Here is a 106,765-nt window from a genome sequence, read left to right as displayed (position 1 = left end):
TTTTTAAAAAAAGGATTTGTCACTTCCCCGTCTCCCTAACCCCAAAACAAAGAACCAGAGTCCCAAGGAACCTCTAAAGGGTTCTCATTCCCCTTTTAGGAGCCGAAGGTCTTCACCAACTACTCTTACTTCTGCAGTATCTGATCTTCACCCCTCTCTACGAAAACTCTCTCTAGTCAAACTAATTGTTTCCCCCACACCCTGTGCATTTTGGAAGTAGTTCCTTTGTCACCCTACCCCTAGAATATAAACTCCTAATGTGGAGTTTCTATTCTGTCTTATTCACTGCTGTATCCCCAGCACCTACAACAGACTGACACAGGTAAGGTTCTCAATAAATATTTCTGGGCTGAATTTGGCCCTCCCACCTCTGAGCATCATTCTGCAAGTTGCTTTGAATTGAAAGCACATAGCATCCCCTCCCCCTCCTTAACTGCTCCTTCCCCTTAAGTCCTCAGCCCCTGAGGATTCACCTTTAGAGCTCACCTTCACCTTCCAAATAGAAAAGGTGTACTATAAACCTCTGGCTGAATTAATAACGAATGAATGATCACCTGGTACCAGTTCATGTTGGTTTCTTTACCTGAGTCACCTGGTCCTCAGGATCTTTACAGTGCCTTCACTCACCCAAACCCTGGAAACACTGCCACTGGAATTCTTTCTGGAGAATGCGCAGAAGCCCTAACTAGAAATACAGAAGACATCTGCGTCCTGCTGCTGCCTATGAGCAAGTCCTCAGCATCCTTCACCTGGGTTATTTTATAAGCTTCCTGAGCAGTCCTGAGTGTCCATGCTCACTTTCTCTAGCCTATCCTTCACACCTGTGCCAAAGATCCTTCTGAAATGCAAACCTAATCCTGTCACTCTCCTGCTTAAAGTCTTTCAATTGCTTCTCCCTGTCTGTAGGATAAAGTCCAAACTCCCCAATTTAACCAGGGAATAATCTGGTTTCTGACTATGTTCTGATCCTCTTCCCCCATTCTCATAGATCTTGAGCTTCAGTCATAACACATTACTGGCTCCAATGTGCTATTTCACTACTTCACATCTTTGCATGGGCTGTTCCCTCCTCCTATCTGCCTAGGGACTCCTAATCATCCTTTAAGTCTCTTTCTGAATCCCTACCTAATCCCCTTTGGCAGAGTTAGCAGATCTTTTTCTAAGCTTCTAAAGCATTGTGTCATTACTCTACATTGCATTGTGCTGTAATGTCCTATTTACCTGTCTGCTTCCTCTATTGGGCCTCGCAGCAGGAGAGAAAGAAACTACTCTCTATTTAGGAAAACTAAATCCTCTGCACACGACGCAGTGTCTTATATACTTTAGGTACTCAATAAATATTTGTGGAATGATTAAATACTTCCATGCTTACAGCATTGCTGGACACAGCTGAAGAGTCCAAGAACAATAATCAGGAGCTATGGCAATCTCTTGCCAGGGTTGCTGTTAATATTTCTTGGAAAGCTACTTAATTCTTTCAGTTTTAATCATTAATTTTTGAGATTCTTGTATAAGGTTTAGAAGTTATAGTGTGAGAGAGCCTGGTTATAGTGTGACAAAGCATTTCTCCTGGAGTCTTAGTGATCACCCAAGTTAATATTAGATTTTACAGTCTTAGACACCACACACACACACACACACACACACACACACACACACACACACACACACACACACACACACACACACACACACACGTACATGGTAGCATGCAAAGTCCCTCTCAGGATAAAGGTTGAAATTAATTTCTTTTAGATTCACATATGAGCTTCCATAGAGTCCAAGGGGTAACCTAATAAGCTAGTGCCCTTTTCTGCATTTAGAGCCTCCCAGGACACAGCATCCATCATCTATTGGGACAAGAGTTTATTAATATAAGTTGTGACAGGATTCAAAAGATAATTTTTAAAAAACATTTTAATTGTTAAATATATATTCAAAAAGGTATATAAATCTATGTGCATGATTTAAAGAAAAATAATAAAAGGAATACCCATAGTTGCTACCCATTTTAAGGAATGGAAAAACCCTATGTGGCCATCCTCAATAATCATCCCCAGTTAACCACTACTGTACTGAATTATATTATTATGGATTGAATTGTGTCTCCCCAAAGTTTAATATGTTGGAGGCTTGGTCCCCACTGTGACAGTGTTAAGAGGGTGGAAAATCCTATTGCGGTAGTTGAAAGGAGGGGCCTTGGAGAGGTGATTAGATTGTGAGGACTGTACCCTGTGAATGGACCAATCCATTCCTGGATAATGGGAGTGGTTCTGAGGGCTTTAAAAGGAGAGTAAATGAGAAGGTTAGTCTCACTCTCTGCTCCACCATTCTGCCATAAGAGAACCCTGTGTCACTGTCACCACCAACAAGGCTTTCACCAATGTGTTCCCTGGACTTCGGACTTTCCAGTCTCCAAAACTGTAGGCAAGAAATTTCATTTTCTTACAAATTACCTAGTTCCATGTATTGAGTTATAAGCAAAGAAATGCACTAATACAGAAAATTGGTACCAGAAGTGGGTTGTTGTTTATAACAAATACTTGAAAATGTGGAAATGGCTTTGGAACTGGGTGTTGGACAAAATTTGGAGGAGTTTAGAGGACTCAGAAGACAAAGATGAATGAAAGGTTGGAACTTCTTAGAGACTGGTTATGTGGTGGGAGCAGAATGTCCTGATAGAAATATGGACAGCGAAGACCATTCTGAGAAGATCTCATATGTAAATGAGAAGGGACTTATTGAAAACTGTGGCAAAGATTGCCCTTGCTATGAACTTGCAAGGAATCTGGCTGCATTCTGTTTGTGCCGAAAAGTTTTATGGAATGTGGAACTTTAAGGTGCTGACCCAGGGTATTTGGTGGTAGAAATTTCTAAGCAGCAAAGCATTCAGGAAGTTGCATGGCTACTTGCAACAGCTTGTGCAGAGTTATGGCAAAAAAGCCATAATCTGAAGCCAGAATTTATAATTCAAAAGAAAGCAGAGGGCAAACAATTGGAAAACTTTCAGCCTGGTCATGAAAACAAGGGTGTAGCCTAGAGACCCTTTGCTAAGGAGATTAGTACAAAAGAAAGGGATTATCAAGAGAAGGGAAAAAAGACCTTGAAGGCATTTCAGAGATCTTGGATGCTGCATCTTCCATTACAAACCCAGAGGCCTAAGGAAACAGAATGGTCTTGGGGCACAGGCCTGAGGCACCCTCCGCAGGCTTGCTGCCCAGAGTCACCTTGGGATGCTGCTCTCCACATCAGCATCCTAGCTGCTTTGGCTGCTCCAGCTGTGGCTAAATTGACCCTAGCTGTGACTGGACCTACAGCTTTGGAAAATACAAGAAGCCTTGGTGGTGTCCTTGTGATGATAAGTTTGCCAGCTCACAGAATGCCAGAGCTGTGGAGGCTTGGAAGCCTCCCCCCCCAACCCCTCAATTTCAAAGGATATATGGAAAAGCCTGTGTACCCAGGAAAAGACCTGTCACAGGGGTGGAGTCACTGTATAGAGCCTTCATTAGAGCAATGCCAAGTGGAAAAGTGGGGTCAGAGTTGCAGCAGAAAAACCCCATCAGCACCATGCCTAGTGGAGCTGTGGGAGTGACACCCCAGAATTGTGGAGCTACAAATGTACAATGCCAGCTTTCAAGAGTTAAAGCATGGCCAGAAACCAGGAAAGTCATAGGAGTGGAGCTGCTGGAAAGGACTTGGGGACCCAACCCCCACACCAGCATGCAGAGGACATTGAACATGGAGTCAAGGTACATGATTCACCAGCTTTAAGATTTGATGGCTGTCCTGCTGGTTTTTGGACTTGTTTGAGACTTGTTACCTCTTTCTTTTGGCCTATTCTCCCCCCCCCCTTTTTTTTTCTCAAAAAAGACGACCGGTAAGGGGATCTTAACCCTTGACTTGGTGTTGTCAGCACCATGTTCAGCCAGTGAGCGAACCGGCCATCCCTATATGGGATCTGAACCTGTGGCCTTGGTGTTATCAGCACCACACTCTCCCGAGTGAGCCATGGGCCGGCCCCCTATTTTCCCCTTTTGGAATGGGAATATGTACCCTATGTTTGTCCTACCATTGTATCTTGGAAGCAGATAACTTGTTTTGATTTCACAGATGGGACTTTGAATTTTGGACTTTTGAGTTGAAACAAGTTAAGACTTTGGGGATGAAATGAATGTATATACCTGCAACAAAGACATGAACTTTGGGGGTCAGGGGAAGAATATTACGGATTGAATTGTGTCCCCCCAAAGTTTAATGTGTTGGAGGCTTGGTCCCCACAGTGACAGTGTTAAGAGGGTGGGAAATCCTACTGTGGTAGTTGAACAGTGCGGCCTTGGAGAGGTGATTGGATTGTGAGGACTGTACCTTCATGAATGGATTGATCCATTCTTGGAATAATGGGAGTGGTTCTGAGGGCTTTAAAAGGAGAGTGAATGAGGAGGTTAGTCTCTCTCTGCTCTGCCATTCTGCCATGTGAGAATCCTGTGTCACTGTCACCACCAACATGGCCTTCACCAGATGTGTTCCTTGGACTTTGAACTTCCCAACCTCCAAAACTATAAGCAATAAATTTCATTTTCTTACAAATTATCCAGTTCCACATGTTTTGTTATAAGCAACAGAAATGGACTAATACATGTATATTAGCCATCCCCTTGTTTTCATTATAGCTTCAATTTTATAGATGGAGAAACTGATAGGGAGGAACAACAGGGTTAACTTGTGTTAGGTCATGGAAGAGCTAGCAATTCCAAACTAGGTCTAACATTTGGTAGATCATTCCATAGTTCACAGCCGCCGGGGCTATGACCACCAGGGCTTCTGACCCAGTTGTGTCTATGTCTGTCAATGGACAGGGTGGTGTGGCCTGGGCTCATCAGTCTGACCCTCTCTCCCCACCGCCACCATCAGCCAGTGCAGCAGGGAGAGCTGCTTAGGGCTGGGCCAGAGATGGACATAGCAGCCTCTGGCCCACAGCAGAATGGGGACAATGTAGGGGGCCTCTCAACTTGGACAAAGAAAAGAGATGAGGTTGTATATGCAAACACCTTAGTAAAGTGTAAGAATGTTGTATGACTTTCAGATGTGCTACCCTGAACAAATCGTATATTGGCAGCTAAAGTTAACTGGGTCTGGTAAGTATTTGGACCGGAGGCTATTCAGTGATACTGTAGGTGAGACAAAAATGTTTCATATATAAATGTGACTAAGTGGTCATTATTATGAAACACCAGTTGTGAGCTCTTAGATCCCATGTATCCTAAACTATACACATTTTTGCCTGTTTTTTAAATTGAGAAAAAGATGGATTTACTTTCAAATTATATAAGAAAAGAAATTTGTGTTTTTAGAAAGGATTAAGTGGCTCAGTTAATAGAAAACACCAGAGTGGGCAGCTCACCTTGAATAATACACACAGCATTCTTTTCCCCCGAGTATTCGTATGTGTGGTCTGAACCATATGCTCGTAACCTTGCTGATGTATTCATGAATTTTATTGACCAGATGGTAGATGGGGCTGTAGCCTATCCTTTCATCTCTGGGCTCCTTAAAATAGGGATTAAGCCCTATATTCACTCTATATTATCTATGATGCTTAGATTTTATCTGTTTCTCCATTTGGTTGTAATTTAAAATAATGGATAGATAAATATAGAGTGAAAATAGAGACTTCTTTGTTTTGTTTTGGGATGGGTTTTTTGTTGTTGTTGTTGTTGTTGTTTTTACCTATTCTTGAATCTAACAGAAATGGAATCACAGTGCCTGTATCATCCTGTGACTTAACTTGTTTCACTCGATATTATGTTTTCAGGATGTATCCACGTTGACAAGTTGAGCTGTAGTTCATTGATTTTCATTGCTGTGTTACACAACATTCATTCCATTTCCCAAGCTGAAGGAGGAGAAGATAGCAAAATTCGGGGGCTATTTGGGGATAAATGGATTTGGCCAGTGAGTCCTCCCCAGCTCTCTCAGGGATGGGCACTTTTGGCCCAGAAACCAGCCTCCGCAACGACACTGGGACTTCTGCTGGAGGAAGAGTCCACACAGCCTCTCCTTCCTGCAGATCTGAGATGCCATATTTTGATGCTGTGTGATTCCAGTCTCCTCAAGATGCTGAAGGACAGGGGGAAAGACGTTCACATTGGAGCTGCCTTGCTGGGGAATTTGGAAGTAGAGCTCAGGAACTCCCCGCTAGAGGCCAGAACAATGGGAGAAGCTAGGGAATTCAGTCCCCAAATTTTCAAGAGGCTCTGTGGGTTCTTAGGCAAGGACAGAACAGATGGCTTTTCAGAAAGGTCCTCTCTGAGCTGGCTTTTCAGGGCACCTGAGTTGGGGTAGAGGTGGGAAATTGCAGGGGTGCAGCCAACCAGCTCTGGCCTCTATTTGCATATTCATAAGCCCCCCCTTGATGATTGGCTGCGCTCAGCAGTCCCCACTGTCCCCAGAGTCAGTGGCTGCAGCAGGGCTGGGTCTGTCAGATAGTGTCTTGCACTGAGAAGGGGCGGGAGGCTCCCCTCACCCAGCCAGGGGCATCAGGCCTGCACGGGGAGGAAGCAGGGAAACCAAAATCACTTCCTGACCATGGCTCTGTCTGCCCAAGACTGGTGAAGAGTGGGCTGCTCCATCTCCTAGGGTGGTGGGCCCCACCTGGTGCAGAGTCCAGGACTCGGACCCCTCTGAGCACTTCTTTGTGAGTAATACCATCCCTTCCATTTACCTTGCCAGAATGCTTTTTTTTTTAAATCACAGAATGTTTGTTATAAAAATTTTCAAGTATGCAGAAAATTGGAGAGACTAGCATAATAATACCCATCCCTATACCTATCACCTGGATTTAACCATTGTTAATATATTGCCATATTTGCTTCCTCTATTTCTGTTGGCTGAAATACTTCCAAGGAAATTACAGACATGGAGACATTTCAATTCCTAATACCTTGCTCCGTAATAGAGGAATGCATCTCTGTAGCCCTTTCGAAGCTCTTCTTTCATTAGGTTCTCACACCAGTCCTGGGCAGGGGAGAGATTATCAACCCCATTTTAGAAAAGCTGCAAGTGCAGCTCCAGTGCAAAGGCTGGCAATAGTGCCCAGACCTCCTAAATCCCAGCCCAGGCACCTGTACAGCCACAGGATAGGATCTCTGATGTCCAGGAGTGTTTTCCTACATAGCAATGAAGCATCACAGCCACTGTGTGACCTTGAGCATGTCACTTCACCTCTCTGGGCTTCTGTTTCCTCATCCATAAGCGAGGGCATGCCACGAAGACCCAAGGATCACTAACAATGGCCTGTGACGTTTTCAGATAAATAAGAAAAGACAGTGTAAAGCGTTTTCACAAAGCTAATTTTTTTGCATGTTATGCTCTTCCCCCCCCCCTTTTTTTGTAAACTGGCTAGTTAAGATTCTTTTCTTTTAAAAATTATAGTAGATTGTAGTCTTCTGTGCCCTTATTTTTTATGCCCTAACCTGCAAATTAAAATGTCGGCAACTCTTGAGCTGGTCCGACATTTTTTCTTTTCATTTCATTAATGATTGAAATCTAAAAGTCTGGAAACCAATCACTGTACTAGATGCTCCCTAAGCCTCTTGCACTGCTAGAGTTCTAGGGCTGTGGGGGCTCCCGAACCCATCATAAGATGAAAAGACACTGCAATTTAAGGAGTGACTATTATCAGTGCGGGAGAGTGCAGAGCCCTTGGCACGTTTTATCACATGTGATCCTTACCACAATCCTAGGAGATGGACTGTTATCAACCCCACTTTACAGACGGAGAAACTGAGCAGGGATAGAGGCAACGTTAACTTGCATAAGATCACATAAGAGCTAGAGATTCTGACATCGGCCCAACTTTCAGTAGATCATTCCATAGTTCACAGCCACCAGGGCTATGACAACCAGGGCTTCTGACCTGGTTGTGTCTGTGTCTGTCAATGGACAGGGCGGTGTGGCTTGGGCCCATCAGTCTGACCCCCTCTCTCCACTGCCACCATCAGCCAGTGCAGCAGGGAGAGCTGCTCCGGGCTGGACCAAAGATGGATGGGGTGACCTCCGGCCCACAGCAGAATGGGGACAATGCAGGGGGCCTCTCAACTTTGAGAAGGAAACAGAGATGAGGTTGTATATGAAAACACCTTAGTAAAATGTAAAAATGTTGTATGACTGAAATGTGCTACCCTGAACAAGTGTTACACTGGAGCTAAAGTTAACTGGGTCTGGTAAGTATTTGGATGGAAGGCTGTTTAGTGATAGTGTAGGTGAGACAAAAATGTATTCATATATAACTGTGATTATGTGATCATTATTATGAAACACCGGTTGTGAGCCCTTAGATCCCATGACATCTGCATAGGAGAGGCTGTTTCAGAATAAGGCATTTTCCTCCGTATTTCTCCAACTATGTTGTGGGTGGTCATCTACTGGGCAGAAGGCTGATCCAGTTGGAATCCAACTGAATCTAGAAATAAATGAACAAAATACTGCAAAGAAAAACACTAAGTTTCCCAAGAAAAACCTTTTGAAAGAAAAGCAGGAACTTCATCAAGGAACTATCAGTTGATCTTCTTGTATAAATCTGGATCAAGCTTCAATGACAGTGATGAGAATGAGTTAACTTCTCTTAGGCTTCATAAGGTGCCTTTTATCTAAGGACTCCCCATTGCCCACCTTGCTTTATTGATCAGTTCTCTATGCCCCAGCTGGAGTGTGTCAGAGGTGCTTGCTGCTTCCTGAATGTGTACATGCCGTGGAAGCGGAGACACAGCCTGTGAGCTGCTGGTCTCATCTCAGCCGGGCCTGTGGGCAGCTCTTGCCCTTTGCCCAACTTGGGCAGAGCTTTGGGAGCTCTCCAGGGATCTCCCACGGAAGGGCACAGGCTCCCAGGCAGAAGGCTGTCAGGTTAGGAGGTGATCTGTGCAGTCAACGTTCCTGCAGACACTGGCCATCCTTTTTCAGCTCATGCTCATGGGCTCTAACACTACAGCTGAAAGGAGACAACACACGGCTTTTCTCTTATGCCTATTATTTACTTGAAATTCAACCTCACCCTCATTTTACACTTTCTAGCTAGAAAATCCCACATAACTTTGCAGTTATCTTACTAACCCTGAGTTCTGTGCTTATGTTTATAGCTAAGTGTGCTTCTCCAGTGGGGCTTTTTTATGTCTGGTTCCCAGGAGTGTATATCTGGAAGAGTCAGCGAGAGAAATTACAAGATGTTGTTGTTGTGTGTGTGTTAGTTTTTAAATAGACTGTATTTTTTAGAGCAGTTTTAGGTTCACAGAAAAATTGAATGGAAAGGAGAGATTTCCCATATATCCCCAACATGCATAGCCTCCCCCATAAATGCAAATTTTTAATTAACAAAAGCAAGGATTGCCTTTTTTTTAAACTACAAAAGTGAAAACATATCCATTGCAAATATGGAAAATACCGAAAAGTGAAAAGAAGAAATAGAGAAAAAAATACCAATGGTTCCATCACCCATAAACAACTATCGATAACATTTCGATGTATTTCTTTCTCATCTGTTTTCTTTGTATTTTAATATCTAATTTTCTCTTACTCCACAGTTAGTATAAAATAAGCTTGCATAAACTCTGCTTAAACATGAGTTTTTTAAATAGTTGCATAATGTGGCATCATGTAGATGATACCATACTCTATGATTTATTTAAATAGTCCCTATCCTTGTAAATAATACTGGGATGACGATCTTTGACATAAAGTCATAGGTATAACCATCATTTTTTTCGCTTAACTTCATAGACATAGAATCATTGACTCAAATGGTATAAATATTTTAAAGTTTCTTAATATATACCACATAAATATTTTCTGAAATACACATGAAAAAATGAGTGAGATTACTGAGAATCAAAGAAATATAAATAAGAAGGTAACATTTTCACCCACCATGTTGGCAAAGATTTAAAAGACAAGGCCCACTGTTGATAAAGATAAGGGGATGGGCTAGCCAGTTCACTCAGTTGTTTAGAGAGCATCCTTATAATACCAAGGTCACGGGTTCAGATCCCTGTACCAGACAGCTGCCCCCTCACCAGAAAAAATTAAGATAAGGGGATATGTGTTCTTTTTTAGATATATTGGTAGGAGAGCAAATTGGCAATTTAAAAGTATATATATACAAGTAACCCATGAATACACTCTTATGAAAATTCAATTAATACAGAAATATACAGTGTAAAAATTGAAAGTTCTCCTCCAGTCCCTCATGTCTACCCCAATCAGTTGGTACATTTCTGGAGGGCAGTTAGGGAAGAAGTATAAAAGTTTAACATAAACTTAGTCTTTGACCCAATATTTCCACTTCAAAAAATGTAGTCCCAAAAGATATATGTAGGAGCATTAATCCCAATATTACTCATAAACACAATTGCTAACACGTATCAGCAATTATTGTGTGCCAGGAATTGTTCTAAAAACATGACATATGTCAACTCATTAGATACTCATAACAACCTTACAATAATAGTAGGTATTATGGTTATTCCCATTTTAGTGATGAGAAAACTGAGGTACAGAGAGGTCACAAAACTAGTTAAGTGCCTCTAGGGATTCATATAGAGGCAGACTGACTTTGGGGTCCCTGCTCTCAAACTCCATACTATATTGTCTATACTACTGTAATAGGGAAAATATAGAAAGAAATCTATTAAAAGGGAATTTATTAAATAAATTATGGCAGATCTCTACAATGAAATATTATCAGCTCTCACAATGTTGCTGCAGATTGATATTCACTGGCATGAAAGAGAAAAAAGGAAGCTATACAACTATGTATCTATAATACCATTTTCATTTTTTAAAAATGTATGTAATTTTAAGAAATTATGTAAATTTCTCTGAACACAGAGAAAAGAGTTTGGAAAAAATAATGAACACCAAAACGTTAACTGTGGTTTTCTCTGGGAGGCAGCATTGTAGGTGTCTTCCTTTTCCTCTTAATACATTTCTATCTTTGGAAAGTAAAATGGTCCTGCATCACTTTCATAATCTAAGAAGAGCAATAAAGCTATTTTTAAAGGGCTGTGACCATTGCTACTTCTATCAGTGAATATGAGAGTGCTGCTAGTTAATTTTCAAACAGAAAGCATTGCTACATCATGCAGGCTCACCCAGATAAAGGGCTTTTGGCAGTACGCTGGCCTCAGCAAAGAGGTTTCCTGTTTCTCAGCAGCCCAGATGCAGAGTTTCCATGATTGTATGGGCGTAAACATCTCTGGGCATCAGACCACAGTGGAGTCTAGCTGGATTTCCAGTTTCTGACCTCAAGATCTTTCTGCTCATTGTTGCTTCATTAAACATATTGTCCCCATCTCTTACCCTAGTAGTTCTGCCTTCTAGAGCACACAGACTACACGGAACCTCAGAAACAATACCTTCTATAACCCACAAGGGAGATTTGTTAGAGTTGGCAGTTCTATGCTCTTCTAATTCGTATGTATGTACGTATGTATTGATTATGTTCCATGCTCAAAGCTCTGTGCCAGGTGCTAGAGGGATCTGAAATAAAGTACCTCTTTTGAGGAGAGGAAATTTAGTATAAATGAAACGTCCATGGAACAATTTACTCAACTAAATCAGCAAACATCTATTTGGTGACAATTGGCAGTCAGGCACTGCTTGGGGACACAAAGAGGGAGCTCACAGTCTAAAGGGGAAGATGTGATGTTAATTCAGAGAAGCAGTGACATTTCAGTGGGATTTTAAAAGAGGAGTAGGGGTTTGTCAGTGGAAAAGTGGGAGAAGGGCTGTTCAAGCCGAGACTACAGTAGGAGCAAAGACACGGGGCTTGAACGAGCTTGGCCTGCTCAGGGACCACATAGTCCAGGACAGCTTAACACAGGCAAATGTTGAGGTTAGTGCCTCCAGAGAAGTTAGATCAAGACCATGTTTATGAGGAGCGGAGACATTTGATCCTTACAGTCAACAGGAAGCTAGCAAAGGTTTTGATTCCATGGATATGCAGACCCATGTTATAGAGAACAAATGCCAATGCCAATGTCATTGAGAAGAGGAAACAATCAAACGGAAACTTCCACCAGCTCCCAACACTGCATTTACCCACCTGCCTACACCTGTACATACACCGGCTCTCCATCCGCCACCTGAGTGCTCTCCTGTCCAAAGTCAATCCCTGCACGTATGCACTAGATCTCATCTCCTCCTTCCTACCTGAGGACATGCCTCCAAAAATTATCCCCCTCTTGCCTACAGTAACTGATTTTATCTTTCTGTGGCATCACTGTCATTAGCCTATAAATATGTTATTCCTCCTATCTTGAAAAACCTTCTCTCAACCCCACTTCCCCTTTTGAGCCATTGTCCCATTTCTCTCCTCTTTACAAAACTCCTTGAAAGAATTATCATATTCAATGTCTCCGGTTCCCCTTCTTCTCCTCTCCGTTAAATCTGCTCCAATCAGGCTTTTTCTCCCTCCACTGCACCCAAGCTGCTGCTTGAGATCCTTAATAGCTCCACGTCACTAACTCAAATGGTCAGTTCACAATTCCTATGTGACTTGGCCTTTTCCTCCTCCTAGAAACACTTTCTTCACTTGGCTCTCAGGACCTCAAACACCCACCCCTGGGTTTCTTCCTACCTCACTGACCACTCCTTCTCAGTTGCCTTGGTTGACCCCCTTGGCCCCCAGCCTCTCCATGTCACGATGTCCCAGGACTCGGACCTTGGCCCTCTTCTGTCTACATTCACTCCCTTGGTGAGCTCACCCAGCTACATACTGACCACCCTCAATTTTATATTTCTAGCCCAGACCTCCCACACTAACCCACTGGCTTATTTATCCAACTGTTTTCTCGATATCTTCATTTAGATGTCTAACAGTTATCTTACATTTAACATGTCCAAAACTGACCTCCCAATATTTTCCCCCAAATCTGCTCCTTCTGCAGTTTTCCCCATCTCAGTTCACACAACTCCAAGCTTCCAGTCACTCAGGACAAAAACTCTGGAGTCATCAGTGATGGTTCTTTATTTCTTTCACCCCATATCCAATCTGTTAGCAAATCCCATTAGCTCCAACTTCAATATACCCGGGATACAACACGACTTCCCACTTCCATTGCTACATTCCTGGTCCAAGCAATTATCATCTCTCACCTAGATTAAGGCAATAGCCTCCTAAACAGTCTCCTTGTTTCATCCCTTGTCCCCCACTCCTGAGTCTATTCCAGACCCAGGAAAGAATGATCCTTTTATTTTTTATTTATTTATTTATTTATTTATTTTTTAAACAAGATGACCGGTAAGGGGATCTTAACCCTTGACTTGGTGTTGTCAGCACCACGCTCAGCCAGTGAGCGAACCGGCCATCCGTATATGGGATCCGAACCCGGGGCCTTGGCGTTATCAGCACCGCACTCTACCGAGTGAGCCACGGGCCGGCCCCAAGAATGATCCTTTTAAAACTAAGTTGGGTCATATTGCTTACAACCCTCAAATGGGTCCTCGTTTATCTCAGAGTCAAGGCCAACTTTTTGTAACGGCGACAAGACCCTATATAATGGCCCTGCATGTCTTACTTAGTATGTTATTATATCTGTCTCCCTCTACATCAATGCTAGCTCCACATGGGCAGATGATTTTGTCTGCTGTCAGCACTCAATCCATGTTTGTTGAATAAATGAATGAATGTAGAGGAAGATTACAGTGAGGAGAAGCTAGAAGATGGGGGACCAGTTATGAGGTATTGAAGTTGTTCAGGTGAAAAATTATGAGGTGCTGAATTAGGACAGTGGTGATGGGAAAGGCATGGTGGAATGTAGTCCGAGCCATTTTTGCCACGAATTATCAGCCATGGTGAGCAAGTCAGTGCTGAGGGTGAGAAGTCGGGCAGGAGTCAAAGACTCCCCAGCTTCCAGCTCGAGCAACAGTACAGGTAGTACAAGGATACTTCAAAACACTCGTGAAAAAATAGAATTAAAAGGTAATATGAATCTTTCCATGAAGTTTTGGAAGTACCCTCGTGTGAGGGGTGAAGCAGAGTTGAAGGGGCAGCTACAGAGGTGGGGTTTGAAAATGTAGAGTTTAAGCAGGAAATGTGCAGTAAGCAGTCAGAATAACCATAAGCGACCTCCTCTTCTTTTCGGAAGCTACGTAACTGAAAACACATAGATCGTATCATTGTTGTACCATCTCTCTTGCTTAAAATGTCAACTCTACCAGTTTAACGATCATTATTAGTTAGAAAACAGGTAATATATGCTTCATGATATAGTCAAGCTTATCAGATTAGATGTTTTAAAAATTTTTTTTTTCATATTACACAAATAACATATCAAATTATCACAGAAAGGGAAGCAATGTTTCTCTCTCCAACAAGTGGTACATCACCTAAACTGTTGGTATAATTGTGGCAATAACAAATTCTTAAATTTATATTAATTTGGCAAGTCATCTATTTTTATTTCAGTAATTTACAAATGTCTTACTTCCGTCAAGAACCTTCTGAGTATTCTGAGAACCTAGTCTTCTTTCAGTGGCATTTTCTCCATGATGGCATTGCAACTGCCACTGCCCCCCAGCCTCTGCCCTGGCCACGGGCACGACATTGCTCAAGGGTAGAATGCTGGAACGTGCGTTGAGTGCTCTGCTGTGGTCACATCCGCAGACCCCTAGGGCAGGCCTAGAACCCACTGGCTGCATGCAGCTGAGCTGAGAGAATTCCAAGTATGCTTTAGGATGAAAGTGGGAAGAAGAAAGTCAGTTCTCTCCTGACAGCATTTGTGTAAGAAAAACAAAGGAGAATGGAAATTTGTAGAGGAAAAAAAAAAAATCATGTACCTCCTCCAGGAGAGGATGAATTGGCTTAGCAAACTGGGAAGTTGGTCTCCTGTGCAGGTCTTTTCATCTTCAGGAGGGCAGCTGAGGTGTGGCTGGGGTCAGATTTGGTAACCGAGAGCTACTCTTGGCCTCGCAGCGACTCGGTTTACTCGACTGTAAAATGGGAGAATGATACCGACTCTCACGATTGGTGTGAGATGCAGTGAGGTAACAGGTAAAGATGTTTTGTAAACTCCAACTGCCTCACACTGCTACCAGTTACTTCTTACCTGTCAGAAGCCTCCTGGTTAGAGTACCGTGTCCTTGGGTACTGTGTGGGAATAAAGCAGCTTTAGGCTGCCTTTCCTAAAATAGCTCCCTCCTTCTCCCAGTCCCTCTCCCCAATTTCCCTTATTGTGCTTTTTCTTCATAGCAGGTATCGCACCCTGTAAATATACTCGTTTGTTTACTCTCTGCTTCCCCGCTAGACTACCAGCTCCATGAGAGCAGACTGCCTATCTTGTTCACCACTGTGCCCAGAAGAAGGCCTGACATAAAGTAGGTAATCAACAGATAGTTGTTAAAAAAAACAGTTGAATAATGAATGCACAATCTGATTCTTCCAGAAGACAGCATGGTGGTCAAACAGCAATGATTCTCAGACTTTGGTTTGCTTGTTTCAAATGCAGTTTCCTGGTCTGGCTGGGACTACTGAATTTGCTATTTCTACCAAGAGCTTGGGTGATTTTGTTGCTCTTAGTCACTAAGAAAGTCACTCTGAATCAGATAAATTTTGATTGACTCCAGCCTGCCACTTACTAGCTGTATAACTTTAGGGAGGTAATTTCTTAACTTCTCTGTTTCCTCATTTGTAGATAAAAGGAATGATAACATTGTAAAGTTGTTATGAGAATTAAATTAGGTAGTGGATGGAAAGTTCTTGGCATAATGCCACTTGTTCTGTTGGCTGCCATAATAATAATAATTTTTATTTTATTATTGTGCCCAGGCAGGAGATCTTTCTTCCTGGAGGGTCACCCTTAGGAATCTCCTCAAAATGGGGTCCTGACCAGCAGCATCAGCATCACCTGGGAGCTGGTTAGAAATGCAGAATCCCTAGAATGGGGTTGAGGACAGGGGAGATGGTGAGAGATCAGTCAAGGAATACAAAGCCACAGTTAGATAGGAAGAATAAGTTTTGGTGTTCAATCACATAGTAGGAAGAGTAGAATTAGCAATATTGTATTATATATTTTGAAATAGCTAGAAGAGAGGTTTTTGAATGTTCTCATCACAAGGAAATGATAAATGTTTAAGATAAGGAATATGCTAATTGCCCTAATTTAATCATTACATAAAGTAAATATGTATTGAAAATCACATTGTATGACCTAAACATGTACAATTAGAAATGAAATTTAAAGTAACGCAGAATCTCTCCCCCACTCCAGATCTACTAAATTGAAATATGCATTTTAACAAGATCCAAAGGTGATGATGCGTTTGCACATTCAAGTTGAAAAGCACCACTCAAAGGCACACATACTGTTTTCTTTTTTATTCTTCTTTGTTGTTTATTTTACTTTTTAAAATATTTCTCTGTTCTGTTTTCTTCCAGTCTCTAATTTCAGGAGTCTGAACAGGAAGTTTGTAAACCCTGGCATCCCAGAATCTGAATCCTTCCTCTGTGACGGCTGCTTTTCACCCTTCCAAGTGCAGAGGAGGAGCCCCGGCTCATCTGGGTGCACCTCCAGCTGAGAAGGTTAGGAGGAGGGATTCCTGAAGCCCTTGGCTTGTTCACGGAACTCTGAGCAAGTGCCTGTGGAGCGGGGGATGGATCCAAATTCCATCTTGCTTTCTCCTCAGTCTCGGACCTACTCCCACCTGGAAGAACCCTGTATGGAAGGTGAGAGAAGCCCAGGCCCCCGAGAGCCCGGTAGAGACTCCCCCTTTTCCTGGAGACAGGCCCCCAGCTCCAGCCTTGCTGATCCCAACTGGTTTTGGGATGAGCATATCCAGGCAAAGAGGGCCAGAGTGGAGACCATCATCCGAGGCATGTGTCTTTCCCCCAACCCTCTGGTGCCAGGCAATGCCCGAGCCAGGGACAGCCCATGCTGCCCAGAGAAGGTCCGGGAGCGGAAGAGGAAGCAGTGCCTTCCCATGCAGCAGGGCACCCTGAAGCCAGGCCCTGCCCAGGACCGAGGCAACAGGAAGGGGGCGCCTCGGGTGAGGGAACAACTTTACCTGCTGAAGCAACAGCTGAGACATCTGCAAGAGCACATCTTGCAGGCTGCCGAGCCCAGGGACACAGCTCAGGGCCCAGGAGTCTCTGAGAAGGAGAAAGTCCCTCTGAGTGCAAAGCAGAGGAATGGCTGTGGGCCTAGCTCCTGGGCTGTGGACAGTGACCAACACCAGGGTTCCAGCAAGGACCTCTCTGAGGCAGAAAAACACAAAGTGTCTGAGGTCGAATACCACCAGTCTGAGGAGCCCAGGTTTCTTCCTTCTGGAGCACAGGCTTTGCTGGAGATTCTGAGGAAAGAATTGACTAGAGCAGTGTCCCAGGCTGTGGACTCAGTATTACAAAAGGTACTATTGGATCCACCAGGCCACCTGACTCAGCTAGGCAGAAGCTTCCAGGGGTTAGTGCCAGAGGGCAGAAGTGAACCCTCACCTCCTGGGAGAGGTGCCTATAAAGATCCACTTTCTCTGGCTGCCTTGTCCAGGAGGGTCCAGCCACAAGCTGGGGTCCCTTTGGGAAATTTACCACTGGCCAAGCCCCTGGATTCTCCTGGGTATCTTATCTCTCCAAGAATGATCCCCAAACCCTATCAGCGCCCCCCTGCAAACTGTCCCTTGACTGTGCCTTCCCACATCCAGGAAACTCAGATTTTTAGCCAGCTACTGGGTCATGGGCCCCATGGTCATTGGAGCAGCGGTCCTCCCCAGGACTCATCTTCCCAAAGTCACCCCTCCTCCGAGTCTGCCCTGAGACCTTGGGGGGCTGCCAAACTGCGATCATCGGTTTTGAGCCAGCAGCAGTGCCCCCTGCCTTTGACCTCCACCCATCTGGAAAGTCTGCCCCTTCTTCCCTCAGTGAAGATGGAACAGGGCAGCCTGCAGACTGTCACTGAGGCACTGCCTTTCTCTTCGGTGCACATATCCTTTACTAGTAATTGAAGTTCTCATTGTCCCCAGAGAAAGGAGAACTGGAAGTTGAGAAGGAGGTGGGGTCAAATAACTATATTGCATAAGGAATAGCTTTGCTTTCCCATGGTCATCTTCATGTTGCTTCTGGACCTTCCTGCTCCATGGCTCACAGCTTAGTAGTTTCCTGAGAAAGTGGTGACCACTTTCTGGGATGTAAGCATCCTGGGAAGGTTCCTGTGACCTATCAGATTCCACCACTATTGACTTACTCCTTTGGGTCTGAAAGGATTTTATTTGTTTGTTTTTAAACTCAAATGGGCTTCCAAAATAGGATAAATGCCTTATGGAAGGAAGAACCCTAATCTGGTTGTCAACAATCTATACACCTAGGCAGAGAGGGTCAAAGGAGTAACCTCATCTGAGGTATGGCTTCCCCAACCCTCCAAAGCCTGCACTGTAGGTAATTCATGGGGAACATACAAGGGACCAGGAACTTCTGGTGCAGATGGGGAAGAAGTAGTTTTCCTCAGGGACTAGACCTGGAGAGGCAGCTGGAAGGGATCAGATGCCTTCAGTTTAAAGAACAGATGCCGAGCTGAGTAGGCTGGAGCCTGGGGGCTGGGCACGTGGAGGGAGAGGATGCCCCCTACCCTGGGGAAGCCTGAGAGGTCCAGGCTGGTCTGCAGGGGTCTGGATCTTATTCCACCATCTTTGCAACACTTAGACCCCATTTTCTTAAACAGTGTTTCCGAGAGTAACCTGCAGGATATTAATAGTTGTTGAGTTAGAAGGAAACGTAGCTTGAGTAAATACTGGACTAGTTCCTTTACGCGGGACTTCTCAGAGCTGTAACATGCTGTAGTGCCATGCGAAACTCTAAGAGCAGAATGTATGCAGCCCCAAACTCATATGAACAAAGAATCCTCTTTCAACAAGCACCTTGAAGGACTAAAGTTCCTGAGAACATATTTTGGATGTTGCTTTTTTAGCCAGCTGTGCTCACGCTGCTGCTTTTTGTGGGCAGCCTTTGAGCCAAGTCTCCAGAGGTGACTGTGGAGTCACATATCCAGGTGTGAACAGTCCTGGCAACTGCAGTGAGGGTGGCAGGATGGGGTGGGGACAGCTCACTATCACGCCAGAGCCAGCCCCTGTCCTAAGTGCCTTGCGTGCCCCCTGCTGGTCAGAGGTGTTGGAAACACCTCAAACCTCCGGCTTTCCTGGAAGGCGGGGAGCAACCATAAAACCAACACTAAAAACACTTCACCTGCCACGACTGTCTTTTCAGGCAGGAGGGAATCTTCTTGGAGGTAGAGAGATACCAGCATAGAGAGATTTTCTGTATGAGAAAGGCCATCAATCTGGGCCTTTGATAAGAGACCACTGGGTAAGACTCCCCATTAAATTCAGGCACCTAATATTTCAGGCACCTCTATGTGCCTGTCCCTGCTCGTGAAATGAGAATTGGGCTCACAGTGCATCAGGAAGTTTTGGGGCCCATCCTAAGAAAGACCTAAACTAGGCCTGGCTGTATGAGTAAAGTACTTCACTATTTTTGGAATGATTTGGGGCCCCAGACAGCATCCTGCCCCCCGCCCCCAACTACTTCCTCATTCCTGCTGCTTATATTCCAGAACTAGAGGTTTATTCCCATGGACCATGAAAACCACCTAAGAGCAAGCTGCTTTAAAATGTTAAGAGAACTTTCACATTCATACATCTCTGTGAAATAGGTAGTAAAGATATGAAGATCATGAGGGTGGCACTTACTGAACACTTTCTCTGTGGCAGGCACTGTTACTAGAAGTTCACACATACATTTGCACCACCACTTAGCCACAATTCTGAAATCCATAGGGCTCTGAAAAGCCCTATTATTTTTTCCCCCCTAACATTGATGTAAACTTTTTTGGTGGCAAATTTGACCTGCACTGTTTGAAGGCTATTTATAAAATTTATCCGACTTAGCATAAAGTCATATATTTTGCTGTATTAATATTAGTGTATTTGATTACAGACTGCCTTTGCTGTGGGTGTTAACTAGCATATGGTACACATGCCATATTACTTTTATAAAAATAACAGAAATTCTGAAATCTGAACTCCATTTGGCCCAGCATTTTCAGACAAGGGGTTGTTGGCCCGTATTATCTCACAATTCTCAAGCATCCATTCTAGGATTGGGTATTCGAGAGGCAGGGACAGAGAAGCAAACTGACTTGCCCAAAGTCACAAGATAGATAGGTGAGGAGCCAGAATTCAAACCCAGGATCTGATGACCAAGCACAAGCTTTTACCATTACACTCTACATTTTATAAATGAGGCCCAAAGAAGTTAAGTGGTTTGCCTAAGGTCACACAGCTAAGAGGTGGCAAAAACTGGGTGTCTGAAACTGGGTCTTTGCATCTCAAATCCAGGATTCTTTCCACAGCATTTATGAACCTTTAGGAAGGATAAGAAACAGGTCCAATGAGGCAGTGTGCAGGGGGCTTTTGCATAGCGGCCTGGGTGCCTGGGCTATCCATAACCATACTCAATTTGGTTTCTGTGAACTGAATTGATTTATCCTATTGGGAAGTCTTAATTGTCCTAAAGCTACAGCTCTCAGACCTGAGATCCAAGTTTACTCTGAATACTTCTCACCCAGCCTGAGGACTGTCCCTGGGGACTGCTAAGCGTTCTTGAGAGGAACCTTTATTTTCCTCCCACCCTGGTACTAGGCAGTCATACCACAGCTCCCGTGTCCTGCTAAAGGGAAAGGAATCTTCCCAGAGTGAGGTATGGTTTGGAATATGATTTCCATATATATGTATAGATTAAGGTTGACTGTTCATTCACTCCTTCATCCAACAAACATTTATTGAGCACCTACTGTGTTCCTAGCACTGGGCTAGGCACGTGGAACACAAAGATGAAAAAATAAGGTCCTTGCCCTCAAGGAGCTCACAGTCTAAATGGGGAGACAAACATGCAGTAAAAATTCCAATAAGGTCATTGCTACAACAGAGGTTTCTACAAAAAGTCTTAGTAGCCCAGGGTAAGGAAGGTCTAACTCAGCAAGGAAAGGTCTCACAGAGGAGGGAACTTCTGAGCTGAGACTTGAAGGATGAGGGAAAGTTCTGCCAGGCAAATGGAGGCAGGTACAGCCCAACAGTTCAAGCTTCTTGAGCAAGATCAAAATATGAGCTGGTACTCAGTCTGGTTAGATGCTTGCTGGCTTAAACACTGTAAAGGCAGTTATAAAAATGAGAGCCAGAATGGAGCCATCTAGTCAACTCCTCTCATTTCCCACATGATGCAGGGAGGGGCAGTAAATCTCTACTGCAGGTTTTAAAATGGTTTATCAGGGACAGAGCTGCCATCTCTTTTTATCATATTCTGAAAGCAACGCACACACAAAGTACAACAAACTGTATTTGATATCATACATGCTATATGACTTTTACACATCAGGATGTTTTTTAAATTCTTCAACTTAATTGTGCATATATGGTATGCAGCTTATCTGGCCAGAGTTTCCAGGGACAAAAACGGAGCAAATATACCATTCAACCAGAAAAAAAAAAAAGAAAAGAAAACAGAAACCACAAGGAACAGAACAATTCACTATTTGGATAATCTGATAAAATTCTTGGATAAACTTGTATTTTAAAGCATTAATTTTCCTTGACACTGAGATAAATCCAGGAGGGACTAAACCCTGGTCACTTGAAGAAGGCCAAACTGATGTTTTTCTTCACGCGATACCCCAGCTCCAACCTCCTGAAGGCTTATTTCCCTGATGTTCAGGTAAAGCAGCTCAAATGAGTTTCAGCCTCTGCAAAACTCACAAGTGGCAGTGTGTTTTGCCCTGCCTGAGGCAGGTCCTAGGTCATCGTATATGCACTTCAAGCTCCCCTTCGTGTTGTTGATGGAATTGGTGCAATTTCCAGTTCTGGGCTGAAACTTTGCCTGGATAAAATCATGAATAACTTTCAGCTAGGAAGGTTTGGTATCTTCATTTTTAACCTTTTGAGCTGTAGATAATCCTACAAACACATGGGAGGGGAAGGTAGGGGAGAGAGAAGCAGTAGTAAGTGGCATCTTTGCCCTGGTTTTCTGTTTTTTTTTCTGGGAACATTATGAAAAAGAAAAAATACATAAAGAGTCAGACACTGTCAAATTCACATTCAAATTGCTATGTTTTCAAAGCTGAGTGAAAGTACAGATCGAGTGTGACAAGAAAGAAAGTCAAGCTCTGATTGTTGGAACCAGACCTCGCCTGTTCCCATGAAACATTTCTGAGGGTCTCCTTTACCTTGGGTGTTGGGTTAGAGGCTGTTAATACCTTGGGTCTATATCATTTAGGTATTTCAGGTCTTTTCCTCATATTCAGTTGCTTGGTTGATCCCTGCAGCAAAATGACTTCAATTTCAATTCATTCTGCAGCTCCAAGTTGCCAATAAACTGCTCTCTGACCCTTCTCCCTTCACCGAGGCAGAAGGCTCCAGGGCTACCATGCAATCCACCTGGGTACAGCAGAAGCTGGCACCATGCTGGTCTTGGCCCTGGACCCTCCAAAAGTCACACTTGGATATCATGAAAAGCTTCTTCATGGGTGAAAAACCCTCATAAATCTAGTATATCAAAAAACACCAACTTTCTAATGGGCACTGTAGCTAATTCAGATTTTTCTGAATATAACTGAATAGGATTGGAAAACAGCTGTGGCAACTTTTTAAAAAGGAAGTCCTCATTAATGTTGGTTGAGGCCATTTGTGTTAACCCCTATGCTGAACTGGAAGCTGACAGATCTGATTCTGAGTATGTCAAACGTCTGACTTGATGAACCCCTTGTTTTGAACAGTTCAACCGCTGCATTACCTCCCAGATGATCAAGTGGTTCAGCAACTTTCGTGAGTTTTATTACATCCAAATGGAAAAATTTGCCCGGCAAGCAGTTTCAGATGGTATCACAAATCCCAAAATGTTGGTGGTTCTCCGCGATTCAGAACTTTTTCGAGCTCTTAATATGCACTATAACAAGGGAAATGACTTTGAGGTAAGACCATGTACTGAGGTCCTGTGAGGTCTGATGAGTGTCTTCCCTTTAGAAAAAATCCTCTTCTGTGTCTATCCTTAAGTCACTAAGAACCAGGGCAGCCTTGGGCCAAATTCTATATCATCCACAAAGATTACAGCCTCAACATCTTCTCGTAGGCAACAACAGTTGGCAGCAAACAATATAAAGTCAGTCTTCATCCTACAACTTAAGCAGAGGTCTGCCAGGTGTTATGTAATTTCAGACGTGGTACTCTGTAATTATCAAGTCACATAACTTTCTGACCTTTTTGCCGTAGTGCCAGCAGGCTCAGGACTAAATGCTAGGTTCAGTTCTTGCACCTAGTCTTGGCCTAGGTGTTCTAAACAACAATTTCTGTTCTTTTAATCATTGGGTTATCTGTACTCTCACTTGAATGGTTTTATTTGTGAGCCTTCCATGGTAAGTCACCTCACATCCTTTCTGGAAATAACAAACAATACTCAAGCTTCTCAGTCCCTTGCGGATCTCTATGAAGGCACACTGGGTGGCTCCTTAGAGGTAAAGTGTCAGTAAAGGATGAGCCTAAGTATCACTGGTGTGAATTCTTCATCAAGAGACATGTGTTGCTGTGTGTGCAGCTGACAGCTCTGTTAGGCAGGCATCTGATTTGGCAGGTGCCAGGTGTGCCTGGTCACAGACTACACTTCCTTCTTGCCTTTCTCACTTGACTGTGATCACGAAGAGCAGTTTACTGATACTTCCAAGAAACGTAAGAACTGCTGGCATCCACTGGTCAGATGCTCAGTGAGAATATGTTTGGAAACCTGTGGGGGAAAAGGGACCATGCCTCCTATCTGAGGCTCAAGGGGTCAGGGCCAGTGTGGGACGGGTGGCACTGCCATGTCTTTCCTCATGGGATGGTCATTTGACATGCAGTGGTGGCAAGCCTCAGGCCAAGCTAGATCTGGAGGACCTGTAGGACACCCATCATTTATGGTGCCAGTCTGGGTAAGGTCCTGGAACAGACCCTCAACTGGCTTTGGAAGCAGGAATGTGAGCCCTTTGGATCCAGACCTAAAAGGTGGTGGGATGAGGTATGAGAGTCAAAAGTTTGCAGGGCACTCTTTTCCATAACAGGTAGTAAGGAAAAGAATACCAAAAAGCTCTTTGAACCACAGATTTAATTTCAATGAGAATTTCCTACTTACTTACTAAAAAGTCACCCATTAGTGGAATCAGCTCCTCCTACACAAGGGAGTGTCCCTAAAACACTTTCTCCCAGGGCTGTCTCATTGGAACTGTCATATTAAGATTTGTGTTTGCTGAGGGAACAGGGGATTCCTAGGGCTGCAGAAATCAGGGCAAGGATGTAGAGCAGGGATGCTCTTCACCCACTACCCAAGGAACAGCAGCATCAGCCAGTGAAGTCTCTGCAGTGCCAGTGCTTCCCAGCCTCACGTTTTCTCTTTCTTGTGGCTCTCTTTGGGAATGCAGGTCCCAGATTGCTTCTTGGAAATCGCCAGCTTGACATTACAGGAGTTCTTCAGGGCTGTCACCACAGGGAAAGACTCAGATCCTTCCTGGAAGAAACCCATTTATAAAATTATTTCGAAACTGGACAGTGACATCCCAGAGATATTCAAATCCTCCAGCTATCCCCAGGAGCTGTTTCAGAGTTAAGATCCCACAAAGTGAGGTGTGACTGGCCAGGGTTACCTGGGTTTGTCTTACCTATAGGCATATAAAAAGGGCACAAGGAAAAATCCCCCAAATAGGTACTATTACCATTTTGATCATTTATTTCCTTTCCCAGAATGATAGATTTAACCTTAACTATAAAATAGATCAACTAAGTGTATTGGTGTGTTGGTAGTTTATTATAAAAGGAGCACAAGTTTAGAATCAGAAGATTCCACTGTTTCCAGCTGTTGTAACCCTGGGAACTTCCTGGTATCTCTGCATCTGTAAAACGAGGTTGTAAGGATTAAAAGATAATATGTCCTAAAATGCTCCATGAAATGTTATTCATTTCATAAATGTTAGTTTTTTCCCCCTTGGATTTCTTATGGAGTTTTTTGTTTTTGTTTTTGTTTTTTACAAATTGCTGTTTTGATTTTAATCACCTTTTTTAAAAAAAAATCAAGCTCCATCTATTTGCTAGATACTTCCACATACATTATTTTTAAGCTTTTCACCCTGCAAAGTAGATATTATCCTCATTTTTAAAATGACCAAATAGAAGTTTTAGAACTGAGATAACTTGCCAAAGCCTATGAGGCTAGGACATTTGGGTTGGTAGAAACAGCCAGGAGGAGCCCAAGACCTTCTGATGCCAGACTTCATGCTGGACCACATCATGCTGCCACACAGGATCTCAAAACAGGCCACCACCCCCAGTAAGCATCCACTGATGGAGTACTGTCATCTGACAGCCCCTGCCTGGCTCTTAGGAATGCATGATCATGTAAGATTTCAGCTGATCATTTTAGCAAACCCAACACAAACTCTCTGCAGGACTCAAGTGTTGCTGTTCATTCGCATTTGCTCTGCTGGAAGAGTTAGCTGGACAACCCAAGTAGTCTGTAGTTGACCAATGCAACTGATACAACAACCACATATGTTCAGAAGAAACTGAACTTCAGGCTGTGAAAGCTAGAAAGGGACTTAGGAGGGCACTGGCCCACCTTTCTTAAATTAGAAAGGAGGAAACTGAGGCCCAGATGGGAGGCTTGCACAGCCTGTGCACAGCCCCACAGACGATAAATGGCATAACCAGGACAAATGCAGCATCACACACAGGAATGGAAATTCTCCCACTCCACAAGGAAATTACAGTCCATGATGATCTTCCACAGATGAAAGAATTCATAAAATCAACACTCTTTTTTTCCACTACTGGCCCAACACAAATTGTGACTCACTCTGAGCGTATCAGCAAGACATCTGCAAAGCTGAGTAACTACATCTGTCTTCTAAGCTAGTCAGAATCAAGTCTTTGTAAACACCACCAAACGTGTGCGGGGAGGGGTGGGGCTGACACACAGCTCAGCACTGTAGTCCCGATTAAGGGAGTATCTGTAACTTCATTAGCTAGCTTCTTTCTCATCTACATAAAACAAGTTTCATATTCAGCTACTCCACTTCCATGACTTTTCGGATAGAGTGCTAGGTGGAGCAGATGAGATTAAATCCCTAAACTATTGCTAGATCTATCAGCATAAAAAGGTATGAAAGATGACTTTTGTTTGAATTTTTCTCCTCAAATAGCTGAGAGGAGAAACAAAACAAACATACTTAGCCCAAACCAATCTTCACAAGTTATGTAAAGGTTATTTTGAAGTGTCCTTCAATACATCTAATTGCACTCAGATGATCTTTGCCCTATTTTCTCCCACAAAATTTCCTTTACAAAAATGAAGGAAGTTGCCAAACTTAAGTTTTAAATGTAGGCAAGAACTGAGTACCCTGAACAAGGGCAATCAGTACTGCGTTTGGAGACAGGAAAAGAACCCACTACCCAGAATGACATTATATAGCTATTTAAGACATTCATGGGAAACAAGTCCAAGTTCACGATTGTGTGATATGGAGCAGCCCTCTTGTCTGTCCCAAACCTGAAATTCATTAGTGTGTGTTTTAGGACTGAGCCAAGCCACCTCCAGGGCAGTGAACCTTGTCTCAGGGACCAATAAAATGTACAAGCTCAAATTGAAAACATTTGTGTACTGCAGTCTTTCCAGAAGTATTCTCTAACCACTGAGCTAAACACAGAAGAATGTATAAATATATATGTCCTGCCAATAGAAAATTCTATTTTATTATATTTTTCTGTTTTTATCAAGTATATATCTTTTTCTGCTGGAAACACGTTCTGAGCATAAGTTGAGCTGGTTACTGTGTTCTTTTAGCAGTCATATTGCCAAAGGTCTGGTCATTCTTTCCATTAAGGTACAGGTAGGTGCTATTCTCTCCCAAATTAGACTGTTCATACTCTGGTCAAATACTGTATAATTGTCAAATCGTTCAATAGTGGACAATAGGGCCTGAACTGTGGCTTATGATATGGCAGTACTGAGGAGTTCACGCCCAATTATTGATTAAAAGCAAGCAGTTAATTGGCATTCCATGCAGAAAAAGTTTCTTTAGGAACCTTTGTTTCAAACAAGGTTTCATAACAGTATTCACAACTCCAAGGTAGACTCAAATAGTAAAAGGCCAAAAGCATCTCCTGGGGATATAAGGAGTGCCTGAACCATTTCTTTTCCATCAGAAAGGGCAAAGCATAAATGGCAGACAGGGATAACACAACACTCTTTAATAAAGTTCCACATCCTAGCCCAAGTATGGAGGTCCGCTTTAAAAATATTGTCGTTTTCAACGACAAAATATAGAATCCTTAGAAAAAAACCACTTGAAATAGCACTTCCAAAACTTAATATTACATGTATCTTTAGAAAAAATCCTTATAAAATTAGCTAGAATTTTGGTAACCAGTTTCCTGGAGGAAGTCCTATATATTCTAAAATTTCATAATCATAGAGTGTAGCCCTTTTCTTTATAGTTTGACCTTTTGCTCTGTAAAGCAAATCAAACATAGTTTGATGATGTATACATTCAAAACAAAACAGAAATTGCCTGGTTAGTTCAGTTTGTTAGAGTGTGGTGATAACACTAAGGTCAAGGGTTTGGATCCCCACACCAGCTAGTCACCAAAAACAAAAAACAAAACAAAACAAACACCTTTGATGTTTCTACACAAACTCTGTTAAGTATTAGCACAGATTTCGCATAATACAAGATCATTTTCTCAGGACTGAGAAGATCAGAATAGATAATGGAACAGAATGATGGGCAGGAAAGAGACAAAGAACACTTTAGGCTGATCATTAAATTATGCAGATTTGATTTTGAAAAGTGCTCTACAGTTCTTAATTGCTTCAGAGCTTGATGCTTTGGGGGAAAATATAAGCTTGTGACAATATGACAAATAAAATACTTCTCATGAAAGTATAAAAATATTCTTGGTCAGATTTACTATAAGTATATACACACAGATCTGTAAAGAATGAGCTCTGATGACCTACTTGAGAGTTTTAATAATGCATGCACTATCTCTTAGGTAGATCATGGCACCTACACTTAAAAATATTTATTAAGTGCTCACCTGTGAAAAAAGATAATTCATGAAGACTATTTTTCGGGTTAGACAATTCCTATTGACCAAGAAAAAGCTCTTTCAGACTATATAAAACTCAATAGTATAACCAAGTGCTATAGCCTCCAGAGGAAGAGAGTGTCTGATGAAATGTTGAGGGCAGGTATAGACAATGAAAACAGCAGAGGAACAGCCACCCCAGACCTCACCAGTTTCACATGTCCATCTACTTGCTGAGGAATCTGCCTTCTCTTAGTCTTTCAGGGTTATTTCTCACAACACAATCTCACCCCTTCACATTCATAAACTCGTTTTGCCATTTCCAAATTCTCCAGTCACCCATTGAACAAATGTCAGTTGCTATTCTTCCCTTACAAAAATCTTTTTTCTCCCCCTATTTACTGATTTCTGTGGCTCAGACTCCTTTCTCCTTGGTAACTGCTTCTGGCCTGGAAATCCAGCCCTAGGCAAGTATTTTGTCTCTCCCTGTACCTTTCCCCCACTTTATCCTCAGTTATCTAACCTGATGCTGTTCCCCCACACCGTTTTGCTTTCCCTATAACCAATACCTTTCCTAAGTACTGTAATAGGTGCATGGGCTCTGGATTGTGTTTTCATCCTGGCTCAACCTCCTGTCAGCTATGGATTTCTGCAAGTTACTTACTCTCTTGGCCTTGGCTTTCCCATCTGTAAAATAGGGATAATAAAATAGTACCTACCTCATAGTACTGTTCTAAGGTCTAGGTAAAACAATACATATGAAATGCTTAGCATGCTCCTAGTGCATGGTATGTGTTCAGTAAATGTCAGATGAAATTAATACTAAGCAAACTTAGCCAAGTCATGAATTTGTAAGGCTTTACAGTGAAAAAGAATTATTTCTTAGTTTAAAAATGGCACTCATGTGTAAATTACTGATTTAAATTGTTTTTACTATAACTATACAGTAACATGTATTATTGCCTGTAATGAACATAAAACTTACCTTTAAAATTGATGTTAATATATCTTCAAGTAAAGAAAACAGCGAAAAAGCCTTGTTTTACAACCTTTATATGCATTTCCTCAGTTACTGTTTATTACAACCCCATGTTGATGCATTTGCTTGACATATGACCTCATGACTAGTGCTGTTTGCTAGTTGGTTGCTAAGACATTGACATCCTCTTAAGCTTCGTGACTATTGTGGTTACTTCTAAAATTATGCGACTTGCCATCTTTTTTTTTTTTTTTTTTTGACCGGTAAGGGGATCACAATCCTCAGCTCGGTGTGGTCTGCAACACGCTCAGCCAGTGAGCGCACTGGCTATCCCTATATAGGATCCAAACCTGTGGCCTCGGTGCTACCAGCGCCGCGCTCTCCCAAGTGAGCCACGGGACCGGCCCCAACTTGCCATCTTTAACCACTGCATTTTTGGGGCTGTATCTATGTCCACTGAGTAGACTGTTTTGGGATTATTTTATTTTTTCTGGCAGCTGACCGGTACAGGAATCCAAACCCATGACCCTGTTGTTATCAGCACCATGCTCTCCCAAGTGATCTAACCAGCCAGCCTGGCTTAAACATTTTCTTGATTAACTTCTGTACAGTTGTTCAAAGCATCTTTGTAGTTGTTCCACATGTTATAAGGGGTTGGTTTGCTGCTTTCTTGACTGGGTGATGGGTGAGGAGGGGAGCATGCAACTGACACAACCCTGGTTCTCCTCTCCTAACATTTAAAATCTGTGTTCAGGATTACTTTTCCATAAAGATTACTTTTTTATTAAAAACAATCCAGCCTCCTTTCTGGTTCTTTTTACTTATAGTCAATGTTGATTATCTTCTCTGCTCTTTCTTGAGTGTGGGTTGATTACTTTGTTCAGAATATTTAAGACTCTAAATGTTTCTGTGCTAGTCTGTTTCTAAATAAATTGACTTTTGCAAATCAATCTTTATGAGACAATGGGATTATCAATTTGCTGTTGTGCTGAATTCTCACTATATTAAATTCTTAACAAAAAACCACAATTACATCTGGCAGAATGTATTCTTTATAAATACCCCAAAGCTGCTTTTGCTCAAGATTACTATCTTGGTGTTTAGACACTTCTACTTCATCATAGCGGAGCTTACGGACTGGGTCAACCAGAACAAACTCCAGAAACCCTTCTCTCCTGTAGAAATCTTGCCAAAAATGGTGTCCCGACCAAGAGTTTCTAAAGAAGATAGTGGGGGTGCAGGTATTAGAATAGAACACAAATACAAACCATTTTGCTAGATTGTAGATTTACCAGCAATCCTAGGAACAGAAGTTTAATAACACTGGACTTATTTTCTTAAACATCTTAATTTTGACATAGTAGGTGCAAAGATAATTTAAATCCTCATGCCACGAGTGGTTGACATGATGTATCCTTAAGCTGTGGAGATAGTAATAACCTAAAAAACGTGAGTGAGGCAGAGTTTGATATGTTGACTCAATGCTTAGAATATACTATTAAGTGACCATTTCTATTTCTTTATTATAGAGCCATGCCTATTCAATCCAAACACACCAGAGCATTTCTCCAGGAGGTTGACAGTCTTCTTACTGCTATGGCAACCAGAAAGATACATTGACTATTCACTGAGCGGGTCTCAAGTGTTCTGAAACTTGGCAGAAAAATAATTTCCTCGCATGCAATCCATTGCTGTTTTATCAGAACTGATAGATCTGCCCCCAAACTAAGATCAGTAACAGATTCTTATGCTTTGGGGTATATACTTACCATTTCACTCCTTTCGAATAAAGCAAGTGACCATACTTTATCTATTCAAAACATAGTTATTGAGAAAAGCACCAATAATGATGATCTCATGAAAAAAAGAACACTTAAAAGCCACTTCATGTTGCAAAAGCTATCCTACCTACCCCTGAAAAGAAGTAGTCTCCAACACAAAGTCCCAAACTTAAGTTGGTGATGGAACTACAAACAAAGTGACTCATTCTTTATCCCTTAATAGTTCTTCAAAATCCCATGTGGAATTCTGTATCTTGATTGTGGTGGTGGTTACATGAAGCTACATGAGATAAAACTGCATAGAACTACACACACAGACACACACACACAAGTGCTTGTAAAACTGGTGAAATCTGAATAAGCTCTATTGAGTATACCAATTTCAACTTCTTGGCTTTGACAGATTTTGATACATACCTCTTGTTATGTAATTCTCATTGGGGAAAGCTGGGTGAAGAGCACACTGGGACTTCCTTGTACATTTTTTTTAAACATCCTATGAATCCTATGGAAATCATCATGCTGAAGGGATATCTGTACTCCAGTGTTTACTGCAGCACTATTTACAATAGCCAAGAGATGGAAACAGCCCAAATGTCCATCATCAGATGAGTGGATAAGGAAACTGTGGTACATCTACACAATGGAATACTATTCTGCTATAAAAAAAAAATGAAATACTACCATTCACAACAATGTGGATAGACTTAGAGAAAATTATATTTAGTGAAACAAGTCAGGCACAGAAAGAGAAATACCACATGTTCTCACTTATTTGTGGGAGCTAAGAATAAATAAATAAACACACAAACAAAGTGGGGAGGAAAGAAGACACAACAATTCCTTGAACTTGTTATGACAAGTGAAGAGATATGATGTGGGGGGGAGGGGAGAGAGGGAGGGGAGAAGAGGAATGGGTAAAGGGTCATGAAAATCAACTACAATGTATATTGAGAAGTTAAAATTTAAAAAAAAACCTCCTATGAATCCATAATTATTTCAAAATAAAAAGTTAAAAAAAATGTGAAATCAGAACACTTGAGAAAGAGTTTTACTGAAGGAGTGATGATGTCCCCTAAAGAAGCAAAAAAAGTCCACACCACCATAGGTTGGAGCACTTCTACAAGGACACTTATGCCACAAATACTTAATTATCTTCAATACCAAGGCAGATTAATTTAATAAGGTACATTCTAGCTTCCAGATTAAACAGCAATTTTTATTTTGTTGGGTTTTGTTCAGTTTTGTTCTGAGTACACAGACAATTCTAACTATGAGCTAGTTCTGCTCTCCTTAATATCAGAAAGAAGCCATAGAAAGATAATTTGTCCTGCCTGCCCACTGCACTTCTTTTCTGCCATCAACAGCCTCCTCCACAAATCATATTTCTTCTCTAAACTTTCAAGTTTAAATAACATTGTATCACAACTCATTTCTATCTATTGTGAGGAACCTTCACAACTGCCAAGGTCTAGGTTTGTTTTCAGGCCCATGGGCACACATGTTTTAGATTAAAAGGCATTTTAAAATCTTGGCTTTATTTGCTCCCAATAAGCCAGATTCTCCATGTGCCTGAGCTGTTCCTTGGCTATCAAGCACCCTTGGAAACTGCATTAACTCTTTCAGGTTAGGTGAATTTTATTTTGCACATTTAAAGAGTTTTTTTTTTAATTAAAAACTATCCTTCCAACCATTCTATCTCCCACACTTGCAAAGTTAATTAACAGACCAGGGCCTTTGGAAATTGTTTAATGAACCTATCTTTGCTGGAGACAAAATAAAATTTAACATCTCCTTTACCCCACCAGTTCTCAAACCTGTATTTTTTTTTTTTTTTTTGGTGGCTGGCCAGTGCAGGGATCTGAACGCGTGACCTTAGTATTATACCACCACACTCTTATGAAACTGAGCTAACCAGAGAGCCCTCAAACTTAGTTGTATCTTAAAGCTACCTGGTGGCCTTTAAGAATTACCAATTCCTGGGGCCGGCCCTTGGCTCACTTGGGAGAGTGCGGTGCTGAGAACACCAAGGCCCCGGGTTCGGATCCCATATACAGATGGCCGGTTCGCTCACTGGCTGAGCGTGGTGCTCACAACACCAAGTCAAGGGTTAAGATCCCCTTACCGGTCATCTTTAAAAAAATAAAATAAAAATAAAAATAAAAATAAAAAATAAATTAAAAAATAAAAAAAAAAGAATTACCAATTCCTGGGTCCCACTCCTAGATTCTGATTTAATTGCTATGAGGTATATCCTGAGCTTTGGGAGTTTCAAGAGCCCCCAGGTAAAACCACTGCTTTAGTGCACAACTCTTCACATGGAATACTTTTCATATTTCATCATGTTTCCAAACAGGTATGCATAGAAAAGGAATAACTATATTTGACTGCTTATGGAATCTAAGCAATTATTCCATTAGAACCTTACTGATCCATAATATAAGGGCCTCCACTGTCAACAGCCTTCCCTCCTATCCTGACAATAAACACTGAGAGTAAGGCCTTTCAGGTCTTGCAGAGGCCTTACCAACACACTCAGATTCATATTTAGTGGAAGCAGAAGGCTCATGTAAGAAACAGAAAATCCTGAAAGCATGTTCTTTTAATAAAAACTTTAATTCCTAAATAAATGAACTAGATTCAATCAAGAAAAGTGGATGTCCCAGACTAAACTAAATACTTTTTTGAAGAGTACAGAACCAAAAACTGTAGTTTCCAGGATTATTCAAACTAGTAAAGAGGTGTGGCGTAAGAAAATATTTTCATAGCACCTGTGGATACAGTTGTCATAATTCCAAAGGGAGCACGGAATGACTTGGAAAAAAGAACTTCATAATTAAGGTAGATTATCTTCTCAATTGACATTTTAATTTCCCCACAATTGAAACACAGCATCTACTCCAAAAGCTTAGTTTTTAACTATGGCTACTATGTATAACCTATTTTTCTCATCCATAGCAACTCAAATCTAGATTCAAATGAGGGCAGCACATAAAACTAGAATTTTTAAATTCCAAGAAAAGAATTTGATACCCTAAACATTAAGTTGGGACGCTTTCTAAAACACACTTACAGATAATTATTAGGATATAAACGGAGTTGTTTCCTTGTGGCCCAGTAATTCAATTCTTTATTTTCCCTGACAAAATTTGAAAATATGCCCACAAGGGGTATTACAAAGATGTTCAATGCAACATTATTATGACAGCAAAAAACTCACAAAAAAGGAAAAAAAATATTAAACCTCAGCTCTTCTCCCCGCAAAATAAAAATAATCTGTTACATACATATCATGGAATATATGAGGGTACTTCAAAAAGCTCATGGAAAAATAAATACAAATCTTTCCATGAACTTTTAAGTACCCCTGCACACATACACATATGTATGTATACTTACATATTTATGTATACATGCACACGTGTGTATCCAAGACATCTGCAGAATAATATGTAAAGAATGTCACTCGTGTAAAAAAAACTATAAAACGATTTTTATAGGTATGTATATATGTATATAAACACACAGAAAAAGGCTTGAAAAGCCATACTCCAAAATGATAATAATTATCTAATGATAACAGTACCTCTAAGATTTAAGGTATTTATGCTTAAGGATTTTAAAAAATTTTTTGTTTGTAATATTTTAATTTTTATAATGAAAATTAATTCATATCTTATGGCTGGAATACATGAACCTGAAAAAGGATAATGCCCCCAAATATACTTTAAGAAATTAAATACAACAAAAGAATACCCACCTTAACAGTGACAGGTGCCAACAAAGAAGCTTTAATGACATGCATCCTCTTTCCCCAGTGGAAATAGTAGAAAGCAGTGGAGTGTTTAGAGCAGAATATTTTGATCAAATTCACATTCAGGTATGGCCACTCAGCTGCTCCACTTAACCAAGAGGAATTCACCCTGTCTTCCTTTGCTGGGATAGGTGTGTGTCCACTACTTAACTGTGTACACACAAGGTGCTTATCTGCATCTCGAGAAATGGAGGCACTGGAAGGATGTCACTCGAGGAGGTGGGGGTGGGGGGAATATGCATGCTTCCATGTGAAGCAAGCAATGAACAAAAATTAACCCACTGCAAATCCAGCATCAGTATACTCACATTACATGGTATTGCCATCTGGCTCAATGAAAACCAAACTGCTCCTCCAAAATATCAGTAAAAAGGTACTGGTCAAAATATTTCTATAAAATCTACATAACAAAAACCTTTCCTACAACTATCTCCTTTCCAATAACTGTCTTTCAGAATTGTCACCATCCTTTAGGGTATAAGTCAAAAGTCCCAAATGATGGCCTCTGGGCAACATGTGGCTTCCAGATGTGATTTGTTTTGCCTCTGTTGTGTTGTCTCTATAGTACTTTGAGAAGACTATTCACATAAAAACCCAGATTTCCAATTTATCTTCATCTGGTAACACTGGGTCTACCTTTCTTTCTGGCAACCATTAGCTAGAGACTCTGTCTCACTGTCACAGGACAAGCACTGTGTCATCCCACTACCCATTGGGCCCTATTACCTCCCAACACTGAGGCTGGGGGTTGGCTGCCATGTATCACTCTGCTTCTGCTGTTGTTTTTCTCACAGTAGAGTTAAGAAGAAATTAATTAATACTTGTACTTACATCTCTACCAAAAGTGGGAAAACTAAAGATAGAGAATGCCAAATGTTTCAAGAAAAACGGGAAAGAAAATATTTTTCCATGAGTGAAGAATATTCCTACATGTCTAATTTGCAAACAAAGTATGTTTCTTTTGAAATAATTTAACTTAATATGTCATTATAAAACTCTTGGCCAATTCTCTCATTTACAGTATCTTCTGGTCCTTTGTAGACATTTGAATTTGTGACGCCTGGTTTATATAATATGTATGGATATGCCACCAGCTGAAAGATACAGAAGCAGTGAAAAAGCAAACACAGAATTGGTTTTGTAAATGACAGATGTATTGACCTATATGAATTAATTTTACATTTAAAAGTCATCTGGTCATCAATTCTAAATACGCACGTTGAGCACCAACTATATATGATATTGCATATTAGGTGCTGCAAGGATGGAAGATGAGTAAAACACAGTTATTACGCTATAGGAGCTTGCATTTGGGAGTAGGAAGGGATGGGAAAGAAAAGGCAGACAGGTACATAAGTTACTCTACTAGAATAGCAAATTAAGAGACAATGGTAAGACAAGTATAAGTAAAGCCCTGTGAGAGCTGGGGGGAAGGAACAAGATAAGATGAGGAACAGCTTTAGGGAGGAGGTAGCATGTGAGCTGGGCCTTCGGATAATTACAATTTCTAACAGGTGGGAAAAGGGAGACAGAAACAACAAAATTGTACGGCATGTTCAGGCAACAGTAAGTCACACTGTGTGCCCGCAGTGTTGTGTCCACGCAGTAAGAACAATGGAAGAGGAAGCTGGAGAAGTGGTTGGGGTCATGTTACTGTCAGATTTCAGTGCCACGTTATGAGTTTGTCCTTGACAAGTTGAGTAATGGGCAACTTCCAAGTGAAGATGGTAAGCTGCTTGTCGCTGGAGCTAAACCAAATAGGCTACTTACATTACTTAAGAAGTCACAAATTACAGAAAACAACATTACTTCTATAAGCTATCTGCATGGCTATACCCAAATGACTTTTACTCTGCAGAGAAAACTCCACTGTTCTTACACAAGGGTACTTCAAAATGTTCATAGAAAATTAGAACTAAAAGAGAATACAAATCTTTCCATGAGCTTTTTGAAGTATCTTCACATAATAATTGAATTCAATACTCAAAAACATCAGTCTAAAAAGTAATAAGCATTTAAGTGAGATCCTAGGTGTTTAGCTACCTTATACTTGTGAGAGTTCAAGGAAGATGATTTCAGAGGTAATCACATTATTCCTGATAGAGATATTTAGATCAGAATGTTATTTCCAGGTCCACAGAGTTTAGTAAAAAGATATACACATACACACAACACACACAATATTGGAGAATTCGCCATCCTAGAATTTATGAAGGTCCTCATCAAGGAGATGCTGTAGTTAAGGAAAAAGAAATTGCCAGGTTATGAACTGGGAAACCCAAGTTCTAGCCTTGTTTTGCCACCAAATAACTGTGAGATTTTGAGCAAGTCATATACCTTCTTTCAGCCTCAGAAACCTCATCTGTAAAATGAGGGGGGTGAGGGGGTTGACAAGAATGAACTCTAAGGTATCTCTAACCTATTCTCTAAATATCAAGAGTTTCAACCTACCTACCTCAAGTCAGGCTGTGCGGACCAAAGCATTTACAAAAAAACCCCCAAACAAAAACAAAAACTCCCAGTGCTGAAATATTGGAAGCTCTCCCACAAAAGTCCAGATGTCTTACTGTTCTTGAAAACCCAGAAAATCTGGCAACACAAAACCCACATCTCCACATGGCCACAATCTGCTATGGCTGAGCAGGTGCTATCACCCTATAACCAGACCTATCTTGTTCTCCAGTTTGCCAGTCTCCACCCTCTGCCTCACACGTTTGTTACCTGCCAGACTCTGAGTGAGTTTGTGGACCCTGCCATACACACAAAAAACATCCCCTGTATGTACTCACTCTACAGATATATGAGCCATGCACTGAGCTAGATGCTGTAAAAGAACAAGCATTAGATGTACCTAGTCAGGGAACAGGAACTTATTGTCAGAAATAACAGATCTGAGAGTAGTATTTCAAGTTATGGCAGAAGAGATTATGTCAATTCTTCAAATATGGTAAGAGGGATCTGTAATGTGGATCAATATTATCAAAAACAAAAGTATGAATATTTGGTAAAAAGTTCAAGCTTCTTAAGCAGAACACTCAAAGTCAAGCTTTTTTTCCCTACACAGTAAACCATTAAATCCAGAGGCTCTTTGCAGGACCACAAATGCAAAGTACTGCTGGCAGGCAGGGAGCTGTCCAGAACTGCAGAAGCTCAGCCCTGGTCATGAGGATGCTCCTTGACTATGGTCAGTGTGAAAGCAATGGCCCTGAGAACTGAGATGAGTCACTGAGGTGCAGGCATAAATATCCAGGTTCCAAGGACAGTGGCCTGAAGTCTTCACTCTGAGCCATGTGTGGACCAGGGAATCATCAGTGTCTGGCCATTCTGGTCCTCTAAGACACACCACGGTTCTTTGCTTTGTTAGAATCCTATCATGCAGGATTTTCCAGGAAACAATATCTGCTTTTGTCATCTCATTACTCATGCTCTCTTCGTAGTAGTTCACCATTGTGCTGTGCTGGATGTTTATTAAAGGATGCCATCAGTATAGTTCCTTCGTTGCTAGAAATTAGGCAAGTATATGGGAAGTGGCAGAGTAACTGAGTTTATATAAAATTCACAATTTATAATAGCAAAAGACAGCATGAATATCCATTAATAGAGTAAAGGTAAATTAAATTATGTTAAAGACATAAAATAAAATATTCTGCAGCCGCAAAAGAGAATAGGATGGAATGCTACTCAACAATAAAATGGAAGAAAATACTGATATACATAACAACTTGAATGAATCTCAACAAATTATGCCAAGTGAAAAAAGAAAAAATGCTAATCCCCAAAGGTTACATACTATATGATTTCATATTTATAACATTCTTTAAATGACAAAATTATAAAAATAGAGAACAGATTTATGGTTACCAAGGGGTAGAGATGGGGAGTGGGGGAGTAGGAGGAAGGTGGAGGTGGTTTACACAAACCTACACATGTGATAAAATTGTATACAAATATACCCACACCTATATTCCATGCCATGAAAAGAACAGAAATATAGTTGAAACAATTTCTAAAAATTTTCAGTAAGCCTCCTTATAATAAGAAGGTACCTCTGGAAAACTAAAGAGGGGAGAGAGAGAGAGAGAATATTTTACATGATCTGAACGACTTCTAAGACATACTGTTAAAGGAAAAAAAAAAAAAAAAGAAACCATGTGTACAAAAACCAGGCAAAAATGTTAATACTTAATGTTCATCCACAGAATTTTTGGGAAAGGACACAAAAGAAAGAGTTAACACTGGTTGCCTCTACAGATAGGGTAGTGGGAGGATGAGGGTTGGGATGAAAGGAAGAATCTAACATTTACATTCTTGAACCTTCTGAATTTTATACCATATGAATGTATTGCTTATTTGTAAAATTACTAGTTGCTTTTTGAATGTGTGAAAATCAAGGCAAATCAATGCTTCAGTGCCCTCACCTGTTCAACCTGTGGTCTGGCAACCACCTTGTTACTACTCATCCCCTCCTGGGTATTTAATCAGCCCTTTGCACCTAAGCCTTTTAAGCCTCCATACTGGTTCTGAAGATCAGTGTCACTGGTTACCTGAAAATGCTTCTGAATAATTACTCTTCAAACCAACGCACACCCTACTATTTCATGGCATAGCTCAGTCTATGGTATCTGAGTATAAAAGGTGACAACCATCTTCAAGCCAACTGGACATTCTGAATTCCAAAAGAGCATGTGAGAACAAGTCAAAAACACACGGTGATGATGATGACAGCTACCCAGTTTTGAGCTTTTACTATGTGCTTGGTATTCTACCAAGCAGCTTACATGCATTATCTCAATTTAATCCTCACAGCAACCTTTAATAGGTGTGTTTTATTATTTTCATTTTATAGACGAGAAAACTGAAGCTCAGATAGGTTAAAACCTCACACAGCTTCTAAAAGAGAAACCCAACTTATACCAGGGTCTGTCAATAGCAAAACGAGGAATCATTCTCCTTCTATGTCTTAGTAAAACTCATCTGTTTTGGTAGCTCAGAATTAGAACTCTAAAATCTATCCAAAACAGCTATATGGTCTCTTTGTAGCTGAAAACCTGTTGCTTTTATAGTCCTAGCACTATTACAAAAATATTTGCAACTCACACAGTTAGCAGGGTAAAGTACTTCACACAAAAGCTGAGGGGCCTCCAAAGTAAGAAAACCTAAGAAAACTTAAAGTTGAAATTTTTAGTTAATCCAACTCAACATTTAATCATTGTTCTCCAGATGAGATGGCACCTACTTTGGTTTGCTCAATCAATGATGACAACTCTTTCACAAAGGAAATAAATCCAACCAGAAGACTTAAGATTTCATCTTTGTCCATAAACAATTTGATTTGTACCTGAAACAATTTTGATTGATTCTAAAAAGTTATGTTAATCAAGTAAGTGTCAACAGATATTAATGATGGCTTCTGATTTCTGTAATCAATCCATAAATATTTCTTTCTTTTTTTTTTTTTTTCAAAAAGATGACCGGTAAGGGGATCTCAACCCTTGGCCTAGTGTTGTCAGCACCACACTCAGCCAGTGAACAAACCGGCCATCCCTATATAGGATCCGAACCCGTGGCCTTGGTGTTATCAGCACCGCACTCTACCGAGTGAGCCACGGGCTGGCCCCATAAATATTTCGAATATGCCAACTTAACCCTAAATAAATGACTCTCAAATAGAAAAATTTCTGCATCTTATCCATCACGTTCCTTGCACAGGAAGTTTACAAGTAGAGTTGAATCACTGAAGTGAGAAATTTTATATTTAGTTTAAAATATCAGAAGTGCCCACCAAGATATCAAGAACCTTCCCCAACATCAGACTATTTTGTATTAAGACACAGACACCATAAAAGATTTAAAATAAAACTAATATAATTAAAATAAAAAGTCTGAAACAGACCAAGCAACTTTCTAAGAAAAACAGTGTTAATAAAATGCTAGCAAATAAACAGATTCCAAGTTTGGTCCCCTGTATTCCCACGATATCTCTTAACAAACCTAAAAATATTTGTATTATCAAGGCATTTTCTACCCACATCAAATTTCTCCAAGATAACCTTGAACTTTCTATTCTATTCTGCTTCTAGTGATAATGCAAATTCAAGAATTTTTTAATAGTACCATATTGGACTAGCAAAATCAAGTATCAGTTGACTGTCACTATCACAGCTATCCCTCAATATCTGGGGGGATTAGTTCCAGGACCCCCTACAGATACCAAAATCTGCAGACGCTCAAGTCCCTTACACAACTTGGTGTAGTATTTGCATATAATCTATGTACACCCTCCTGTATACTTTAAATCATCTCTAGATTACTTATAATACCTAATACAAAGTAAATTCTATATAAAAAGTTGATACACCCTTGGTGTTTTTTTGGCTGCTGGTCGGTACAGAGATTGAACCCTGGACCTTGGCATTATCAGTACCATGCTGTAACCAAGTGAACTAACTGGCCAGCCCACATACTGTATTGTTTTTCAGTGTGTATTATTTTTTATGTTGTATTGTTATTCTTTATTGTTTTTTTCCCCCAAATATTTTTGATCTGTGGTTGGTTGGATTTGCAGATGTGGAACCCCACATTTGGTTCCTAATCTTTCTTTGTTAATCTCTTTGCATTGAAGTTATCTGTTACATCAATTTCCTAAAGTAGGCAACACTCTATGTTCATCTCCTAAGGTAATGTTAATCTATTTCTTTTGAAAACTGGCAGAGGACATTTCTGACTCTGTTGACTTTTCCCCACCCTCTTGGTATAAGAGCACAGACACAAAGCCATGTCTACAAGGCAAAAACACAATGGACTCAAAGTGATTCATGGGTGATTACCACTCCTTATGTCATTAGAATTCTGAATACTGTCAATCATAACATAAAAAGGTTAAGGACAACTGAAATAAAGGATCTTCTAAGAAGAACACATAGGCCTCCATTTCTTCTGAACTAGAGAACACATTCCGAAAGTTTTTTGTTTTTTTTATGAGAATAGACATATAGACATTGGGTAGCTTTAGTAAGTAGTAAATAGGTCTGTACAAACAATTCTGTTTGGCTATCTTGGGATGTACCTTCACTCAACATAATGCAGGCAGCTGAGAAAGATCAGAACATAAAGATGTATTGTAGGCCAATAAGCAACAAAATAGCTTATTAAATACTACAAACAGTGAAGTTATTTAATGTAGCAAATCATACACTCAATATTAACTTGTTAGTGAACTTAATATTTCTTATGATTAAACATTCAGAATTTCAGGGAAGATAAAAGTACAGAAGTTGTCAGGATTTCCATTAAATTAGAGTCTTCAGGACTATATCAAGTTGTTGAACCCAAAGTGATACTATTTGAATCCAAGTAAATATTAGCTCTATTCACACAGTATTTAATGTAGGTCATAAAATGAAAGGATTTTCATCTGCAGCCCAGAAGAAAACATTTAAACATACTGAAGTCTTTAGTGAACACATTTACAAATCGCTGAGCTGGATTACAAAATGGAAATGGTGTTTGAGGAAGAAGGCTCTTCTCTATCTTCTTTCATGCTAGAAGATGACTTTTTCCTTTGCAGAACAAAAAAGGGAAAAAAGCCTCTTTTTTGTGTTTAAATAGGAGTGATATTTTCATTTTAGTCTGGATGTTTCTGGGTTCCACCTGGTATTATCCACAAGAGAGGAAATACTGTGCAGAAGACAGTGCTTTCCAATAATGAGCAATCTGGCAAGAACCTGAAAACTTGACACACTTAAAAAGGCCGCATGCCAGAGGGCTCTACATCTCCATACTCCTGCCCTGCAATCTTTATTTAAAAATCAACAATTCAAGTTCAAAGTAAGGCAACAAGCTCGAGTTCCATGGGGTACATCAGTTCTGTGCACCAGGATTCAAAGCCAGATTAAGAAAAAATCAAAGCATAAAGTATAAAGGGAGAAAGTGAAAAAAGGAAAGAAGAGAGGGAAGGAGAAAGAGAAAAAAGAAATTAAAAATAAAGCATCATGTTACAAAACAGATATGCTCCAGGGAACTGATGAATATTTGAACTTGGTTTCTATCAGTCTTCAAGACACAAAGATAGACAAAGAAATCAGCTATAAAACAAAGATGAGAGTTTTGAACATCATTGAACCTTGTGCTTTGCTACAACATGTGCTACAGAATCACTGAGCTACATAAAAATCGATGGGTAAGAGATTTTGGGATGTTCAGCTAGCATGTAATTGGGATATACTGTATTAAAAAAGCAATAAAAATCAAATTAAGAAAACGAGAAAGGGGCCCATTCTGTGTAGCCCATGAATCTCATCGGCTTTATCGTGAAAGTTTATTGTTTTTAATCCTAGTACAATCAGCTACCAGTTACATACAGTAAAAAACAAAAACAGCCACAAAGCAATGATGATAGTCTGTGACACTGTACAGTGGAGGAAATATTCTCTGTTGGAATCCTCCAGTGGACCCCCACCTGGCTTCAGCAGTTAAGCTATCACTCCCTCCCTCCCCAAAATAGTTAAAAGGAAAAATTAACGTCTTGCTTGGGTACAGCAAGATTCTAATACCTCCTGGGGACACTGGAGAACTTTAAAAAACTAAAGCAGTAGAAACAAAACAAAAACTGAAACGTGGAAGCAAGGTGACACACAAAGAAGCTCCATGAGGCCTTGGCTTCATATCACCTCAAAGCGAACCACCTGGAAAGAAAAGAAAAGGCTGTCATGCCAGGAAAGAACAGGCAGAAAGTTCAGTAGACGTTAGTATCACATCACTCCACTCTTTCCCAAATCCACGGAATCCAAGCTTTTCTCAAGTCTTATATTTTTATAAATGAGCCAGGTTGCAGAAAATTGCTTCCTTTTCTAATACCCTGCACTGTAAATGTTAGCAACTAGCACATACTTACTCTTTTAGAACTAGAATACAGGAAGAGGGCATTTTTAGCAAAGCATGCTGTTTTATCTCAAACCCTTCAAAGCAACCACACAGTAGGCTATTTACATGACTGTGTACCGTTACCTTAGAGGAATAATGACTCCATTCAAACACTAAGTCTCAAATATATTTGGTTCGATTGAGGGCTTTTTCAGCCAGGTGACCACTTTCATCTGTGATCTTCTCCCAATCAGTCTGTCCGACCACAAAACCTATGGCCCTTTTCCTATCCGCGTCCTTCTTTTCTTCTAGGTCTGCCCATCTCACCTAAAAAGAACACAGCATTAGGCTGGGCTTTAGGAAAAATAAAAATGAAAAGGGCCCCTCCCTCTCTGGATAGTCTAAGGGGTAGGAAAACTTATTTGAAATTACAAGTTTAAAAAATTAAAAATTAATCCAGGAGAATTGGAGAAAGCCATATATCTTAAGTCACAGAGAGAAAACTCTCTGGTTAATCACCAAGTCCTAACCATTCCAGCTCTTGAACAGCTTAGCTTTCAGCTCAATACCACCCTTTCTTTCTCCTCTGCCACCCCTTTTTAATTCATTGACCTCATTTTTTTTTCCTGAAGCAAAGCACTAATCTCTACCTAGTCTTCCTGTCTCTATTCACCCCCTCCAATCAATTCTGCCAGTGATCTTCCTAAAACACACAGTTTTGACTCTCTCTGCTTTTAGTCCTTCCCTTACCTACAAGATAAATAAAGCCCAAGCACTCAGTTTCTTCTTGATCTCGCCCCCACCTACTTTCCTGCAGCATCTCTAGCCAGTATCTATGGCCTACAAGTAATACAGACTTCTAGTTCTCAAAGTGCATTGGGCCATTTCATGTCTCTGTAACTTTGCATATACTAGTCTCTCTTTCTGAAACATCTTTTCCCTAACCATGTCCACCTGGCATGAGTCTAGTCATCCTTTCCTGCTTTATTCTTTTCTTTTGCCAATCGAATAATTAATCATTGCTTTCCTGGAGCTACTTCTGGATTTTGACATGTCTACTTTTTTTTTTTTAGAGATGACCGGTAAGGGGATCCCAACGCTTGACTTGGTGTTGTCAGCACTAGGCTCTCCCAAGTGAGCTAACCAGCCATCCCTACACAGGGATCTGAAACCATGGCCTTGGTGTTATCAGCACCACACTCTCCCAAGTGAGCCACAGGCCGGCCCTGACATGTCTATTTTTGAACTTCCACACTGTATTGTAATCACTCATTTATAGATCTGTCTTCCCTAACAGACTATAAACACCCTAGATCAAGGACTGAATTTTATATATCTCCTTACATAAGTATTTCTTGAAATTTCATCTCAGAGAGAGAAATCAGGTCGTTGGTAATATTACTTTCATTCATGAGATAAAGAGACTAAGAGACTGACTCAATTGATATCACTTATGGCAAGATTACAACGACAAATATAAGGATTAGGGACATGTCCTGTTGGTATTTTGATTTAAAATATATATATATAGATTCCTACCTACTACATTAATAAGTTTTTAAAATATGCAGATATAGGCTGGCCAGTTAGCTTAGTTGGTTAGAGCTCAGCCTTGTAAAACCAAGGTCACAGGTTTGGATCTCCGTATCAGCCAGCCACCAAAAAAAGAAAAAAAGCAGATATATTCTGTAAAAGTTTAAATACTTGAAAGACTAGGAAACTGTTGCTTGCAGTGCATAGTACCCAAGTCTGCAGAGACTGTATTTTAAATATGGGTTGTGATTTATTATCTGTGACAAGTAGAAGGAACCAGAGCATGAAAACTCCATGTTCTTTACATTGGACCTGGAAATGCATTATTGCATTAATGCATTTCAGAGCAATAATGCATTTCCGGATCCAGTGAAAAGAGCATGAGGTTTCCATGCTCTGGTTCCACCTCCTTGTCACAGATAACAAAGGTACCCTGCTACCATTTGCAAGACTGGGAATGAAGTGACTAGGCTTCTCCTAACAGCAACCACCTGGTCAAAGGGAAGGTATGTAGAAATGGCAGTGGGGCAAAATTGATAACACCTGATTCTTTTTTTTTTTCAGTAAGAAGTCTAATAAATAATATGGGCTTCAGTATACAAAGATATTTGGGCCTTCTACCCATTAATGCTGATGTATTTATTTTCATTAATTCATACACACACAGCTCCACTTGGGATCAAGGATACACGTTTTAGCAAAACATGACTATTTGTAAGAAGCATGAAGTATAGACGGACAGACAGACAGTGGCCATTAAACAAAGAAAAGGTACCAGCCCAGAGTAAATTTAAATCCATGCTCAGGGCATCCAGCATTCCAACACAGGGTTAAATACACTGATCAATCTCATCCTGCTACTTTTAAATCTGCAGTTTAAATTCTAAGTCTTTAAAACTCAGATAAAATGAAGAATATAGGATTAGAAAAAAAAGTATGTAGTTATTTTTAAAATCAGCAGTGTGTTTTAGCATAAATGCCCAAGATTTTAAAGTTGGAATTAAAACATTTTGGAAACTATTGTATTTTGTTCACATCTCTAATATATACTGGCACTATACTAAAATTATTTATGTACATGCTGAACTCTTCCACTGGAGGTGAGCTCCTTAAGAGGACTCATTCACATACATAGACATCTGACATTGCAGAATAAATGAATGGATTACCAAAACACTAAAAATATAAGAAGCAGAATAATGACTTTCAGCTAGAAATGGCTTCTTGAATGTTAGTGTCTCTTCTAATTTTCCTAGAGGCACTTTTGAGATTTACAACAATTTTGTTTGTTGTTTTTGTTTTGCCCTTTATCTTAATTGTAAAAAAAAAAATTTGTTATAATACAAAAAAAATCTTGACTAATACTCAAAGGTGAGGTACACAGATTTCATCCATTGTCACTAAAAATATTTCTAAAATATACAAATTCAGCAAACAAACAAGGGAAATATTCACCTTCCATGGTCAAAAAAATATAAAGTCCATGTGAGCTACCATTTTATAACCACCTAAGCAACTAAAAGTTTCAAAAAATAAATTCTATTTTAAAGCCTAGTCACTTAGGTAAAACTCTAATATGATTAATTCTACAGAGCCATCTTTTTGTTACAGTGGAAGTTAATCCCAGGAACCCACCCTGGTATATGTAAAAAGCTGAATTATAGAAACCAAGAAACCGCAGGAAAGAAATGAGTAATGGATCCTGCATTTGTTGCTATCTGTAGGATCTCCTTGTACTCTGAAGTTGATTTTGGTGAGTGGTTTGAGAATTAAAAACTACTTGAAATCAAGGTATCAGGCAAGGGAAGGAGAGCCACTTTAAAGAACTAGAATATACACCACTCAGTTCTCTATGGCTACCCGATTTAACAAAGTAAACTGCATGGCATCACATAGTCCTTACTGAAGAGAGTGATAGTTACCTGAGTAAAAATAAACTACAGAAAAATATTTCTCATTTCAGATTATTCACTGTTACCAGAACTATACTGAGTTATTATTCTGAAGGAAAGGCCACTTCTACTTTTATTGGCCCCAACCTTAAAACTTGAAGTATCAATACAAGTAGTCCTTGGGTGGGGCTGGCCACAAATGGAAGGCCATTAATGGGATCTCTCTTCCCCATCCCCTCAAGCTACATATACAAAGACGGGCTTAAGGATTGTCTGAAGTATTTTTAAAAAGCTTTGAAAAATGGATTCTTCGTAATGGTATCCACTATAATGAAGTTTTACTGGCATTTTTATTCTCTTAGAATAAGATATTCTTACACTATTCAAGCACTGAGGAAATTCATAAAAAAGAAATACAAAGGAATAATACATAAGGATAAAGAAATGATGCACGACTTCATTCTTAAAGAAATGCAAAATGAGATACCATTTTTTTTTTTTTTCACTTATCAGATTGTCAAAAGTTTAAAAGTCTGATAATAGCGCTGCTGGTTTAAGTTTAGAAAAACAGGCATTTGCTTACATGTGGGTGCATAAATATGTGTTACCTTTTCAGAAAACAATCTTACAATATTGGTCAGAATGATAAATCATATTTTATGACTTTGCAGCTTTATTGCTAAAAATTCACCCTAAGGATATATTTGCAAAAAAGATGCCAAGACAATATGCATCATAACTTTCACTGTAGTATATGTATTAGCCAAAAAATGGAAAGAGCACAAGCATCCATCAGTAAGGGACAGGGTAAATAACTGATTGTACAACCAATGTCACACTAGGTAGCCCTTTTAAAAGAACAGTATGTCTATACATACTTACATAGGAAGATCAAGATGGATTAGCTGAAAACACTTGTGCAGAACAGTATATATGATATCTCTTTGCTTTGTTATTTTGTTTTAAAGGATATATACATCTATCACCCATACTGAATTTGACACTGATGTGGAAGACCCAACCAATGTCCTGGCTTCATTTTTCTGATCCGCTTCAAAGCAAAACTTCTTCAAAAAGTTGTCCACATTTGCTGTTCTATACTTCTTCATTTCCTATTTATTCTTCAATCTGCTCCATACTGGCTTTTGCCTCTCATCTCTCTAAGAAAACTATAATTATCAGTGACCTCCATGTTGCCAAATCCAATGGCCATTTCTCTGTTTCCAACTTATTTGTCTTCTCTACATTATTTAACTGACTACTTTTTTCTTCTTGAAACCCTTATCTCTATCTGAACTTCTAAATTTTGGAGTCCTATGTCCTATTATCTTTTCTATTTATACTTTCTCACTGGGCAAGATCATTCCAATCTCATGGGTTTAAATATCATCTTCTCAAATTTATTATTTCAGTCTGATCTCTCCCATGAATTTCATACTAATAAATCCAACAGTCAATTTGACATCTTCACTTAGATTTCTAACTTAATTGGCCCCTCACTGAACTTCTGATTTTTCACCCTCAATCTTATGATTCCCCCAGTTTTCTCTCTCTCAGTAAATGGCACCACATACATGGGAGTGTGGCCAGAACCTCAGGGAGTTGACCCTCCACATTTAATCCATTAAGAAGTCCCACAGATTCTCTCCAACACCATACTCTGCACCTGGCTCTTTTGTGACAAAATGGCACAAGTGGCCACTCCCAACTTCTTTATGGCTGACAACATGCTAGCCATGTGAGGTTCTGTTCTTGATTTTTAAGTACATTTTGTCTATTTTGATCTGATAACTGTGAGGTCTGACTCCTTTTTGGATGTATAATACAATGCAGTATAAACTAAGTCTCTATAAAAAATATCATTCATATGATTATCTGTCTATAACTTTCTAAAAGCAGATGCTAAAATGTGCCCTTCATTTGTTGGCAGTTACTGTCTCTTACCCTCTTCTTCCCAGGCTCAGAAGCACGAGTATCATAATCATCAGGGAGCTGAAGATAATCCTCCATTCTGCTGGCAATAGCCTCCCAGTCACGTTTCCTTTTAGTACCAGTCCTCAAGCCATCCAACTTGTCTGAGGGACAAACACAGAGCCGTAGCATTAAGGAAGAGTGTGAGTTTGCACATGACACACAAACAAGGGAAAAGAAGGCTGGAACACTTTCAGAGGGCACATCCACATTTTTGAGTGCAGCATCACTTGCAGATCCGAACTATCTTCTTGACTGGGATAATACCAAGTTTTGTGCACTTTCCATTGTCTGTCTGGTGTTCGTACTGGAAGCTTTTACATTACGATGTTGGTTTAAGTAACAAATACAGGCAAAGCAAGAAAAGGCATTTGTCTCCTGGCCTCCTGGTCCTCCCACCCCCCCGCCAAATCACACTTCAGCTCTCATGTTCTGAAGGAAAATGTAAAGTTGTGTTTTTCTAAAGACCATTTCTTCCACTCTTTTCTTTAATACAAAATATTAACACCACTCATTTGATCTGTAATCACGTGTGATACTGTGTCATATGAAAAGCAGGTAATACTTAAGAACTTAAAAAGTCAAGCTAATGTTTAAGAAGGTTTTAGATTAACAGTTTCTCGGGATTTTGGCTGCTGTAAGAGTATTCACCATGAATTAATGTTTATGAATAAGCTGACTGTATGAGATCACCACTTTCTTTGGTTATACTATGAAGTGCTGTTGACCATTCTGAGGCTAAGGACTAGTCAGCCAAAGTGACTAGATCTGTGATTTCTTACTGAACCCCAAATCTGAGAGAGCTAGGCTTCCCAAGGGCTCAAAACTATAACCAATTAAACAAGCAGACAGTGAGGATTCAGAAATTATGAGATATAAGTTTAGGTGTCTTAAAGAAGAACACACAGTGAAAATGTGTTGTGTCTCTTTTATTGGTTATTAATATTGATTTTGAATACTACAGGTGGAATATTGTGTTATACACATTTTTAGCTACATTGCAGCACTAAACTTTTAAATCATCTGAAGTTATATAAACACATTATTATTAAGCAAGTCAATAAAGGAAAGCCTAAAAACTTCAGAAACACACAATAACCATACTTCATTAAACTCAACAAAGAGTGCAGAGTCTATATAATAGAAATCTTTTAGGCACCGAGTTGGAGAGAACTTGACATGAAAAGAAAAGTGTAATGGCAGCAGTGGCAAGAAGGAGGGTGAGTTTATGCTTCAAATATAAATTTCACATACAACTAAGTGTACAAGCTTTAAAAACCAGTAAGACTTTGCATACTTGGCAAAGCTTTTAGTTCCTAAACCCCACCCCCATAAAAGCAATTATCATTGAAAAAGGAATAAGGCAAATTACAACACTTTACAAAACTCAAGAAAATCTTATCATTTCATTTTGGCAAAATTTTAACATAGATGGGTTCAACAGAACCAGTCTTCCAATCTCCGCTGTAAGTCACATCTTGTACCAAATGGCTCTATCTACATGTATATGACAGGCCATATTATACATGATCTTAAAGTGACCCCTTGACTGCACAGGGACACAGAATACGGTATCAGAAAACCAACGAAGTCCCACAAACAATAAAACTGTTCTCAGTTTAACAGTGTACAGTATTACCAGAAAAGTAGGAAGCTCCACCACACTTATTAAATAAACCTTAAAGGATTTCCAAACTTAATACAATCAACTTTGACATTAACATACTTCAAAGAAAAAATTTCAAATTTCTTATTTCAATTCCAAGAACAGAGCATGGGCCAGGCAGCAATGCAGAAGGGCAGTGTGAAAACTACACGAACTTTTCCCTCAAACACTGGGTATATGATAGGAGTTACAGACCAGGAGTTCCATATTTGCAACATGGAAGTTCAGGAGAGCATTTATTTCTAGTCTGAGCACCCTTGTTTGAAATGCTTAATTCGAAATTTTATCATGTAAATATGTTTATAGTTTCCTTCTTGGAGCTGAAGAAAGGCTCACACCTCTTCCACATGGCATACTGAAAACCCAAACACACAGATGGATGGTATAAGGTGAGGGAAGAGGAATCTGGGGTGTTAATTACAGAAGGAAGACTGGTGTCCAATACATTCACACTAATGATTTTCAGAGGTTTGAGTTTCAAAAGATGAAGTTTAAGATGAAGATGAAGTTTTAAATCCAACTTGGCAGGTCACAGAATTTTACCACATCTTCAAAACAGTATATAGTACAACAAAAAAATTCTTTAGATACATCTATGTATTTTCTAAATGTAAATGGTATTTCTGAAAATATGTTCAAGGTGAACACACAAAGGTTATGTGCCTCTACAAATAATAATTACATTCCAACTGTGAAGAGATGAATCTGTCTGACATGTAGAAGGCCAATATACAACTCCTACGTAGAGACAAATGACACGGAGATGAGAAAAACGGAAGTATTTCATACAGAGAAACCTAAATTCGGATGATAAGAGTCTCAATTATTCTAGTTTTCACAGAGAACCTAAAGTTATGTCAATGGAATTTAAGTAGCTTCAGTGAATCCCAGTATCTGATCTGGCATGTACCTCCCTCCCTTGCATTAGGGTGCCTGTGTCCCAGTTGGGAAGGAGCCAGTCAGGTGCGACTGAAGGTGGGCCACAGGCAGCCTTCAACAACTCCACAACGCCCATGCCAGATGTAGCTCAGGCCTGTTCTGAACTATTCTAAAATTACACCACTTCCAATTTAACACTCAAATAAAGGCTGAACTGTATACTGTATTTAATGAGCATAGATCAAGAATCTGCAATGAGATCTAACCACCTGCTTAGAAGACTGCAGATAAGTATTTTCTCACTGGCAGACTCATTTATGAATCAAAATTCCTCAGTTTCAGATTCAGCTCTTCTCTGGCTCAATGTGAGACACTGCTAAGGCTTAATATGTTTCCACCCAGCATAATCGTGTGACCAAGAGTAATTTAAGAATGTTGGTAAAGTACTTAGAAAAATAAATTGTACCTGGTAATCAAATATATTAAATTTGTTACAATAAGGAAGGCAACATAAATAGGCCAATTCTCAGATGCAAAATCCTCAAGTTTTAGAAAAGAATCTTCTTCTCAATTGGCTCAATGGACCAATTTCAAAGAAGTGAGCACTTTCAACAATGCTCACACTCAATTTGCTTTCCTCCATCGCTGTAGTAGCTCTAAAGATAATACAGTGGTGCAAGATGGAAGTACTTGTATAAAACATCATGGTCACTCTTATTAAAAACAAAGGGCCGGCCCGAGGCTCACTTGGGAGAGTGTGGTGCTGATAACACCAAGGCCACGGGTTCGGATCCCTATATAGGGATGGCCGGTTAGATCACTTGGGAGAGCATGGTGCTGACCACACCAAGTCAAGGGTTAAGATCCCCTTACTGGTCATCTTTAAAAAACAAACAAACAAACAAACAAACAAACAAACAAAAAACCAACTGCAAAAATGTTAGAATTTATTTTCTAGACTTACTACCAGATCTTCAGTGCTTTTAATTAAAATGATTCATTTAAGAGATCAATTTCTGGAACTCATTGTCTAACACTGTCTTTAAAATTGACTGAATTTGTATAAAATATATTTTCTGAGAAGCAAATGGTAGACAGGCCAGAATCTTTTCCAGAAATTAATACCAAAATTAATATCATATTTTCTTGATGTCATCTTAACTAAATTCTACTTTCCTTTCTCTTTATAAACTAGAAAGTAGAAAATTAACTTTCTTGAGTTTAAAAAAGCATTATCTCAGAACATACTACATAAGGCCTCTGAAGATTTTATGCTTAGCTAAAATATTTATCAATTTTACAATCCCCTTGTTTATCTTTATTTATGATCTACCTTTGCCCCAAAAGATAATCACTAATGAAAAAACCAGAAGACAGAAATAATCTTAAGTCTTACGGGCTATTCTAAAAGTACAGAACTTCAGAGTTAATCTAATGTCAAAATAAGCAGAACTAAAGAATTATTATTTAACAAGTAACTCGTGATTATTATTTTCCTACATATTCGATTGCATTTAAACGCATAAGTGCTTAAAGGTCTAGGGAAGGAGGTGGTTGTTACTAAGATTTTCCACAGGGAGAAGACTAGTAGATATCAGTAGATACTAGCACATATCAGTAACCACATATAATTTTCACATGATATACACTGAAAAAATTTTTAGACTTTACACCTTTACAACAAAGCACCTATCCCAATTAGTAGTACTACAGTCTGTGGAACTGTCTTTTAACACAAGACCTGGTCAACATCAACTGCTAACACAAGCAGTTGGGCAAAATAAAAGGCATAACCTATGCAATCATGTATAAAATGCACTCCTCTGATGTCAGAAACACAACGTGTCCCAAGCAGTGAAGCAGCTAAATGACTCAAACTTGTTCTATGAATTTAAGATACATAGATGGTTAATTTAGTTTTGGAGTAACAGCATGATACCAAGAAGAGAAACGCAGAGACTGACAGTCATACTTCATATATCAGTAAGGTGGATCTTCTCAAAAAGTCTTTAGCACATTTTCTTAGATTTTTATTAATATATCTTAATCAACATGTTAAATGATTCTTTTTAAGTAAAGTAAAAAACTGAAAAAACGTTTTGCAGTATTACCATGAAATACTGAAAGAATCCATTGGATACATATGATTTTTTGTTTGACAGATAACCTCACATGAAGCAACTCCAAATTTTGATTTAGACAATCATTTTAACCAGTTTATTTTGTAATCTGGCACTACAGAAAACTTGAAGGAAAATTTAAATGGCATCTGATAAAGTAGGCTCCTCAAAAAACCTAAATTATATATCTACTTTCCTGTACCCAGAAACTCTAATTTATTATTGTACAAGAAAAATAACTGCCTTTTAATTAATTTTTAAACTTTAATATTTATTATCATTACTATTATTATCCAAAGTATTCGTAATCAGGTTCAACTTTGGACTGCTGTTAAATATTCTTTAAAAAAAAGAAATCTCATCAGCACCACCATTTCAGTTTAATATGAAAGAATGGATTTTAGAAGTGACAGTATTTTGTTACTGAACTTTTCAAATATTTCCTTTTACTCTAAAAACTTTAAATAGTATTGAAGGCAGTTCTTTTAAAGCACTCTTTTCACTCTGTCACAAGATATAACTAGTTAAACCAAAAGCTAGTGAAACTGGAAGATGTAAAGTAGGCCAAAATTTTCATTTTAAGCAGAAGTTTTGGGAAATTTGTCCTTCTTACAGTAGAAAGATCTATGACCATCACCATCAGGTATCACATATAAAAACAGGAAAAAGGAAATACCCACCTAGCTTTGCCTCAGATGTGTCCATCTCCCATTTGCTTTTCGGAATGTAACCCTAAATCGTACACAGAGAGAAGCTCGTAGGGTTAGAAAGAGACACATACATGCATATCACTTTTGAACTGGAAAAGCATTAAAACTGGGAATGGATTCAGTTTCCACTCACTAGTTATAAATATATCCTTAGGAAAAACACAATCTCATTATCTTTGAAGAAACTAAATTACCAAATTCACCAAACTTCACTGCCCAGATTTCAGAGTAGTCACTTCAGAATAGTATCATGAAGGCGCTTTGGCAAATCTATAGTTCAGGACTCAAAATTGTAGTCTGAACAAGAAATGTATAGCAAATATGATAAGAATGTGCAGGTAGTTACTGTGCTAATATTAATATTGTTCAGAGTATGAGAGAATTTGTAATACTGGCTAGCTTAACGTCTAAATTCAATTGCTATTCTCAAGTGATAGTAGCTACAAGGTCCAAAAAGTGTTCTTCAAGATTGTTACTTTATATTCCAGTGTAATTTTAAGTTCTCAAAAGAAAGGAGAAAGATTGATATCACTGAACCCAATTACCCAATTATGAAATTCAATGTCATTTTAAAATGACTCAATCTATTTACCAGTTAGATCTTACAAAGACTGATTTTACTGAATCAATTTCAGAGTATTTCTCTTTCATCAGTTGGAAATTAGATTATAATTTCTGATGTCTTCTAAAATTACATTTTCGTATTATATGAAAAACCAGAAATCTCTACAGGTAACTTGCATCTTATATTTCATAAAATAACTGGGTGGTTTATTTCAAACAAACTTCCAAAAGATTTTAAAATTTCCCGATGTGCCTATTGAGTTATGTAGTAATCCTTTTTGTTTATTCACCTAGCATCATGTGTGTTTTCTCCATGTGAGGTTTATCATGATTCCCCTTTTCCTTCATTTGCACTGTTTCCTATTAGACCCTAACATACAGAAACTTTAATATTAGGACCTAGTAAATAGGACGGACTCATGAAGTGTCAGCATCTTCTTTTATGAAACTGCAAATCTCTCTACTGTTGGGAATGTTCAAGTTCATAGGACAGACTGACACACAGGTAAGTCAGATAGTACGTTGAAAATTTCATGACAACAGTTTCTGTGTAGGAGTTTACTAGAGCATCATCATTATTCCAGGAAACCCATGGGTTTCATACATTCCCAGTCTTTAAGTCAGAACTAATAATTCAATTTCAACTTACTAGGTAGTGTTTCAGGTTATAAATTATGTATGTTTTCCAAATACATTTTTAGAACAAACCAAGACAAAGCTATGCTGAAGTAATGGTGCTAAAAGATAAGTACTGGGGAAATTTGTACAAGGTATACCTCAAAAATCATTTGAAAACCTTAAATATCAATGGAACAATATATTTATAAACTCTGACTCATATCTATTCAGTTCACTAAAGAAGGCAAACTATTATACCAATGATCCCCCCCAAAAGGATTCAACCAAGAAAAGTTTGGATTTCATCCATCTACATTCATCAGTACAGAGTGGGAATGCAAAGTTTACTGAGAATTCTATTAAAATGGTCTAAATAGCACAAGACTTGCTCTTAACCCCTTGGTTAATATTCTCCAAGAATCTTTTACTTTTGGTATAGACTCCAACAGTAGAAGATCTGGATTCTGCATTTTTTAATGGGTTAAGAGAAGTTTTATAACATAAAGTTAAGCAAATGACTATATTAATTTCTCCCTGCTGGAACCATCTTGCTCTTCCTTCAAATTATGTCATCCTCCCATTGCTTGAAATGGCAGGCCACTTGGAAATAAAAGAGATGGTCCAGCAGGGTAGAATTCCATGGTTTCCTTGCCATGTCTCTGATGTAAAGATACAGCATTACAGTGTGTTTCTTTTTTTAAAAATAATAGCACATTCAATTAAAAGTTCCAAGTTTAGACCTACATCTAAGCAAGTCAGATGTCATGACCATATCCTGAACTAAAATCTCTACGAAAGGAAGACGGGGCTTCAGAAAGCTAAAACATTATAGACTTCTCACATGATCACTTTCTAGTGTACACACTGCAAGTAGCTAAAGTAGCTTAGCCATATTCCAGAACAGCATGGACCTCTAAGTGAATTTCCTGCCTACATTTTAAATTATGTCAAAATACAACTTAATTAAGAAAAACAGACTTTGTTTAGAAAAAAAAAATACTGAGACCCAAATGCCATTAAGCTTAGTTTTTAATCCACATTTGAAATCTAGGAATGTAGAGGTTGACACCATCTCTATATAGACACAGTTTCTATCAAGAGTCCTCTATACCACACATGGGTTTGATGGGATCACTCCTTGGAGACTGTATACTCTAGGGGATAAGAATCAGGGTTTTCACTTGGTACATTTTCAGAAGAGTATGAGAAGCAACTTTAGCAAGGGCTGAAGAATTAAATAAATCAAGTAATATTCTGGATTAAAAAAGCAACACTTTTCCAAGGCATTGCTAATCTCTGTACCTCATCAGCAAACACTGAAAAGTAAACATAACTCTATAGGTCGCACATTCTTGAATGACAGGTAAGGCAAACATCTCTACAGAGGTGTGATCAAAAGCATTTACATTAGGTACACAGGAACTTTGAACTCACACTATGTAAGCCTGTAATCAGCCTAAGCAAAATCCATTGGCTACACAGTCAAATAATTTTTCCCACCACTTAGGGTAAAATGCAGAAGAACAAATCCAGCAGACAGTGGCAACCCTCTGCTTCCTCATTCAATAAGTTCTTCTGCCTCAGTTGACAGAAACTCAATTTTGAGATCTTGCAGCAAAGAAGAGACAGTTATGCATATGCTGGGTAGGCTGGACCAATATCTGCTGGAATGTAAGAATGCCCTTTCATATGAAATTGATTTTCTTAAAAAGCATACTCTTCTAAACCATCGACAAGTAGGTGAGTGAGTACAAGATAAGTTTCTTAGCATTCTGTTAAAATTTTCGTTTAACAACAAAGTAGAGGGTTTTTTTGGTCTGGGGAAAAATAAAGAGTATCTAAAAGTCTCCTTGAAGATGGTTATGGAAACTTTTACCATTAAAGTATATATCAACAGTAGTAATCTGACCACATATATCAGTTTAAACTCTTCTTAAAAATTTAAATAACGAGACACTGTTCAAAGTGGTTGGTCTGTCTCCTACCAGTTCGCTTTCCTCTTCCTCGGCATCTTTCTTTTCTTCCTTTTGTTCTTCAATATTTGCATCAAAATCTTCCATCTCTACCTACACCACGCCAATAATCATTCAAAAAAAAAAAAAAAAAGATTGAGTTAACATTTAGGAAAGTGTTGATTCTCTCATTGAGATCTGGAATGAGCAAAGTTGCCCAGAGCAAGACAGCACAGACTCACTGTTATGTACCAAGTCACTTTAACACCCTAAATTTTGAAATAGAACTGATAGAAGACAGAACAATATTTCTCCCTATAATTTTCCTGGGATATCCATCTTTACAATTCCCTATAAAGTTAAGTATAAAGCTCTGTTCTAAGTAGATGGTTACTTGTTTTGAATGCCTACCGATTAGCAGGATTTCTTTCTAAAACTTTAACAAGTATTTTTCCAGTCAGGTAAAACATGTATAATTCAAACTTCAAAAAGAAAAGGTATAGTAAAAAATAGGATGATAGCAGCTTGGCCCAAAATGATAGTAATGCAAATGAGGGTAGATGGATTAGAGAAGTATTTATAAGGTAAAACTGACCCCCCCGACTCACCCCAAAATGGTGGAGGGACAAGGTTGAACATTGGTATAAGGAAGAGTAGAGAGTCAGGAATAACTCCCAGATTACTGATTTCAGCAATCAAGTGATTGGTGGTTCTAATTACTAAAACAGAATATTAGAAGAACAGTTGGATAACTATATTTCGGATAGGTTGAATTTGAGTTGTACTAAGATAATAACATGGTTTTTTTGTAGAGAATTTTGGAAATAATTGTGATATTATTCACTCCAATCTTTATAATATTAAGGGCATGTCATCCAAGCTACTAGAAAGATTCAGATTATCTATACAGAATATGTGCAATGAAAATAAAGCCTAGGATAGAGCCTAAAGAAGCTCTTTTAAGAACTGATTAGTAGGAGAAGCCAGTGAAGGAAACTAAAAAGTGATGGCCAGAGAGGTAAAGAAAACCAGAAGAATATGGACTTACAGATTATAAGAGAAAAATACGTTTTTAAGAAGATGGGCATGGTCAACTGTGTCACATGTAGCTGCAAAACTAAGCAACCAGAGAAATGAGAATTGTCCATTGTCATGGAAATCATTGGTGAGAAAGTCTTTCTAGAGAATGAATGGTAGGGACAGACGCCAGAAAGAAATGGGTTGAGAAGTGGCACTGGAGTTAAAAACACAATGACATTAAGTGCAGATAACTTTCACTCACAGGAAGAGATCAAGTAAAACAAAGTACACAACTGATTAAAATAGAAAATCTTTCCTTTTTCATGATGAAGACGTTCTTCTACCAAATTAATAATCAATTCAGGCAAGAATTACCAAAGAGTAAAAATCTATTGGGGAACAGGATATTAATAGCTTCAAAGTATTTCCCTATAGATTATTTATTACGAACAGAAAAAAGTAGAAAAATTTGCTAGATACCACCTTAACCAAATGATCAATATCTATATCACTAATAATGAGATAAACTGACATTATATGGCTCCTGATGTGATGCACTGAGGATACAACATCACTTATGTAGCATTCCTGCTAATGCTGAACCTAAACCTAAGCATGTGGAAACAAATGGACAAACCTAAATTGAGGGGCATTCTACAAAACAACTGGCCTGTACTCTTCAAAAATTCTTTGCTTTCATGACAATGACAAGGCTGAGAAACTATTTTTTACATTAAAGAATTGACTGGATCCTGGATTTTTAAAAATTGCTAAAAAGCACATTATAGGAACAACTGGTAAAATCTGAATATGGACTGTATATGAGATAACTCAAGAAATTTAATTCAGAAAATTTAATATTACTTAATATAGCATTTTATCAATTTAAATTTCCTAAATCTGATAATTAACTGGTTTTGTAAGAGAATGTCCTTGTCTTCAGAAGATATCTATTGAAGTATTTATGGGTGAAGGATTATGAGGTCTGCAACTTAACTCTCAAATGGTTCCACAATAATAGTGGCAACATTAATAATAATAGTATTAATAACAAGCATATATCTATATAGAGAAAAATACGGCAAAATATTAACAACTGTTAAATCTCAATGAAAGGTACACAGGTGTTCTTACACTATTTGTGTAACTTCTCTGTAAGTTTAAAATTTTTCAAATAAAGAGGTGGAAAAAAATGTCACTTTGCATTGCATTTGAGCCAAAGGACACTCACCTCTTCAATAGCAGCATCTTGCAGCAAAGAACGAATGTCTAGACGCATCATGTGACGAGGTGCAGTTTCCCAGTGATCGGCCATCTATTGAGAGATTCAGGAGATCAATTTATCTCTGGAAACTTGGTCAAATAAAGACCAAGTGAGCACCCAAAATAAAGTTAACTAATACTGTAAAGTCTAACAGCTAGTCCCAGGAAGAGCTAGGCTACCTCTTTCACTTATATTGAAAGGAAAAGAAACATTTACTAAAATTCTGAAAGAAAATGAAGTTTGGGGTATACCACATCATTCTATGATTCTGAAAATCACCTTATTTATTTCTTTAAGCTTTCTTCCATGAATATTTCTCTTGCCACAAGTCTGGTTATCTGCACTCATTTCAGCCAAATATACCTAAGCAAGAATGAATAATGATCAGGCAAAGAAATATAATACTTACATGACAACGCAAAGTGTTTTAAAGTTCTTTTAAGTCTATACCTCAAATCCCTTGGTTTTTGCTGCACTCCAAAACTGGTCAAAATGTCTAACTCTGTCATTGATGGCATCCAGGATGATGAAGGGGAAAAAGCCATCATCCAGAGTCTTTTTGAAAGTTTTGAACATGCTGGTGCGGTAAGTCTCCTCCATCTCAGCTTCATATTCATATTCCATCACCTAAGATCCCCCAAAAGAGATCTGGAGTTAGCAAAAGTGAAGAATAATCCAAAACCTTTTCCCTGGTTAGCACCTGGATAGGGATGACTTCGTAGTCTTTCTTTCACACCTGAATACTAAAGTTTGGGTTCAGAAAAGATGGAAGTCTTTGTCTTAAAAAAAAGCAACATCTCTCTCTGAACACATTTTCCTTTAAATACTATTAATGAATCAGAATATGATCTGAGAGGACTATATCATACCTTCTTTTTCACTTTCTTTCCAGAATCTGGATCTTTTTCTTCTTTTTCCACTTCAGTGATGAAGTAATCATCCAGGCTTAGAACTCTGGGTGCAGGTCCTCCAAATTCTACCTCCTTATCCTAAGAATCATATAGCCAAGAAGGTTAAAAAGAATTTATGGAGTAAGTTAATGAATGTTCACACCATGGTTCCCTCTCGTGGCTAAATAATGTACAATCTTCTGGTGGTTTCAAATCAAGCAAATGCAAAATAATTTGTCTAAATAGATAAAAAACGTATATGGGACAATGTCTTCCATATGCACCAACTCTAACAGATCACATGGGAGATACCTATATCAATATTACATGCTTGCTAAGAAGGCATGTGGCTAACACAACCAACTCGTTTTTCAGCTTTCCCATACTCACTCGAATAAGTTTTGCAACATGTGTCTTTCCACTGCCAGGCAATCCTCTCATTATAACAACAATCTGAAACACAATGGACAAAATCAATCACTCACTCAGAGTAGTTTTTTCCCAATGAGATCTTAGTTAACAATAATCTATCATTTTCCAGGATATACCATATGATAGGCCATAAAACAAACCTTAATAAATCTGAAAGGATAGAAATAACACAAAGTATGTTATCTGACCACAATGGAATGAAATGAGAAATTAACAGTAGGAAAAAATTTGGGAAATTCACAAATATGTGAAAATTAAACAACATACTCCTAAATAACAAATAAATCAAAGAAGAAATTCTGAAAGAAATCAGAAAATACTCTGAGGTGAATGAAATGAAGATACTACATACCAAAGCTTATGAGATACAGCTAATACAGTGCTTAAAAGGAAATTATAGCTATGAATGCCCATATTAAGAAAGAAGAAAGATCTCAAATCAATAACCTAATCTTTTGCCTTAAACAATGGAAAAAGAAGAACTAAAACCTAAAGAAACAGAAGGAAGGAAATACAGATTACAGTAGAAGCTGGTAATTCTTTTTGTCTGTTTGGGTTTTTTTTTTGGTGGATGGCCAGTATAGAGCAGAAGTTAATAAAATGAAAGGAGAAAGACAATACAGGAGAAAAAAAAAAAAATCAACAAAACCCATAGCTGTTTCCTTAAAAAGTTCAACAAAATTGACATAGACTGATCAATAAAAAAAGACTGACCGATAAAAAAAGAGAGAAGACTCAAATTAGAATCAGAAATGAAAGAGGGAACATTAGAACTAACCTCACAGAAACAAAAAAGGATTACAAAAGTATACCGTGAACAACTATATGCCAACAAATTAGGTAATTTGGATGAAAAAGACAAATTCTTAGAAAGACAGACAACTGACTCAAGAAGAAATAGACAGTCTGAATACACCTATGATAAGTGAAGATACTGAATTAGTAATGAAAATAACTACACACAAAGAAAAGCCCAGGCCCAGATGGCTTCATCACTGAATTCTACCAAACATCTAAAGAATTAATACCACCTCTTCACAAATTATTCCAAAAAAAAGAAGAGGAAGGAACAATCTCTAACTTATTTTATGAGGCCAGCATTACCCTCATACCCAAACCAGACAAAGACATCATAAGAAAAGGAAGCTACAATACCTTTTATGAATATGGGTGCAAAAATCCTCAACCAAATACTAGCAAACTGAATCCAGCAACATATGAAATGAATTATATGCCATGACCAAGTGAGATTTATCCCAGGGATAATGTGCAAGTTAAAATGTGAAAATCAATTGAAGTAACACATCATGTCAATAGACTAAAAAAAAAAATCACATGATCATCTCAATTGATGCAGAAAAAGTATTCAACAAAATCCAAAACCCTTTCATGATAAAAACATTCAACAAACTAGGAATGAAATGGAACTTCCTCACTCTGATAAAGTGCACCTATGAAAAATTCAGTTAACATCATTCTTAATGGTGAAAGACAGGATGTTCTTCAAGATCAGGAACAAGACAAGGATGTCCTCTCTCACCACATCTATTCCACACTGTACTGGAGGTTCTAGCCAAGGCAATTCAGCAAGAAAAAGAAATAAAAAGGGAGAGGGAGGGGGGAAAGAGGAATTAGTAAAGGAAAATCAACTACATTGTATATTGATAAATTAAAATAAAAAAAAGAAATAAAAGGCATCCAGCTTAGAAAGGAAGTAAGACTATATTTGCAGATGACGTGATTTTATATACAGAAAGTCCTAAGAATCCATTAAAAATCTTTAATAAACAAGTTCAGCAATTTTGCAGGATACAAGATGAATACATAAAAATCAACTGTATTTCTATATATTTGCTATGAACAATCCAAACATGAAATTAAGCTAACTATATCAGTAACACTAAATGTGAATGGACTAACAATTCAAACAAAAGGCAGAGATTGCCAGACTGCATTAAAAAACATGATCCAGGCCTGGTAAAAAAATAAAAATAAAAAACATGATCCAATTATAGATCGTCCGGATGGAGTGGAGACATCAGGAAATATAAACAAGAACTGACAAAATGGAGTCAGAATGGCCAAGCTGAGCTATATAGCAGAATCAGCACATACAAGCAGAACTAGCTGCAAACTACATGCTGACATCCTGTATGGTTGCTGGGGTAATGGGGAAATAGGGAGGGGCAATGGGCTATCTGAAACTTATATAAAGCAGGCAAGCTGGAAATAAAATTGCTTAGTGTTCTACACTAAGTCCCAGAACTCTGTGTCTGGCATCTTTATTGCCCGCCTCCCCAGGCGGCAGCCCCCAATCTCAGGCACATCCTGAGCAACTCACCTTTGCTGCACTCTCTTTGCAGGGCTATGTGTTCTACACTAGTCCCACAGGGCTAAGAGAGTGTGCAATTGTCTACAGGAGATACATTTTACATTTAAAGACACAAATAGATCATAGGTAAAGAGATGGTAATAAAAGATATATCATGCAAACAGCAACCCCAGGAAAGCTGGAGTAGCAGTACATTTACAGTGGGCAACAAAGACTTTAAAACAATGACTTGTTAATTCTACATATATGGAATCAAAATGTCTGGCTAAAATCTCCAGTATCCGTTTATTCAAATGGACTCTAATTATTCTGCAATACCAGACAAATTTAAAAGAATGCGTACATTTGGAGGTCACTAGAAAATTAGGCCGAGCTAATCAAGTCTCCTAATTCTCCCTCTTTTTGTTCCACATACCATAAAACCAAATCCACTTTTCCCTTCTTCAAAATGCAATTAATTGAGTTCTCATGAATTATCTTTTAAAGTTTTCTACATCAACCAGAAGTTCCCCTGGGCTCCTGAGTTGGGATGAAGGGGACCATGGGCCTCAGCCATGGCCTCCACCATCTGCAACCAGGCCAGTGAAAGCGCCAGCCATGGGCCAGCCTCACCCTGATTCCCCCTTTCTTCCTCCCCTTCCCCCTCCCACCGCTCAGCAATAACATCTTAGAATGTAAAATAATAATAATAATAATAACGTAATTTAAAAATAAATAAAAGTTTTCAGCATCTTTTTTGACAAGCGGTTTAGCTTTAACTTCTTAAAGATTCTATACTATAGAAAGTTTGTGAGATTATATGGTGATTTAGAGATGGTAAAATGCCTTGGAAAAGTAGAAAAGTTCTGTGTTGCAGAAAACTAGAGAAGTTCTGTTCAGGATATTAAAAAAATCTCTTATCTTGTGATTTACAAGAAAACTAGTCAACTTCATAGGACTCACTCTCTCAGGTCTGCTCTCTCGGCCTGGTGGTTTCAAAATATCATCCACATTCTTTGATTCAGGCTTCTTCTCAACCCGTGGAGCTGGAGGTGGCTGGTGGCTTAGTGAAGGAGCTGGCAGGGGCATTCGCTCCTCTGGATAAGTTCTTCGTTCTAGGATTCCAATAGTTGAACAAAATTACTATTTATGTATTAATTAATTATTTATTTATTTTTAAAAAGATGATCGGTAAGGGGATCTTAACCCTTGACTTGGTGTTGTCAGCACCATGCTCACCCAGTGAGCTAACCGGTCACCCCTATATGGGATCCGAACCCATGGCCTTGGTGTTATCAGCATCACACTTTCCCAAGTGAGCCATAGGCCAGCCCCCTGTAGTAATTATTTTGAAACTTAACTCTCCCCACTTATCCTAAGGTAATATAATTCAAACAAAGTCTAATGATTTGGGGGCTGCATCTAACTTTAACTAGAGAAAGTTTAAAATACTGTAAATCTATTGCAATCAAGAAAATGAAAAGACTGAGATATAATTTTAGGCAAATTAATGTTCTGCAAAATACTGAATTCATCCTTATTTGTATTAAATGTAGGAAAAAAGTTAAGCAACAGGACATAGAACAATAATAAATACTTTGCTGAATAGTCCTAAGTGTGACCGTTAGTTTTTTAACTTTTATTTTACAGTTTTAAGAATAAGAGTCACCAGCTTAGCAAAGCTTGTTCATATAACCAGGTACGAGTTTCTAGTTTAAGTGTAATTTATAGCAGTGAAAAGCTATGATGTCCAACCATAAAGGTCTTGTATTTTATCCACTAAATAGAACGTCACAGAACCATCAATAGCTTTATATATGGAAAAATGTGTAAGGTACAGTATCAATCAGAACAAGCACTGTAAAGAAACTGCATTTATACTTCGATTACAACTTCATAAATATGTATATGAAGAGAGAATGAAAGGAAATATACAGAAATAGTTGGAGTGTGGTGGGTGGTAGGATTACAAGTGATTTTGTTTTTATTTCCAAAGTTTTTTAAAGAATATAAAAACAATTTATGTTTTATTTCATTAATTACACTGCTGTTTTTGATGACAATACTGCCATCTCTGAGAAATCTGCAAGTACATTTACTACAAAAGTTTAAGTCCATAACTACAATGGAAAACATCTCCCACTGTTTACATTATTAACATTCTTATAGTTAATAAGGCTTTGCACTACCTCCAAACATGGAAGACCCTTCGTAGGCTGGTCGGTCAGACTTCCGGTCATAGGATGGCCTATCAAACCCCCCTCTTCTGGATGAAGAATGGTCTTTTTTGTCTCGATATGACTGAGTCCTAGAAGGTGTAACAGAAGTGCTTTGGTATAAAAAAAAAAATTTGGAGGTTTCTGCTTTATAATGCAACACCATTACACACCAAGTATTCTCTATGGGCAATTACTCCATATAATCAATATTTACATTTTACTTTTTCATTTAGATCTACCTTATATACACACATCTAAAAAGTTCACGAATTGCAAAAAAAATTGCTTGCCTACCAATTAAGTAATGACTGCACCTTTATTGGCAATTCTATTTCCTTTCCTTTCTGGCTATCTCTATCTCCCATTTAAATCTCTAGAATTTAAGCTAGCAAAATTCAAACACCTACTTCCTGAAAATTGGTCCAGAATTGCTCTTCTCTCTCCAAGTTATACACACATGCCTAAGAAAAATATGTCATTTACTAAATTTCCTTTACGTACACTGACTTTTGCTAAACTTAAGTATATGGTAATTTGCACACCTAGCAAGGATATTTTTCATAGCATACCTATCATCTCGGGGTCGGCGTTCTCTATCAAATCGATCCCGGTCATAGTCAATAACACCACGATCGCGGTCTCGATCTCTATGTGTCTCCCGATCCCTCTTAAAATCTCGATGATCTGCTATGACGTTCGTCTGACGATCAAAATAAGGCTCACGGTCTCTATCTCTATCATAACGATCACGTTGGCCTGTATGCTCTATAAAAACAATTAGTACAAAATAAGAACTAAAAGCCTTTTTTGAAAATAAAAGCAAAAAAATACAAATCTTTATTTATTTATTTATTTATTTATTAAAAAGATGACTGGTAAGGGGATCTTAACTCTTGATTTGATGTTGTCAGCACCACGCTCTCCCAAGTGAGCTAAACAGCCATCCCTATATAGGGATCCGAACCCGTGGCCTTGGTGTGATCAGCACCACACTCTCCCAAGCGAGCCACGGGCTGGCCCTCAAATCTTACTTTAGAACTAGTGTATATTGCTGCCCTAACTTCAACTTAAGAATCTTTTAGATATATTAAAGGAAAGCCCAGATAATCTCACCCCCCCCCCCCAAAAAAAAAAAGATGTGATAATTAAGCCCTAAAAGATTTAAAAATACTGATCTCTCTCAGAATCCTACCTGTCTCAAAGGTTGATCTTTCAGGTAGCGGATCTGGGCGTAGAGTTATTCTTTCTCCATAGGGTATCTGTTCAACTTTATTAGTAGATATATCTGGTAAACAAAACCAGGGATAAATTGATATGAGTGAAGCTTAAGGAAGCCAAAACTGAAACTAGCAATATTCCTATAGAATCCCAAATATAAGTTCACCACCATTACTTACCTCGGCCGTGGCCATAATCAACAGTCTGCTGCAGTGGTGGTGGTTTGGACATTGGTGGCATACCCATAGGCATCGGGCCAGGAGGGGGAATGGAAGAGTGAACAGGTGGAGGTGGTAATACTGGAGCAGATGGAATTGTTGCAGTTTCTGACTTAAATTCTGAATTCAGTCCTTGTTCATCATTTGTATCCCAGAGTCCATAGAAAGAATCTTCATCCCAGCGTTCCTGTTCCACAGCTGAAGTTTGTGGCTTTATCACTGGAGGTGGAGGAGGTGGAGGAGGAGGAGGTGGCGGTGGAGGTATTGGGACAGGAGGCCTGGTCACAGGAACAGATGATCTTGCTGGTGGAGCAGAGGGTCTTACAATTGAACCTGGAGGTTTACCCATAGGAGGGGGTGGTCTATAGGACCCTGGGGGCTAAAGAACAGAGTAAATAGCTTAGTGGATGAGCATACCACCATGTTTTCACAAACCAGTGGAAACTAAATTCTCAATCCATAAAAAAAAATTAATAAATTTGATTTATTCAAAATTCAAAACTTTGTACTTTAAAAATGCCATCGGGAATATGAAGACAAGCCACAGAAAGGAAGAAAATATATGCAAATTTCATATCTGATAAAGGACTTGAATTCAGAATATACGAAACTCTTACAGCTCAATAAGAGAAATAATCAAAAAATATACATATGGACAAAAGATTTGAATAAATATTTATCCTAAGAAAATATCTGAATGGCCAATAAGCATATGAAAAGATGTTCAACATCACTAGTCATTAGGAAAATGCGAATTAAAGCCACAATGAGATACCACTACATACCCATTAGAATGGCTATAGCAAGACAAAAACAAATTGTGGTGAGGATGTGGAGAAAAAAGAATCCTCTTAGATTGCTAGTGGGAATGTAAAATGGTGACGCTACTTTGGAAAACAGTTTATGGATTTCTCAAAAAGTCAAACATAAATTTATCGTATGACCCAACAATTCCATTCCTATGTATCTATCCAAGAAAAATAAAAACATATGTACACCCCAAAACTTGAACACAAATATTCATAGCAGCATTACTCAACAACCCAAAGATCTATCCACTGATGAATGAATAAACAAAATATGGTGTATCTATACAATGAATTATTATTCAGCAATAAGAAGAAATGAAGTACTGATTCACACTTTGACATAAATGAACCTTGAAAACATTACACTGGGGGAAAGAAGCCAGACACAAAAGACCACATATTATATGATCCCATTTATATAAAATGCTCAGAAAGGTAAATCTACACAGACAAAAAGTGGTCACCTGGGACTAAGCATAGGAATGAGAATTAACTAACTGTAACCTGGCACAGGGATCTTACTGGGGTGATGAAAATATTCTAAAACTGGATTATGATGACAGCTGCATTAGTCAATAAATTTAGTAAAAATATCACTGAATCCTACACTTAAAAATGGATGAATTATGTGGTATGTAATATGTAAATTATACTTCAATGAAGTTGTTTAAAACAAGGGGAAAAAATTAGCTTCAATAGTATCACCCTCTCCCGCAATGTGCCATACCCTGTCTTTCCTCTTCTTACCCCAAATTAGGGTGGGAAGCACTTAGATTCAAATGTCCCAGGCCGACTTCAAACCTACTAAGTTTCTGTAGTTGGGCCCTGCTATTAGTTTAAAACAAACAAAAAAAACCCTCCATGAGTAATTCTGAATATCACCTATTGGTTAAGAACCTCTGCTAAAAACTATCTTCCACACAAAAACAGAAAATTTCCAGTGAGAGAAACAAACTCTAGATAGCCTCTTCACTTCTACTGCTTTCAGTTGTCTGGTTGACAGTAACAGTTTGTGGCAAGGCTGGGAACAACATAGAGCATGAGTACTGGGAAACGACAAAACTAAGAAACTGAATGGACATTTAGTAATCTCTCCAAGAAGGAGTACCACTATTGTGTGCCATGTTTACATTTGTTTTCCCAAAGCAATCACCAAATGCCAACAGAAACGTATACTAAGAAGATGGTAGCACATCAATGCACAGAAGTCTCACCTACTCAATACTGTAATCCAACTGTTAAATACATTTTATTTTAATCTTTGTAAGCCTGATTCGACCACCGTATTTTCCATTTCTCTTAGTTCACTGATCCTGGCTTGTTTTTTCTTCATTGACAGCTATTTTAGATCTCAGAGAGCCAACAATATACATTACATATATATTTACTCATATACAGGCTGTGCTTTAAAAATACACTTTTTGAGTAACAAAATAAACTTGGCTAATACGTAAGGAATATTTTTTAACTGGAGGCCACTACAGGCTAAAGTTAAAGTTAAAGACAAATGGCTATTACCTAAAGGTAAACTTTTTATCAGAGTATGGCATTTTAAACTTTGTTAAGAAAATGCCAATATAGGATAAAGCTATTCTGACTGGGGCACAGCTACCCACACAAGTTTTAAATATCTTAACTCTTGGAAGTAAATCTATAAAAAAAACAAAAAAGTGTTTTCTTCATAGTACATAATGAAAGCAAAAGATACATTTATGAAACAAACAAAAAAACCCTGCAGAATTTATACGAGAAAGGACTAATATCTATATTATATTAAGGATAATATAAATTGATAAGAAAAACCTTAAAAGTCAAACAGATAAATGGGTAAGGGACAAAAAATCTATACAAGAAGAAAATACAACTAACAAATATGGAAAAATATTCATTTTTCCACTAGTTATCAGAAATGCATATTAAAACATTATATTAAAACTATTAAATCTACCAAAAATATTAAATAGCTAATGCTTACAAGGCTATAGTGTGCACATTATACAACTATTTTAGAGAGCCATTGGCTATATTATAGGAATCATTAAAAAATGTCCTTATTTTTTGACTGAAGTATCTCACTTTTGGAATTTAAAATACTCTTAAGAAGTTATCTAAAATAAGAACTTGATACAAAGACATCCATTAAAGTTATATTAATAACAGTGAAAGATTAGAAACAAATGTCCAACAGAAATGGAATAGTTCAATAAATTATTGTGCATCAAAAATATTATAGCATGTAGCAATATAGAAAAATGTTTATGATTTAAGTGAATAAAGCAGAAATGTGGCTCTATAATGTAGAGCTTCTACTATTTGCTAAGAGATACAAAAATAAAAGATACAGTTCTTATCCTTATGGACTCAGTTTAGAAAGTGTGTTGTGTTTTTTGTTTTTTTTTTCCCTCTTGTTGATTTCGGGGGTTTTGGGGGTTTATTTTGTTTCTTGGGAGAGTGCTGGCCAGTACGGGGATCAGAAGAACCCATGGCCTTGGTGTAATAAGGCTGTGATCTAACCAGCTGAGCTAAACAGTAGTCCCCTGGACTCAGTTTAGAAGGAAGACAGACAAGAAAACAGACAATCAAAATACAGTATGATAAAGGCTATGACAGAGACCAGTACAAGATGTTACAGGGGTACAAATAAGGGTAACTGCCTTGTACAGGGCTGAGAGAAAAACAAGAATGAGCCAGCTGGAAGAGAGGATGGGAAAGGAAAGAAAAGAAACTCTAGGCTTAGAGAACAACATGTATGTGTGAAGGCACGGATAAGTAAAAGAGTCTGGCACATTCACAACACGGTTAAGCAGGTTTATGTTGACAGAAAGTGAAACGTAAGGGAGTAGAGTAGCAAGCAATGGTCAGCAGAGGTCAGGCCAGCTCAGGCAGAACATATAAGGTCATGCAAGACAGTCTAGATTTCATCCTGAAAGCAACAGGAAAACCCTGAAGAGTTTTAAAGCCAGGGAGCAACACAGTGAGATTTCTGTTTTAAAATGTCCATTTTGGGCAGAAGTCACATAAATCCTGCCTGAAGTGGAGTGTGGGGGTAGTCCCAACTACAAAAGGGCATGAGAGAAATTTCTGGGGTGATGGAATTTTTCTTTTGGTATACATTTGTCAAAACTCAAACTGTAGGCTTAAAATAAGTGTATATTATTGTATGTAAATTATAACTCAAAATTTGATTTAAAAAATCACTCTGGCAGCAGAATAAAGAATGTATCAGAGGGAATGAGATGGAGAGAGATGAATTAGAATATTTTTGAAACAATCTAGTCAAGAAGTGATGAAGGCTAAAACTGAGCTGTGGGGAAGTGGAGGACAGAATATGTGAACAGTATCAAAAAGGCAGTAAAATCAATCAGGAGGATGAGTGAATATGGAGGGGTAGGACAGAGGAAAGTGGTAAGACTGACTTTCAGGTTTCGAGTCGGAGTGACCAGATGATGGTGAGGAGAAAGAACAACTTAATAGGGGCTGATAATGAGCTCCATTCTAAATATGCTGAGTTTGACAGGAGATACAACCACAGAGAGGATGGATCTGTAGGCAGATGGATGCATACAAAAGTCAGGTGATATGACTTGGCAAGTCAACAACATTACCGTAGTCACTGATGTCAACAACTATGTATGAGTGTTGTATATTAGACCAGGATGGAAGGGAACCATGAGAAATGAAGAGTTAATTCTACAAAATGGTTCAATAGTGGTTTTTTCCCCTCATTGTGTTGTTATAAAATTATTTGCATGATAACTTTTTTAAAGCCCATCACTGGCTTACAGGTAAAATAAAAACAACAAGAAAAAAACAAAGAGAGAACTTAATCACTCAAGTCTTTACACAAACATCCTACCACCTGAACAGTACTTGGGTATGTACTGTACGGTGTTTGATCCCTTCCACAGCTGAAGGACAGGGAGCCTAAAGAGGTAGACAGCACTAAGAGGCTCACATCTAGCCCTGTCTAAATAGAAAACAGGAATATCTGAACATAAAAATATATTAGGAAATTCTACAATTTTGTGAACATGAAGCCATATAGTTCAGGTGTGTTTGGTGCACCTAGGGAAAAGGAGCATTTCTGCCACACTTTTGACTACACTTATAAGATGTTCAAAGGTCAACTACCGTAAAGTTTTACTTTCTCAAAATTTACATTTTTTATAGAATAAATTTATGCTTATTGTAATAAAAAAATCCCAAGTAGAAACCACATCATTTTCTGAGCATACATTCTCCCATACCGGATACATCCCAGGTCTTGAAGATGTATTCTGCAATCTTGATTCCTGGGGTGGTAAATGGTCAGCCACCTGTGGCTCAGACCCAAAGTCTTTCATCTTTTGAAGCTGTTCTTTCTGTTCCCTGTAAACAAATAAAATTTCCATTGCACTTAAGGCATTTTTACTCCATTCCTAAATGACTACAATTAATACTAAATTTTTTTAAAAAGAGACCTAAAAACCTTGTCCTAAAACCATCTCAGTAGCCACACAGCACCTTTGGGGTGACACTCTCCCGCTTTTATGTAGCTCACTCATCTAAGACTTATAAGTAATTATAAATTATTGAAGATCTTTAAGGACAGATTCTACAACCTACCTATTAGTAATAATAATTAATAATAGACTATTCTCAAGTCTATTCTAATTGTTTCAACTTCTTATCATGTTTTGCTTTCGTCTAATCAATAGATCTGTTACTATTTTTTCCTATACTCTTTAAACCAGATGATGCAAAATGGGTGGGGTCTGGGCAAATATGGCCTAGAAAGGTTTTTTTGTTTGGCTTTCACATCAGTTTTTAAAATTTGAATTAGTTGCCATTATTTACAAACCAAAATATTTCACATATAAATTCAAATTTTAAAGCAATTTGGGGGCTGGCCGGTTAGCTCAGTTGGTTAGAGCACAGCCTTGTAATAGCAAGGTCGAGGGTTCAGATCCCCATACTGGCCAGCCGCCAAAAAAAAAAAAAAAAAAAAAAAAACTAAATAAAGTGATTTGGTAACACCAGGCCAACATTCCCACATGCCAACAATCAACAGAGTGGAGTAGTTAACTACCCAAGTTAGATGAAGCAGTCTTCCACAATCCCCACCACACTCTACCAAGTAATACTTGGCCCACATGCACTCATTTTTGTTACCTATCATAGGTAACACTTTAGTTTATGGCCCCTGCTGTAGATGGTCAGTCTATACCTTTAAAAACAACACTTCATATTCCTAAAGATTAATTAATTATGTACCCTTCAGGTTTTTCTTTAAATCTCTGGTTAAATTCCTTTTACATTTCCTTACACCCACCTTATGCCCACCTTAAAACATATATAACATCCACTACAACCTGTTTAAACCTTTCACAACTTTCTCCTTACATTTTGTAAAGTGTAGTGACCCAATGGACACAAAGTAAGGGTCAAGTATAAAAGACTATTTTCTGTCTTATGTAAATCATATTCCTTATGACTTTACACCAACACAACTTACTTGTATTCAACTATGACCTCTATTGTCCATCACTCCATATATTTTATTTTATTATGTGTGCATTGCCTAGAAAGAGCTTTTTAAAAAAGGATGAAGAAGCAGCACCTTTTATCCAGCATTTCTATATAAAGCGATAATGGATGAAAAGAAAATTTTAAAGAGGAAAGAAAGAAACCCTGGCAGCTTAGCAACACCAATCAGGTTGGTGTTCTCCATAAACAACACAGATTTTAGTGTCAGACAGACTGAGTTCAAATTCTGAGTTTGCCACTTAATATCCAAGTGAACTTAAACTCTCTGAGCCTTAGTATCATTTGTGAAGTGGGGATAATAACACTTATCTTTACAAGCCTCTGAGATATAAAAAATTTGAGATAGGAGGATTGAGATAATATATACTAAATTATCAGCACAGCACCCAGCACACAGTAGGTGTCAAATTAAAAGTGTCTATAATTTAAAAATGAATAGTGTAGTAGCTAAATATTCTATGTCACTCTTTCTACATCTTCTTCGTGAATAATGTGAGTAATCTGGCAAAAATAAACCTCTTAGACTATATCTTCTATACACCACAGAAACATGTTTTGCTGCCTGAGGCACCTGGTCTTTCACCTTCACCTACAGGTATTTTTCATCATACTTTTCTAGTCCTAAAGTTTCAGTTATCATTTCAGTTGGTATAATACACAAATGCAGACCAGAATTGAAAAATGAAAGGAACATAATATATTGGAATCCATCAAAACCTAACCGTTATTTTCTAAAAAAATTGCTTTAAAAAGCTTGCAATCTGTCATTGACTCCTAAATTCCTCTCCCAGGAAATAGTTGGTTTGAGGATTAAATGAGTTGTTAAACACAAAGCACTTAGTACAGTTCCTAGCACAGAGTATGCAAGCAATAAATGTTAGCTTTTGTTACTACTGCTACTACATGGGAGGCATTACGTAGATACCTATACATAGTTGATTTTAAGTCAAGAAATCTAAATTCTATTCTCCATCTCACAAAGAAAATATATGATTATGTAGAAACAAGTAACATCTTCAAGTAGAAATATCTATTTCTAGTTATAATGAAAAGTAAAACATCACAGAAAGAAAGAATCAATAGTTAGACAAATCTGAGCATGCTCCCAGGTAAACCATTCTTAGCTTCAACAGAGAAAAATAGCACTTTCCACAGTTATACCAAAGATTAGCAACTATGAAGTCTGTAAGATCTAATACAAAGAATAAACTGTCTACTGAAAAAAATGGAGGTTACATACAAGCCCTGTGAAATCCAGAGCATGGAAAAGTTGAAGTTTGACACTTGAAATATGTACGGGCATGGCAGGTTAGCAACACATCTACAAAGGCCAGGAATAGCAACCAATTTTCACACCTCAAGGCACAGTTTGTAAATACAACAGTTCCTAAATACTCATTCTAACCCTAAAACAGCACTGAATGACCAGAAATACAAAATTAAAAGTATGTGATAAAAGCACTTGAAGTAAAAGGACTCCATTCAAATATATCACATGACTTAAAAAAGAACAGTCTGAATGTGTTTTTGAGTAAAAGAAACGATCTTAAGGAGTCAACTTACCGAAGCATTTTCAGTTCTTGTGCAGCTTTCAAAATGATTTCGTGCTGCCTCTGACTGAGAACCATTACCCCTCCAAGGCTTTGGTCAGAGTCTAAGTTTGCATCGGACCCCATCATTTCAGAGGAATGATGTGAGGAGGGCATATGTTCCGCCATGGGGGAATGTCTATCCACATCAGATGGGTACCATCTGTCTGACAACCGTTCTCTTTCCCAGTCCATTCTGTCAGGTACATAATCTCGCTTTTCCCGCCATGTATCTCCTCTTTCTGGATACTCTCGAATCCTCAACTCACCCCTATCACGGAAATCTCGATCATACCCATGGTCTCGATTTCTTTCTTCTCTCCATCTATCATCCCGATATCTATCCAAAGGTGGAAGAGGTGGGAGAGGTGGTAATGGTGGAAGAGATGGAATATCCCGTTCACGGAACTGTGATTCTTGTTCATCCAGTGGTCTCCCATAATCTCTGTCCCACTCATTATCCAAATTTCTATCATACATATCCATGGGTCTTCCAATCCGATCCACATCCCTGTCCAAGTCCCTGTCCATTTCCCTATTGTAGTCCTCATCCATATCCTGTTCTCTCTCCCAATCATCCCACCAAGGGCCTCGCCTATCTCCATCGTGAGACCTAGATGGTGGCCCTGAGAACCTGTCCTCTCTGTTATATGGATCTAGTGAATCATCTTGATAGTCACGTTCACACTCTCTCCAGTATCTCTCTCTATCCCAATCATCAAGTCTTTCTCGTTCCATTGGAGCGTTTCTACCATCTAATGGGAACTCTTCATGCCCTCTATCTTCTCCATGGTTCCATGGAGCCCTAGGAGGCTCATCTCGGTGATATGGATACATTTTTTCCCCACCATCTCCTGGTTCTGGTCTGAATGGACCTCTATCACGACCAAAATCTGGTCTTCCCAGTCCCCTTTCCCGACTGCCAGGACCTCGAGGTGGTCCCCTCTCCCTGCTTCCAGCTCTTTGGGGTGGTATTCTCTCCCTACTCCCAGCCCTCCGAGGGAGTCCTCTCTCCTGACTGCCAGCCCTCCGAGGTGGTCCCCTTTCTCGGCTGCCAGCTCTACCCCTGTCCTGGCTGCCTTGCAGACCACCTGGCACTTTCTCCCGACTGCTTCCTGGCCTCAGCAACCCTCTGTCCCGGCTGCCTTCTCCTCTACTCATCTTCTCTCGATTGTCTTCTCTTCTACCCATCATCTTATCACGAAAGTCTTCTTGCTTGACCAACCCTGGGCCTCGACCGATCGCCTGGCCACGGCCTCTGTTTACTAGTCCTTTATCCCGTGTGTCTTCCATTCTGCTTTGCCCAGGACCTCTGTAAGATGAGCTACTGCCTCGATTGCCTTCTAATCTATTATCTCTGTTATCTGGCCGAGGTAGCCCTTTATCTTGGTTGTTTTCTGAATGGGGCAGACCAACACCCATAGGTTTAAAATCATTATCTACAGTTAATGACGATGATGTTGCTACTGCTGCTCCTCCCTCCATCCCCCCTATTTTAGAGGGAAAAGTAGACTGAGTATGTACAGGTTTATTTGCAAGGGGTACAGTCTGTGTAACAGCTTGGGCTTTGTCCATCTGAGTCTCCATACTTTGAGAATTCTGGTCCCAATTAGAAGGCTCTATGGGCCCTTCCAAGACTTCGCTTTTAGGTGGCTCTTGCTGAGAGTCGCTTAGATTCTCATTTGACTGAGCCGCCTTGGCATCCTTTACATCTGGACCAATGGAAAATGCAGCTGATTGCATTTTAAAATTCTTCTGTTGGTTACTACTGGTGTCTGCTAATGGTTCTTTGTTTCCTGAAAGAGGTTCTGCTTGTGACTTAGGTTGCTGCTGATGTTGCTGTCCAAAAGCTGGTTTGGGGCCTTTCCACTGTGGTCCACTCTGTCGAGGACTTGGGGATGTATTGGGGGTAATATAAAATTGAGATGCTGGCCCCCGGGGAATCATTCCCCATTTGCTTTTAGTGCCCTCTGCTGGGTGACCTTCATATCTGGGTCTTGGCCCATCGGGGCGATTTCCTTCAAAACGAGGCCCTTTGGGTCTCGGTCCTTCACACCTTGACCCTAAATCCTCAAATCTTCGAGGACCATCAAATCTACAAGTAAAACAAAAGATATTACTCAAGACAGTAAAGCAGAAAAAGGAATTGTCCACGTAAGAATATTTAAGGCACACTTGCCTTAGAATTTGTTTACAACAATGACTCTTTCAGTCATTAAACAAATCCTGAGTCACCTGTATCTCAGAACCATTATGGTAAGGTGGCAGAGTTCAGAAGGTCTTAGGCCAGGCTTTGGAAATCATGTCAGTATTATCTAATTTACTTCAACACATCTCCTGCAGCAAGTCAGTGATACACTGAACGGTTAAAAAGCAATTATAAATACTGCGTCTTAGTAGACAGAAGAGCCCACTCATTTAAAATGGAAAAAAGTTAACAAATTCTGTAACTCCAAGAGCACTTTTCAAATTAAATTGTAACTAAAAATGAAATATGTAACAATTAACAAGAAAATACAGGATGATTACAGATACTGCTGGAGCTAGCAATAACATCTTGATTGACAAAAGTTTTTAGAGAAAACAGCAGTCATCTCTTCAGTGTGTTCTGACATATAAAAAAGTTTACATACAGATGTTTTTGCTATGGACCCACCCATTCATTCAGTAAATACTTATTGCATATCACCTGTCTGTCAGGCACTACACTACATCCAAGAGATTCACATACAAACTGTCATTTATGCCCTCAAAGAGTTTACAATCAAGTGCAAAGAGAATCTAAGTGTAAATAAGTGCCAACAGATGCAATGACTAAAGTCTGCATACAATAAGGGCAATAGAGGAGAGAACAGTCAATTCTACCACAATGAAAAGGGTGCTGTCCAATAAAGGCTTTATACAATAGCAGGTGCTTAAATTGAGTCTTGAAAAACAAACTCTCTGAGATCAGCCTGACAGAATATGTTGGAAATGAGGGGAATAGGTGGCAAGGGCATCTCAGGCTAAGGAAGCAGTATGAGGAAAGGCAGAGAAATGCATACCAACGTAGCACGTTTGAAAGTACAAACAGTTTAACAAGGATGAAGCAAAGGGGAGATAGAGTCAGGAGAGCTGGGAAAGAGAGAGGATTGGAAAAGCAACACACTAAGAAATAAGGTAACAAGGTAGGCAAGCATCGATCTCCAGAAGATCTCGTATGCCTCATGTGGCAGTGACCTCCAATATGTGGTGGTCCTCCAATATCCATTCCCTCTTTTTCTACAGTAATAAAATTCCCTATTTTTAGCTGAATACAAGGCACCCTAGACTGGAGACTCTTTCCCTACCTCTCTTGTGGCTAGAACTTGCAGCCAAGTTCTGGCTAATGGGTTGAGAATGAAAATAATTTACATATCCCTCTGGGTTGTCCCTTTAAAGGAAAGAGTACATCCTCCTCTTCACAATTTCCTATTTCATGCTGATTTTGACATGGTGGTGAAGCATTCTGGACCACGTAATTAAGGGCAATATACTAAAGGATAGGGAAGGTACCAAATCAAAAGGAACCTAGATTCCCAACACTGTAGAGCCATCAAAAGTCCTGAGAGAGAATAAATTTCTAATTTGTTAAAGCAATCTGCCTTTGGATTGCTGTTACAACAGTTGAATTAATTCAGCTGGCTAAGGAGTTTGGAACACCTTACAAGCACTGTGAGTCACTAAATATGGTCTGATTTTTAAAAGACTGCTTTAGCAGAAAACTAGCACATGGATAGGAGGGGAAAAGGTCAGAGACTATTTCTTCAATTTGGGTAAGTAAAAGTGCTGCTTATTCTAAGGCACTGACTGATATGAGGATATAGAAGATAGGATAAAAGAGAGATGTGAAAGAAGGTAGAACTGATCGGATTTTGTAACAGGTGGAAATAAAACCACAGTGGAAAGGGAAGAATTTAGGATGATTCCAAGGTTTCTGGTTTAAGTAACTGAATGGATGGTGATGCCTTTTATGCCTTCAATGAGGATTAGAAAGGTTTTTGTTTCAATTGTTTGGGAAAATCAGTGAAGAGTAATAAATTCAGTTTCAGCAAAATATTTACTTCCCATCCCTTTGACTTTAGGTTTTGCTGGTCTAAAAGTCTTAGTTTCAGGGCCTGGCCAGTTAGCTCAGTTGGTTAGAGTGTGGTGTTGTAACACCAAGGTCAAGGGTTCAAATCCTGGTACCAGCCAGCTGCCAAAAAATAAAAAAGTAAAAGTCTAAATACTTCCACCAGGGGAATGTAACGATTCCATTAGATCGACAATGAGAATACAATTTTAGTTTGAAGTTCTGAATCAATAGGCAAAGGAGAAAGTTACTATACTGGCTGGGAGTGATTGATCCTGGCTCTCAAGGGGAAATTGTGTACTACTGCACAATGGGGGTAAGGAAGAGTATGTCTGAAATGCAAGAGACCCTCTAGGACACCTCTTAGTACTTCCATGTCCTGGTATTAAAGTCAATGGAAAACTACAATAACCTCATCAAGCAAGACTGCTAATAACCAAGACCTTTCAAGAACAAAGGTCTGGGTCACCCCACCAGGCAAGGAACCAGTACCACCTGAGGTATGTGCTGAGAGCAAAGGGAATATGGAATGGGCAGTTGCAGAAATAAGGACTGTAACAGTCATGAGTATTTCTTCCTTAATTTGATATATATGTATTTGAATATATACATATGTATTAACCAAATATTTTTTGGTTCATTTGTTTTTCTTCCTTATCATCTAACATTAGATGTGTTAATAATAGCTAACTTTAGAGCTGGTGGGTTAAGCTCAATTTGTTAGAGCATGGCGTTGTAACACCAAGGTCAAGGTTTTGGATCCCTGTACCAGCTAGCTGCCAAAAACAAAAAAATAGTTAACTTTATATCTCAGTATTTAAGTTACAGAATATCAAAGAGAGAGTATGAATTATCTAGAAGAATAAACATTGCCACAAAGACAAAAAAGGGACCTTACATCCTTTTCTGGGGAAAGGGTTAGAGTGGTTTGGTTGTCCAGAGATAATTGTCTCATGATAGGTGCAAAGATCTCCCTATGACCCACCCTAATCAGAAACATATTAAAAAGGGAATTTGGGGAAATGTAGTTCAGCCTAGCCAAGTCAACACTTTACAAACCCATCACAAGGAACTTAAAAATACAGAAACCCACAATAGACAGAGGGGGCCATCAGTAGATGAGAATTTTTTTTTTTTTAATTCTGGAAGATGAAGAACATATGTGAGTGATAACTTACAGAGCTGAAGAAGATGCAGTTTAGACTGCTGGTAGCAGAAAGGGATAAAATCAAAATGGGGCTGGCTTGCCCACAGAACCCCAGAGAGGGTCAGGATTCTCAGATACCAGTGATGCTAGGGAAGGACAGTAGTAACACTTGGGGCTAAAAATATGTACAGTCCTTCCTCAGTATCTGCAGAGGAATGGTTTAAGGATCACCATACTCCCACACACCCCCGTCTCCCATCCCCCTGCATATAGCAAAATCTATGGATACTCAAGTCCTGCAGTCGACCCTGTGGAACCCACATACATGAAAAGTTGGCCCTCTGTATAAATAGGTTCCACTGGTTCCGCATCCAGTAAATGCTGTATTTTTAATCTGCAGTTGGTTGGAAAAAAAATCTGCATATAAATGGGCCTATGCAGTTCAAACCTGTGCTGTTCAAAGGTCCACTGTAAAATTAAAACCTATAGTCAGAACCATTAACTACCTTTTCTCTAGGCTGGATGTTGCTAAATTCTTATATTTGAGGGTCCCCTAGCAGTAGCAGACAGTTGCTTGTCCTATTACCTAAAGCAAAACCTGACAGTTGACAAGTCCCACACATATACACAGAGCTCCCAATCAGCTTATCAGGGTCTCCCATTCTTAAATATAAATGGATAGCCAAGGATCACTAGATATTTGAGGAACACCTCCAAAATGAAATGAAGAGACCAAAGATAGATAAATAGGACATGAATCTGGAAAAAATAGAGATAATGCAAAAAAAAAAAAAAAGAAGAGAACTTAAAATAAAAAAACCCAATTTAAATTGGTATCCTCAGATTCTGAGAGATATCTATAAATCAAGAACAAATGTTATTTGAAGAAAAGAATCAGAATCAGAAGAACAACAGAAAAATTTTTTTCAAATTCTCATAATAAAAAAATGCAATGATCCTTGTGACAGATATTGAGGAGAAAAAAGAAAAAAAAAATACAGTAAGAGGATTAGAAGTTAAAGTATCTCAGAGAGTACAAAAAAATAAGAGAGAGAGAAAGAGACAAAGATAATCAACCCAACATGTCCAATATCCTACTAAGAGGAGTTCCAGAGAGAGAAAAACAGAAAATAAGAGAAAAAAAAAAAATTAATGAAGAAATAGTATAAAGATATTTCCCAGAGTTAAAGAGATTCCAATTTCCAGACAGAAAGAGCACAGCACACTGAGTACTTAGTGTAATTAATAAAATTAAACAAAAAACCACTAAGAAATTTTAAAATACCAGGAAAAAAAAAGTTTCTGGCAGTGGTGGGAGAGATCACCAAAACAGGAAAAGAATCAGAATGGCACAACAGCTACCCTAGGTGTTAGAAGAAAACAGAACGATGACCCTAAAACTTTGAGGAATAATTATATACAACTTCAAATTCAATATCCATATTATTAATCAACTGTGAGGATAGAATGAAGACATTTTCAGACATGTGAGGACTCATAAAATTTACCTCCCACTCACTCTTCCTTAGTAAGTTACTTGAGCACTCAGCTCAGGAAAAGGAGGCACTAAACCATAACAGGAAGTCATGAGATTCAATAAATACTAAATCCAATTCAGGATGATAATCAAGGGAAATGCTGTACTAACAGCTATATAGCAGACCTGCAGCTCAACCAATGAGGCCAGGCAAGGAGATGCATGGCTTTGGGAGAGAGATTCCCCCACACCGTCCCTCAGAGGAAAGGAGATGGTGTTTTCAGGAGTTGGGGTGAAGGATTATTTTTAAAAGGAGATTGCAAGAAGAAAACCGGAAATTGTAGAAAAAAGTTATTACACAAAAGAAAATGTAATCTAGAATGCTACCTAGCTCTACAATAAACAACATTAACAAAATAATGTAAATATTACTGACTTAACAAAAATAGTGATATAAATATATTGGGCAGATGGGGTTAGAGTAGAGTAAGAACTAAACCTTTATTTATCACAACAGGAAGTAAATATATAATATCTAAAATGTATAAGTCAAGAAAGTGATATGAAAATAGTGATATGAATATAGCTACTTTGAGGCTAGCTGGTTAGCTCTCTTAGGAGAGCATGCTACTAGTAACACCAAGGTCAAGGGTCGGAACCCCTTATCAGCCAGCTGCCAAAAACAAAAACAAAAACAAAAACAAAAACACAAAGCTACCAAAAGCAGCAGCTAAAAAATTAAAAGAGGAAACCACTGGGAAACACATCTAGGGTAACATAGGCATTGAATAGCCATTTCCTTCAATTTTTCAAGACCACGTACATGTATCATTTTGATAAAAACATAAAATGTATTTCTTTAAAGGGCACAGAGAGAGGATTAGCCACCATCAGGAGAAGAGCTGCTGCTTATGAGACTGTAAGAAAGAACATGAACACGGTAAATAAGGTAAGGGCTAGAAGTAAGGAGTTTTACTGAGCCTGATAGCCTCAATTTCCTCTATGAGGCAGGAAGCTAAACTAAAGATACCAAGTAAAATAAAAATGTTTGCTGAGAAGCAGCACTAGGGTAGATCTTCTATGCAAGGTAGTGAAGGCTTGGCATTGCTATCATGGCAAAGGGGAAAGGAGCTGACTAGGGACTTGTCACAATTCTAAGGATGGAAATCATATATTTACAGAGAAAAAAGTAGGCTTGTGATGGTTTGGTTCCTTTTCTTCTTCTTCTTCTTCTTCTTCTTTTTTTTTTTTTGCAGCTGGCCAGTAGCGGGATCTGAACCCTTGACCTTGGTGTTACCAACACTACACTAACCAAATGAGCTAACCAGCCAACTCTGGATCCTTTTTTTTAAAAAGATGACTGGTAAGGGGATCCCAACCCTTGACTTGGTGTTGTCAGCACCATGCTCTCCCAAGTGAGCTAACCGACCATCTCTAAATAGGGATCCGAACCCACGGCCCTGGTGTTATCAGCACCACACTCTCCCAAGTGAACCACGGGCCAGCCCTGGATCCTTTCCTTGAAGTTACATTTATTAATTCAAAATGCCTGGAATAATAATATCTTAGATTATTAAAGTTGTCTAAAGTCATCTGCTTTGTATTCAGTGCAGTAATCCCTAGTTCATATAGGTGATAAGAGAAGACTATCATCCACAACGTACAAGAGTCAGTGAGAAACCTTATTAATATGTTACCTAGTATTATAATCAAATTCTGAATATAAACAAACAACACTCCTAACTAAATTGTGAATGCCTTGAGAATTTTATCTATGACTAACATTTTGGCATAGGCAACATTTATTGAACACCTTGTAATTGTTAGGTACTATGCTAGTCCTGGAAATAGTCATACCTACCTCCAAAGATTTGATGGTCCACAGGAAGAGTGAGACAAGTGAACTGACAATTAGAAAAGAAATTTATAAATATAGGACATGTTTGTCTTGCTAACTAAAATATCACCAATGTGTGACTCTTTGAAGGATCCCAATATAAAATTATTCAAGTGCTACCCCTGAGGAAGAAAAAGTAGGAATGAGTAAAGCAAAAAAATGGCAGGAAAGGGATGCCAGACAAAGAGAAGAGCATGTGTAAAGATCAGAGGAAAGGACAAAGGATAGTAGGGTGCTTTACTTTCAGACTAAAGTGCTGATCACAGCCAAGGGCCATCATTTTATTTTCATTTTGGGGACCAGAAAATGTTAAAACCATTTGAAATATATTTTCAACACGATATATAAATAGCAAATATTTGTCATTACTGCACTTTTAAATTTTCAAAGTTCAAAGACATTACAAAATAACAGACTATCAAAACCTTTTTCATTTATAAAAGTAAAGAACTTTTAGGCCTTTGGAATAAATACAGGGTACTTCAAGAAGTTCATGGAAAGATTCATATTATCTTTTAATTCTATGTTTCTACAAAGCTTTTGAAGTACCCTCAAATATTAAGATACCCATCTTAAAAATTTGTATCAAAATAAGCCATCTTTATATCAATTATCATGAAATACCATGACCTTTTTAACGTATAAAAACATGTATTTGAAATAAAGTAAAAACACAGTATCTATTCACTAAATATAATCACATAAAAATGCATGCACTGCACATTGGTTAGATGAGAAGAAAAATAAACAAATATTTGGTGTTTAAATATTTAGAAAATTTGTTTGTATAGTTAAATATTTCATAAATCCCTAAAATATAAAAACCAAAACCCAAGTATTAAGTCCACAGAACTAGGTATAAAAATTTCAAAATCTGATATAAAATCTCCAAATTTGGTATAAAAATTTAAGAGGTGTGCAGAAATATAAATACCCTTATGGAAGGTATTGTCTGTATCATACTATTTGCATAAATATACTAAAATCAGCAGACCACGCAAATTTCAAGATACTAAATTCTGGAATCAAATTCTTTCCCTTTTAGTTTTCTTGTGAAATAATGCCTATTTTCTAATATGTGTAACCAAGGACTGAAAATCAAAATTCCCAAAGATAAGTAATTGCTATGAACAGGAACAATCATGACAAATGGAAACATACAGAAAACTATAGTGTTCATAGTCCCTTACTAATTCTAGTAAGACAGATATAGAAAGAGGTCCACAATCCCAGTCCTAAAACCAATCAAAAAGTAGGTGAGACTGATTGGAAGCCTTGATATTATAAAGATGTCAATTCTTCCTCAAAATGGCCATAGGTTCTATGCAATGTTCATTAAAATTCCAGCAGGTTTCTGAAAAGTGACAAGTTGGATCTAATGAGAATAATCAAGACAATCTAGAGCAGGGGTCAGCAAACTATAGTCTATCAGCCAAATACAATTAGGAGTAATCTTTGCACATTTTTAAAGGTTAAAAAAAAAAAACGAAAAATATTCGATAGTGACCAAATGTGGCCCACAAAGCCTAAAAATATTTACCATCTGGCCTTTTCCAAAAAAAAGTTCCCAGCACCTGATCTAGAAGCACAGAATTGGTGGATTTACACTAACAGATATCAAGATTTATTACAAAGCTACAGTAATTAAAATACTGATACTGGTGCAAGGACAGACAAATAGATCAAGGGAATAAAGAGCCAAGAAACAAATAAACACATTTAGATACTTGATTTATAATGAAGGAGACACTGCAAAGTAGTAAAGAAGGGATGACCTTTTCAATAAAGTGTTGGGGTCAACTGGGTTGTCATATGGAAAATAATGAACCATGATGCCTACACCTCACACCATACATTAACAAAAAAATCAATTCTGTATGGATTGTTGATTTAAAAATAAAAGGTTGAAGTAATAAGATTTTAAAAGCCAGGATAGTATATTATGGCCTTGGAATTTCTTAAACAGGATACAAAGCAAGCACTAACCATAAAAGAAAAGATTAATAAATTGGACTACTAAAGTAAAATAAAGAATTTCTGTTACTCGAAAGACACCACTAAACCTTAGGGTTCATCAGGGTTCACTGGATCCAATTATTGTTTTTCAGGCTTTTTTAAAAACAGTTCCAACTGTCTGTAAAGTCTGATATTTCACGACATTTTCTCTTACAGGCCTACCCAAACGAAGAGAAAATTACTTTTTAAAAAACAGAATAAAACTTATATTACCTTGCAATTACCATATGGATCCACTGGATCCTTATAAATCTAAGATATATTACGGGATCTCAGTAAATTCTTTTCCTATATCTTGAAACATTTTGCAATTTCCTTATCACAAACTTCATTATCACTCACCATTACATATCAGTTGTCCTCAACTATGCTTTAAAAGATTAAAAAAGATGACAAAAAAGATGACCTAGAAGGATAAAGCAAAGATGAAATAAACTGTCATCATCCTTGCATTGCACAAAATATTGCAGTCTGCTTTTAGGCTTTAAAGAGCACCACTGAGAATTCAGAATTTTTCATTCCCTGACTATTATGATAAAAAGAAGAAAACTGACAGCAAGTTGTTTCAATATATTACTGGATGAATTAAAAGATAAATGCAGAGATAGCATTATAGGCTCTAAAAATGATGCCAAAGTGATCATATAAGTACAATGTCTCACTATGAGTCCTCAAGATGACAATATCTTAGATGATATTCCCAAATTCAAGATTTGATGAGTGAACAATATATTTCTAAAGACAGAAAGAAAATGTACTATCATCCACTTAGTTATTAAACACAAAGGACTTCACCACATATTTTGTGGCAAGAACCTGGACCATCCCAATTTGCTAAAAGAATATGTAACAGAACTATTTCATCTTTTATGATATCTGTGCACCAAAATTTACTTGATGTAAAGATTATCACTTTTAAAATTTTTATTAAAATTTCTTATAAATTGTTTTTCGCTATCCCTTTATTCTTACTTCTGTAAATTATTTTAAATTTTAAAACGAAAGGATCCATTGGACCTACACGGTAAAGTAAAGACCACTTTCCTAGTATACTAAGGGTTAAGAAAGTAAAAAGTGATACAGAGTGAGAAATTTGCAACACATATAATGGGTAAACAACTGATATCTGAAAATGAGGGGGAAAAAAGAGCTGATATGTAGAATATACTAAAAAGTCCTGCAAATCAATAAGAAATAAAACAGATAACCCAAAAGAAAAATGGGGGAAAGGCTTGAATCAGCATTTTATAAAAGAGGAAATCCAACTGGACAATAATCAAATGGAAAGAAATGCAACCTCATTAGTCATCAGGGAAGTGTAAATTGAAACCATTATCACAATACCACTAAACATCCACCAAGATTGCTAAAAATTAAAGTTTAGCATTACCAAGTGTTGACAAGGATACAAAAATACTGGAACACTGAAACATTGCTGGTGAGAGTGTTAACTGAAACAACTACTCTGGAAAACTGTTCAACAATATCTATCAACGTGCAACATGTACATACCCCACAATCAAGCAATTCCAATCCTTAGTATATATTCAAACAAAATTAAATACACACAAACACACTCACATATGCACATCTAAAGGAACATAATACAGCACCAAAAGACACATAGCATTTTTCATGACAGCAAAAAAACTCCAATGACCATCAAAATTAGAATGGACAGATTGTGGTGTATCCACACAATGGAATGTTGTACAGGAATGAGAATGAACAAACTATCACTACACACAACATGGATGAATCTCACAATACAATGCCAAGTGAAAGACGCCAGACTCAAAAGAGTACATACAGTATAATCCCATTAACATGAAGTTCAAAAACAGGCAAACTAGTTTATGGTATAAAAAGTATAGTGGTTATCTTTGAGGTGAGGGAAAATGGCTAAGAAGGGAGATGAAAGGGACTTCTTATACACTAATAATTCCTAATTCTTGATCTGAGTAGTGTGTCTATTTTGTGAAAATTCACTAAACTGTACACTTAAGATTGAGCACTTCTTTGTAAGTTACCCCTGAATAATTTTTATTATTGAAAAATGAAAGGCCTGGGAAACCACTGACCACTGATATTACAGTTTATTGGAGCAATGGGAGTCTTCTGGAAGACTTGGTGAATCCAATGATACACACTCACACACATGCATACACAGTATGAAGAGAGCTGTCCTAGATGCTCAACAATGTGGTATGCTATTTACACGTGATGCGGTTTTGTCCCTTGACTTTTTGGAAATCTTTAGTTTTTAGAAAGCAGCCTAAATCTGGATTTTGAAAAAATTGAAAGCAATTTATGTACTTCATTTTATGTTACTGGTAAATCTGTTTAGCTGTGTTTTCAATTCCTGTTTTTTTACTCACTTTGTTTAAAAAAAAAAAAAAAGAGTGGCTTACCATATCAGTTACATGTTTATAGCAAAATCTGAATTCAACTGATAAAGGAAGTTCACAAACTTCCTCTATAGTGTAAAATATTCATACCTCAGTCTCTTTTACTCAATAAGCAGCTTCTCACTGGTATTTTTTTTTTTTTACTTAGTTACATGGGAGAAAAAAGAACTATGCCTGGGTCATAGTCACAAACTATACTCTATAAGGGCTAAGTGAGCAAAAGAAGTAGAAGGGTGACAGAGGGATGATAGAAATGGCAATGACATAAGCTAGCTTGGGAAAAGATTTCCTAACCAAGGTGGATAATGTCAGCAGGATCCAATTCAATGACCAAAACAATCATCCTTTTCAAAGTTGCCGGTGAAAGAGCTAGAGAGGATATCACATACCTAAAAAAAAAAAAAATCAACATTCACCAAGATTTCAGCAGACTAAAACGATGGCCCAAATCTAACTAGATGAAATTAAAAATAAATGTAACATCTTAGAAAAAAACAAAACAAACAAAAAAACAACTGTACAAGTTCAGGATGAGAGAGACTTGGCTTAAAAATAGCTAATGTGAGGGCTGGTCATTTAGTTCAATTGGTTAGAGTGCAGTGTTATAACACCAAGGTCAAGGGTTCAGATCCCTGTACTGGCCAGCCACCAAAATAATAATAATAATAATAACAACAACAACAACAACAACAATAATAAGACGTACAGCAACAACAACAACAATAATAATAATAAGACGTAATGTGAAAAAGACCTGGGAAGCCAAACCGATGTTAAGCTCAACATGAGTCAACACTGTGAGACTACAGATCAAAAGCAAAAAACAACTTGTTAAGGTTATATAAGCACATTACCTATAGTGAAGTTGGTAACAGACCTATGGTCCTCTGCAACTAAAGTTAAGTGTTCATTCTGAAAGAGACTAACAAACCAAAGACCCTTCAAAGGAGACAGTGAGCAGCAGGAGGATGCTAGAACCAATGTTAATGTGAAAAGAATTTGAGTGCATGTGATTGGCAGAGCAGAATGGGTAACTCAGGGTGGGGGAGACATGAGAGTAGTTTTTAAATTTAAATAACTGTAGTGACACACTGTAGAAGGATAGGATAATTCATTATGTGTTGCTCCACAGAGACAGATCTAGAATCAATAGGTAGAAGTTACAGAAACACATGTAGGACCAATGTAAAAAATACAACTTTCTAGAAAATTGTCAATGCCTTATCTGGCAGTGCTCCCTACCACAGTGTCAATGTTCAAGCAGGATCCATCAGCTGCTTGTTACAGAAAGTACAATGGACTTAAAAGTGCATCAGAAGGCCCTGGATTCTAATCCAACTTCAACCATTCACTAGTTGTCATGTGGAGCAATTTACTTATAACCTCTCCAAATCTCAGCTTTTCTTATGTATTTACCTAATGAGATCACTGAGAGGAATAAATAAGGTGATATGTGTAAGACCCAGCATGATATACTAAAATGCAATACAAATGTGAGTTGCCATAGACAGATACTGCACCAGATAATTGCTAAGATCCTTCCAGCACTGAGATTATTAACTGTACCTTTGAGGTAAGAAAAAACTTAAAATAGGTCCTAAGGGCCGGCCCAGGGCTCACTTGAGAGAGTGTGGTGCTTATAACACCAAGGCCGCAGGTTCGGATCCCTATATAGGGATGGCCGGTTCGCTCACTTGAGAGAGTGTGGTGCTAGCAGCACTGAGTCAAGGGTTGAGATCTCCTTACTGGTGACCTTTAAAATAAAAAAAGTCCTAAACTTACAAAGCCAAGATTTGGTAGGCAAAGAGAGAATACATTAACATGACAGACATCAAGGGAGCAGGAAATGTATGTTTTATGAGGCATTAAAAATGTACTTTTCTGGGCAGTTCATTTCTCCATCAGCCAGGAAGGGCACTGGTATTGAGGGACAATAACTACCATGGCTTCCAGTGCTTTGATGAAACCTCGACATGTGGCCTTCTGGCCAGGTGTCTGTGATTTCATATTGTTGGCGCATTCACTGTATGCCTAGTAGTTGCACCTCTCTGTAAGTTTGCTGTGGTGGAACCAAGAAAGAAGGAATATGCAGATTTCTACAGAGATTATGATTTCATAAAAGATTTTGAGGAGATGAGGAAGGCCGGTATTTTCAGAGTGCAAAGTGATTTTGGAATGTAAGAATTTGTTTGGACTGAGTTTCATAGAAGTTTGTCACTGACCTGTGTTCCTCAACTATGGAACATGAACATGTGGGCTAAGGAATAGTTTCTCTTGATAAATAAATAATTAACAACAACAACAACAAAAATGTACTTCTATGATAGCAAATTAGTCACTAAATCTAAAAGACAATGTTCAATTCAGAAGATAAGTATGACTTCAAATCATGAAGATAATACACATGCCAAATAAATCAAGATTACAAATGTTCTGTAATCAATGACAATATGAATTTGAATCATGGCATTAAACACAGTACATAAATAGTTCTTTTGCTCTGGGGAACCTCTAGACTCAGCAGCTCCACATGAGTGTGGACTCGGGTTCTAATCTCCCAGCTACATGGTCCTGATTGAGCAAGTTACCTAATCCTCTCAGCTCCAGTTTGTAAAGGGTAAATGTAGATTAACCTGCCTAGTTTACAGGTTGTTGAGAAGATTCCCATAAGACAATAATGTATATAAAGTCTCTAGCAAGGCTGCTTGGTACACAGAGGAATTCACGTCAATTGCCTCTAACTTTCTCTTAGCTTTGATTTTGGATAGAGATTTGTGCCATATTGTTTTCAGAATTATAAACTTGGGGAACAATTAAAAGATACTTTGTTTTCAAATATTAAAATAAGGCTTAAATTAAAAATGATGTAGATCCATTGATATCAAGATAGAAAGCTAAGTAATATACAGGTTTGTGGAAAAAGCAAGTAACAAGACAATGTACTCAGTATGATCCCATTGTTACGAAACATATTTTTTAAATGATTTCATTTCCAAAAAATAAATATAAAAAAATTTTTTAAAAAGGAAAGAAAAAACTATTATCTCCAGATGGTGAAATTAGATGACTTTCACTTTTTTCTATATTTTTCTATAATGTTTGAATTTTGTATAAGGAGTATGTATTTCTACTACAATTTCCAATTTGAAAAAAACCTGACTGAAAATATTTTTCTATAGGAAAATTATCATTTAGGTCAACTTGAGTAGAAAAACATTTTTACAAACTTGGAAAAATGAATTTAACACTTTTTTAAGAGGTAAAGAAAAAACTTAGAAATCACTAATTTTTTCCTTTTCTAAATAAATATGTGGTTCAGACAAAAGAAAAACATCTCCATAATTAAGAAAGATAATAACTGAGGAAAATAAAGGATGTAAGCTCCATGGGGGCAGGGATCTTGTCTGTTCTTTTATATTCACTGCTGTAAGCACAGAGCAGGAACTTAATAAATATTTGTATTTACTCTACACTAAATTTCATGGCCTTCTTTCTTTTCTTTTCCCTTTTTTTTCCTGGCAGCCAGCTAGTACAGGGAACAAACTTCATCGCCTTATTTCAATAGAATATTGGCTTATTCACCTTTATCTTAACAATCAGCATATTATCTAATAAACAGTAATTACCAATTCAATTATTTGTCAAATAAATGAAAAGCAAAAAAGATACATAAGTTTAACAAATATTTTTTGAAGCTGAAAAGTCAATAAGAAGTAATAAGGATTACACTAAAACACTGTATTCATTCTGGACTGTAATCTCTACATACAGGATAAAAGCAGTGACATCAAAGAATGGGGGCATGTTACCTTTCCTAGATTACATTATGCCATGTCTAATAAGAGAGTAATACTAACATTATTAATTGTAAACCAGGAATGTATATAAAAGCACAAAGAGAATATAAAAATTGTTTAAATGAAGCTTTTTATATTATTGAGGCCTCTGCAGCCTATGTCAACAAAATAGCCAAACAGCCCCTCCCCTCCAAAAAAAGTAGACCTACCTTGGGCCTCTCGGACCTTCCAAGTAACTACTTCTAGGAGGATCTGGAAGCAGTCCACCTGACCTCACTGGCATGTCCTTGACTGCAGTGATTGGCTGAGATGGAGCAGCTGAAGATTCCCCAAGTCCTTGTTCAGATGAGAACGAACTGTATGGCAGAGTAGACTTGCTCAGAGGAGCTTTAGAATTCACTTGTTCTGATAGGCCAACAGCTGATTGCAATGGAGGATGATAAGTTGAAGGTGGGGCAGAACCAAAAGACACAGGAGTGGGAAGCAGTGCTGGTCTAGGTTTCTCTGGAACTTGTGAGCTCTGAGAACTGGAGGCTGGTGGAATTGGGGCTGCTGTCAACTGAGGAGGTATCCCTTGTGGAACCCCCGGGGGAGGTATTCCTGGAGGAGGTGTGGCTGAAGATAATGGTGGGAGGGGCATGACAGGTGGGGGTGCCGTTGAAGAGAGAGATGGTGGAGGAAGAACTGGTGGTGGCCCTGCAGAAGAGAGGGAAGGCGGGGGAAGAACTGGTGGTGGCCCTGCAGAAGAAAGAGATGGAGGCATCCCTGGTGGGGGCACAGAGGTTGGTAGAGAAGGTGGCATCACAGGTGGGGGCATGCCAGGCGGTGGTACTGTAGCAGGTAGGGCAGGGGGCATCACTGGTGGTGGCAATGATGGAGGCAATACTGGAGGGGGCATTGTTGGTAGAGGTGGAGGCATCTGAGAATATGGAACAAAAGGAGGGGGCATTGACATGTTCCCCATATACTGGTTCTTCATGTTCTGAAATGAATTGACTTTCTCCTGCAGATAGGTCTGAGTGGCTTTCATATGTCCCTGCCATGTTTTCCACTGCTTCTCATACTCCTGAAGCTGATCTTTATGAGGATAGGAATGGAGTTGTTCCTCCCACAGCTGAAACTCTCGCTCCCATTCTTGGTAGAGATGTTGAAACTGTTGCTGCTGCATCTCATAATGCCGCAGCTGCACATCTACAGACATGGTCTACAAATAAAGGGATAAAAATTATTTCAAGACATTCATATAAGAGATTTAATCATAAGTTAAAGTATTAATGAATCAAGGGCATTTGAAGCCTTTGGAAATTAGAACACTAAAGACTTTGGGAGACTAAAGATAAGCTTGTTAAATCCTTTCAGTGATGATCATTCTTCTTTCTTCCTTTGGCTTATTTATGTAACTTATTATAGAATTGGAAAAACCAACCAAACACTAAAGCAAATACCTATCTTAGCAATAAGTATTTTTCAATTTTTTAATATCACTATGGATGACTTTAAGGACTTGAAAAATAAACGATTATTATAGATATATAGATACAAGATTATAACTCAAAGATACAAGACAAACAAGTATCTAAGTCACTTTATCTTTTACAGTGTATTTGCTTAGTTTTTTGGAATGCTTCTTTTTGGCCTTTTTACTGGATTGTTTGCTTATCTGTTACTGTAGCAATGTGTAAGGAAAACAAAGGTTAACTTGTAGCTAAGTGATAAAAAATTCCAGGTTCTTAAATCCCTTAGCAAAAGTATTCTAACATCTGACCTGGGTTGCCATGATCAGGAGACTCCACTAAATCCACCCCTCCCCTAGAGACTCCACCATACCCACCCCTCCCCAAGCTCCCAGGTAATATGACAGATGACTACGTTGGCACCGGGAAACATCTAATTGTCAACACTTGATACCTTTCATTCTTCACACTCAAACAAAGCCTTTAGACATTTTAGGGCAACTTTCTGTTTGTCAGCTATGGAAGCACTCACCTGTATATGTGGTGGCTGCTGTATAATCTGCTGGTACTGCTGTAGGATCTGCTGTAACTGAGTGTGCTTCTGCATTATTCCCTGATACTGGAAGCCGACTCGATGTTGCTGGTGCTGCTGCCAGTGTGCGGCTGCAGCCTGCAACTGTTTTAACCTGGCATCTTCTTCGGGGTCCTCAGACTAAAAACAAAAGAGGATACATTTTTATGTAAGTCATGAAATAGCAACCAAATTAATATTTTATAAATGTATTATAAAGTCCAGAATCCCTACAACTCAGGCTGATTGAGAAAAGATATTCTATCTTCAGATAAAACACTTAGCTCTATCTACACTGTTATCATGGATACTAATACAAAGGAGTTTATAAATTCCATAGTCTTAACTGGAATAATAATTTCAGTGTTCCTAAACAAGACAACTATTTCTCCAGCAAAAGTGAACCTTTTCATTCTGTGAGAAATCCCTCTCTTTTTTTTGTTACTTTTCACCAGTGGTCTACAATGTAATCACTATGGTTCAATAAAGTTTTCATATAAGGCTTTGGGAGAACAATCATCTTTAAACCAATGTGAGAATGTTCCATGTGCCACTATGTTGAGTGACAAGGATCATCACATTTAATACTTCAACAGCTCTGTAAGACAGCTACTATCTGAATACACCCATTTTGCAGATGAAGAAATTGGAGCACAGAATGGTTAACTAACTTGCCTAGAATCACCACCACAAATTGCTGTGCCTGGACTACAGCCCGGGCAGCCAGACTCTAAAAGCTGAAGTCCTCAACTATTGCCCTGTGCTGTCATTATGAACACACCCTACAATCTCCCTTCAGAGCTTACAGACACTCACCTCAAAAGAGAGTATCTAATTCTTCACTCTCACTTAAACCAGGAAAAAAATCCCTTTTCTAAACCCGATATGGCAGACACCTGATTATTTCACAAGTAGAATTTTACAGGTACTTAAAAAACACGTGAAAATATATATCCATTTATGACATGTGTACATAAACGAATCAGGAAAAAAGCCAAAACACAAGTTTATAAACACAAAATAATTAATTATATGGTTACCTGGGGTTCCTCAGGTGGGAGAGGAGGTGGTACCTCCTCATTTGGAGGTGGTAATGGGGGCTCCTCAGATGAAGGAGGTTCTGAAACTTGACTGGTGGCAGGTACTGTAACTTCTTCTTTTACCGGCTCTGGTGCATCCTTTGCTGTGACAGGACCCTTTTTGTGCCCTGGCAAATGCACTTTTGTCCTCTGCTGCAAACTAAGCAGGTGCTGTCGATACCAATACTGCTGCTGTTCCTACAACAGAAACCATTTTTAAGAATATTAATTGATGGGCCGGCCCGTGGCTCACTTAGGGGAGTGTGGTGCTGATAACACCGAGGCCACGGGTTCGGATCCCTATATAGGTATGGCCGGTTAGCTCACTTGGGAGAGCATGGTGCTGACAACAGCAAATCAAGGGTTAAGATCCCCTTACTGGTCATCTTTTGAAAATAATAATAATAATAATAATATTAATTGACAATCAAGTATCTCTGCAACTTGGATGTTTACAGGGAGCTACATTTGTGTGTGCATTTATATGTCTATACGTAAGAAAAGGCAAAGCTGGACTGAGAAAGGCAAATATGTTAACAAGATCTTAAAAATAGGTTAGAGAAAAATTTCTGTTCCTCTCCCAAATTTATACATTTAAATTAAGCCATATGCCCAACAACTGCAACCAGCCCAGCGAGCACCCTGAGCTCCCTAGCTGAGGTGGTGGGGGGCCAAGAGCCTCAGCCACGCTCCCCCAACAACTGCAACCAGCCCTGCAATGACCACCAAGCTGCCACCAGAACACCCCTGGTCTCCCCTGCCAGAATGAGGGGGGTACCATGGGCCTCAACCAAGTCCCCCCTCCTTCCTATTCCTCCTACCCTATATCCTTCCCCCTTCCCCTTTCCATCTCCCAACTGCTCCACAACATCTTGAAATGTAAAAAATAATATTAATAAACAAAAAAATAAATTAAGCCACATGTATTAATTCAACGTACTTCTCTACTCCATTAAAACCCATGCTTTCAGAGGTGAGAGCAGTCTTTCTGGTAAGTGATCAAAGTAAATGCTTACAGTATTCACAACTATTTGTTTTCAACCTGTTTTTAGACTGTTCAGATTTATCCACAGAGATCTTATAGTTAATAAATATAACCAAATAGTCCTACCTCTTCTGTCTTCTCTTTCCTCTAGTGTTCCTCCCTGTTTTAAACACCTTTTGTATCATCAGTCTATCCATACTCAGATATACACATATTCTTAAGAATATACTGTGCTTTAAAACACTTTATATCTATTTTTTAAATCTCAGCTTTATCTTCCAAATTATAATTTAATTGTCTGGAAGCTTGTTTTGTGCTTCCATTTAAAAAAAATTACAACAGTACGTTCAGTGTGGAAAACAATTACAAAATATAGTCAATCCTCTTTATGTGCAGATTCTGTATTCACGAATTTGCCTACTTGCTAAAATTTATTTCTAACCCCAAAATCAACACTTGCCAAGCTTTCCCAGTCATTCATGAACATGTGGAGAGCAGTGAAAAATTTGAGTCTCCTAATGTGCATGTTCCCAGCTGTCGACCAAGGTGATGCTCTGTATTTTTGTTCCAGCTTTCATACTGTAAATAAATGTCCTTTTCATGGTCTATTTAAGTGCCACATTTTTCACACTTCTGTGCTTTTTGTTAGTGATTTCACTGTTTAAAATGACCCCCAAGCATGAAAAGTGCTGTCTCTATTCTTAAGAGCAAGAAGGCTGGGATGTGGCTTACAGAGAAAACAAGTGTGTTAGATAAGCTTCATTCAGGCAAAGTGTTACAGTGCTGTTGGCCATGAGTTCAATGTTAATGAATCAACAATATACATTAAATAAGGTGTCTTTAAACAGAAACACATTTAACAAGGTTTTGTATTGATTAGTTGATGAAAATGTGACCAGAGGCTCACAGGAACCTAACCTGTATTTCCCCTAGGAGCAATGGTTCAGTATTCACTAATTCAGTGTTTGTGGCTACTTTATAGAACATAAATACCTCAAATAAAAAAAATCAATTGTACAAATAAGCAATAACTATTAATTAAAATCAATAAAAAAATATCACCACTCAGAAACAACTACAAGATCTCCATCATCCTAGTATCTATCACATAATTCCCCATGGTACAAGGTTGCATAAAGAAAAACACGTTGTCACAACACTAAAATATTCACTAATGAATTGCCCTATATACTTCTCTAATTAACAACAACATATGTTTCCACTACAATTATAAGGATGTAGGGTTTTATGAAAGTCATGGTGGAGAACTGTGAAACTCATTACTGACAGCTGAGGATTTGGTAGAAGTCCTACCAGTTAACAACCACAGAGAACTTTACAATAGGACCTGCAAAAGAGAATGACCTGAATACCAAAGGTTGAAAAATATCTCCTGGAAAAATTGATAAATTCCTAAAATATTTTTTGAATATATCCAGAAACTAAATAAAAAATGATATATAATGTTGCCATATACCATTCTGTCACAAAAACCATAGCACGGAAACCCAATCTATACTTTATTCTTTGTTAATTCTAAGATTCAGCTATAATTTCATTTATAACAATTCCATTAAATATAAAATCAGCTTAATATTATCATTTTGAGTTTTGTTTTTCCAGAATGTGTCCCAATCAAATTTTTTACTTTTTACAATAAACTTTTGGTCTTTGTGTTAAATGGATTCAATTGCCCATTTTCTAATCCAATTATCTTTGGATAACCAGGATTTCCATTATTGTTTATATTTTATTACATAATCTCCCCTAATTTGTGTATGCAAACAGATGCATAAAATACACATAATATATACCATTTTTTTCCCCACCAAACAAACTGGTTTGTTTTCTGTTTTTTCACTCATGGAATGTAATTTTCTTGGGAGAGACGTCTTCTACTCTTCTTATATCCTGTCTGGTACTTAAGAATAGTGCTAGGTCTGGCCAGTTATCTTGGTTGGTTACAGCACCGTGTTATAACACCAACGTCAGGGGTTGGGATCCCTATACCACCAGCCACCAAGAAAAAACAACAACAACAACAAAAAATAGCACTGGGGTACACTGTACGATGTCAATAAATAGTTACTGATCAACTGAAGATTTCCCTTCTAGGCCACTTATTTCTATGACCTGACACTTGTTCCAATCTATTCGTAATAATAAATTCTATCTCACTAACTCCATCTTCAACTTTGGCCCATGGTTGGATTTTTCATTTTTAATTGTTATACACATAATCATAGGTTCCCAGGATATAATTACTTTTACTATTCAACATTAAAAAACACAGCACACTGACCATGATAGTCAACAGTAATATAGTATTAAAATAATGGAAGAAAGTTGAAAATATTTTAAGAAACTACTGAAAATATCAACAGGCTTACAATTCAGCTTTAAAAAAGCAATAAATTCAGTCTCTTTCAAATAAAAGAAGTTAAAAGTTTCCTTTTTTTTTACTTGCTTTGAAAGCATTACTAAAAGATATAAAGGTGCAAACTACCATAAACTAGAAGCCATTGTCTATAGATAAGAAGATCGCACTGGTCTAGATTCTTTTCAATTTGCACCCACTTATTCTCATGCTTCTCATCTTTGTCTTAAATAGAGTCCAGGGTTAAGAAACTTGTCAGAGGTTCAAGTACTTGTTGATTCACTAATAATATGCCTTGTAGGTCAATTTTTATTTAATATGAATCCTATAAGCAGTAGCCAGATCTAACTCAATCCTATGACTAGGATTCAGCACATTTTTGAAGATCTTCTAATGAAAAATGACGACATTACTCAGAAATGTCCTCAATGACCCCAAGAAAAGGGTGATTATCTCTGTTTTAGAGAAGAAAAAACATGCCTGAACTTGCTAATGTCACCAGACTAGGAACCAGTTCTTCTGAACCCCATCATATCAAGCAACTCCACCTCATATAGGAAGCTAGTTCACAGGTAGGGGAAAATCGTAGCCTATGTCACATTTAAAAAGAGAGTGAATGGGCCGGCCCCTTGCTCACTCGGGAGAGTGTGGTGCTGAGAACACCAAGGCCCCGGGTTCGGATCCCCTATACGGATGGCTGGTTCGCTCACTGGCTGAAAGTGGTGCTCACAACACCAAGTCAAGGGTTAAGATCCCCTTACCGGTCATCTTTTAAAAAAAAAAAAAAAAAAGAGAGAGAGTGAATGAAGGGATTTAAAATGTAAAGAATGTAAGAACTATCTGTCACAAATATCCTTACTAAAAAATATGGTAGGACTGGCTGGTTAGCTCAGTCGGTACAGGGTGTTGCTGATAACACCAAGGCCAAGGGTTTGGATCCCTGCACCAGCCAGCTGCCAAAAAATAAAAATAAAAATTAATAAAAATAAAAAAGATGCTAATTTACTCGGGAAGCACTTACTGACTACTTGCTACTGCTATAGTAATGCATTAGGTACTAAACGATTTTCCAAGTAGGGAAATGTAAAGCAGAAAGCTGTTTGTGTATGTTTTAAAGATTAATTTTGGAAGGTTACTTTCCCTATCCAGGTTATTATAAATGCCTGAAACACTGAATGTTTCGTGTCTTATATCCTAAAGCAAGGGGGGGGGGGGGGGAACCTGGTAAAATAATGAATTAGATATCCATTCTAGAAATTTACCTAAAATATATTTATCTTAAATATTTTTGAGGTTCACATCCTACCAGAAAGCTTAATCCCCATCTTAAAAAAAAAAAAAAAAAAGAATGCTCCATTACTTCACCTCTTCCTCTAGCTCCTGCCCTCATGCTCTCTCTCCCTCAGTCAAACTTCTTGAAAGAGTTGTCTATACTCACCATCCCCACTTCCTCACCTTCCATCATTCCTCAAATCCATGTAATACTGCCTCAGTCACTATGAAACTGCTCCTCCCAAGGTCAACAATAATTTACATGTCAGTAAAGGCAAAAAATAACTCAGTCTTTATCTTGCTTGATCTCTCAGCAGTAGTTGACAAAGCTGAACACTCCTTCCTCCTAGAGTCTTCCCCTTCTCTTTTGTGGCACTGCTCTGTCTTGATTTTCCACCTACCTATTTGGCCTTTCCTTCATTGGTTCCCTTAGATGCTGCTATTCTGTGACGCTAACCTCAATGTCCTTTAACCTCTATTCTTACACTATACACACACCTCATTTATTTGTCTTTGAATACCATGTTTATGCTGATGATTCACAAATCTATCATGTCTCCTAAATCTTGCTTCTAGACTCCAGACCTATATCTAAGTTCCAACTGGACATCTCCATTCGGAATCTATGTCTCAAGGATCTCAAACTGAGGATTTCTAAAACTGAACTCGTCATTTTCTTATCCCGTTCTTCCTCCTCTTCCTCTAGGTTTTCCTATTTTAGTAAACGGGACCATCATCCACCCAGCAGCCCATCCCAGGAAGCCAGGAATCATCCTTGATGCCTCCCTCTCCAAGACTATTAAATCTCCAATTGGATTCTACCACCTAAATATTTCTCTAGTCTTTCTACTTCTCTTCATCTTCACTAAAACCATGCAAGTCCAAACCACTATTACTTCTTGCTTGGATTACTTCAATAACTATTCTCTCTAAATCATTCTTGCTCCTTTCAAATTCTACTCTTCACACTGCAAGCAGAGTGAGCTTTCAAAAATGCCAATCTGTCACATTTGCCTATATAAAATCCTTCAATAGCTTTCTAGTGCCCTTAGAATAAAGTCTTCATAGACCTTCCCTGCTCTGGTTTGTGCCTACCATTTTCACACTGAGCTTTAAAGCCTTACTGAACTTAATTCTTTGAACTCAAGTTAATTCCTACTCATTCTTTAGATTACACTTAAATATCACTTACAAAGGAAGGCCTCTACAATTAAGATAGAGCTCTTGGCTATATTCAATCACTTAAAAAATAGTTGTTCCCCACCCTCTATATGCTAGACCCCTGTGCAAGGCACTGTGAATACAAATGGTGAGCTTTAAAAAAAAAAAAAAAAAATCACCTTTTTCAATTCTTTACAGAACAGTCTAGCAATATTTTATATTTTACAATCCCATAGCACGCTATACTTCTCTCAATTACTTATTCAAATATCTCTCCCCCAATCCCACCCCGTTGGAATAAGTCAGTTGCGGCAGGTACCATGTCTATCTTGTTCACCATTTCTTTTCCAAGACTAAAACAGTACTTGACACATAGCTGCTAGTCAGTAAATACATGAACATTAAATAAATGAGACCCCTAAAAACCCTAATCAAAGTCAACAGCTTTACCTAAATAAGTTATTTTGAGAATAAAAAGGTAAAAAATATAACAATTCATGAAAAAGACTACTATCCGCTTTACCTAGCCAGTCCTTTAAACACACAGAAAAGTTAATTCCTAAAACAACAACAACAACAAAAAAAACCACATTCCACTAAATCACCAACTCTTTACTTGGAAAACTAGAAAATAAATGGAAGAATATCAGGTATTTATCCTGTCTTTCCTATACTTACTATTTTCAACCAAATAGCCCTAGTTCATGAGTGAAAATCTTTCTTCACAGAATTCCATATAGTATCTATGGAAAAAATGACAGAAAAAAATCACCATATTGCAATCTCTAAGAAAATAATTTACTTAAAGACCATCAATGGATAAACCTCTCCATGAAACATTAGATGCAATATTGATGGGGGAAACTTTACAGTAGAGGAATCAGACTGTCACCACCTGAACCTTTTCATCAATCTTGGCACCACGAACAGTGGGACAACCAAGCACTGCATGCCTCCTGATGGGATGCAAATAAAGTCCTCAGCACCACCTATAAACTTCTATAACTACACTTGCCAAAAGAAAGCTGAACTTAAATCCAGGAAGGTTTCAGAGTTAAGTTCTAATTTATAAAAAACATGGAAGACAGAGGAATGAGTCAAATGACACCATGAGAAAGCAGATAAATACAGAAGGTGGGACATTCTACAGGACAACTGACACAAACTTTTCATCAAGTTTGTAGTCGATTGAATTATGTCCCCCCAAAACTCACTGAAGCTTGATTTGTGTTCCCCCAAGTTTTATGTATTAGAAATTTAGCCCCTACTGTGACTGTTAAGAGTGGGAAATCCTATTATGGTAATGGAAAGGTGGAGCCTTGAAGAGGTGATTAGACTGTAGGACTGTGCAATAATGAATAGATTAAAAATGGTGGTCAGGGGCATGGTTCTGAGGGCTTTAAAAGAAGAGAGTCTCTTTCTTGCTCTCTCTGCTTCCACCATCATGCAATGTGAGACCCCTGGGTCATTGTTGCCACCACCAGATGGACTTAGGACTTCCCAGCCTCAGAAACTGTAAGCAATAAATGTCGTTTTTCTTTATAAATCACCCAGTTTCAGGTATTCTGTTATACACAACATAAATGGACTAATACAAAGTTCAAAAGCATAAAGTACAAAAAGAGAATAGGAGGGTCTGATCTAGATCAGGGGTTCTCAATTGAGGGTAATTTTGCCCCACAGGGGATATTTGGCAATGTCTGGAAACAGTTTTGGTTGTCACACCTGAAGGCTGCTACTGTCATCTAGTGAGCAGAGGTAAAGAATGCTGCTAAAGATCCTACAATGCACGGGACAAGCCCCTGTAAAAGAGTTATCCTGTCCAAAATGTCTGTAGTGCTCAAGTTGAGAAACCCTGATATATATTGAGTCTTTTGTGTATCCTGTTTGGATCCTGATTTGAACAAACCAATAAAACATTATTGAGTCAATTTGGGGAATTTTAACATAGATGATATCAAGGAATTATTTTTAATTCCATTAGTATGATGAGACAATAGGAGAAATCTGAATGGATCAGGTATTAGAAGACATCAAGAAACTGCTAACTTTGTTAGGTGTTTGTCTAAGAAAAGGTCCCTTTTTTTTAGAGGCACCTAATTAAGAATGTAAGAATGAAATGACATAAGATCTAAGGTTTACTTTAAAATATGTCAGTAGCAACAATAAAAAAGGCCTAAGTGAAGTAAACATGGCAAAATTTTGATAGTCATCAAATCTGAATGATGGGTATATAGGGAAACATACCGCTTTCTTTACCTTGTGTACGTTTAAAATCTTTCACCATAAAAAATTCTTAATGACACATTCCAAAAATAAAATATGTATCAAAGAATAATGAATATATAGAAGGGTTAGTTGTCAGAGATTGGCACTGGCATGAAGAAAGGTTTATCATCTTATAAACCAAATTATCCTAAGTCTAGAACATGACCACTACTGAATCTTATTCAACAAATTTTAGTGGAGAGCATACAATTTGTAAGGCCCTGTTTTAGGTGCTACAAGGGATAAAAAGATAAGTGAGACAGTCCCATTCTACAAGAGACTTACAATCTGAAGAAAACTAAACCAGATGGGTGAACTCAGGTATGGCTTCATTGAGACCCTGGTATTTGACATGTGTCTTGAAAGCAATATAACTCTGAGTGGAGAGAGATGGTTGAGGAAGTTGGGATGAATTCTAAACAAAGGTTAGAAAGTCACAGGCTTACAAGGCTCTTCTTGGATCTGGCCCATGTGCACCCTTCAAGCCTCATCTTCCAACTCTTTCTGCCTCTCACCAAAGAATTGGAGGAAATGAATATTCAAGGTACTGAAAGAAGTTCATTATAGACCAAGGTACGAAGGCAGAAAAGCAATAGCAGTGTTCATGATATTTATACTAAGTCCTGGCCTTTCGCACATACCCATCCAAAACAAAGCTAAAAATACAATTCATTCGTCTCTCTATAAGGCCAGAAAAATAGTAGAGATGAGGATATAAATGTCATATTTTAGCTTGGACTAAGTCTGAGAGTGTTTGAGAACAAAAGCCCTGGAAATTTCAGAGTGGGGTGAGAAAGAGGACAGAAACTATCTTTATAATAGAGCAATCTTTATAACATAAATAACCTGTAGGATGGTACAAATTTGGTGTAAATCAACAGAATCACTTATTTTACAGTTTTATCTCAGCATCCTAAGTGATTTCTCCAGCTGATGCGCCAAGCATTTCTTTAAACAACATGCTTGTGTTCTTAATTTGTAACGCCAAACCACTGTAAAATTAGAATACTGCATACCTATCTTTTGGAAATATTTTATGCATAAATCTGAGCTTGTATATTACAAGATTCTCTTTTTTCCTTAGTGAACCTAACATAGATTAGAAATTGCTGGGGCTGGCAGGTTAGCTCAGTTGGACAGAGTGCAGCCCTCTAACACCAAGGTCACAGGTTCGGATCCCCGTATCAGCTAGCTACCAAAAAAAAAAAAAAAAGTTAAGGGCCGGCCCGTGGCTCACTTGGGAGAGTGTGGTGCTACCACCACCAAGGCCAAGGGTTGGGGATCCCTATATAGGGATGGCCGGTTCACTCACTTGGGAGAATGTGGTGCTGACAACACCAAGTCAAAGGTTAAGATCCCCTCACCAGTCATCTTTTTAAAAAAAAGAAAAGAAATTGCTAAAAGTGTCTATTTTAAGAAATTACAACAAATGATTTATTCCGCTTTAGTTCTACCTTCCCTCTCAAGGGGAAATTCATTTATTACTGCTATCCTGTCAATCTTTGACTGATCTGTGGGTAGCACACTTCAAACAGAAGGAATCACTCTTATGGAGAGGTATCACAAAACTTTTGTTTAACCTTGGCCAAATTCTAAGGCTGTTACTTTGGAGTGAATGGTAATAACAATGAAGTGCAGCAAATTGGCCATGTCTTAAAACTATCTTTAGGTAATGTTAGAAAAGAATGTATGGGTCAATTTCTAAAATCGACCAACAAGAACCCCAAAAGGTTAAATGTCTAGAGGCTCACCTATGTATTGCATATGTACCTATAAGCATAATTAGGATGCTCCTGATAAGACAATTCCATCCTTCATATGCTGAAACCTCTTAATTAGGAGCTGACAGCTATCTCTGCCCCCTAAATAATTTTTTAAAAAGCTAACTGATCATAAGATTTACGCATATTTAAGTGTCAGCCCTTTGAGAAGCTTCTTTTTTATGCCACCTCTCAAATGAAAATTTTAGTTTAAAATACAATTTTATTTTATTGTTTTATTTTTTTAAAGATGACCGGTAAGGGGATCTTAACCCTTGACTTGGTGATGTCAGCACCACGCTCTCCCAAGTGAGCTAACCGGCCATCCCTATATAGGGATCCGAACCCGTGGCCTTGGTGTTATCAGCACCACACTCCCCTAAGTGAGTCACGGGCTGGCCCTAAAATACAATTTTAAAACAAGGCCCTTTGCAAAATCTAGGAGGTTGGTCAAAGGAAAACAAGGAACGTGTCTGAGAAGTAACTCGAGGCACCCCACTACTCTATGTTGTCTAAACACATCTTCAAACACTGATTCTTTAGTAATCCACTTTTAGCTAATTAAAAAGTTTGGGTGTCAGACCTCCGACTCTTATGGAATCCTTTGGAGTGTAAATTAGGTAGTCATTGTGTGTTGAAATTAGGCTAAGCACTGGTTCAAGCCCCGAGGCCTGCTCACTTAGGGCCCTCTAGGAGAAAGATGTGGCTTAGGCAGATTCTTTCTTACCTGTGGAGTCATCGTAGAGGGATCTGGCTCAGGGGTAGCTTGCTGCTGTTCAGCACTCTTGTTCTTGGCTCCACTCTCCAAAGGTTCTTGCTGGACAGTTGTCTTATTCCCAGAAGGGGCGGATGGTGGTGGAGCTAGTAGTTGGGATTTAGAATGGCCTTGAGAGGGGCGGGAAGGAGATGCCTGAGAAGGGGGCAAGTAGGACTGGGAATGGCTCAAATAGGATTGTGAGGAGGAGGAGGAAGAATAAGAAGGGGTGGGTGCCAGGTAGGACTGGGAAGGTGGGGACTGCGAAGGGGACGGCTGAGCAGGAGGCAGGTATGGCTGTGACGAGGACGGGGGGTAGTACGAGGGTGGCGGCTGAGGTGGGGGCATGTAGGATTGAGATGGGGGCATATAGGACCCGGGCGGTACAGGGGGAGATTCAGGAGGGGAATCCAACTCCATTGGAACCAAACCAGGAGGCCCGTCTCGTTGATGGTGGAGCATCTGGTGTTTGTACTGCTGCTGCTTCTGATAGCTGAGGGCCGGCCCAGGTGGCGGGGGCATCGGTGGCGGTGGCGGCTGCCAGTCTCCGTAGCCGCCCCCCGGCATCACTGGCGGGGGCGGCAGGGGGGGCGGAGGAAGGTGGTGGGGCTGCAGCACGCACTGCATTTGCTTCTGGTGCATCTGCTGCAGCTGCTGGAGCTGCGCCAGGTGCTGCTCGCGGAAGCTCATGAAGCCCGAGGAGGAGGGGGCCGAAGGAGTCGTCGAGCTCGAGTACCCGGGCCCTGGCGAGGCCTCAGGAAGCGCCACCGGCGGCGGCGGCGGGACCGGTGGCGGCGGATAGTGGCTGCTCCCGCCATACCGGCCCCAATTCGGGTACATATCGGAAAGGAAAGCTCAGGGCTCGTCCTGGCGCCGTTACTCGTCGCAACCGATCTTTAGAAGCCGCGGCGGCGATAGCGACAGCCGGAACTCACAGCGCGTACAGGCCCCGAAGCGTGTAAACGGAGCGCGCCAGTGCGCCGGCGCTGCCGAGCAGGGCCCGCGACCGGGAAGGCGGGGACATTACTTGGGTGACTACGCCTGCGCAGCACCACCGAGATGAGAACAAAGGCGAGATAGAGCGGTCCTTTGCTTGGCGAGTCGCGGTTGCCATCTTCCTTCAGGTTCGAATAACGTAAGCGCGAGAAGAATGTTCTCATAGAACCGAGGAACCATAGAGTCTCACAGCTGAAAATGATGGTAAAGATGCTGTTGCTCCATGGGTTCATTTTTGAATGAAAAAAAAAAAAGGTTACGTTCACAATAGCAACAATTCTAACAGTA

At 38.6% G+C, this 106,765-nt stretch overlaps 2 protein-coding genes and 1 pseudogene across 2 annotated transcripts; 2 read left to right on the top strand and 1 right to left on the bottom strand.

The window, feature by feature from the left end:
* Positions 1–16,641: 16,641 nt before the first annotated feature.
* On the top strand, positions 16,642–24,656 carry PROX2 (prospero homeobox 2). Its single transcript, XM_063090149.1, has 3 exons — positions 16,642–17,394; positions 22,800–22,994; positions 24,471–24,656. Exons 1-3 carry the CDS (start codon positions 16,642–16,644, stop codon positions 24,654–24,656), a joined length of 1,134 nt encoding a protein of 377 aa, XP_062946219.1.
* Positions 24,657–42,725: 18,069 nt separating this feature from the next.
* YLPM1 (YLP motif containing 1) lies at positions 42,726–106,443 on the bottom strand. Its single transcript, XM_063089610.1, has 21 exons — positions 105,455–106,443; positions 94,866–95,102; positions 93,787–93,966; positions 92,010–93,004; positions 74,943–77,063; positions 72,101–72,221; positions 67,006–67,423; positions 66,801–66,893; positions 66,178–66,373; positions 65,579–65,697; positions 64,353–64,504; positions 61,037–61,099; positions 60,626–60,745; positions 60,207–60,383; positions 60,036–60,119; positions 59,724–59,807; positions 57,506–57,586; positions 54,309–54,360; positions 48,937–49,067; positions 43,712–43,894; positions 42,726–43,389 (listed from the first exon to the last, which is right to left on the bottom strand). Exons 1-20 carry the CDS (start codon positions 106,319–106,321, stop codon positions 43,748–43,750), a joined length of 6,438 nt encoding a protein of 2,145 aa, XP_062945680.1. The 5' UTR covers positions 106,322–106,443; the 3' UTR covers positions 42,726–43,389; positions 43,712–43,747.
* LOC134371766 (cytochrome c oxidase subunit 6C-like) lies at positions 89,946–90,184 on the top strand (annotated as a pseudogene).
* Positions 106,444–106,765: the final 322 nt, after the last annotated feature.

The sequence above is a fragment of the Cynocephalus volans genome, chromosome 3 (genome assembly GCF_027409185.1).
Source record: "Cynocephalus volans isolate mCynVol1 chromosome 3, mCynVol1.pri, whole genome shotgun sequence".
NCBI classification, from domain to species: domain Eukaryota; kingdom Metazoa; phylum Chordata; class Mammalia; order Dermoptera; family Cynocephalidae; genus Cynocephalus; species Cynocephalus volans.
This window is presented reverse-complemented; position numbering and strand designations above follow the sequence as displayed.

Coding starts and splice junctions, on each gene's coding strand:
- PROX2 (XM_063090149.1), top strand. CDS start 16,642: ATGGATCCAAATTCCATCTTGCTTTCTCCTCAGTCTCGGACCTACTCC. Junction 17,395..22,799: donor TGGACTCAGTATTACAAAAG/GTACTATTGGAT, acceptor TGTTTTGAACAG/TTCAACCGCTGCATTACCTC. Junction 22,995..24,470: donor ACAAGGGAAATGACTTTGAG/GTAAGACCATGT, acceptor TTGGGAATGCAG/GTCCCAGATTGCTTCTTGGA.
- YLPM1 (XM_063089610.1), bottom strand. CDS start 106,321: ATGTACCCGAATTGGGGCCGGTATGGCGGGAGCAGCCACTATCCGCCG. Junction 66,374..66,800: donor AAGATCAACCTTTGAGACAG/GTAGGATTCTGA, acceptor TTGTTTTTATAG/AGCATACAGGCCAACGTGAT. Junction 57,587..59,723: donor AAGATGCTGCTATTGAAGAG/GTGAGTGTCCTT, acceptor GGCGTGGTGTAG/GTAGAGATGGAAGATTTTGA.